General features: G+C 35.7%; 3 protein-coding genes across 5 annotated transcripts; 2 read left to right on the plus strand and 1 right to left on the minus strand.

Annotated features, from left to right (window-relative positions):
• The first annotated feature begins 392 nt into the window (after window positions 1-392).
• Window positions 393-11,156, plus strand: LOC125823420 (microtubule-associated protein 70-1-like). 2 transcript variants are annotated; one of them, XM_049502804.1, is made up of 11 exons: window positions 393-661; window positions 2,756-2,841; window positions 4,543-4,608; window positions 4,791-4,961; window positions 5,086-5,256; window positions 5,367-5,522; window positions 5,640-5,786; window positions 6,467-6,538; window positions 6,622-7,152; window positions 7,266-7,450; window positions 10,932-11,156. In XM_049502804.1, exons 1-11 carry the CDS (start codon window positions 496-498, stop codon window positions 10,966-10,968), a joined length of 1,788 nt encoding a protein of 595 aa, XP_049358761.1. In that variant the 5' UTR covers window positions 393-495; the 3' UTR covers window positions 10,969-11,156. The 2 variants fall into 2 exon arrangements, with proteins under 2 accessions (XP_049358761.1, XP_049358762.1); XM_049502805.1 differs by lacking the exon at window positions 2,756-2,841 and having other exon boundaries at window positions 519-661.
• Window positions 11,157-25,975: 14,819 nt separating this feature from the next.
• On the plus strand, window positions 25,976-32,182 carry LOC125823467 (F-box protein CPR1-like). Its single transcript, XM_049502846.1, has 2 exons — window positions 25,976-26,818; window positions 31,961-32,182. Exons 1-2 carry the CDS (start codon window positions 25,976-25,978, stop codon window positions 32,180-32,182), a joined length of 1,065 nt encoding a protein of 354 aa, XP_049358803.1.
• Window positions 32,183-39,297: 7,115 nt separating this feature from the next.
• LOC125823417 (DNA gyrase subunit B, chloroplastic/mitochondrial) lies at window positions 39,298-86,690 on the minus strand. 2 transcript variants are annotated; one of them, XM_049502801.1, is made up of 21 exons: window positions 86,504-86,690; window positions 85,684-85,828; window positions 83,597-83,677; window positions 83,374-83,487; window positions 82,912-82,968; window positions 72,426-72,527; window positions 69,937-70,087; window positions 69,741-69,817; window positions 69,293-69,403; window positions 68,151-68,221; window positions 67,804-67,945; window positions 66,472-66,570; window positions 66,218-66,346; window positions 65,975-66,089; window positions 58,201-58,268; window positions 57,774-57,887; window positions 57,574-57,690; window positions 57,377-57,430; window positions 57,188-57,293; window positions 56,214-56,344; window positions 39,298-39,515 (listed from the first exon to the last, which is right to left on the minus strand). In XM_049502801.1, the coding sequence occupies exons 1-21, from the start codon at window positions 86,638-86,640 to the stop codon at window positions 39,447-39,449; spliced, it is 2,190 nt and encodes a 729-aa protein (XP_049358758.1). In that variant the 5' UTR covers window positions 86,641-86,690; the 3' UTR covers window positions 39,298-39,446. The 2 variants fall into 2 exon arrangements, with proteins under 2 accessions (XP_049358758.1, XP_049358757.1); XM_049502800.1 differs by lacking the exon at window positions 39,298-39,515 and adding an exon at window positions 55,515-56,033.
• Window positions 86,691-118,969: the final 32,279 nt, after the last annotated feature.

The following is a 118,969-nucleotide window of genomic DNA, read 5'->3' on the forward strand; positions in this document are numbered from 1 at the left end:
AATTTTATAAATTTTTTTTTTAAAAAAATATGACATTTAAAAATATCTGTGCAACGCGTAGGTATGTATACTAGTAATACTTAATAGCAAAGGTAAAATAAATACAAAAGACAAAATATCTCTTGATTTTCTAAATTGGACAAACATAAAAAACTATTTTTAATATTGTGATTAACTATTGTTAGCCAGAAAAAGTAATATGAAACAACTATTTTTAATAAGATAATCAATTAATATGAAACAACTCTGCACAGAAATTTCAAATTAATTTAAGTTAAATAAGAGCATAATTCTCTGCAATTCTAATTAAACCCCGCTTAAACCCCGTCCCCACATTTAATCATCTTCTTCTGCCTCATATAGATATAAAAAAAGTTGTACGTATACGCACGCATTCTGTACTCCAGAATTTTGGGGTTTTGGAATTTTCTGTAGTGAAACAGATCTCTCTCTCTCTACCTGTAGTAGTATTCCATTTTTTCTGTTTATTTGAATATGGGGAATAACGGGGATGCTCCGGTGGAGCCGATGAAGCTGACTTCATTCAGGAGCCGGAGGAAAGCACCAGCCATTTCCGGTGAACCTGATGACTTTATCAACCTCTTGCATGGCTCTGATCCCATCCGAATTGAGCTCACTCGTCTTGAGAATCAACTCCGAGGTTTGAATTTTCTTATTTTTATTAATTAAAACAAATTGGGGAATTTTCCATTTTATTGTGATCAATTATTTTGTTTTTCTCTTGACTGTTCTGTTATTAATTGATTTTGAGGTGTCAGTTCACCTCTATATTCCGCAATTGGTTTGATGAAAAAAAATTAGCTTTTTTGAGCTCATTTTGGTAAAAGTATATATTTTTTGAATTGGGTTCAAAGAAATTTCTTGTGTTCTCTGCAATTATGTGATTAGTTCCTTTTTTTTTTTTGGCAGCTCTGTGATTACATATGGTATTGTGTGTCAGTTGGCCATCTTATCTTTCCTTTTTTTTAAAAAAAAATTGTAATTAAAACAATATATTTTTCCATATGGTTTATGGTTGTACTTTTATGATGAATTTTTTTCTCCAGACAGTTTACTGGTATAAAAAGAAAAAACTTTGATTTTGAAGGGGTTCTGGATTTTACTGTATTTTATCTGAAAAGTACTTCACAAAAGTTTAAATTTAGAGCAGTTTATGATATTTTTTATTCGCAAAATGGTGTTGTAATTTACTTGCCCGAGAGTTCTTTCTTATTTCTCTCTTTTTGTAGACTACTTTTAAAAAAAAAATAATAATTAAGTTTGGTTATTTTCTTTTTAGTAGAAACTTGTTTGTTTTAGTTTATTTGCTGTGGGATATAGAAAAAGATGTATGAGGCTTGCTCACATGGAATATTTGGAAACTTGTGACTTCAAAAGCTAATAAAGACAAATTAGAAATGTGCAGGTTGTTTTCTCTGAGTCAGAACAGTGGAAAAATGCTAAAATGTAATTTTTGTTGTTGCATGTGTAATGATGCCAATTTTGTTGGTCCCTACTTCAGATGGTCCATTTGATGAACATTTGCACATTCTAACGTTGAGCCAATTTCATTTACGTTGCACATTCTAGCAAGTTTTCGTGCCAAAGTGGATGTAGTCGTACGTCTTCTTGTGACCTGTTCACCACCCACCAATTTGATGAATGTTTTGTATGGTACCAAGTTTCTGTGATGAAGTATGCTCATAGGTTTTTTTGTGACCTTATCTTACAGTCCATATGATGAAAAATGCACATTTCTCAGCAATGAAGAGAGTATAATTAGAGATATTGGAAAAATGGATTAACAAAAGTAAATATAAAAAGAACTCTGAAGCAAACTTTGATTTAATGTAATGAAGGTGGCTATGTGTTACATAGTGGAAATGTAGTATGAAGAAGGGTGATCAAGTTAGCCACAAAGAAGTGATTATTTTACATGACTAATAATTGAGAGTGCTCTGATGGTGGATTCTAGAAGTAATATTAAACAACATGCTATAACAAATGTCTTGATAGCCTCCACTTACTAATGCACACAATTTGCAATATTAATGAGTTTTGAATGATAAGCTGGATACTTCCATCAATCAAAGATATCCCAACATCTGTTACACTGAAAATATTTGAGAACTAAAATGTAAGCACCTTCAGGAATTTAGGTGCATGGGATTAGCTTTTGCCTCTTACAAACGTCTTTGCGTATCCTTAAACAGGAAAGAGTTTGTACAGAGATTAAAGATTGGGTGTGTCACTCCTTGCCAAGGAGTCCGTGGTATAACATAAATCACTTGTGATCGATCAACTATGCATTTTCCTTTTTGGAGGGGCATACTTTAGCCCCTTTCTTGTTTTTTTTTCCTTTTATTCTCCTTTTTGGGTTATCTTTCCTGGCACAACTATAGTCTCTACATACTATTCCTTTTTTTTTTTGAAATTGGTAACATGTTATATCATCAGCACTCGAAATATAGGCCTGATATATCATATTTACTGTTACAGCCCTAACAAAAACTTCTGCATCATCTACTGACTCTTCTTTACACCAAATATAAGAAAGAGAAATGCAAGAACTCTTAATCTTCTGGATTGAACTGCTCTTGCCTTCAAAATATCTAGCATTCCTCTCATTCCAAACTGTCCACCATATGCAAGCTGGAACAAACTTCCACTACTCTTTGTGACTATATACTACTTTCTTTTTTGGCAAGTCTCTGCATACTTCTTACTGGAGCTTATAGTCTGCAAAACCTTGCAGATAAAGATAGAGAACTGGGGGAGGCATATGGAGAAATCAAATCTTTGAAGTACTCAGAACGCGTTAAAGAAAAGGCAGTTGAGGAGGTATAGAAACCTATATGAAAATATCTAATCATGTAAAAAAATGCATATAGCTGTACCTAATACAGAATAAAACTATCTAATTGCAAAATTCGTGTCTTTTTTATTGAATTGAGCTATTACTTTAGTTTGCAATAGTTGTTCAGCTCAAACCACTGAATTCGAATATTTACCTATTCATTTAGTTCGTGACAAAAATAATGTGCACTTTACAGTCAAGAAATTTTTTGGCTCACTTAATACAAAATGAGATGTATGGATCTTGTACAGTATACATACAACCTTATCTCTAGTCCATTCCTTATAGATCTGTTAATGAACTTTTTGCTACATTCCCCTCAACTCCTCTGTTGATTCTAAATTGGGCAGACATTAAATTTTATGTTTAAACCACCTCTGACTAACTTCCCAAATAAAAACTAAAACTATAGTTCTTCTTTGAGGTAAGTAACCAAGGTAACTTAAAGAAAATTAGAAGGAACAAAAACCAGTGTGAAATTAAACTCTTTAGTTTCGACCCGACAATGGAAAAATGGTCTAATAGAAAAACAAGTAAAAGGAATGTTTGTGTATGGTTAATTTAAGTAGACCATTTAGAGTATGGTCCATCCGTAAAATTTAAACCCCTCACCTAAAGTCAATAATTATATAGGAACTTTCATTTGACTATACATTGCAAGGTACGTTTAAACTTCGCTATATGGATCTTATGAAGCATTATGATTGGGTACATGATGGAATTAGTCAAAAGAAATCATTATGATCTGATGACTGGATTTGTCGTTGAAGCTACGGAATTTTTCATTCGAGGCCTGTTCTTTGTAAAATGCCCTTGTCCCTGCAATTTTTTCATTCGTGACCTGTTCTTAGTAAAATGCTCTTGTCCCTGCAATCTCAATTTATCCATATCAAAAGTTAGCAATTTGGGAAGTCTGGTGTCCAAGAGTCTGTAAATCTTGGTTAAATAGCTGTAATTATGTATGGTGAAGGATCAAATGAACAAAGCAGTTCATAGAAGACTGAATCAAAAGAATATTTATGACCCGATGATTGGGTTTGTCGTTGAAGCTGCTGACAGTGCCGTGGTGTTGAAATTCCATTATCTATGGAATATTATAACTATATATCCATATCAGAAGTTAGCAAATCAGGAAGTCTGAGTCAGTAAATCTTTGTTAAAATGCCTTCATCTCTGGAGTCTGATAGCTGATTATCCATATCAAAGTTAGCTCCTTGGAAGTCTGGTGCCCAAGAGTCTGAAAATCTCGGTCAAAGAGCTGTAACACTGTACTATGAAGGTTCAAAGGAACATAATGGTTCACTTGGGTGGGTGGGTGGTGGTGGTGGGGGGGGGGGGGTTGAAGTTAGCCTCTTCAAATTAAAAAAGTATGGAATTATTGTGTCTTTTTTATTCATTAAAATCAATTTACGACATCTTTACGAGTAAGGTTCATATCTTTCCATGATGACTGCTAAAGAAAATGCCTGTCAGATTTCATAATATCACTGTGTAATTCGAAGTTTCAGCCAATTGAGTACGTGTGCCTTCAACAGTTGCACCAAATCGTTAAACATTATATATATACTCTGTCCTTCTATATATGCATCATCACTTTGTCAAAAAAAAAATAAAAAAAAATAGAACAATGAAGGGGACTTTATCTTATTGATGTCCTTTTCCCTTTTTCTTGAATCCTTTTGCAGCTAAATGATGAGCTAAAGAAAGTAGATGAAAAGCTGAAAAAAACAGAAGCTCTTCTTGAAAACAAGGTACATGTCTTACTGCTGATATTACATGTCCTCAATATTCATGAATACTTTCCTACCTCTATTCTATTCTTCTATGATTGTGCGACGGCCTTTTATAACTAACTGAGATAAGGAAATTAACTAAGAATTTAGAGCCTAATAATTCAGAATTATGAATTTAACGAGACCTTTTCGTATTTCAGAATCTTGAGATTAAGAAGATAAATGATGAGAAAAAGTCAGTGCTGGCTGCACAATTTGCTGCTGAAGCTACTCTTCGGAGAGTTCATGCCGCACAGAAAGATGATGAGATGCCGCCCATTGAGGCAATCATCACACCCCTCGAAGCAGAGTTAAAACTTTCCAGATTAGAGGTACTTGTCGACTTTGGTATTCTTCGCGGTTCTTGAGAATTACTCATGTTGCTACCTTGGTGAAGTTTGGTAATGCTATCTCTTCCAAAATTTAAAAGTTTGCCTCTCGTGACTTCTGTTGCAGATGGCAAAGTTGCAGGATGACAATAAAGCACTAGACAGACTTACAAAATCTAAAGAAGCCGCTCTACTGGAGGCAGAACGAACTGTTCAAATGGCATTGGCAAAGGCTGCTTTGGTTGATGACCTGCAAAATAAAAATCAAGATCTAATGAAACAGATAGAAATATGCCAGGTTTTGCCGACACTAAAGTTTCTTCAGTTTTTGATATCAATGGGAAGCGTACTTTCATTTTAGCTGTCATTATCAAGAGTCCGATGTAAGCATCTAGACTCATATTGCAGGAAGAAAACAAAATACTGGACAAAATGCATAGACTGAAGGTTGCAGAGGTTGAGAAACTAACACAAACTGTACGGGAGCTTGAGGAAGCTGTATTGGCTGGTGGAGCTGCAGCAAATGCTGTACGAGAATACCAGAGAAAAGTGCAAGAACTGAATGCAAGTAGATCTTAACTTTACAACCTATTCTTTCTTTATATCTTGTTATTTTTTCTTCTTATTTGTTAATTCAGTATCTGTCATATATTGAGCCTGACTAAATGTTATGATTTGTAGGAGGAGAAAAGAATCCTAGATCGTGAGCTAGCCCGTGCAAAGATTTCTGCAAACAGAGTAGCTGTTGTTGTTGCCAATGACTGGAAAGATGCCACTGACAAAGTAATGCCTGTAAAACAATGGCTTGAAGAAAGAAAATATTACCAGGTATGAATACTTTAGCTTTACTTTCTCTGAAAAAAACATATGCTAATTGTCGTAATAGTGCAATGTAAAATGACCTTTATTGTAAACTAGGATGGTTGCACGAATCAACCTGAATTTGCCCTTATTCAGTTCTCATTAATATATGTGAGTAACTAATTACTAATAGAACATGGGTTGGAAGGTAGAGAGGCTGCTTCCATCTCAAGGAAAGAAAAAGAAGAAAAAGTTGGGCATGGAAATAAAGTAAGCAACAAAAGGGATTACATGAGGTATGTGGTTGTTCCTTGAAATGGAAATTTCATCGCCTCACTAATTAATAAGTCTCAGTTGTTGGACCTACTTCTTCTCTTGCAATTTTCATATAAATCAAAATGTGAGATCAAATGAAGACAGATAAATGGGACTAAAGGAGTCAACTTTAAAGGAGAGTGGACGTTCAACCTCAAGATGTGAGGTCAAACCACGATAGATCAAAGGGGAAAAGGCTGTCAGCTTTAAATGAGAATAGGCCACTTCTATCTAACTAGTTTTCTCTGGATATGCAACCATGGTACTTAAAAAGCAGAATAAACCAAGTGTTACCTTGGATATCAGATTTATCATATGCATTTCCACATATACTCAGTAGGTATGATGCTCGACATTCAGGAATGTATATCCTTCTGTATATGTTTTTGCAGGGAGAAATGCAACAGCTTAAAGATAAACTGGCAATTGCAGAGCGTGCTGCAAAAGCAGAAGCACAGTTAAAGGTAAGAAAGTAAATGGTTCAGAAAATTATGCTGCTTTGCACTTATTGTGTATGTGCTACCAATTGCATTCCTTGATTTCCCAGGAAAAGTATCAATTACGATTTAAAGTTTTGGAAGAAAGGTTTAAGGTGCCTTCAAATGTTACATCTCGCACTGCAGCTGAAGGAAGAAGCATAAGCAATGTGCGCTCAAGGCGTATGTCCCTTGGAGGAGTTGAAAACTTGTCCAGACCCTCCAATGGTTCTTTATTACGAAAAACAAGTTTTCAATCTGGATCATCCCAGTCAAATGATGCTAGCTCATTGTTAAAAAAAGCAAAGAACTTATCGGGCGCATTTGATGGCGGCAGCAGATCAGAGGGTAAGGAGAAGCCAGTCCAGCTTACGGATCAGAAAGATAATGGACATAGTGGTACTAGCAGAGAGTCCCATAGCAATGGAATAGTAACTGCACATGAGAATGCAGATTTGAATGCTGCTGAGAAAATGAAGTTGGAAAATAAAGATTATGTTTCTGGAGCAGTGTACGATATGCTTCAAAAAGAGGTTATAGTTCTACGCAAAGCTTGCAATGAGAAAGATCATAGCCTGAAGGACAAAGATGATGCCATTGAGGTTTCATGCTCTGTTTCTCTGAACTCCACAATAAGCTAGAACACAGACACACACGCACAACCCCTCCATTTTGTTTTGCTTTCATTCAGCTTATCTTCATGTGAAATATGCAGATGTTGGCAAAGAAGGTTGAAACGTTAAACAAGGCAATGGCAATTGAGGCCAAAAGAATGCGCAGGGAAGTTGCAGCAATGGAAAAGGAGGTTGCTACAATCCGTAATGGCAAGGAGTATGATCAAAGGCTAAAGTGCAGTTACTCTGCCAAGGGATCCATGAATGGTCATACACTACCACAAAGGTGATGCTCTCAAAACCCCCCTCCACTAATCAAATTGCTGAATACAGAATGCTCAATAAGGACAGCATTCGCTTACATGTGTTAATATATCAGCGTGCTCAAAGGGAAGGTAAGAGTCTCAAAGCTTAAATGCCCAGAGGTAACATGCCTTGAATGCATTTTGACCTTATAGATTGCCCTTTTATTGTTAGATTCTGCATGGTTCTTTGGGATCTTGAAAGAGAACTTATAGCATCATCTATATCTAAAGATTATGCATTAGTGAAATAAAAACACTATAGACACTTTCTGTTTTCCAAGGTTTGGAATATGAGTCCATTGTAAGATACTTTTCCACATAGCTCCTTAGAAAATGAGGAAAAGGGAAGTGGAGTAGAAACTTAAGTTGCTCTCCTTCCACTAGTTGGTTTGGGAGGAAAGAGTTGGGGAAATAGACATTCCTTAGGTGAAAGGATAGAGCACCTTTTGAACCCCATTTTTAGTTCTCGCACAAAGTTAAGACTAGTTTTAAACACTATTGTAGTTCTGGCTAGGGAAAGGAACAATCATGACGAGAAGAGTGTCATGTTCTCCCACACTTGCCTACCAAGCAATGTTTTAAAAGAGGGGGTGCGAGGCGAGGTACTTTATGCAGCACGGGGCAAGGCGTAATCCCCAAAACTAGGGGCGTAAGTCTTATGCATCAACAGGGAGTAAGTCTCATCTCATGTATCTTCAATTTTGTAATTTTATTGCTAATAAAATAAACAAAAGTAAATTTTTCAACAATTCCACAAATAATTTCAAATAAATCATCAATAATATAGAAACATTATTATAATTATTATTTGAAAAAGGTAATAACAAAAAAAATAATAGAGATAATCTTTAAAATGAAATCGTCATCGAACTCCACATCTACTAGTCCTTTTGGACCCTCAACTAATTATTTAATTGATTTTTGTTTTTATATTTCAAAGGAGGAGGAGGATAAAAAATGAAAGAGCAGTGATAAAAAATGAATAAAGTAGTTTCAGGAACACAATGTTATGGAATCTTTATCCTATCAATTTTAGGCATATTTATCTAAAAAACTATTTATGGAGGGTCTTCTTTTATAAGGGTTGCTTTATTTATATATTTTAGAAAAACTACTACTACATAAAACCATGAGCATAAAGTATAAACATCCATTTCTCTCCAGAAGCTGATATGTTGTCCATTCCCTGCTATTAAGTGTTTGTGTTGAGAGAATTCCTCCCATAATTTGCTTATACTTCTCCAGACACCAACTCCATATGGCTCTGTTGAAACATTAGAACACCAGTTGTTTAGGGCTACGTGTTTAGCAATAATCACATCTTTCCAAAGGCTCTGCTCCTCTTGAGTATATCTTCACAGCCACTTCATAAGTAGGCATTTGTTGTGCAATGCTAAGTCTCTAATGCCCAGACCACCTAACTTTTTTGGTAACAAGACTGTTGGCCACTTGACCAAATGGAATTTATGGCAGTTGCTATTCCCTTCCCACAGAAAATTCCTTCTGGTTTTGTCCAGTTGCTTCAAAGCCTTACTGGATATGGGATGTAGTGACATACTATATGTTGGGATACTATCAAGTACACTGTTTATCAATGTTAGTCTGCCACCCATAGAGAGGTACTGCATTTGCCATGTAGCAAGCCTTTTTTCAAACTTTTCAATCATTCCACTCCAGATGCCTTCCGCCTTGTAGTTAGCCCCCAATGGAAGGCCCAAGTAAGTAGCTGGAAAAATTCTATTTCTACAACCGAATAAGTATGCCAGCTCCTCAATGTACATCGCATAGTCCTTTAGGCATCACATTTCCCTTTTAGGTATTAACGTAGCCTCGTAGGCATCAATAGAGCTCTTTTAGGCATCAACATTGCCTCATAGGCATCAACATAGCCGTTCTAGGCATTAACATAGCCCTTTTAGGCATCATTTTTATGCCCCCTAGGAATCACATAACCTTTTTAGGCACTAGTGTAGCCCCGTAGGTAATAGTACCACCTGTATGCTTTGTAAATACTTCAATAGCCCCTTAGGCATCCTGTACATAGACTCGGAGGCACAAGCAAAACCCCTGCAACTAACTACAATAGCTCCGTAGGCAGCAACAATACACAAGTAGCCTGAAGGCGGCGATCAATTTAGCTTATAAGTGACCTATACAAATGATAGAAATGTCATATCTGAACACAGGGTCACTATTAATAGAATACAAGTCTCGACAAGGGATGAATATATCAACTTGAACATACAGCAATGTGCAATTATGGCTATGAGTAAATCAACGACAATAATCTAGCCATATCATTTCTACGCTTTAAGAAAACATGCTGAAAGAACGAAATCGCCTTAGCATACTTTTTCCCGACAATGCCATGTCGTCAATCTATTCCTTCCCACACTCCCACAAGGCTATATCAAGCGGGAACTCAATCATTCAATATTATGTTGATCGGACAAACTATACAGATTTTTTCCGTAAAATACTATTTGTGGCCTAACAAAACTAGAATCGTTGGAAGGAGTCTTACGTTGCTCTAATGCTCTCTTTGCTCGAAATACTACTCGAAGCCTCCAATGCAGCCTAACTCCTACTGCCACAACACAACTGGAGCTACACCACACAATTTTTAAGGGTAAACTACATAAAAATGATGAGCTCGGTGAGAACTACAACATTTGTTAAGCACTTAAGCTCGAATCATCAACATCTAAGGAGTATTTTGGTCCTATGCTCTGTTTTTCTGGTTTTGGGACAAAGTGGAAATGAAATAAAAATGAAGAAGTTGAGCGACATAGGGCCCACTGCAACCTACCTACTTGCGCAGTCTTGTGAAAACGCAAATATCTCTTTACTGTGAAGTTGTATTTGTTAGCGGTTTAATGTGTGGAAATTAATCCGAGAGTTTAATCTTAATATCCTTACTCCTTATTGCTTTTTTCATAGAAAAAAAGAAGGGGATCGATTTAGGCTCCTTCCCTTTCACTGCGTAGCCGCTCTAGCAAGTACCTACGCAGGTACCACAAGCCCTCTGTCCCATGCATCTAACCAGCTCGCGTGTCATAGAACTTTGATGTGATAGGTAGTGAACTTTCTAACTCTTTATATATTGAGAGAAAATCTTTTAGACATCTAACTCAATTTTTAGAGAATTTATGAAAGTAATTTGTCATAACTTTTGCGGACGACTTCAAAACTTAACATACAACCATTGTGCAATTTGAATACCTCATAACACATCTTTCTTAGCATATTAAGCACTCTTTAGTCTTACTTCGAAAATACAAATTAATTTAAAATCAACTAATGGAGTGTTACCACTGATACCAAATATTTTCTCCTTTCCTAGTAAATTCACAAGTTTTTAATTAGGCAACTCTTTACAATTTACATCATAAAAATCACAAAACTGTAGATCTAATGATGGTTTAATTTTGGAGTCTGATGATATTTGTTTTCTTTATGTAGAAACGATCGGAGCTACAAAAAATTTACCGAACAATGATGAAAGCGGGCAGCATTTCATATCAGAAGGAATATTTCTCCCCTCGAATACTATCACAACTCATGTCAGTTTGTAAAGTACTATAGTTGTTTGGGGGCATTAGCTTATTTTATGTATATGTTTGTAACAGATTTGTATTATTATGAGTAAAAGAAATGCATCGGTATGGAACTATGGCCAAAGGCAGGGATTATATTTTTATGCAAGTGGTAAAGAAATGTTCATGTCATCAATACCGTGCAGATAGTCCTTATAAGGTCGATCCTATTTCTATGAATCTATGACCTTCGTTAACGGTAAGCCTATGGTGAAGTCGATGGAGGTGAAAGTGTCACACATGAACATCCATAGAAAATCTCCAATATGTCGTGGTTGGGAAGTTTTCATATGGGTGGCCGGAAATTGAAGAATTACAGAGACTAATATTTTGCAATTTCAAACTTATTGGGGATTTTGTTGATGTTGAGGAATACATATTATCTCAAGGCCAAAGAGGGGCTATCATAGCAAATCCAACCATTGATATGTGATTCAAAGTTCAAACTTAATGAGGAAACAACTCAAGTTTGTCGCATGGATTTTGTTTACTAATTTACTTTGGACATACTTAGTTGGAGAATCATTGTTTGCTATAGTTTTGATTGATGTTTATCTACGACCCTTGATAGCCAAGTTAAAACAATTATGCTCTAAAGATGTAGTGACATATGATATATCTGTTGGGATATATACTATTAATCATATGTTAAGAAATAATATTTATTATAGAATAAATATTTGCTCAATTTTAATAGATCATATATTCGTTTATGGTGTCTGTTTATTTATATAGTAGATGATTTAGTGTGTAGAGTTTTAGCTTATATTAAATCATCGGTTCTTATAAGTATAAAGTTTTTTGTTCACAATCTAGGATGGAAATTAGACATGCCATTGGTACGATTGTAGAAAAACATTCACTTTTAAACACAATTGTAAAAAATCATGATTTGATATTGTCACCATTAGATTTTGTTAATGGATCACGAGATTAGAATTATAAAAGTATTTTCAGAATGAATAAAATTGAAAATGATCTGCCATCTCCAACATTGTCATGAAATAAAATTTGGGAAAGAGTTTGTCAGTTATTTAAGGTTACAAAAGCTACACCTTCTAGACTTTTCGGATATGGTTTTGGGCATAATTGGACTAAGCAGAACATTTTTTGGGAGTTATTGTTTTGGGATGATAATCTTTTACGAGGTAATCTTGACGACGTCACGTACATTGAAAAAATATATTTTGATAACTTGTTCAACACAATGATGGAAGTTAAGGACAAGACAAGATAATCCAAAAATCAGAACATATTCAAAGAAATATTGTCAGAGAAAGAAACTATTAGTGCACAAATCACAAAATAATAAAATGTTCAAATACAAGAGTAGCTTTTCAGAAATGAGAGATTTGTGAGTGGGTTATGAATTTAAGGATGCTTGAGGGATATGCTTCATATTTGAGTAAGTTTATTTTTCATAATTGATTTATTCTGTTTCTTTTCATCTTAATTAATTAATTATTTATTTATTTATGATTTGACACGTTTATTGTCTTTTTGGCATACTCTATTTAGGAAAAGAGAGCGCAAATACTGTCAGGGAAAGTATTAGAAGGTTTTATGACCGTCCTTATACATTCTTGGGTGAAATATCAAATAAGACACGATATGACATGTTTAATCAATTTAAAATATGCAAATTAATTGTTATTTAATAATTTTTTTGCCTTAATTTTTTATAATATATCATCTAAGATTAGATACTTGATTTGCCGATATTGTGTATTTGAGTTTCAAAGTATAACAAGATTATTTCTACCATCTACGAAAAATATGTCAGTTTTAGAATGTCCGACTAGCTTAGAGATGCTTTAAAAAAAAAGTCTAATTGACTTTTACTTGAACTAAATAAGGATCTTCAGACATATTAAAGAATCACTAAATTTTTGGATAAAAGGGATCCATAAAAGGTGGCCTATTACACCATGGGGTGCAAAGAGCTAAGGGACGATAACTAGGGACTTAGTAGGTAATATTAATAACTTTTTAATTTATATGTTCATATAAAGTTGATTAAATTTGTTTATATTTTGTTCATAGATTAAAAAATTAGGGTGTCAGCTAGCCCAGGATGAGCTCTTTCGATCGACACAAGTAACAAAAAGATTTTAAAAAAATGTCAAATCTAGATGAATGAATTGAGAAAATTGCTAAAAATAAGAGCATGTGCTATATCATCGACGAATTTAGGGGTCGTTTGGTAGCTGATTTAAGCTACACCTAATACATGAATAGTTTTATTATTCATTTATTAATTTTATACCATGTTTGATTTGCAAAATAGGATTAAAGTTATTCATGTTTTAATTTTATACAATGTTTGGTTGGTAGGTTTCCATATGTTCTATAATAGTTATTCATGTAATAATTTTATATAATGTTTGGTTGTATTTTTTATAATCCTACATTATTAAGACTTACATAACTTATGTGGAAATCTATGTATAATTTATGCGAAATAGAAAGTGAAATAAGTTATATGGGTATTAGTTATATCGTGTATTAACATTTTCCTTATCAATTTACTTTTAAATGCATATTAATTTAAAACAAATCAAAATAGAACCTTTTTTTTCAAATAACTGGAAGAGGAATTTGAATTACGTTGGTGTTAGTTATTTTTAAAAAAATAAAAATTAAAGTTTCTATTTTCGGTCTTTTAATTATTTTAGTTTATATATAAAATAACAAATGTCTATTTCAAACTCTCGTTTCCCTAGGATTCATAGTTTTAAATTATTTCTTTTGTTTAGTATCTATTTATTCTTTTAAAATAAAAAATGTAAAAGGTAAATTTTAAAATCTATCTATATGTAATAGATACTGATTTAAATTTATTTTTTAGTTTAGAATTGTAATTTTTAATTTAATGTAATTATAAATATATAATTTTAATTAATTATAAATTTTGTTATTTTTCCTCTTCTATTGTATATAGAGAGAGATTTAAATTACTTAATTGCTTAATCCTATCCAATATAAATTACTTTTAATTGCTAGCTATTTGTTATTTATTTTATTATTTTTAGTTATTGGTATCTATTTAATTTTAATGTGTTATTTAGATAGTTGTTTATTTTAATGAGTATAATAAACATTAGCTCACTAAACATTTTTGGAATCAAGAAATAAGAATTAACTCACCAATGTATTGTAATCTTGTATAAGTAATAACTACATAACTAAACCTTGTATAACTAATACGAGTAATTTCCCTGGATAGTCACTCATGTTTGGGAAATTACCTAGGAATATCACTTATGTTTGTTTTAGGACCACAATATCACCCAACTTTACCTATTTTTCTCAAAATATACTTGACACAAAAAAAACATTATCTCTCTCCTAATAGGATGCCATGTCACATGCATTATTCTTTTTTATTATTAGCATTTTTTTAAAAAAAATTTAGACAACCCATATTACCCAGTAAAAAAAAATTACATAGCCCAAAAATTTCTACCCAAGTTCTGGGGGATTAGGCAGCAAATCCAAATATGAGCTCCTCCGATTCTTCAAGAAAATATGTGGCTTCCTCCGATTTTTCAACCCAACAAATCATGAAGATCATTGGCCAAAAGTATTAAATGGTGGAGAATTTTTCCTCCTAATGTTGTGAAGAAAAAGAGGGGGAGGAACCCCAAAAATAGGAAGAAAGAACCAGAAGAATTAGAGAAGCAAAAAGCTGCTGAAATTACTAAAAAAAGAGCTCGAAAGAAGACCGAAAACATGAAACCTCAGAAGTTGTCAAAAAAAGGCTTTGTAAAAGGAAGGTGTTCAATTTGCAAGGAGGAGGGTCATAATGCAAAAGGTCATTATAATGTGCTCAAAAGGGTTGTTGGCACATCTTCCAATCAATCTCCAAGTCAGACCTTAGAGCAAGCTGAAAATGATGACTTCTGGGACTATTCTAAATTTTATCATCTAGAAATGTGAGTAAATTCTCAAATGAATTTGAACTTCACAAACTCAAGTAATGAATTTTTGATTTGTTTTTTCTTTCATTAGTTTCATTGTTTAGTTGTAACTTTTTTTTCCATTGCTTTTATTGCTTAGATTTTTTTCTATGTTTGCTCAGGTGTATGCTGAATCTGTTGATTGATCTTCCACTAAAAAGTGAAGAAATGAAGGATTATGTAGTTGTTTTGCAGAAGGAGAGAAACTCTAGCAAACATTTGAGATTATGTATTAGTGTCTTTTGTTAGTTATGTGAATCACTTCTTTAGACACATGATGGGTCTTCTTTTTGCTAAAATCCCTGTGGTAACATTATGGTCTGCTACAGTGTGATGTTGCCACTTGTCTATAAAAATATTATTTAGTTGTAAATTATAGCAAATCATGACATGCTTTTTTGAAGCGTTTATGCTAAAAAAATATTACTTTGAAGATCAAATTTGTTTATAAGGTGGTGATAAAAAAATTGTTACTAAATTTATTGTCTTCTTCATCAGCTTCAAGGAAATAGTTAATTTTTTCCTCGACAACAAGACTAAATTTTTGTATGGATATAACTGCAAATACTTGTAAATGAAACATAGGATAAAGATTTTCGCTATAAAATTGATGTAACTAGATTTTCATAGAGAATGGATTAATGCTCTCTTATAGATACATTAAACAAGTTGTCATTTAAAGAATTAAAAAAAAGTTAATAATAAAAAAGGAATAATGCATGTGACATGGCATCCTATTAGGAGAGATAATGTTTTTTTTTGTGTCAGGTATATTTTGAGGAAAATAGGTAAAGTTGGGTGATATTGTGGTCCTAAAACAAACATAAGTGATATTCCTAGGTAATTTCTCAAACATGGGTGACTATCCAGGGAAATTACTCTAACTAATACCTACGTAACAATATCATAACTAATACCTGTGTAACTAAACCCTACATAATTAATACCTGCATAATTTGTTCTTGCATAACTAATACATGTATAATTAATGCCTGCATAACTCTAACCAGCTACAAATAAGTGTGTAATCTGATTGAAGGTGATGTGCATAGTGTGCCCAGTTCTCCTCCCACCTTAGTTGATGAAGAGAGTTCTAATGATGTTGAAGAGTGTGTGGGATGTACCCGTTATGTTTGAATTTTTCTTGTTGAACCTATTGAAATTTTTATGATACCTTGTATATATTTGAAGTTTAGAACTTTGATACACTCTGTAGATTCTTTTGATGGATCTTTACTTTTGAATTTGATGTTTTTAATTGAGATAAGTATCAAAAACACACTTGAGCTATATTGTAAAGACTTGAGAACCTTTACCCAGATCATGGCGAATGTATTTGGTAATCGTTTCTCTATTTTTATGATGTGTGGCTAAAATTCCAATTCTTGGGGTCTGATCATGTGATTATGGGTTGAATTAGCTTATGGTATTGATTATTACCAATTTAAATGCTTAATAGAAGTGGGTTTAATCATTAGATGTGTTTTAATCTATGAATTGTAGTTGTAAATGCAATTCTAATTTTTAGTTCTTAGCTTGCTTGAGAAAAAGATTTTAGAACCAAAGCTTTTGATTAATGGTTTGTCGGTATTGGGTTGATATGGGTTCAGCTTGAAAGAGTGAATACTAAACTCAATCCTACCCATGTAGCTCGAGAGAGTGGAGGTATTAAGGTTTTGGGTTGTCCTTATTTGATAAGCTTGTTGATGTTCGAAAGAAATCACTTGAAACGGATAGTTGTTCGAGAGAAAACTATTTCACTCATAGTCCAGCCTACCCACTGATATTTAGCTATTTATTAGTAGTTTCAATTACCCATATAGTGAAATTTGCCTATAATCGATCACATCCCGAGAACTCCTCTTTATATTGTTATTTCCTTAGTGTTTGATTGTGTTGTAGCTGATAATTGAAAACCAAAACCCCCCATATGACATTCATATCATCCCCTTAGACTTGTTTACATGTCTTTTTTCGATAATTTATATTCCTATAACTGATTACATCACGTTTGTACTTCATACTTGAGTTTGAACACGTACCGTTCCCTGTGGGTTCGACCCCAACTCTTTGTTGGATTTTATACTAGTTAACGATCGTTTACCCCTAGAATTGAATGAGGTGTGCTTGAAACGTTAATCACCCCACTAAGTTCACACATTTTTCCACCCAAATTAGGGATCAAGGTTGATTAAAATCATTTTACGCTAAAGTCAAAAAGCCTTTGGAATGCTACGACAAAGTTCAAAAGAAGAAAAGGGAGAAAAGCTTCAAGCGTTCAAAATTCTTGCAATCTTTGAGGAATTTCGCCAAGGATTTGATCCTTACGAGGTATGTAAGTTTTCATAGTGATGGGTTAGTTCACCCTCACATGAATCATGAGGTTTTTGATTAAATTTCATCAATGAAAATCCATGTATTGAGGTTCTTGATGAATATCTTGAGGTTTCGTTCTTCATTCTTTGTAAATGGGGTTTTGGTGAGTTCTTGAGGCGACGGTTTTGAGTTTGAGGGTCATTCTTTAGGAGATTTGAGTAGATTTTTGTTTACTTATGTTGGGTATACGGATCTAAGAGAGTTTGGAAAAAATTAAGCAATTCTAGGTGAGTTAGGACCAAAAATCGAGAAGAAAAATTCATCAGAACGTTCTAGAAACAGGTTGGGGCGCCGCGCCCCCGATGCGCCAGCAGGGCTGGCATGGGGCACTAGTAGTGCACTAGAAACCAGCCCCAGTAAGGGGAGGCTTGGCGTGGCGCGCCACCCGTGCGCCGCCAGCGTCACACTACTTTTCTTCTTCATTCTCGTTCCGCACTTATTCCTTTGAGTCGAGCTTTCATTCCTTTCTTAATCCTAACTATTTACGCCTTCATTAATCATCCAAAGATCCTATATATCATGAATCATAACTCTTGAATTCACATTTCAAATTTAAGATATAGTTAAGTTTAACACCCCGTATCCGAAACAAACCAAACTGCAGATTTTGAGAAGTTACAGGTGTAACCCACAGTTGCCATCCACGGACCGTAGGTCAGACCACGACCCGTGCTGGTGGTATGTGGTTCACCACTGTAACCCCTCCCCAACCCAGCTCAGAAAATCGGCTAAGTCTCGACCCACGGACAGACCCACGGTCCGTAAGTCAGACCACGGACCGTGGTCTGTGTCCGTGGATCAAGACTCCTTTACCTAGCCTCTGACATGAACTACGGTCGACCAGCACGGACCGTCGTTCGATCCACGGTCCGTAGGTCTGACCGTAGATGAGGGTCAGCAGTCAGTAGAATTGTTGAGTGGGTCAACTTCAGATGGTCATAACTCTTAGCACAAAAGGAATTATGTGTCCCATAACCTATGATATGATAGATAATTTAATCTTCTTTCCAACGCCACCGAGTTTGCTAAAATCCAACCTTTGAGTAAAAAGTTGTGCTTGTTTTAGTGAAGCACTGTCAGGCAGAGTTGATCAACGACCCCAATCTACGGACCGTAGATTGACCTACGGCCCGTAGGTCCCGTCCGTCGATCATTCCGACAGCAATTAAGTCAGGGGTCTTTTGGTCTTTTCCTATTTTGTTGGACCCCTAAGCTACGTCGTTTAGACCCTAAATTATGAGGTTTTAGTCAGTTTATGCCTAGAAACATAACTAGAACTTACCTAAGTCAGATCATTAATCAAAACATAGAAAATTAGAGCGTAAGAGGAGAAGAGAAGTCAAGAACCCTAGTTCAAGAACGCAGCAAGGTTCCTTCAGTTTCATCCCCAAAATCGAAAGATTTCTTCGTGGAATTTATCACCTGGTATGTAGGATTTCACTAGTGGGTTTCTTTCGCCCATTAGGTCCCTAGAATTCAATCAGAATCTTGATTCCATGATTACGAACAGACCTAGGGTTTCTAGAATTTCAACAGATCATCATGAATTAGTTATTTAAATGTTCCAAATCAGATTATCATGTTATTTCTCAGTTTATTGCATGAATTTCAGAACCCTAGCTATGTATTTCTTTAGTTCTTGAATTACACATGCTAGGTCAGATATTTCAGTATTCAGTTATATATGCCTCAGTTTATGAATGCATCATTATCAGATTAATTGTTGCATTCTCAGTTTTGCATGTTCAGTTTTGCGCTATCCAGTATTACAGAAATTCAGTCATAATATGTTAATCACTTAATCTATTGGGAGTCACATAATACCGAGTTGGACTAGGGTTCAACGCACCCATATAGTCCCAGAACTACAAGCCACCTAGGTGTAAGTCCCCTCTGTGGGCAACATCAGTTTAGTGATCACGCCAGTCATGCCTCTATACCTTTAGTCGGGTATATTGGGTCCCCTCGATGGGGCGTATACACCGGACTCCACATTTAGCTCATGTGGTTTTATTGCTGGTTATTAGTAGCTCCCACAGTTCTGTCAGACTCTATTGCATTGACCACATTTACAGTTCATTCAGTATTCAGTCAGCATGTTATAAATTGGTCATTGCATTAAGTTAGCTCAGTATTCAGTATTTATCATGTCCAGATTATTTCATTGCTTTATTGCTTCGTTCAGTTATATGTTATTTCAGCTTTACTCTATCCTGCATGCTCAGTACCTTTCAAGTATTGACGCATACGTGCGCTACATCTTCTCGTGATGTAGGTTCAAGTTTTCAGCATCCAGATCACGCTTAGATCGGTTCCCGATCTCCAGTTCAGCAGCATCAGTGGTGAGTCATCATTCTTCGAGGACAATAGTTATGTTATCTTTTAGTTTTCAGTCTTCTAGTTTCAAATTTTCTAGACTTAGCTGGGGCATGTCCCAGCACTTCTAGTCAGTTTAGAGGCTTATTTCAGACATAGTTAGATTCAACTTAGTATTGAGTTAATATCTTCTTTGTATTAAACTCATCAATTTTCATTTATCTCAGTTATAGTATATGGATATTCCCTATCTTTTCATTTTTATATATGATTTAGCGTCCACATCAGTTTATTATCTTTAGTATGCTCATAATCATGCCAGCAAGGTTAGCTTGGGATCACTTGTGGTCCTAGGTCATGTGTTCGCATCTCGGGGGTAGCTCGGGGCCTGACATTAAGAGTAAAGTTTGAGAGAGTCATTTGAGTCGTTTTGAGAAGACTTTTACAAACTTTTAAACTTGTTTTAAGAATTGAGTAGTTGAGTATGAGGATGAGGAGAGTTGAATTCATGCTTTTTTAAAATTAGTATAAGGGAACTAAATATTCCCAAGAGTAAATGTTTTACTTTAAAAATGAGAGGAAACTTTGATTTCCAAATGAGTTCATGAGAAGTTTTTGAGCACTATCTGTTTTAAGAGAACCTTTGAGTAATAATATCAAAGTTTGAGGATGAGTAAATGTTTTTAAACATATGAGCATGAATTATATTATTAGGAGTAGTATTGAGCACTGATATGGGGACGAGTTCAGACAACTCAAAGTCCTTATAAACCATGTATGCCAACATGGGTAAAGGGTCATACTTTTTAGATGATTCCTTATTTCTTTTAAGCATAGCTTAGTGAATCTAGTTAGTTGAGGATGTCTTATACTCCGTCAAGGTATAAGACAGTTCTAGCACTTGGGGTAGACGTTGTATCATCACATAAATGTCTTGAGTCTATCTCTAATGCGTTTAACTTTCTCTATAGCCTCATGAACCTAATCTCACCCAATCAAGGCTACTTCACCTACTTCGAACCAACCAACTAGAGATCTGCATCTACGCGCATACAGTGCCTCATAAGAGGCCATCTGAATACTGGAATGAGAGTTATTATTAGAGGCAAACTCTATGAGAGGTAGATGATCGTCCCAATTACCCTTGAAATCAATCATGCAAGCTCTCAACATGTCCTATAAGGTCTAAATGGTACGTTCTGCTTGACCATCCGTCTGTGGATGAAATGTTATACTGAGATTTACCTGAGTACCAAGACCTTTCTGAAATGACTTCTAGGGATGTAAACCGAGGACATCTATCTGAGATGATAGACAAGGGAGCCCATGCAACCTGACTATCTAATTGATGTAGATTATGGGTAGTTCTTCGTCGAATCTATAGTCTTGACGGCCAAAAATTGAGCTGACTTAGTAACTCTGTCCATTATCACCCAAATAGAGTTATGTTATCTACGAGTACGAGGTAAACCTGTAATGAAGTCCATGTTTATCACTTCCCACTTCCATGTAGGAATGCAAATCTTTTGAGTCACACCTCCTAGTTTCTGATGTTTTACTTTAACTTGTTGACAGTTAGGACACTTAGCCACGAACTCTGCAATGTCCGTCTTTATGTCGTTCCACCAATAGACTTTTTGTAGATCACGGTACATCTTAGTGACACTTGAATTAATAGAATATCTGGAATTATGGGCTTATGTAAGGATCTACTGCCTTAACTCACCCACATTTGGAACACATAAGCGACCTTGGTAATGAAGTACACCATCTCCCCCTTGGGAGAAAACTCAACTTTTTGCTGATGAACTGCACCTTTTAATAGAAGTAATATAGGATCGCTATCTTGTTTTTCCTTAACCTCCGCTACCGATGAGGATTCTGATCCATTCTGAATTATCACACCACCATCTGACGTGTCTGTAAGACAAGCTCCTAAGCGAGCAAGTCGGTGAAATATCTTTGGCTAACTCTTTCGTTTCTTCCTAAACATGTGCTACACTACCCATAGACAGTCTGCTAAGAGCATCAGCCACTACATTGGCCTTACCCGGATGGTAAAGCACATTCATGTCATAGTCTTTAAGGAATTCAAGCCATCTCCTCTAACGAAGTTTCAGATCATTTTGGGTGAACACATATTTTGAGGCTCTTATGATCTGTGAACACATCAACATGAACACCATACAAGTAATGTCTTCAAATCTTTAGGGCAAACACTACAGTTGCAAGCTCTAGGTCATGAGTCGGGTAGTTCTTCTTATGGACCTTAAGCTGCCTAGAAGCATAAACTATGACATTACCTTGCTGCATCAATACATAACCTACGCTGACCATAGATGTGTCACAATAAACCACATAACCATCTGAACCCTCTGGTAGAGTCAAGACCGGAGTTGTAGTCAACTTGGTCTTTAGTTCTAATAAGCTTTTCTCACACTCATCTAACCATTGAAACTTGACCTTTTTCTGAGTTAACTTAGGTCAATAGGGAAGCTATGGATGAAAATCCTTCAACAAACCTCATGTAATAACCGGCCAAACCCAAGAAACTTCTGATATCAGTCGAAGAGGTGGATTTGAGCCAGTGTTTTACTACCTCAATTTTCTGAGGATCTACTCGGATCTTTTTGTTGGATACCACATGACCAAGGAAATCTACCGACTGTAACCAGAATTCACATTTGCTGAACTTAGAGAATAACTGGCAATCTTTGAGAGCTTGCAGAACAACTCTTAGATGAGTCGCATGCTCTTCCTCACTCTAAAAATAAATGAGGATATCATCAATAAAAATAATAACGAACATGTCCAAGTACTATTTGAACACCATGTCCATTAAGTCCATGAAAGGTGCAGGAACATTTGTTAGTCCAAAAGACATAATTACAAATTCATAATGGCCATATCGAGTCCTGAAGGCTGTCTTTGGGATGTCACTATCTCTGACTCTGAGCTGATGGTCCTTGGATCTGATGTCTATCTTAGAAAAGCAACTAGCACCCTGAAGTTGGTCGAACAAGTCATCAATCCTATGAATGGGATACTTATTTTTTATTGTGACTTTGTTCAACTGACGATAGTCAATGCACATCCTGAGAGTCGTCTTTCTTTCGCACGAACAACACTAGAGCACCCCATGGAGAGATGTTGGGGTTGATGAAGCCTTTATCTAGAAGGTCTTTCAATTCCTTTACCTTAGCTAGAGCCATTCTGTAAAGGGTGGAATCAAAATGGGCTAGGTATTTGGAAGGAGATCTATTTCGAAGTCGATTCTCTTGAGGGAGTAACTCTAGAAAGATCTTCTAGGAACACTTTTGGAAACTCATTTACGACAGGGACTGACTCTAGAGTTGGGGTTTTGGAGTTTCAATCCATAGCCCAGACAAGATAATAGATATACCCTTTAGAAATCATTTTCCTGGCCTTAAGGTAAGAGATAAATCGACCTATAGGCACTGAGCTACTACCCTTCCACTCTAACACTAGCTAGTTTGAAAACTGAAACCGAATGATCCCAGTTCTACAATCAATTGAAACATGACAGGAATTTAACCAATCCATGCCCAGAATGACATCAAAATCTTCCATTTCTAACTCTATAAGGTCCACTGAGGTGACTTTCTGGAAACTGTGACAAGACGATTTTTGTATACCCGTCTAGCTATAACTAGGCCACCAACTGGAGTAGATACTGAGAAGGGTTCAGAGAGAGTTTCTGAACTGACACCGAAATTTATTGCTATATACGGAGTTACAAAAGAAAGTGTAGCCCCTGGATCTAACAATGCAAAAACATCTAAATGGAAGACTCTCAACGCACCAGTGATCACATCGGGAGAATTTTCTTGGTCTTGGCAAGCTTGCAGAGCATACAACCTATTCTGGCGTTGACTACCAAATGTACTAGACGAGGCACCCTGCTGAATGGGCGACATGTTGGTACTGTTGAAGTAGTAGACTGAAACCATGTTACCTCCTTGTCCTTGCCTGGCAGAAGGGCAATCCTTCAATCGATGACCAGACTAACCGCATCCAGAACACCCCTCTCTGCCAGCAAAACACTTACCTGAATGGTTCTTACCACACTTTGGGCAAGTTGGAAAAGTCTAATTATTTGAAGCACTCCCCTTTGACTTAGAGCCTGATGCCCTACCTTTCTAATACTGTCGAAAACTGAGGGACGGAGCGATATCTGATGAAAGCACTGGCGTTGTAGACCTTTACTAAAACTATGAGCGATTTGCACCGCCCGACCTTTGCTGAGGGTATCCATAATTCCTTGTTCTAGCCTTTTTGTTGTCCTTAGCCATTTATGTAAGTTTATCTCCCTCCACCTGCTAAGCATGAGTCATTATCCTGGAGATATCCATGTCTCCTAATAGCATACATACATGCACTCGGTCTTGACCAGATCGAATACTCCAAACAAGAACTTGTTCATTTGTGCTCTCGAATCAACAACCATGTGTGGAGCATACCTGGAGAGCTGAGTGAACTTTAGCCCATATTCTTAGACTAACATTTAACCCATCTTCAAATTCATGAACTCTTGGGCCTTAGCCTCCCTTAACTCTCTCGGAAAGAAGCTATCCAGAAAAGCTCTAGTAAAACAGTCCCAAAGAAAATTTGATCGTGGTGTAAGATTCACCAAAGAGAAATGGTCAGATAAATTTAATTCAAATTCACCAAAAAAGAAAGTTCAATGACATTGATGAAGATCATCAATCAAGAGAGAGAGTCAAATTAGTTTGATAAAGTACAAGTTTAAATGATTTATCTATATAAAATTTTTTTGTCAATTACAATATTTTATTTCTTTAGATCTCATTATTACCATTTATTTCATTTTCTTATGCCTCTCTTCAATTAATCAAGGGAAAAAAGACAAATATACCCCCAAACTATCATAAATGGCATGCAGATACCCTCCGTCATATTTTTGGGACATTGGTGCCCGTGCCATCCAAAAACTAGAGCATATATAGTCTTTATACTAACAGACATACACATGTCATAATCTTATCCTCCAATCCAACATTTATTAAATATCAGATCGACGGATAAGATTGTGTCACGTGTCCCTATTTAGTCTTCCGTTATAGCGAAGGGCATATATGCTCTAGTTTTTGAACGGCAGGGGCACCAATGTCCCAAAAGTATGAAGGAGGTATCTGCATACCATTTTACGATAGTTCGGGGATATATTTGTCCTCTTTCCCATTTATCAATTATACTTTTTTTTAATCTTTTCTCTATTTTTTTTTCTTATTTTATAATTAAAGGATTAAAAAATAGCAATAGTACTATTTATGTTTTTCTCAATTTCTTTGGCTTTTTACTCTTTTTTATTAGTATTTTGTCCTTGTTTTTGTTAATTTCTTTTGCTCTTTACTCACTTTTTGGTCAGAAATTACTATAATGTTCACTCATTCTTATTTTTTGATGAACGAAATGGTAATGATTGTGCCCAATAGTTACAATATTCTTATCTTCCATATTTATGGTATGCTACAACATTTTCACCTTCCGCCTAGGTAAGTTAAAACAAAAATTCATATAACTAAAAGATAATCAATTTATTATAGTTCTAACAAGAGTTAACAAAATTATGATTTTATGACGAGCAAAAATGAATAAAAGGTTATTCCAGAATAATTCAATTTTTTTTTATCAATTATCCTTCAATAAATATTGTAAACATTTTTTACTATTTTTTTTTTTCAATATTAGTAATGTATTTACCTCAAGTTTCATTCAAATGGTGAATTATCTTATAAATTAATAATAGTTACTAGTTTTATCATCTAACTTTTTACTTTTAAAAAAAAAAAAAACTTAGGAGTTGTAATATTAGAATTGATATTACATGATATTTTATGCAAGTAAGGGCAAAGCCTTAGGAGATGAAAGGTTAGAATTTTTTTTATAAAACATAGTGTTAACAATTAAATAAAGTAGTAAAACTTAAAATCTAAATGGATTTGAGATTTAAAAAAAGAATATTTTAAAATATAGTGAAAACATTAGTTTGTAGATCTAATGAGATATTTTGTAACTGAGCGAGCGCAACTAAGTTTACTAGTGTAGAATAGAACTAAGTACTAGTAACATTAGTGAGGCTAATATGGTAACAAAATCTATTATATTAGTATAGATAGCAATTACTACTAAGTTAAAGGACTACAATCTAAAAGGCGGACTTTTCGTGTTATTTATTAAAAAAAATATGTGTTCTTGACGGAAAGATCGAGGTTCTATGGCTACCAATAATGGCGAAGATTTTCCTGAAGATTTAATCAGAGAAATTCTACTTAGATTGCCTGTGAAGTCATTGTTGAGGTTCAAACGCATCTGCAAAAACTGGTACACTCTTATTAAAAATCCTAGCTTCATCCGTGAACACTTGAATTTTAGCAAGAACAATCCCCCACAACTCTTGATTTATGATTATGGTGCACCCGGTGATTTCCCTCCCATCACTTTCATTTCCGATTATGGTATAGATGCTCCTACACATGAAGTAAATCCCCAAAGTTTTGAAGGTATGACAAACCTCTTAGGTTCTCTCGATGGCTTGTTTTTCTTGGAAAGAGAAATTAATAATGATGTCTTGTGTGCATTGTGGAATCCTGCTACTAGGGAGGTGAGAGACCTCCTTAGTGCAGTCGGAATCAAATTTGAATCATTTTTCAATTCTAATCAGGTTTTTGGATTTGGATTAGATGTATTAACTAACGACTATAAAGTGGTTTACTATAATTGCAAGAATAAAAATGCAACTGTGTATTCATGTTCTAGGGATTCATGGAGAATATTCAAACATGAAAATGTCTGCGACAATCGAAATGTTGAATATGTGGATACCTTTTATGGTAGTACTACTTATCTAAATGGATCTTATTACTGGATGTTAAGGAAAAATATCAATTTCAACTTTACTTTCAAATTCCTTTCATTCAACTTTGGGAATGAGGTGTTTGAAGTGATTGAAGGGCCGCCACATGATTGTGCTATTCGTAGTTGGACTGCAGATCTAATGATTCTTGATGGTTCCATTGTCATTTTGAATGAAGTTGACATGTTCATTTATTATGTATGGGTAATGATCCAACCAGGGGTTTGGAACAAGTTAGCTACCTTTGATTGCTTTTTATGTATTAAGTCTTGTTGTGATAATTCTCTAATTTGGTCAAGTGGATGTTTTGGATTGATCTCCTATAATGTTAAGACAAAGAAGACGAGATATCTTGAATTTCATCATCCATGCCTAGGTAGAAGTCCAACTTGGAGAGGTTTTGGGATTTACTATTATAAAGAGAGTTTAGTAACAATTAAACGGCAAGAAAATGGATAGCTAGACCATGAGGGCTTCTTGGTGACAAAATAGGCGATCAAATATTAAATTTCAATAAGAGGCCTTAAACTTATTCAATAAGATGTTCATGACTTATTCAATAAGATGTTCATGTATCTTTATTTACAGTTCATCTGCTTTTCTAGTCAAGACAAAATTACATGTTTCAATATAAGGTTCATTACTTACTTTCATTGTTGTTGTACAAGATAGTTGAGCTTGGGAGTTTTTATCAATACATTAAGATAATTCTATGTTTGAGGTTCATTTCTAACTTTATTATTACTTCATAATTCATTTACTATATTTTCCAATTATAAATTTTGAGTGAATTGAAGTTCTTTTTATGACGAGCAAGATAATGACTTTAAATTAAATATTCTATTTATGTACTTGCATAGAGGACGCAATTGAGCAGAGCATACCACCCTTGTCATAGTCAGTGTTCTATTTATAGTCGTGATTGTTATCATAATCAATAAGGTCAAAATTTCAAGTCGTGTGATTGATAACTTTCATGCACAATCTTGAGAGCACTGAATTAGAATAAGAGATTTACCATCATATTTGTTTCATTTAAAAAAATAGATAATTTAAATGAAACAAACTTGTTTTACATGACAAATTCTTGAATGCTTAATAATTTTTCCTTCAATAAAAAAAAAAAAACCAAATTCTTTCTTCAAGGATCGATGAAAAAAGATCAAATTGGAATTCACTAAAATTCAATTCATGTAACGACCCTATTTAATGATTAAATTAAAATTATAAGTTTAATTGTAAAAAAAAAATCTTAAGTTTTCCATTGTTGTTCATAAGCCATAAGACCTATGTCACTGCAACTCATTACGATCATCTATGGAGGAAAAATGGAAAAAAGACTTGCTTTGTCTTTTCCTTTTTCAATTCTATTTGAGATGAGCAAAAATAATATAAACTTCTATTGTTATCATTCAGTTAGGTACTCAATTAATAATTGTAATTTAATTTTTTTATTTTAATATTGTTTAATAAAAAATGACTTTCTAAAATAATAATTATACCTTGAATGATATATAAAAAATTAACAGGAAAAAATCCATCATCATCACACACCAGTGTTTTCAAAAATATTCTTTGGGGCGAGTTCCAGATGAGTCTCGGGGCGGGGCCTACAAAACCGCTTCGGGGCTCAAATTGAAGATGTATATCCATAGGCCGTAAGTCCTAGAATTTAGGGCATAAGCTCCAAGCGTAATAGCGCAAGCCCTGGTCGTAAAAACGTACGCCCTGTGCGTTTTTTTAAAAACTTTTTTTTTTGCTTTAAATCATGTTTTTTATTATTGGTGCAATGATATTTCTCAAATAGTAATTGTAATATTCTTTTTCTTCATTATTGGTTATTAATACCTTTCTCAAATAAAAATCATAATCTATTTTTCTATATATTATAGGTTGTTTATTAAATTTATTTGTAAAATAATTGAAAGTTTTACTTTTGCCTATTTTCTTAGTAATAAAAATTATAAAATTGAATATACATGAGACTACGTCCCGTAGATCCATATGACTTACGCCTCGTGTCTCGGAGCTTACATCTCGCCCATACTATATAAAACGTCTTGTCTCATGTCCCTGCCTTTTAAAACACTATCGCACACTTTTCTAATTCATGTTATGGTTGGCAAAATTATAAAAAAAATAAATTAGATTGATACATAGTTTACTTTATTAAGAAGAGATAATCTTCTATAACCATTTAAAATTGGGAAGAGGGTTAAAAATGTCCTTAACGTATTGGATCAAAATTGCCCTTTACGTTTTTTTCGATTTAAATATGCCCTCTTTCAAATCACTCATCCGCTATTTTCAAATCTCTTACCTATAAAAATTGCAAATAAATCTATAAAATTAATTAAATGTGTTCAAATTGAATTTAAGTTTTATCTCATGCACAACTTTAATCTTCCCATGAATTTCATGTCTGAAGTTCGAAATATAAAATATAGATATTTGCAAACAAAAACTTAAGATAAAAAGAATATACTCACAAACATAAAGTAATTATATAATAATATGAAGCTTTTCAAAGAAAAATGAATTTTTTTTTTTTAAAAAAAAACTTCGAACTTCTAATAAACGTGAAAGGAAAATCTGGAAAGGAAAATAAAATTTAAAAACTAATACAAAATTATGCAGTTTGAATAATTTAATTTAAAAATTACCTTAGCTGCGTTATAAACACAAATAAACAGAATTTGAATTTCTACTCTATCCACAAGAGAAACACACAATATTCATCTATATATAAATGGAGTTGTAATTTTTTAAGGCTTTTATTTTGGAAAAAGGGTCTGAAATATATCCGAACTTTGATTGAAATTGTTGTAACGATACTAAACTTTGGAAAGGACCTTTTATGATGATTGCATTATGTTGTAATTTTAGTTTGTGATGATTGCATTATGTTGTTTTTGGTTAAGATATCAAGAAAATGGCAGGGGTGGACCCACCCTTAGCTAAGGGGTGTCTTTGTCGGAAAATTACATTGTATATAAAGGTCAAATTTTAGTTTTTATATATATATCTTGACACAAGTTATTTAATTTAGTGGTCAAGGTGTTCCGAGTCAAATTTCATATGATCAAAACCGATCGCTTTGAGCAACTTGTTCAAATTAATAACGATTTTTCAAACGATCATTTATTTATTTTAATTATTTATTTATTTTAGTAAGTCATTAAGCTTTGGGTGACTTACTATTAATTATTTATTTAAATAATTCGAGTTAAATGAGTACACATTTAATATTTTAAGCTACGTAAAATACTATCGTGTTGTGATCAATTTGTACTCTTGTGACACTTTTATAACCATTGATCTTTGAAACTTACGATATTTCTACTTATTCTTGGTCTCATTTGATGTGATATTTATTAGCTCCAGATTCATAAGTTGTCACTCTATAAGATGTGGTTCAATGCACTTTACAAGGTTATACAACAACACTTTAATGCACCAATACTAACTTTCTTTCAGTGAAATGATATATTTTGCGTATGTGCATATGATGTTGAAGTTAGTTGCTTATTTGTATCTCATTTTTATGCCTATTGTAAGCTTATTTATACTATTATGCACTACTATTCTTAAGAATAGTCACTAGCTAGTAAGAATTTAACTTCAAAATGCTTATTTTATCATTAATAAAATGATCTACAGCCATACAAATATTTATAACTTACTTCCTCCGTTCACTTTTACTTGTCACTTATTCCTAAAATAGATTTTCATTTTTACTTGTCACTTTTGACATATCAAGAAAAGAAAATAATTTTTTTTTCATGTTTTACCCTCAACATTAAATACTTATTTTTCAAGACATCATTTAATATGGATAGTTAGGTAAAATACATATATCAATAATCATTTTCTTAATGGATGTGCCAAGTCAAAGTATGACAAGTAAAAGCGAACTGAGGGAGTATTTTAGATCACAAGTTTCAAAAGTCATTCTTTCTTTCTTAAATTTTGTGCCGAATCAAACTAAGTCATACAAATTGAAACGAAAAGAGTAGCAGTCAATCTAGCCAGTTGGCCAAGTACTTTTGGTGCCAATCACAGTTTAAGTACCAGATTTAGGTGGTGACACCCTCATTGTCTTTTATAACATCAGATCTAACCTTAAAAAAACCATTAACAAGGCCAAATTTCACACTCAATGGCATTAATATGTGGATAAGCAAATGGTATCATGGAAATAATTTGTTGTTGTAGGCATTAGAACTACAACGAAACAGGGAGATGAAACGGGAGAGGGAGAGAGAGAGGTTGCGATTTGGTGAAGTGAATGGGGAAAGACAACGTTGGTAGAGCTAAGGGACTCTTGAAAGAGGGCAAACTAGATAATAAACACAAAATTATGCTATGAACTATTTTGTAGTTGATATGACTCAATAATTAACAGCTAATGACAATTTTAATACTCAATGAGAAAAGCTTAGTGCTTAAACAACCATGTCATACTGAGATTAAAAATGGCACTACATTGGCCTTGACAAACATGTTGTGACCCCACAAGCTGACTTGGAGGACACATCAACAGCCACCGTGGAGAAACACACTCAGCAGGAGAGTGGGGTTTTGAAAAGAAGTAAGTGCGTGAGAACCTCTTCAACAAGGCTAACTGATTTCGTAGTGGGAACTAAATGATGAGAACGTGGGCAAAGGGCAAGAACGTGTGGCTCGTGAAGTACTAGATTTCATAAATAGCAAAACAAGATTTGAATTAATTAGGAATTGTAATTTGAATCTTGTTATCTCATCTCCTTGTTCTGTGTTTTCTCATCTCCTCAATTTCTTCTTTCCTTGTTACTGTTCCAATGATTTTCCTTCCTGGTCTTGTATTTCAGTTGTCGTTATAATACAAGCTACCTTTATTTGCAAATTGTTATTTGGTTTGTTGCATTGGTGCTTTCATCAAGAGGTCACTCATGGAGGACCACAAAATACTCAAGGCTCACGTGGATGATTCAATTAAGGAAGTGAAGGATTCCTTCTCTAAAGAACTCACTGAGATCCGAAATATAGGTTTCCACCAAAGTTCCGATGGGGACACACCGTCATGAACCGACCATGGAGATAGCTCGACAGGAACACCTGCCGGCAGCCACTATACCCAGGCACAAACCTGCTTCAGTGGAATTGGGTCGATTTCGCGATGACAACTTAGAGGCTTGGATATTCAAAGCGGAGCGATACTTTGACTTTTATAGAATTGAAGAAGATTAAAGGCTGACTATGGCATCGTTTTATCTCGACGGCGAAGCACTGGAATAGTACAAATGGTTGTTTAGGAACAAACAACTAGTTGACTGGCCACATTTTGCTAAGAAAGTGTGAATCCAGTTTAAGCAGAAAGGTCTGGAGTCGGCAGAGGGAAGATTGTCAAAACTCCGACAAATTACCACCGTCTCAGATCTGCAAGGACGATTTGAAGCCATCGCAAATGACACTGATGATATTTCTGATAGGTCTATGCTTCACCTCTTTATCTCTGGATTGAGAGAGGACATTAAAAACTCAGTACTCAATCATGAGCCAAAAACGTTTGATGAGGCCCTTAAGTAGGCTCATATACAAGAGCGACGGATCCAGGTTGAGAAAGGACCCATCCGACCGGCTTTGGATAATAAGGGTGCGCCTTTACTACCTTACCCAAATGTCTCCTCATCCTACCAGAACTCTTCTATGATAGCGACCAACAACAACTTGAATTGTGTTGATACGCGCCCTCCATTGAAACGCCTATCACATGCCGAAATTCAGAATCGTCGTGAGCGTGGACTCTGCTACTATTGTGAGGAAAATTATACAGTCAGACATAAATTCAAATCACCACCCCAGCTGTTACTCCTCACTAATGAAACCGATAGTGAACCAATATTACCGGAGTCGTTCATCACTGATGATATATTGGCAGAAGAATTACAGTGTTTGGAGGTACAAGAACATTCTGCTATTTTTTATCATGCTTTGGTCGGTGGGCATTCTTCTTCCACACTCCGATTCCTTGGTAATGTCAATGGATCCCCGGTTCAGGTCTTGGTGGATGGAGGTTGTGACCATAATTTCATCCAAGCAAGGATGGTAAGTTTCCTGCAGCTTCCAATTGTTTCCATTTCTAGTTTTGTTGTAGTAGTGGGAAGTGGCCAATGACTAAGATGCGAAGGGGTTGTGCGACAAGTTCCCCTTATAATTCAGGAATGTAAGCTCACACTTGACTTGTATGTATTAGGGGTAACCCATCGGTGGCCCCTTAAATTTGGCACGAAGTTTCACTTAGGCACCTTAAGTGGGCGATGTTCATTTTAGACACCTCATACAGGGTCTTGATGTGTCATTTTGACACTTTTTGCTTACATGGCTTAGTGAGTGTAATACACTTGTTGAGCGCGCGTGAAAGACCTATTTAGTCGATTTTTTAATTATTTTTTTCTTCTTCTTTCCCATTTTCAGCCACCATTTTTGCAAACTTAACTATCCAACATGGTGAATAAAAATAGTTACAGTAAAATGATGAAAAATGATGGAAACTATTTTAGAAATTTAGGAATAGACCCATTTCAAGATTAAATATTAAATTATTCATGAGATTCTTTCTTGAAAGAATTTAATATTTAAGTAAGGGTATTTGGAGAAGGTCGGGGGGGGGGGGGGCAGGTGTTTCTGCAAATGGGTATGAGTTTTTGGAGAAGACAATTGGGGGTGGGGGGGAGGGGGGCAGGTGTTTATGCAAATGGGTATGGGTTTTTGGAGAAGACAATTGGGGTGGGGTGAGGTGGGGGGGGGAGGGAGGGGGGCAGGAGTTTCTACAAATGGGTATGGGTTTTTGGAGAAGATAATTGGGGGTGGGGTGGGGTGGGGGGCGGGGTGGGGGGCAGGTGTTTCTCCAAAATGGGTATGGGTTTTTGGAGAAGACAATTGGGGGTGGGGTGAGGTGGGGGCAGGAGTTTCTGCAAATGGGTAGGGGTTTTTGGAGAAGACAATTGGGGGTGGGGTGGGGGGGCGGGGAGGGGGGCAGGTGTTTCTCCAAATGGGTATGGGTTTTTGGAGAAGACAATTGGGGGTGGGGTGGGGTGGGGTGGGGGGGGGGGTCATGTGGGGATTTTATTGATTTAAAAAAATTATTTGGGCAAAAATCCACGTGTCATTGAGTCATTGGTTACTTTATATTTTCTCAAAATTCATTATCTACAAATTGTTTTTGACAAATGTCGTCATTTAATTCGCCACTTTACACGTCATTCGCGAGTGTAATACACACTTCATATATTTTTGTTGATTGGCAAAAAAGTGTCAAAATGACACAGCGAGACCCTACATGAGGTGTCTAAAATGAACATCGCCCACTTAAGGTGCCTAAGTGAAATTTCGTGCCAAATTTAAGGGGCCACCGATGGGTTAGCCCTATGTATTATCATTACATGGGGGTGATGTGGTCCTCAGGGCATCTTGGCTTTCTACGTTAGGAAGGGTGATCACGGATTATGGAGAACGCACATTTGAATTTAGTTACCAGGGAACTACTAATATTTGGAATGGATTAGAACCAACCAGTGCTAAGCTTATCTAATTCCGACGAGACAAAGCAATTGATGCAATCAATGCATATTATTGTTTGCAAATAGTTTCAACTGTGTCTACTCATGATGAGCAGGTCAATCCGACCGTCCAGGCTATCTTGGAATCTTTTGTTGATGTCTTTCACAAGCCCCAAGGCCTGCCCCTATTGCGAGTCCTTGATGACGCGATACATTTAGTGCCAAGAACCGATCCAGTGAATGTTAAGACGTACATATACCCCTATTTCCAGAAGCAATTAATGGAAGAAATGGTCACTGAAATGCTCAGAGAAGGGGTGATTCGAGCCAGTACAAGCCATTTCTCCTCACTAGTGTTGTTAGTCCGAAAAAAAGATGGACCGTGGAGGTTTTGCGTGGACTATAGGGCACTAAATGCAGTCACAATTCAGGATAGATTTCCCATACCAACAGTTGATGAGTTATTCGATGAGCTTCACGGGGCTATGTATTTCTCTAAACTCGACTTGTTGACTGGATACCACCAAATTCGAGTTAAACCAGAAGATGTGGAGAAAACAACATTTCTAACACATCAAGGACATTACGAGTTCTTGGTAATGCCATTTGGGTTATCTAATACTCCATCCACTTTTCAAGCGACTATGAACGAGGTGTTTAGGATGTATCTACGTCGTTTTGTTCTGGTTGTCTTTGATGATATACTGATTTATAGTACCACTTGGGAAGAACATTTGTTGCAGTTTTAAACAGTTCTAAATTTGTTATGACAACACCAATTAGTCGCCAAAAGGAGTACGTGTCAGTTTGATCAAACGAGAGTTGATTACCTCGGCCATGTAATTTCTATACATGGTCTTAGTGTGGATCTATTAAAGATCTCAGATACAACAATGGCCTGCGCCTAGAAATGTGAAACAGGTGCACAGTTTCCTTGGGCTGGCAAGATATTATCGGAGGTTCATCCACCACTATGTCACAATAGTTGGACCTCTCACAAATATACTTTGCATGGTTCCTTTTGCCTGGACAGATGCAACTCAAGCTGCCTTTGACACTGTTAAGAATAAGTTAAGCACAACGCCAGTCCTAGCCTTGCCTGATTTCACCCAAGAGTTCCAGCTTGAGACAGATGCTTCAGGCCAGGGCATTGGAGCAGTACTTTCACAAAAAGGGCATCCAGTGGCATATTTTAGTCAGAAATTGAGTAATAGGATGCATGAGGCTTCCACCTACCATCGAGAGATGTTTGCAATCACCCAATCGGTTAGCAAATGGCGCCAATACTTATTGGGTAGGAGGTTTACCATTTACATTGACCAACAGTCACTTAAGAGCTTGACGAACCAAAAAATTTAGACCCCTAAACAACAAAAATGGTTAAGTAAGTTGGTTCGCTTTGACTTTCAGATTATATACCGCCCTGGCAAATTGAACCAAACTGCTGATGGTCTTTCCCGTATTCCAAAGGTTGTTTTTCTTACTATCTCAGTACGAGGTTATGACCTCAAAAATGAGCTCAAAATACTCAACAAAACACATCCAGAGCTGACTTCTCTCAGCACACTGTGCATGACCAGACCACCCCTCATTCAGGGTTCACTTTTTGAGATGGACTCTTATTTTTTGAGGATGTTTGGTTATTCCTGCTGATTCTCCTCTACGACAGACCCTACTCCAAGAATTTCATGACACAACTATTGGAAGTCATGCCGGGGTAGCCCGAACCTATCATAGAGTTGCTTCAAATTTTTATTGGAAGGGCATGAAAAATGACGTTTATAACTATGTAGCATCTTGCCAAGTCTGCCAGCAAATGAAAGATTCTCATCAATTACCTACAGGTCTGCTACAACCCCCACCCATTCCTTTGATGGTGTTTGAGGATATCGCAATGGATTTCATCACCTGCTTGCCTAGTTCTAAAGGTAAGTCCACTATCATGACGGTCGTAGATCGATTGTCAAAATATGGACACTTTATTGCATTGTCGTCTTCGCTCACTGCTCAGTCAGTTGTAGAAGCTTTTGTGATTGGAATTATTCGACTTCATGGCCCTCCAAGGTCTATTGTGACTGATCGGGAATTTGGCAGGAGCTTAATCGACTACAAGGTACCACATTGGCTATGAGCACAACATACCACCCACACACATATGGCCAATCTGAGGCTCTGAACAAATGTGTGGAGCAATATCTACGTTGTTTTGTCGCTGATGCCCTCACAAAATGGGTTGTGATGTTACCTTGGGCAGAATACTGGTACAATACCGCATATTAGTCCTCCGTTGGGATGACTCCATTTCGAGTGTTGTATGGTAGAGACCCACCTACCGTAGCTCGGTACATTCTGGGCAGTAGCGCTAGTGAAATGATTTAAGCTTATCTGGTGGATAGGGATGAGGCCTTAACTCTCCTTAAGGCTAACTTAGCTCGTGCACAGAATTGGATGAAGGGTCTCGCTGACAAGAGTCGAAGGGAACTAAATTACCAAGTGGGAGAATGGGTTTATGTCAAACTAAAACTGTATCGCCAGAATGCTATTCGCCTTCACCAGCATCCTAAACTGGGAAGACGTTATTTTGGGCCTTTCAAAATCCTCAAGCATATTGGAGATGTAGCTTACAAAGTATAACTACCTGATGATGCTCGCATCCATCCGATCTTTCACATATCCATGATCAAACGTTGTATGGGTAACCTTGTTCAACAAATTACTCCTTTGAACCTTAATGATACAGCCAACATTATTCCTAAGACTTCTATGAACCTTGAGGACAAGGTTCCTGTCCGAGACGGTAGTATTGTTGTGACCCCACAAGCTGACTTGGAGGACACATCAGCAGCCACCGTGGAGAAACACACACAGCAGGAGAGTGGGGTTTTGAAAAGAAGTAAGCGCGTGAGAACCCCTTTAACAAGGCTAACTGATTTCGTAGTGGGAACTAAACGATGAGAACGTGGGCAAAGGGCAAGAACGTGTGGCTTATGAAGTACTAGATTTCATAAATAGCAAAACAAGATTTGAATTAATTAGGAATTGTAATTTGAGTCTTGTTATTTCATCTCCATGTTCTGTGTTTTATTATCTCCTTAATTTCTTCTTTCCTTGTTACTGTTCCATTGATTTTACTTCTTGGTCTTGTATTTCAGTTGTCGTTATAATACAAGCTACCTTTATTTGCAAAAGAGAACCCTAGACTCTCTTACATGGCACCACCACAAACAAGGATTCCCTTTTAATTTAATTTATTCCAAAACTAGCCTTCTCCTTTCATGAAAAGTTGTGACTTTATGAAAAGTTGCGACTTTTATGAAAAGTTGCAACTTTTATGAAAAATAGCGACTTTTATGAAGAGTTGCGACTTTTATGAAAAGTTGTGACGTTTATGAAAGGTTGTGACCTTTTCGAAGGGTTGTAACTTTTCCAAAGAGTTGTGACTTTTCCGATAAGACACAATAAGCAAGTGTTCACACTACACTTTGTTGTTTATAAATAGAGGAATTTCCTCTCATTTTAAAACAACGAAAATTTTGAACTTCTTCTTCTTTTTTTTCTTGACAATTAAATATTTGTGTACTTTGCTCCCGTTGAATGACTCACTGACTCCATTGTTTTTGTATCAATACACTGGTGAATATAATTGTTCTATCCTGAGGGAATTCATTCCTTTGAATCTCTGGTACTAGAGGAGAACAATTTCCTTAAGGGACACTGTGCATTCAGTGAACTCGATTTTTTCCATTCTGTTACAGATCATGGTATGTTTTTTACATTCACTAATTTATGCTTATATTATTAATTGTTATTTTTTAGTACATGCTTCAAAATTTGTTGTTTATGTTTCTGCAAAATTATTGTTATAAGTATTTGTTAGTAAAAGTTAAATAACAAACATTAATTGGGTATTCAAGCAAGTTTTCTCTACTGAAATTATTGAAGGCACAATTAAAAAAGCCCTTACAAATCTCTAATTTCTTCATCAACAATGTCATTCCTTCACATACAAGGATGAGATTTTGTGTTCTTTAGAAAATCCTTTGAGAGTTAATAACTTTGCATGCCCATATTTTTTGGTTTTTATGTTGTTGTTATCTATTTTTACTAAATTTTATCAGTGGATATTATGAGTACTTTAGAGATTGAAGGTAGATTGAAGTGTTAGTCAATTTTTTGAGGTATGTTATTTCAAAACATCATAACTTTTCTGGTTAAATGATTCGTTATCATCATTGGATATCTCATAGTTTACTCCCTTTAATGTATGTTTTTTCTCGCTGTTTTGTCATCTCCTTAAAATTGTATTGATTATTTTTCATTTGGTATGTATATGATCTCACTTGAACAAAGCTTTCGTCCTTTTAATGTTTTTCTTTTTTTCCTTCTCATTCTCTTCTAAATATTTTTTGTGTGAGTTATGACTATTTTCGGCAAGCTTAATTTGAAAGATATGAAACAAAACCTGCTCTAAATAAAATTAATATCTTAAGCTACAAAAGATATGTCTATTAACATAGATTTGTTGTCCTTCATGTCCCAAGTCATTGCTGAGCATTTGAGTTATCTAGGTTAGACTCATATTTAATTTTTTATGTTCGAGAATATTTCTTCAACATGAGTCTAGAATCCAACATTTTGATCTACTTGTACTTTCATAATGCAACAATTATACATACATATTTCTGAAAAAATCATAAAGTTGCATTGATAAAGCATCTAAAAGGACCTTCAGAGCAGCAGTTTAATGAAGAATGAATTTCTAAAAAGGTCAACAATATTATTTTGCTGTTGTTTTAAATTTATTTTTCTCCTTCTATAAATTTTATTAGAGTAACAATGTAATAATAACGAAAAGTGATGAACGTTTGACCTCAGACTTTGATATTTTTGACAGTCTTAGAGAGGAGTGGCTCCACCTTTCTCATCAGTAGAACCCTCTAATCATACAACTACTCATTAATCATTACTTCCATCAATATTTATGCCATATTGCTAACTAAAAATGTTAAATTACATAGGACAAGAGTGCAAATTACAGGTAACAAAAGTAAAATAAGGGAGGACAAAAACCTATGATGTATAGCAAGGTACTTAATACTTATAATCCAAATCCTTTTCTGCTTACATTGCATGTTCCACGGAGAACTGGAGAAGGAAGTGCCTCGAAAACCCCACCATTTGGTTATCAAAATTATACTGCAGCCCCCCGTTGTGCAATAAAAGGATACAAGACATTTGGTCCCTCCCAGATGTAATGATTTGTGTTCTTGCAGGGTTTACTACATACACATTCATATATCCAGTTGCTCAAGGTTGATCATGCTCGCTGAATGTTGTATAAGTTGCTTCCTAACATCCACCTGTAATTGACATAATGGAGATGAGCAATAAAATCAAGTCATTAGCAAAAGAGTGGAAAGAGATGGACAACCACCAATCCACCATAATTATCATATCATATCATCATATATTATTATAAGTGGAAGCTCCTAACCTCAAACCCCTAAAATAAATTAAATATTAATATCTCTTTAATTAGCTAAATATTTAGTAGTTATATTTAAATTCATGCATCAAACAAGATCTAAATGCAATCTTATATTCATGTACTAAATAAATGTGGGTAATGAAGAGTCTAATAACCTTCAATTTTAATTGGTAAGATAAGTGGGGGTGAGGAAGAATCTATCAAAGACACTCACACAACATTATTTAAATTCCCTTCTTTCATCCAAATTGTGATCATCTTGCATTCTACATTAGGTTAGTCTACATCATTTGTTCATATGATATATTATTTATATTTATATTTATTTATATCTATATCAATATTTTAATTTTATTTTTTAATTGCCTTAAAAGCATGAACTCCTAACTTGAATGATAAATTACTATAATATCCCTAACTTAGGTTATGACTTTTTCGATGACTTGTGACTTTTCCGATTAGTTGTGACTTTTTTCAAAGGGTTGTGATTTTTCGATGAGTTGTGACTTTTCCAAAGAATTTTTTTCAATAAGTTGTGAATTTTCCAAAGAGTTGTGACTTTTTCAAAAAGTTGTGTCTTTTCCAAAGTGTTGTGACTTCTCGGAAAGGTCATGATTTTTCTGATAAGACACAAAAAACATTTGTTCATACTACCCTTTGTTGACTATAAATAGAGGGACTTCCTTTCATTTTTCAACCACTTTTTTTTCTATTCTCCTACTCTTCCTCTTCTTCTTGCATTTTAAATTTTTTTGTGTGATTTATTCTCGTTGAGTGAGTTCGAAGTTTAGTAGAATATGAGGTACCACTATTCTGATGAAGTAAGTCATTCTATCCTAAGAAGGTATATTTCATAACCTTCTTATGATATATTAATTATTTATTTGCTTAATAAATACATTAGTATTTAATGTTCCAATATATGAAGTAAACATAATGTAGTCTAAATTCATTTGTTTTTGTTAACAATTTATCTTGTGATGTAGATATATGCTTCTGAATATCTTTTTCCAAAATTTAGAGAATTGTCACAATTTGTTTTTGATGCTCAAGAAAAAAGAATGACTTTATCTATCAATGCTACTTATGTGATTTAGACTCTCATGAAGTTTTCTTCAAAATAGTTATTACTATATAAACATTGTACTTTTGTTTTACTTATTTACTATTTCTTAATAATTCAATATTTTAGACGAAGAAAAGTTTATATGACTTGTAATAACGCCAGTTGAAGTTTGTATTAGTTTAATTTTTATTATTTATTTAATAGATAATTTTATGAGATAAATATTTTTATTAATGCAAATATATATTTATTAGTTCACCTGCTTGCATACAGTCCCCTGACAATTGTAAACACATACTTTACACCACTAATCAACTTTGTTTCTTCCCCGTGAAGCATTACTTATACAACCTATTATTGGTTCACCTTCTCACATACAGTCCCCTGGCAATTTTAAACACATACTTTACATATATATGTTACTTCTAACCTTAGTTTAACCGCACTTTACATCTTAATGATACCCTCTTTTATGGATCAAATTCCTACCTAATCATGCAGATTTCGACCATTTGCCGCCCTCATCAATGGTACTAATACACAATAACGCCTAGAATTAACATTGTTGCCCAATGGTAGTCATCAAGATCCAGCCCACATGACGACTGAAATTGAACTAGCAAAATGGAATGTACCGATAAACAATATACAAATATAGTCCGTTAATTCGGTGATGAGAGTCTTAGTAATTTGAAGGGGTTCAATAATACCTTACAAGAATTCAAGGCATGAAGGGACTTTTAGAACAATAATATTATTATTAACGAAAAGGTAATAGCATTGACATTTTTACTTACCTTATTATTTTATAGTTCATGTTTATTGTACTTATACCCCCACCCCTTTGCACAATACTAGGTACAAAAATTCAAGCAACACTATTTAATAAACATATCGAAACATGGAAGGACACATTGAAACCAAATAAGAGTTACTACATTGCTAAAGGACGCTTAGATCGCATCAACCCCAACTACTACTCCGTACATAAAGAAGTTGAATTGGCATTTACAGATAACACAATCATAAAGGCGACTGACACTGAGGGTTCAACACACACATTCTTTGTTGGCTTTGTATCATTGGATCATGTCGATAAATTACCTAATGGTGCTATTCTAGGTATCTATCCACCCAAATAATTTGTTATTTAATTTCATGCTCCATTACGTAATCACTATCACTAATTTACATTACCTATTCTAAGATTTGATTTGATTTGATTTGTGTTTTAGTTTCAATGAATTCCCTCATTGAAAAAGAATATAGCAAGAGACGGGAGATAGTTGTTACAAATGAGCAGTATGTTTTGAAGATGCCTAACCTACCACCAATATAGAGATATGGTGAAGTATTGAAATTTCGCTTCTAATTGATAACCCATCATAGAGCATACAACTGTTACTCTATGAGAAGATTTTGCAGAAAATGACGGTGCTTTTCTAGAAAAGATGAAAGATGATAAACCTATAATTGACTTATGTGATGTTAGAATCTCAATCGTTAAAAGTATTGGACAGACTACTTTATGTTTTTATAATAAACTAGGTATAGTTGTTATTTCAAATTTGAAACAAGCTCTTATCACACTAGGCACTTTTGAAATATCTACTATTTCCATGAGTAGCGTCTTGATCAATCCACAGTTTCAAAAATCCACGGACCTGATACATTACATTATTAATCGCACATATGTTCTGCAATGTTATTTAAAACTGATTGTCACAACTAATGTACATACTATACTTTTGCATTGTAGGCAGGTTACTTTTAAATTTTCTATAACAAGACACAATTGTTCTATTATCATTGTAGGGTTATTACATACTGAAATTCCTAAATTTCCAAAACCTTTGCACCGAGCACATCTCACTCAAAATGGGTGATACAGTTAACTAATCTTATCGAAAATACAGGCGTGAAATGGTAAAGGCCGAAAATAAAGATTTTATGGTAACACCAAGTAGGAAAATGAGAAGAGCCATAGAAGTTCTGTTGGTATATATTATGGATTGATTTCTAGCTGATTCACAATTGCATACTATCCTATACTTCTCTCTAAAAATAATAACTATTTTAATATCCAAAATATAATCACAAATATGGTATATTGGCGATGCGCAGGATTGTTTGTACAAGTTCAAAGCAATAATTGTAGACATACTCAATAAAGATGAGCTGTGGTATTCGTCTTGCAAAAAGTGTAGCAAAAAAGTGAAAGTTATCGAACATATTGTATCTTGTAACAATCGCGACAGTGAGAATGTAGAATATGAAATGAGGTTAGACTTGGTAAAAACTTTATTCTACATTTACTAATTAGAAAATAAATTAACTTTAAATTTTAAATGACTCCCCTTATTAAACAGATACTGCTTACGATTTGAAGTGTGTGGTGGAGAACAATGTGCCCGAGCTATTCTATTTGAAGCGGCTAAATATTTACTAAGTTGTAGCGTGCAAGACTACATAGAATCGACCTCAGTAAAGATATGAATTGTATATATACCCAAACACCTTAACGCTCAATGAACTCCGCCGCATAGGTACGTTATCTAATTCATCCTAACTTTTACAGTTATCTTATTGTGATACTTCATAGCACAAAAGAGAAGAAAAGAAATACCTGATTACATATACATAACAATTGATGATTTTGTTAATTTTATACATTAGGTTAGTTTTAAAAGAAAATGTGCCCATCATGCTGCTGAGAAAACTGAACCCCTCAAATGGATTACGCAATAGGACATGGTTAATTTGTACAGGCTCTGACGAGAATGTCATACATGCAGAAGAAACAACAGGTCAATATGCCACAAACCAGGTCTTTACTCCAACAATACAACTATCACCCTCCCCTCCCCCACAAAAATGAAGGATACCCTTTCAAATTTATTCGGAAATAATTTTCAATACGTCTATGTTTTTTTAATGATGATAAATAAAGCTAAAGGTCAAACGATGTCAAATGTAGAAGTATACATACAACAACATGCTTTCTCTATGGCAAACTATACGTTTCACTATATAGAGGAATATCTATGCCAACAAAAAAAATGCAGGTCATAATTGAATAACTAGATTGATGCACTAGGACATATACAAGAAATACGATCTACAAGAAAGTATTAGGTGAGATTTGATAAATACCAAAATTGTAAGAAATCAAACAGGAAAAAACAAAAGGGAACATACAGTTCCTAATGAAAATTTTATTGGACGAATTCTTAGGTTTTGTGGAAGAGGAGATGATATGAAAAATACCAGACAGCTACCATAGAAGACATTAGTTTTGTGTATATAAAGTTATTCACATACAGGGTACACTGAATTTCAAATAATAAAAGGGAACATACAGTTCATGACACTACATAACTAAGAGGACAAACTATTAATTCGTGCACAATTACTTACTAACAAATTGCCTAATAACAATTTAAGAATACAACGTTCGTCACTGCATGCCCAACAAGCAAGAAGGAAAATAGATTGGCCATTCAGTTAGTATGAAGTAGTGCAATATTAAATACATATTGATATGTTGAAAGCCTAAAATACACATAAAAAGATAAAATATCTCGTGTATAGGGATCTCAGGACTTAACCTACACGTAACGCATGTGCAGTGAATCTAGTCTAGTTACCTTAAAAGCATGAACTCCTAACTTGAATGTTAAAATACTATAATATCCCTAACTTAGGTTGTGTCTTTTTCGATAAGTTGTGACTTTTCCGATAAGTTGTGACTTTTTTCAAAGGGTTGTGATTTTTCGATGAGTTGTGACTTTTCCAAAGAGTTGTGACTTTTTCAAAGGGTAGTGACTTCTCTGAAAGGTCATGCCTTTTCAGATAAGACACAAAAAACACTTGTTTATACTACCCTTTGTTGACTATAAATAGAGGGGCTTCCTCTCATTTTCAACAACAATTTTTTTGATCTTCTACTCTTCTTCTTCTTGTATTTTATAAAAAATTCGTGTGATTTATTGACGTTGAGTGAGTCCAAAGTTTAGCAGAATATGAGGTACCACTATTCTGATGAAGTAAATCATTATATCCTAAGAAGGTATATTCCATAATCTCGAGTACTTGAGGAAAATAATTTTATGATATAACAATTATATTTTTACTTAACAGATATATTAGTATGTAATGTTCCAATATATGAAGTTATCATGATGTAGTCTAAATTCATTTGTTTTTGTTAACTATTTCTCTTGTGATGTAGATATATGTTTCTGAATAACTTTTTCAAAAATTATTAGACTTCTCAAGAGTTAGATAATTGTCACAGTTTGTTTTTTTGATGCTCAAGACAAAATAAAAATGATTTTATTTATCAATGCTACCTATGTGATTTGGATTGTCAGGAAGTTTGTTTCAAGAAAGGTGTTACTATATAAACATTGCCCTTTTGCTTTACTTATTTACTATTTCTTAAATTTCAGTATTTTAGACGAAGAAAAGTTCATATGACTTGTAATAATGTCTGTTGAAGTTTGTATTAGTTTAAGTTTTATTATTTATTTAATATATGAGATAAATATTTTCATTAATGCAAATATATATATGTCACGAATTATATATGTCACAAATGTATTATCAAGCTAACAAGATTTTCTAACTTCAAAATATATTATTTTATAATGTTCTGAATTGTTTTTTTAATAAAAAAAACTCACAACAAATTTGAAAATATGTAGATATGTATGAATCATTTGAAATTTATCATTTACAAAATAAATTTTATATTCAGTAATATGGAATAACTATTTACAAAAATTGGGAACATTAATTAAAAGTCTTATTTATTTATGTAAGTATAATATTTATTAGAAATTCAGCTATTGCACATTAATTCTTTAGTTATAAAATTATAAATTCTCATAGTTATTACTAATTATTGCAAACGTTATTCACACTCTTTTACATTCTTTAGTTATAACAGTATGAATTCTCATAGTTATTACATTAATTATATCTATCATTCATCTTTCCTTATATTAACCTTTGACCAATAAATAAAAATTATTATACAAAAATATTTCTAAAAAAATACATCTAAAAGGTTTAACGTAGAATTTACCTGCAAAGCACATCTAGTTAGATGACAAGAAAACTGCACAACAAATATTATCTATAAGGTAATATTAGTAAGATACGACTAATTATATGATTGAACCTCATCAAATTGAAATAAATATATACTTTATTGCATTTACTAATAAAATATTTCATGGACTATCTTCATAGGTTCGGGTGAATAAGAGTATATATGATGATCCACATTGAGCATTCACAAAAGAATCTGCAATATTATTTTGTGCAAAACTTATTATTCAAATCTTCGCTTAAATAAGCAATACTATTTACTATAACATATATTTTTTGAATTGGTCTTCATGTGCAACGCACTGTCGAAAAACTAATAAAAAGAAACGCATCAAGTCTGTCTCGACAAGTAGATGTCCTAATAAAGTCTAGGCACTAACACTACATTCAGAATAGGAAGACATACCTTGGAACCCATTAGTGATGAGAAGACGACATTTGCTTCAGCTGCATCTTCCATTACTAATTGCTTTAATAGCCTAGTCTCTGGGTTCATTGTTGTTTCCCATAACTGCGCTGGCATCATTTCTCCCAATCCTGAAAAGTTTTCCATATAAATCACATGATTTAAATAAGGGAGGTTTAAAGAACTCGCATGTCTCTGTATAAGAGATGCATAAATTCTGCACTGTCCGTCTTTATGTCGTTCCACCAATAGACTTTTTTTAGATAACGGTACATCTTAGTGGCACTTGGATGAATAGAATATCTGGAATTATGGGCTTCTATAAGGATCTGCTGCCTTAACTCACCCACATTTGAAACACATAAGCGATCTTGGTAATGAAGTACACCATCTCCCCCTTGGGAGAAAACCTCAACTTTTTGTTGATGAACTGCACCTTTGAACAGAAATAATATAGGTTCGCTATCTTTTTTTTCCTTAACCTCCGCTACGATTCAGGATTCTGATCTATTTTGAATTATCACATCATGCACCATCTGACGTGTCCATAAGACAAAGTCCTAAGCGAGCAAGTCGGTGAACATCTTTGGCTAACTCTTTCTTTTCTTTTGCAACATGTGCTACACTACCCATAGACAGTCTGATGAGAGCATCAGCCACTACATTGGCCTTACCCGGATGGTAAAGCACATTCATGTCATAGTCTTTGAGGAATTCAAGTCCTCTCCTCTAACGAAGATTCAGACCTTTTTGGGTGAACACGTACTTTGAGGCTCTTATGATATGTGAACACATCAACATGAACGCTATACAAGTAATGTCTACAAATCTTTAGGGCAAACACTACAGCTGTAAGCTCGAGGTCATGAGTCGGGTAGTTCTTCTCATGGACCTTAAGCTGCCTAGAAGCATAAGCTATGACCTTACCTTGTTGCATCAATACACAACCTAGGCTGACCATAGATGCATCACAATAAACCACATAACCATCTAAACCATCTGGTAGAATCAAGACCGGAGTTGTAGTCAACCTGGTCTTCAGTTCTAAGAAGCTTTTCTCACACTCATCTGACCACTGAACCTTGACCTTTTTTTCTAAATTAACTTGGTCAATAGGGAGGTTATGGATGAAAATCCTTCAACAAACCTCCTATAATAACCGGTCAAAACCAAGAAACTTCTGACATCAGTCGAAAAGGTGGGTTTGGACCAGTGTTTTACTGCCTCACTTTTCTGAAGATCTACTCGGATCCCTTTGTTGGATACCACATGACCAAGGAAAGCTACCGACTATAACTAGAATTCACATTTGCTGAATTTAGCGAATAACTGGTAATCTTTGAGAGTTTGTAGAACAACTCTCAGATGAGTCGCATGCGTTTCCTCACTACGAGAATAAATGAGGATATCATCAATAAAAACAATAACGAACATGTCCAAGTACTGTTTGAATACCATGTTCATTAAGTCCATGAAAGTTGCAGGAGCATTTGTTATTCCAAAAGACATAACTACAAATTCATAGTGGACATACCGAGTCCTGAAGGCTTTCTTCGAGATGTCATTATCTATGACTCTGAGCTGATGGTACCTGGATCTGAGGTCTATCTTAGAAAAGAAACTAGCACCCTAAAGTTGGTCGAACAAGTCATAAATCTTGGGGATGGGATACTTATTCTTGATTGTGACTTTGTTCAACTGACGATAGTCAATGCACATCCTGAGAGAACCGTCTTTCTTTCGCGCGAACAACACTAGAGCACCCCACAGAGATGTTGGATTTGATGAAGCCTTTATCTAGAAGGTCTTTCAACTTTTCTTTCAATTCCTTTAGCTTATGTAGAGCCATTCTGCAAGGGGGGAATCAAAATAGGCTAGGTATTTGGAAGGAGATCTACTTCGAAGTCGATTCCCTTTCGGGAGTAGCTCTGAGAAGATCTTCTGGGAACACTTCTCGAAAACTCATTTACGACAGGGACTGATTCTAGAGTTGGGGTTTTGAAGTTTCAATCCTTAACCCAAACAAGATGATAGATATACCCTTTAGAAATCATTTTCCTAGCCTTAAGGTAAGAGATAAATCGATCTATAGGCACTGAGCTACTACCCTTCCACTCTAACACTGGCTAGTTTGGAAAGTGAAATCGAATTATCCTAGTTCTACAATCGATTGAAGCATAACATGAATTTAACCAATCCATGCCTAGAATGACATCAAAATCTTCCATTTCTAACTCTATAAGGTCCGCTGAGGTGACTTTCTGAGAAACTGTGACAGGGCAATTTATGTATACCCGTCTAGTTATAACTAGGTCACCAACTAGAGTAGATACGCTACGTCATACTTTTGGACATTGATGCCCCTGTCGTCCAAAAACTAGATCATATATAGTCGTTATACTAATGGACATACACGTGTCATATTCTTATCCATCGATCTGACATTTATTAAATATCAAATCGACGGATAAGATTGTACCATGTGTCCCTATTTAGTCTTCCGTTAGAGTGAAGGGCATATATGCTCTAGTTTTTGGACGGCAGGGGAACCAATGTCCCAAAAGTATGACGGAGGGTATCTGCAAACAATTTACGATAGTTCGGGGATATATATATCCTTTATCCCATTTATCAATTATACTTTTTTTTTAATCTTTTCTCTATTTTTTTTCTTATTTTTTAATTAAAGGATTAAAAAATAGCAATAGTACTATTTATGTTTTTCTCAATTTCATTGGCATTTTACTCTCTTTTTTATTATTATTTTTTCCTTTTTTTTGTTAATTTCTTTTGCTCTTTACTCACTTTTTGGTCAGTAAATTGCTATAATATTCACTCATTATTATTTTTTGATGAAAGAAATGGTAATGATTCTGCCCAATATTTACAATATTCTTATCTTCCATATTTATGGTATGCTACAAAATTTTCATATTCCGCCTAGGTAAGTTAAAACAAAAATTCATATAACTAAAAGATAATCAATTTATTATAGTTCTAACCAGAGTTAACAAAATTATGATTTTATGACGAGCAAAAATGAATAAAAGGTTATTCCAGAATCATTCAATTTTTTTTTATCAATTATCCTTCAATAAATATTGTAAACACTTTTTACTGATTTTTTTTTCAATATTAGTAATGTATTTACCTCAAGTTTCATTCATATGGTGAATTATCTTATAAATGAATAATAGTTACTAATTTTATCATCTAACTTTTTACTTATTTATTTTTTTTAAAAAAAACTTAGGAGTTGTAATATTAGAGTTGATATTACATGCTATTTTATGCCAGTAATTAGGGCAAAGCATTAGGAGATGAAAGGTTAGAATTTATTTTTATTTTTTTTATAAAACATAGTGTTGACAATTAAATAAAGTAGTAAAACTTAAAATCTAAATGAATTTGAGATTTTAAAAAAGAATGTTTTAATATATTTTTATTTTTCAAATATAGTGAAAACATTAGTTTGTAGATCTAATGAGATATTTTGTAACTGAGCGAGTGCGGCTTAGTTTACTAGTGTAGAATAGAACTAATTACTAGTAAAATTAGTGAGGGTAATATGGTAACAAAATCTATTATATTAGTATAGATAGCAATTACTACTAAGTTAAAGGACTACAATCTAAAAGGCGGACTTTTCGTGTTATTTATTAAAAATATTATGTGTTCTTGACGGAAAGATCGAGGTTCTATGGCTACCAACAATGGCGGAGATTTTCTTGAAGATTTAATCAGGGAAATTCTACTCAGATTGCATGTGAAGTCATTGTTGAGGTTCAAATGCGTCTGCAAAAACTGGTACACTCTTATAAAAAATCCTAGCTTCATCCGTGAACACTTGAATTTTAGCAAGAACAATCCCCCACAACTCTTGATTTATGATTATGGTGCACCCGGTGATTTCCCTCCCATCACTTTCATTTCCGATTATGGTATAGATGCTCCTACACATGAAGTAAATCCCCAAAGTTTTGAAGGTATGACAAACCTCTTAGGTTCTATCGATGGCTTGTTTTTCTTGGAAAGAGAAATTAATAATGATGTCTTGTGTGCATTGTGGAATCCTGCTACTAGGGAGGTGAGAGATCTCCTTAGTGCATACAGAATCAAATTTGAATAATTTTTCAATTCTAATCAGGTTTTTGGATTTGGATTAGATGTATTAACTAACGACTATAAAGTGGTTTACTATAATTGCAAGAATAAAAATGCAACTGTGTATTCATGTTCTAGGGATTCATGGAGAATATTCAAACATGAAAATGTCTGCGACAATCGAAATGTTGAATATGTGGATACCTTTTATGGTAGTACTACTTATCTAAATGGATCTTATTACTGGATGTTAAGGAAAAATATCAATTTCAACTTTACTTTCAAATTTCTTTCATTCAACTTTGGGAATGAGGTGTTTGAAGTGATTGAAGGGCCGCCACATGATTGTGATATTCGTAGTTGGACTGCAGATCTAATGATTCTTGATGATTCCATTGTTATTTTGAACGAAGTTGACATGTTTGTTTAGGTTGTATGGGTAATGATCCAACCAGGGGTTGGAACAAATTAGCTACCTTTCATTGCTTTTTATGTATTAAGTCTTGTTGTGATAGCTCTCTAATTTGGGCAAGTGGATGTTTCGGATTGATCTCCTATAATGTTAAGACAAAGAAGATGAGGAATCTAGAATTTCATCATCAACGCCTAGGTAGAAGTCCAACTTGCAGTGGTTTTGGGGTTTACTATTATAAAGAGAGTTTAGTAACAATTAAACGGCAAGAGAATGGATAGCTCGACCACATGAGGAATGACAAAATTGGCAATCAAATATTAAATTTCAATATGAGACCTTGAACTTATTCAATAAGATCTTCATGTATTTTTATTTACAGTTTATTCATCTGGTTTTCTAGTCAAGACAAAATTACTTAGGATTTTGATCTTGGGGTCATGTTTCAATAGAAGGTTCATTACTTACTTTCATTGTTGTTGTACAAGATAGTTGAGCTTGGGAGTTTTTATCAATACATTAAGATCATTCTATGTTTGAGGTTCATTTCTAACTTTGTTATTACTTCATAATTCATTTTCTATATTTTCCAATTGTAAATTTTGGGTGAATTGAAGTTCTTTTTATGACGAGCAAATTAATGACTTTAAATTAAGTATTCTATTTATGTACTTGCATAGAGGACACGATTAAGCAGAGTATACTACCTTTGTCATAGTCAGTGATCTATTTATAGTCGTGATTGTTGTCATAGTCAATAGGGTCGAAATTCAAGTCGTGTGATTGATAACTTTCCTTCACGATCTCAAGAGCACTGAATTAGAATAAGAGGTTTACCATCATATTTGTTTCATTTTTAAAAAATAGATAATTTAAATGAAACAAACGTGTTTTACGTGACAAATTCTTGAATGCTTAATATTTTTCCTTCAATCAAAAAATAAAAACCCAAATTCTTTCTTCAAGGATCGATGAAAAAAGATCAATTTGGAATTCACTAAAATTCAATTCATGTAACGACCCTATTTAATGATTAAATTAAAATTATAAGTTTACTTGAAAAAAAATATTCTTACGTTTTCCATTGTTGTTCATAAGCCATAAGGCCTATGTCATTGCAACTCATTATGACCATCAATAATTTTTGCTTATTTTTTTAAAATTTTAATGTTGTTTAATAAAAAATAACTTTCTAAAATAATAACTATACCTCGAATGATATATGAGATATTAACTGAAATATTGCATCATTATCGCACACCAGTGTTTTCAAAAATAGTTTTTGGGGCGAGTCTCGGGGGTACAAAAAACGCCTTGGGGCGCAAATTGATGGCGTAGATCCATAGGTCGTAAGTCCTAGAATTTAGGGCGTAAGCTCCAAGCGTAAAAACGCAAACCCTGGTCGGAAAAACGTACGCCTGTGTGTTTTTTTTTTGTTGAACATTTTTTTGCTTTAAATCATATTTTTTATTATTGGTGTAATGATATTTCTCAAATAGTAGTTGTAATACTTTTTTTCTTCATTATTGGTTATTAATATCTTTCTCAAATAAAAATCATAATATTTTTTTCTATATATTATAGGTTGTTTATTAAAATTTATTTGTAAAATAATTGAAAGTTTACTTTTGCTTATTTACTTAGTGATAAAATTATAAAATTGAATATACATGAGACTACGCCCCGTAGATCCATAAGACTTACGCCTCGTGTCTCGGGACTTACGTCTCACCCCGTACTATATAAAATGTCTCGCCTTACATTCCCGCCTTTAAAACACTGTCGCACAGTTTTCTAATACATGTGGTTGGCAAAATTATAAAAAAATTTAGTTTGATACATAGTAATTTACTTTATTAAGAAGAGATAATCTTCTATAACCATTTAAAAATTAATCAGAAGGAAATTATCTTTCAGATACTTATCCACTATTTTCAAATCTCTTACCTATAAAATTGCAAATAAATCTATAAAATCAATTAAACATGTTCAAATTGAATTTAAGTTTTATCTCATGCACAACTTTAATCCTCCCATAAATTTCATGTTTGGAGTTCAAAATATTAAATATAGATATTTGCAAACAAAAACTTAAAATAAAAAGAATATACTCTCAAACATACAGTAATTATAATAATATGAAACTTTTCAAAGAAAAATAAATTTTTTTTCTTGAAAAAAACTTCGAACTTCTAATAAACGTGAAAGGAAAAACTGGAAAGGAAAATAAAATTTAAAAACTAATACAAAATTATGCAGTTTGAATAATTTAATTTAAAAATTACCTTAGCTACGTTATAAACCCAAATAAACTGAATTTGAATTTTCTTCTCTATCCACAAGAGAAACACACAATATTCATCTATATATAACTGGAGTTGTAATTTTTTAAGCTTTTATTTTATTTAGACCTGTGATCCGCCCAGCTCCACCTTGCATCAGCTTTTTAAAATTTTATTTCAACTTGCTCCCACTCGCCCCACCCGCATAACCTTAAAATAATATATAATTTTAGCAGTTTGTGATGATTGCATTATGTTTTTTTTGGTTAAGATATCAAGAAAATGGTACTGTGGACTTTATTCAGCTTGAGCATTTATGCCACATGATAAATAGTGAAATTCCGAGTCAAATTTCATATGACCAAAACAGATCGCTTTGACCGACTTGTCCAAATTAATAACGATTGTTTATTTATTTAGTAAGTCATTAAGCTTTGAGTGATACATTATCAATTATTTATTTAAATAATACGTTGTGAGGTAAATAAGTACACATTTAATATTTTAAATTATGTAAAATACTAACGTGTCGTGATCAATTTGTACTCTTGTGACACTTTTATAACCGCTAATCATTGAAACTTGTGATATTGTTACTTCTTCTTTGTGTCTTTTGATGTGATATTTCTTTTATTTTAATTTATAGATATTAAAAAGTTATGTTAAAAGTGTTAATTTTCTAATTTTGAAAAATAATTGTTTAATTTTCTTTATTTATACTCTTAGTAAAAAAAAAAAGTATAATCACACAACATGTTAAAATCATAAATTTCAAAATTCTTTTATTCGTGCAAATATTAAAGTATTCTGATTTTAGAAGTTCATTTGATGAAACAAACTCGATATCACAACTTAAATAATTGATTAGTGGACGAAAATTCAAGGAATGAGATGATCTGAAACTCAACTAACATCAATAAATGAGGGGGGAAAGTGTAAAAAAAAGTGAATTTGAATGAAGAGAAAAATTGTGGAAGATGTGATGATGACGGAGAGGGGATCCTTGAAATGGATGGATTTAATATACACTAGTTGTAAAACTTAGAACGAGGTTGTTTAAGAAGAAAAAAAAGGGATAATGGTAAGTCGCTCAAAGTTCAATGACTTACTTAAAAAAAATAAAATAAAAGTTGGATAAATGGACGTTTGGGCAGCCAATGTTAATTTGGACAAGTCGCTCAAAGCCTTGCAACTTGTTCGATTTACTCATTTTTTATTATATTTTTTAAAAAAAAAAAGTGATTTAGCTCGAATTCATAAGTTTTCACTCCATAAGATGTGGTTCTATGCACTTTACATGGCTATTGAGACATACAACAACACACCAATGCACCATAACTAACTTTCTTTCAGCGAAATGATATATTTTGCGTATGTTCATATGATGTTGAACTTAGTTGCTTACTTGTATCTCATTTTTATGCCTATTGCAAGTTTATTTATACTATTATGAACTACTATTTTAAATAATAGTAACAAGTTACTATTATATGTAGATAATATTGAGATTGATCCAACAGTGAACCGTTGAATTGCACGTTCCAGTTTAACCAGATCTCTAGAAGCACCATTAGGCCAAGTTTTATTTTACGTGGGCCAAAGACTATCCCCTTTGCTTTTCCAACTCTGCGAGTTGTGTTTCGTAGCAATTGTAGATAGACTCATAGATTGCACTATCACTTATCTTTGAGATACTGGGGTTTCACTTATGTATTACCTTTCTACATTTAATATTTAATAGCATGTTTTCCGCAAACTATTATTCCCTCTGTCCCAATTTATATGATTCACTTTCCTTTTTAGTCAGTTCTAAAAAGAATTGACACATTTATACATTTAGTAAAAAATTTAACTTTAAAATACCCAATTTACCCTTAATAAAATGATTTACAGCTACACAAACATCTGTTACTTATTTTAGATCACAAGTTTTGAGTCAAACTAAGTCATATAAATTGGAATGGAGGAAGTAGCACTCAATCTAGCCAGTTGGCCAAGTTCTTTGGGTGCCAATCACAGTATAAGTGCCAGATTTAGGTGGTGAACTTCATTAACACCACCATTTCTCCACTATAATCATCAGATATAACCTGTAAAACCATTAACAAGGACAAATTTCACACTCAATGGCTCCATATTGCATTATTCTATGGATAAGCAAATGGTACCATGGAAAAAACTTGTCGATGTAGGCATTAGAACTACAACGAAACAGGGAGATGAAACGGGAGAGTAAGAGAGATAGCGCATTGGTGTTTAAATGGGGAAAGACAAGGTTGGTAGAGCGAAGCGACTCTTTAAAGAGTGCAAATAATAAACACAGAATTATGCTATCATAATATTAATACTCTATGAGAAAAGCTTAGTGCTTAAACAACCATGTCATACTGAGATTAAAAATGGCACTACCTTAGCATTTACAAACATGAAATTAAAATAACAAGACTTACATTTTCCAGATTTTAATTTTATCAAGCATCCCTTTGCTCCTACAAGCGTTAATGTAAAACATCAATCTTTGATATTTTTGATAGTCTTAGAGAGGAGTGGCCCCACCTACCTTTCTCATCAGTAGAACCCTCTAATCATACAACTACTCATTAATCATTACTAACATCAATATTTATGCCATATTGCTAACTAAAAATGTTAAATTACATAGGACAAGAGTGCAAATTACAGGTAACAAAAGCTAACTAAGGGAGGACAAATACCTATGATGTATAGCAAGGTACTTAATACTTATAATCCAAATCCTTTTCTGCTTACATTGCATGTTCCACGGAGAACTGGAGAAGGAAGTGCCTCGAATGCCCCACCATTTGGTTATCAAAATTATACTGCAGCCCCCCCGTCGTGCAATAAAAGGATACAAGACATTTGGTCCCTCCCAGATGTAATGATTTGTGTTCTTGCAGGGTTTACTACATACACATTCATATATCCAGTTGCTCAAGGTTGATCATGCTCGCTGAATGTTGTATAAGTTGCTTCCTAACATCCACCTGTACTTGGCATAATGGAGATGCGCAATAAAATCAAGTCATTAGCAAAAGAGAGGAAAGAGATGGACAGCCACCAGTCCACCATAGTTATAAAAAGAAATGCATCAAGTCTGTCTCAACAAGTAGATGTCCCTAATAAAGTCTAGGCGCTAACACTACATTCAGAATAGAAAGACATACCTTGGAACCCATTAGTGAAGAGAAGACGACATTTGCTTCAGCTGCATCCTCCACTACTAATTGCTTTAACAGCCTAGTCTCTGGGTTCATTGTTGTTTCCCATAACTGCACTGGCATCATCTCTCCCAATCCTGAAAAGTTTCCATATAAATCACATGATTTAAATAAGGAAGGTTTAAAGAACTCGCACGTCTATGTATAAGGGATGCATAAGCTCTGCATCTGACATTGCTGAAAATCCCCCAATAAAACCAGTCCCAATTTATGTGACATCTTTTGATTTGGCACAAATTTTATGATTGGAAGACTTCTAAAAATTGTGGTCTAAAATAAACCTTAGACATTTGTGTGGCTGTAAAATCACTTCATTAAGGATAAAAAGGAAATTTTAAAGTTAAGTTGTTTCTAATTATAGAAAGGTCATATTCTTATTGGGATATACTAAAAGGAAAGGGTGCCACATAAATTGGGACAGAGAGAGTACAATTTTCCTTCATTAATAGAAAAGCAAGCACCCAATAGACGATTTCAACAATTGGCAAAATGGTGCTGCACTCATAACTTATGAGAAGGATATAAGACCCCAAAATATCAGCATATACAGTTATTACCACCAATTAAATGTAGTCTATTTTAATTTTATTTTTTCAAATATATGGTTTAGTCGAACCATAAACCATGGAACATTGGCAGTTGAACTCTTTGAATTCTGAAATCATTTTGAGACTTATAATGCTCATCTAGCACTTCCCAGCTCATGTCCGTTTGTTAGAGACGTTCATGCAGCAAGGCTTTCTCTTTCCACAAAGCACCCTAAGGTACATCTAAATTAGCTTTGTCAATTGTCCCTCATTTAGCTGGTATAAGTTTAGTACAGTTCCCTAACAAGAAATGTGTTCCAAACTGAATGTCCCATGTGAAATATGCAGTCTCCAAATCCAAAAAACGAAAACATATCATACTTCCTGTCTCACCTTTGAACCTCTGTATGTTATATGACGCATTTGAAGGAAAGGAACGCTGGACCTTTCTAAGTTCTACATCATCATAGCAGTAGTAAGCTTGTTTTCCCCTCTCAACCTGAATAATCCAAAATAGAACATTAAAACCTGGAGGACGGTAAATATGTAAGTTGTTAAAACAACACTTGAAAGAAAATAAACCTTATAGAGAGGTGGAACACCAACATAAATGCAACCTTCCTCAAAAAGAGCTCTCTGCAACAAGTTAAGAATGTCTCAGCCAGGTTCTCCAAACAGTCAACTAGACATCTTGGTTATTTCCTTACACAATTCAACTGTTAATTCCCAGTGGAAACGCGTGTTCCATTGGATCACGAAGAACAATGAAAGAGACGCACCTGATATCTAAAGAAAAATGTCAACAACAATGTTCGAATATGAGCACCATCAACATCGGCATCTGTTAAAATTATGATCTTATGATAACGGAGAGCTTCCTTTTTAAAATCCTCCCCCTGAGATGCAGATGATTAAATGAGAATGAATAAAATTTTGAGCAAAGAACACATTGCACAAGCCTCAAAGATGAACATAGTACCTTAACTCCTAGTCCTAAACCAAGAATAAGATTTTGAATCTCTTCATTTTTATACATAGCTGCTTCATCCTTTCTCTCAATATTCAAAATTTTGCCTCTTAAAGGAAGAATAGCCTGCAAAACATGAATAACTAACACATTTTACATTGGAGCCTGAATATGTAATAAACTTAGAAGTAGTAAGAAACTAGTAATCTAATCGCCACTTCTGCAGCACAATATTTCTCTACACAAGTTTGATCTATCCTTAACAAACGTAAAATGCAGTGTTTGCTTTAGTTGAACAATTCTTTTTTTCTTTTTTTGGTCACAAGGAGAAGGTCGGGTGGAGAATCAGCTTGCAGAACTTACATCTGCAGTTTCATAAGCTTCTGCAAAATCTGAAAAGGGGGTTAACTGTTTACAGCACACCACTGAGTTTGATTACCTGAAAGCGCCGATCACGACCTTGTTTTGCACTTCCACCAGCTGAATCACCCTCAACGATGAAAATTTCTGGAAGTTTTTGAAAGAGAATAGGATTATTTTTTTAAGAAAAAAGACAGTAAGCTTACATGATATTACTACACTATATGCCTGCCTAAATTGAAAGAAACATTACATAAAAGATCCTAGCATCTGTGCGAATATTGGGTGTTACATTTTAAAAATTTACTCTCTCAATCCTATTTAACATGACAGTTTCCTATTTTTATAATACACGATGTTTGACACATTACAACAACACACCCAGTGTAATCCCACAAACAATGTTTGACACGTCAACATACAATAATACTTTCATTACCTTGAGAAGTTAAACTATGCAAATCGATTTTCAACCATGTCATGTCCTCTTTACCAAATACTCCGCCTGTCCCTTTTTATGGCACAATCACTACTTGGGAAATAAAACAATTTGTTCTCTAATTAATATGCCTATGTTATTTTATAAGGTAGTGTAAATTACTTTAACTATGTTTAATTAAAAATACTTTTTGACAAGGTAAAGTAATTTTATAAATTAGAACAGCACAAGGATGTGCTATTGGAACTGTACAATATAGCAAAAGAACAAATAATATAAGTTTGCCCATCCAAACTTGTTGGGATGTCTGTAGAACTATTTCAGCCTCATTTTTGTGTTCCACACCATGAGCAAAACAAAAATTTATAATTAGATTTTATCTTGTCGATACATTATAGAGCTTGCAGAATCTTCAAAATGTCTTCTATATCTTTCAGCCTGACAGTCCACCAAATACATGCAGGTATAGTATTCCATCACAGTAGCTTCTCTTGGGCCATTTCTGAGCCAGCACCTCAGTAAATCATTTGTTGATCTTGGCATGACCCATTGAGACCCAATCATACTTGAGAAAAGCTGTCATAATTGCATTGGCAGTAAAAACAAGTGACATGTGCTAGCTGAATGTCTCCCACATAAAAGCATTTGCTACATACACCAAAACTTCTTTTGGGGGGGTTCTCATGAGTGAGACAGGCTTATTTACACACAAATCCAAGTAAAGCAAGCTACCTTGAATGGATCTCCAGATCTGTTTCCATGGCCAAGGATTTAGTAGGTTCTCTTCCAATAAACGTTCTGTAGCATGATCTCGCTATGAACAAATCTTTGTTACTAGTGATCCATGAAGCTGATGTCACTGCGAACAAAGTTCTTTAACTGCCTAATTTGGCATTGGAAGCTGATCTGGAAGACTAAACTCCCCAAAAATAATCAAAATGCGTCATCAGGACAGCTCTTCTAAATGCCACTCTCTCAGGACAATCTAAAGAAGGATTTTCAGATAGTGAATAGATCCTTCATGAGCCATCTCAAGGAGGAGACAGTGAACCACTTATTTTTACACAGCCCTGTGGCAGCAGATAAATGGTCCATCTATTTGCAGTTTCTGGCATCAGCTGGTCAACACCAGCTACCCTAAAAGAAGCAGTTGAAATTTGGAACTCATGGAAAGTGAATAAATCCATCAAGAAAATCTGGGAAGGTATCTTTTGGTGTATCTGGACGGAGAGAAACAACAGATGTTTTGATGGGACTTCAACTCCTAACTGCTCTTTGAAATCTAAAAGTCTGATGTTTTTTTTTTAGTTGGAGCAACCTTTTCCCCTATAAATGATGTAAGTTCCCTTTTAGACTTCATTAGCTCCCTCTCAGTGGCCTAATAGCCTTGAGTTTTTGCTATAGATTTTAGGGAAAAGGGCCTGATATACCCCTCAACTTTGTCATTTGGAGCTGATATGCCCTTCGTTATGAAAGTGGCTCATATATACCCTTACCGTTATACAAACGGCTCACATATACCCCTATCGTTACAAAATGAGATCACATATACCCTTCATTTAACGGAAGTGAAAAAATTAGTTTTAAATTTATATTTTTGACTTTTGATTTCTTAAAAAAAATTATTTTGGGGTATATATGATTTTTCTAGAAAATTTCAAGGTACATATTATTTTTTTTCGGACATGAATTATTTTTTGATTTTTTTATTATCATTATTTGAATTTCTTATTCTTATTTTATTTTTTCTTTCATTCCTTAGTATAAAGAAAAAAAATTAAAACTATTTTTTTGTGGCTATATTATAATTTAAAACTATTTTTTCGAATATATTGTAATTTAATTTTTGTATTTGAAGAAAAAACTTGGGTCATCTATAATAAATTTTACAAGAATATTAGCAAAACTTAAATAAATTTGACCATCAAAATAATAAATCTAAATTAGTCATTGAAACAAAAAAAAAAGTTTTAAAAAAATAATATATGTTTGAGGAGGATTAAATATACTCATATGGGATTATATTTTTTTGAAATAATTAAAAAAATTAAACTAAAATTAATTTTTTCACTTCCGTTAGAGGAAAAGGGTATATGTGAGCCATTTGTATAACAATAAGGGTATATATGAGACAATTTTATAACGAGGGTATATCAGCTCTAAATGACAAAGTTGAGGGATATATCAAACCCTTTTCCCTAGATTTTAACTCCCAGATCTTACTTGTTGTTTGTATTAACTGGAGTTATCACCTATTTTACTTTGCATCTTCTTGATGCTTTTTAACACAATCACTTCATCAAAAAAAAAAAAGATCCATGTTAATTGTCTTCTGTATTAGTTAGCTGCTGATACGTGTTTTTTTGATGTTGTATTAAGAAGGCATCAAGTAGATAAAAATTACATACATAAAAAAAATGGTTAACTCCTGAGAACAAAAACACCTATTTAATCAGGGAGTTAACCACAAGCAAAAGAATGGTCGCTAAGCCATATTGAGGGAGCTAATGAAATCTAAGAGGGGTAATATATCATCTACAGGGATAAGTTGCTCCAATGGAAGAGATAAATAAGGCAAAAGGATTTCAAACTGCTAATTGGAGTTGAGATACCATTAAAACATCAGAGATTCCTTTCCTTCCAAATACACCAAAACATACATGATGGAATCATCTGTCAGGTCTTCTTGATGGGGCAATCAACTTCTCTAGGACTCCCAACTCTTCCAACTACTTCTTTGACATTTTGTGGGAGAATACAGTTGATACGTGTTTAACAAACTGAAAAATCAAAAACCTTGTTCGTCTCCAAATCATTGAAATTTCTTCTGAAATTGATGCTCCAGACCCCATTTACTCTATTTGCAGCCTATGTAGATGCAGCGCTTGAAGCCAACGTGAATAAATTTGGAAAGATAACCTTCAAAGGTCCGTGTCCTAACTCCTATCCAACTTTTCTCCCATTACCCACCCTGATCCAGTAATAGCCTTAAAGAGAGGCTGCGGAGATCTAATGTCCTTTCATACTGACACGCCATAGGATGTTCCGACTTCTCTAGTACACTATTGCCCATCATTACCATAGTTGTTCCTGATAACATCAACTCAGAGCAGTTCCACCACAGTAAAATTCCATAACCACTTCATCAACAAGCTTTCATTTTGTTGTATGATATTTTTAATCCCCAACGCTCCATTTTTTGTCTTTAACTAAAGACTTCTAGTTCACCAAATTAAACGACTTCCTTTTCTTATTACCTTGTCATAAGAAGTTCCTCCTAAGATTATCAATTCTTTTCTCAATTTGGTAGGCATTGGAAACAGAAAATCACATACACGGGAAGTTAATCCAAGACACTATTAATTAGAACTGATCTCCCACCCAGGGAAATATATTGTTTCTTTTACCTGGCTAACTTTTTTTCACATTTCTCCATCACTATTTCCCAGATGCTAGCAATTTTGTGCTTGACCCTCAATGGAAATCCAAGATAAGTAGTTGGTAAGGTACCATCTTGGCATCCTAAGATAGCAGTCAGAATGCAGCAATCAGTGACATTATTAACTGGATATAAGTGACTTTTTCTCCAATTAATGGGAAGCCTAGACATGTTCAAAAAGCACTAGAATCAACCCTCAGATTTTTAGGTTGATCAACCTCAGCATCACACATCACCAGAATATCATTTGCATACAACAGGTGAGACATCTCTAAAGTATTATGGATGTTGTTATGAGATTTGAAACCTTTTATCCAGCCAGTCCCATATGCTAAGTATTTTTACCTTTTTTTTTTTTTTTGAGAAGGTAACATTTGTATTTCTATTTCCAAAAAATCAAAACCTGCCACAACATGTTACAGATTCCTAATTACAGATTAAAGAGAGTATAACAGAAGATCTTCAATCCTATGAAAAAAATTACAGGGATCCTAAGACATTCATAACTGATTCTAGATCTTCCATATACTCCTGTTTACACCAAAAATGAAACAACACAAGACAATTCATCTTCATCTTCTGAATAGTGTTGCTCTTGTTCTGATGACATCTAAGGTTCCTTTCTTTCCACGTTGACCACCAAATACAAGCTGGGATAATTTTCCATCTCTCCCTATGTCCTGAGGTGCTGGCATAACTACTCCATATCTTCAGGGTTTGGGTTACTCTCCTTGGCATCACCCACTTCAGTCCTTTTTTATTGATGAAGAGGTCCCACAGCTAGTTGGTTATCCTGACTGCCTTAGCCTTTTCCCCTCTTCATGAGATTTTCCCGAGTCAAAATGGCCTGTTTACCAAGTAGCCAAGTAAAACAAGACACTTTGTAGGGAATTTTGGCTTTCCAAATCATTTTCCAGGGCCACCCATTAATCTGGTTATTGAAAGGGTTGAACTTTTTGTAAGCCCCCTTGACACTGAATCTTCCTTGCTTGTGATCCTTCCATTCCAGGCAGTCTTGGACAGTGTTTCCTCCTCTGAATTGTTCCAGAGTTCTGTAGAATTCTACTACTCTCTGGATCTCCCAATCATTGAAAGGTCTTCTAAAGCTCAGATTCCATCCTTGGTTTGACCAAACCTCTGCCACAGTAGCCCTCTGTTGTTGGTTGAGGATGAACACATCAGGGAAGAGTGTTTTTAAGGGACCTTGTTCCAGCCAGCTATCTTCCCAAAATGAGACCTTCACACCATTTCCAATTTTGATTTTGCAATTCCCTCCAAGTTTTGGCCATAGGTTCCTTATGGTTCTCCAAAGGCTAGTTCCATAAGTGTTGGTCACCATGCTAGTTGACCAATGATCTTCCATTTCATATTTTGCCTGAATCACCTCCTTCCACAAAGCTTGTTCATTGGAGGCTAGTCTCCAGAGCCATTTCATTAGTAGACATTGGTTCTGAGTCTTCAAGTTTCTCACCTCTAGACCTCCAACTTGTTTATTCCCAATCAAGGCTGCCCATTTAACCAAGTGAAATTTTTTTGTCTCGCTATTGCCTTCCCATAGAAAGTTCCTTCTTAGAGCATCCAATCTATCAATTACTCCATCAGGGATAGGGAAAAGGGACATCATATAACTAGGCATAGAATCCAAGACACTATTAATGAGTGTTAGTCTTCCTCCTAGGGAAAGATATTGGCTCTTCCAATTCACTAATCTTCTTTCACACTTTTCAATCACCCCATTCCAAATACCTAAAGGCCTGTTGTTAGCTCCCAGAGGCATCCCCAGATAAGTCGTAGGGAGGTCACCAATTCTTCCACCAAGGGTCCTAGCCATAGAGGATAGGTCAGGAACTACATTAACTGGATATAAGAAGCTCTTATTCCAATTTATATGAAGTCCTGATACAGCTTCAAAGAGAATAAAAATCACCCTTAGCATCCTGAGTTGTTCTTTATTAGCATCACAAAATATGAGAGTATCATCTGCATATTGTAAATGGGTGATCTCCAGTTCGCATCCCACTCTGTTTGATATTTTGAATCCCTTTAACCAAAGGTTCTCTCGAGCAGTTTTCAGCATATCACTTAGCCCATCCATTGCAATGATGAATAGAAACGGTGATAGAGGGTCACCTTGCCTTAGGCCTCTTTAAGCAGAGAAGAAGCCTGTAGGTGAGCCATTGATAAGAACTGAGTATTTGACAGTTTGAATGCAAAATTTCATCCATCTTTCCTCTTTATAAACAGGAAAGGAGAAATAGGGGTCCTTGTCGTAGACTCCTTTGAGCACAAAGAAGCTCTCTAGTGTTTCATTGACTAGGAAAGAATGCTTATGCAAAAAATTATCCAATTGAATCCATTTCCTACCAAATCCAATATTTCTTAGCATGTTGATTAAGAATCACCAATTAACATGATAGTAAGCTTTCTTGATGTTGAGTCACATAATTCTCTTGGAGCATTACTTTTCTATCTAGAATCTAAGCATTCATTGGCAATGAGAGTTGCATCAATGTTTTCCCTACCTCTACTAAAAGTCATTTGTGCATTGTCCGCCAGCTTGTGAATCACCCTTTTAGGTTTCTATATGAGTAACTTTGAAATGATCTTATCAAAGCTACCAATTAGACTTATAGGTCTAGAATCTGTTAATTCAACTGCAGCACTCTTCTTTGGAATTAATGTTAGTTATGTAAGTGGGCATTAAAACACTTTTCAACTTTCTCTGGGGAATGAACAGAGGACTCCTGTGATATCTGCTTTGACTGTTGCCAGCATATCTGGTAGAAACCCATAGAAAAATCATCTCATCCTGGAGCTTTATCACTTGCACATTGTTTGATGATACCAAGAACCTTTTCTAGTTTATCTAGTTTAGTTTTGTTGAGTATACTCAACTGTATGTAGCTCCATGATGTAAATTTGGAATCCCAGCCTTTAGTGCTGAAAATTTATACACAAAATTGTTACCTTTGTCAAAAAAAAAAACTTTTTCTTCAGATGTCCTTTTGAAGCCATAATTCCTCCTGTATTGATTTTTGAGTAATCCCCCCTGTTGAGTGTAGGTCTTCATTTTCAAATACAACCTCTTAGAAAATTCCAATATTTCAATCTTGATCTCTCCTGGTTCCTGTTTCATGACTCCATTGACTTCCAATTTCCCAATATGATTGTGTCATTTGCAAGCGTTGGCCATCTTATGGAAGAATTTAGTATTTTGGTCACCTTATCTAAATCATAAACTTTTTTATCTTTGTCTTTAAGAGATCTATAATCTATTCATATTTGGGTAACTGTGCCGGTACCTTATTCTTTGTAAATTAGCCCCGACTAAAAAGTCTTCGTAAATTGTGTTGTTTCCCAGTGCCATGTTCAGTTATGCTAACTGTGCTATTACCTCATTATCTCTGTGTTCCAGTTTGCCAAAGTTGCATTTGTTCCACTCCCTCAGCTTAATTTGCAATAACTGTAATTTTTTTATAGAGCATAATCTCATCAACCACCCCAAAAAAGGAAAGGCTTCAAAAAGTTTCTATCTACATACTTCTCTTAAAAAAATCCTCACAAAATAGGCACCTATAAAGACTTCCAATAAACACCATTCGCATGAAAAATGTTTCAGTCTCTCTATGGTTGTTTAACTCTGAAGACGAGTATTCAAAAGTATCAAAACTCAACTATCGCGAGCATTACACGTCTCCATAGTAGTGACAAAAACACCACCAACATAGAACAAACTCTATTGCATTAATATGGAAATAAAATCTTCCCATTATTAGCAATGGATGCCCATACATACTTCTATTATATTGTTTGCACTCAAACTACATAAGCTACACTCAGAAGCATGCCCGACATTCAGCCTTTTTTTTATAGAGAAAGGTCCTATATATTTCATGCCATTAAAATTAATTTTTTAACCCAAATACCAAAAAAAATGCTACATTGGTTGTGAAATCCATATTAAGGTAAAATTACCAGCTTCTTCAGGATTTGTGGCTGAACAATCAGCAAGCTTCCCTGGAAGAGAGGATGATCTTAAGACACTTTTCTGTCTCACCAACTCCCGAGCCCTCTTTGCTGCAAGAGCTGCCTACATAAGGCGCAATAGATACAACTGGTAAACCATTTTTTTACAACACCACTCGAAGTTCTTGAGCGGCCAACTTAGTCAGCTTAATCATACAAAGATCAATCTTGTGCATCTAACAACATAGGTACCTTTAGAGCATTTAGTGACTTGGAAAGAATCGAATCTAGCACATCTGGATGCAATTCCAGATACTCAGTCAGATACTCTTGAACTGACTGATCGACCACCTTTCTAACCTCAGGATTTCCCAGCCTAGTCTTCAATGGATATACATAGCATACATAGACAATGTCAGCAAGAAGGCATTTGAAATTTTAAGGCTTTATAGAACTTTTATACCATAAAACTAACAAATATTTCAATCATGAAAGGAGAGACATACCTTAGTTTGTCCTTCAAATTCTGGATTCGGAACTTTAACAGAGATAACACAAGTTAATCCCTCTCTCACATGCTCGCCGCTTAAGTTTATATCCTTCTCCTGAATAATATTAATGAACAAAACTTGAGAGTAACCCAAATATCCCTACTTATAGGTACATTAACCAGAGACGAATCAAGCTAACACAGAAGATTTAGGGTATTTACTAGTTTGATTGCACTCAATCAATGTGTCAGAGGGAAAATGAACGGCAAATTTGAAAAGCAAATTGGAGATTTCAACTGAGTTTTAATTTGTCTTTTCCTCTTTGATTAAATGGATTTCTTTTTTCTTTGTGGAAGGCATCAATTAAATAGGATTTATTTTAAAGACAAAAACACCTTCTCTTACCAATCCTTATGGGCATTGATATTAATAATTTGAATGAAAAACTAACAGCCGTACAAAGACCCCGTGACTAAGATTTCGTGATAGTCCAGAAAGCACTGCTACTGTAGTTCTATAAGATGTGCGCATATAAGCAGTTCAAAGCTGATGAATTTTGTAAGAAGGCAAAGCCAGCACTACCAAAGTTCATTGACTTTGCACACTTGTGTTCACTTAATAATGTACTCCATCATAATTCCAAACATTCTACTTTGCTTGTTCCATTTATTTCACCACTTTTCCTAAATCAAAAGTCTCCTGTCTGAAAAAAACCAAACTAATACCACTAAATGTAATAGTGGTGTTGGTGTGGCAAGAACTAGACCACTATTTACACATCTCAACTTCTATCTTAAATAGATTCCAATTAACTCTAATGCATAGACTATTTGAAAAAATAAACTTTCCTGCCTTAATATGTAGTCACAATAAAGGATATCTAGATTACGAAGGAAGGAGTAAATTTTTTAGTTATTGCAATGGAAATTCTTTATTATACAAATTTAACTGATTTCATATATATAACTACAAACTCTTTAGGTTGTAAGATGGTAATCTAGATAGATTCATACAACTTTAGGATAATCCTCTAGCTCTTGCAAACATCAAACAATGAGAACATAAGGTGGTTGCTGGTGATGAAGTCAGTATTTTGAAGGCACTAAAGCTCCAAGGTGTGGACTGATTTTTTTCGAATAAAACAAGCAAAGGAATTACAAAGGGTAGCATGCACATCCGAGCAAAATGATCAAAAGGACAGAAGTGCAAGAGAAAACCCAGAAGACATCCAATATATTCAATGTTGTATGTGCAAGACTGGAATGGCTGGAGAGATACAAAAACAACCAAAGAGTTTTGTTGGAGCAAACAGAAAGAAAAGAACCAAAGAGCCTATTTTCAACAAACCTTGATTGTCTTTGACTTCTTCCCCAAACTGTTGAGTGTTCTTGTTAGGGCAGCTTTCACACCATCTATGTGAGTGCCACCATCAATCGTCCGTATGCTGTTTGCATAACCTAGCATCGTGTCTGAATAAGCATCTGAGCACCTGCAATAGAGAAAAGAAAAAACGTAAACCTAACAACTCTTGACAAAGTCATATTGCACACCAGTTGATGGTAGACAAATAAACCACTCAATGACAATATGGTGCAGCATATAATTGTGTGCTACTACAATTCCAACCATCCTTGATGGTGAAAAGAGTAAGGAGAGGAAGATGGGAAGAAGGATAAAAAGATAAGATATCTTACCATTGAAGAGCCATATCAATCGTGATTCCATCAGCTTCTTTTCTGAATCCCAGCACATCATGAAGTGGTTTCTAGAGCAAGAAGAAGTCAGGCACTACTTACAAGACTTCATATGACAAAAGCATCACCAGAAAAAACAGTTCATATTTTTTTAATAAAACGTGGTGTCCAGGCGCTTGCGTGCACCTCAACTAATTCCACCAAGTACGTGATACCTCCCACCAGCACAAGTACCAGGTAACTCTATCCAATAAGGCTTGTATAGAGGGGAGAAATCATCTAGTGTTTTGTCTTCTCTTGGATTTGAACCTTTCTCAATCTACTTCACAGATCATTAGGTCACACTCTTGGGTGTGGAAAAGACTGTCTTTTTTTCTTTTGATATCCCCAAATTTTCCAAGAGCTGGTAGTGCACAGTTGGAAACTCTGTAGATAACTGCCTGCCCCTTTACCCCTTTCCACTTAAATACTAAGCATATTGTGCTCTTACACTAGACCAAAGCCCGGGGACAGAGAGTCACTCTTAAATATACATCCCTGACATTATCTGACAGATTTCAGACTTGATTCCGATATACGATTCCTTTTGTACAAGACCAGTAGATCGTGATACCACGAAAGAGATACTCCGTTTCAGAAAATGCTTGTCCTCCTTTCTATTTGGAGTGACCAAATTGCTTCTCAAATGAAACTATTGAAAAATATTATAAACCACACTATAGAAATCAGTTCTACGTTTCTTCTATTTTGATAAGAGAAGCAAGTTATTCTATTATTCTGTAATACAAAAGTCAGACTATGTTTTTAGAAAGAACAAAAACGCCCAAATATGTTTAGCAACAAATATTAGAAAACTCAAATTTCAAGTCCTCTTAATAATAGTGCCAAATCAAAATGGGGAGAACAATGTCGAAACAAGGGAGCATAAAATATAATTTGTTGGCTCCATTCAATATTTTAGAAGTGATGGCACTGATGAACCTAGCAACAAGGACACTTTGTTACATGACATGTAAGTATGAGAGATCAGTAAATACATAGGTCAAGATTTAAACATGAATCTTTATCGACAGTTCTAAATTTTTCAATAACAAGCATTTTATTCAATAAATTCGAAAGAGGAAGGGAAAAGACAAGCACACTTTGTCTGCATTCAGCCATTTCACGTATTCAACCAATCCTCCAGCATAAAAGTACTCAGCATGTTGGATCTTCTCCGGATCTATGTCGTCCTTCTTGAGAACAATTGTGAGCTGAAATAAAAGATATGCTCAATTGTTTGAACTAAATGAATCTAGCATTTGAAGGTAGCTGTCAAGAATAAGAAGATTTGATTTCTTCGAAGAAATTTATGAATGTCTATGCACCAAAATGGTGCAGGCATAAGTGAGGAATGTCAGTTGCATTGAAATGAACTTCAGCATGCAGTCACCAAACGGCATAAGCATTTTCACTTAAACCATAGGTTGAAGAAGGAAGACATTGAAACACCAATAAAGTTGCTTTCACAAACAAAACCTCTTAATGGCGTCATTTGACAGCATCATTCAAAAAATGCAGCATGATTCTAATTAATACTACCAACAATACCTCGGGATTGAGGAAAGCAAGCTCCCTAATTCTCCCAGCTATGGTGTTATAGTCAAATTGTATTTCAGTTGTGAATACTGCAAAGGAAGATGACATCAGAATTTTAAATGTTCATTAAATGAAAATTGGAAACATGAAAAGAAAGAAGCCAGTGGCAAAATATTGGAGATTAAAAACAATATACATATATAACTACCTTCTTTATCAGGCCAAAACTGAATGGAAGTCCCTTGCCGATCTCTCATTTCCATTGGGAGCTCCTGACATATCAAAGTTGTTACTGGCTTCCCCCGTGAATATTTCTGTTTGTATTCTTTACCATCACGCCATATGGTAACTTCTAGGGCCTGTCAGAAAATATGATATAGATCACTAGGTCAGGAAAGCTGAAAGACTATTAACACAATGAGTTAGTAAAAGAGGGCCATTTTTTGGTGTTTTGCTCACTGTAGAGAAATTCCAGTACTAACTTTGTGCTGTTTATAAATACAAATAATACCTTAAAAAAAAAGGACCATGCATGTAAGCATTTAAAATGTACAATTTTAGCCACGCTCAGTCAAGCACAATCCATGTCAGTCTTTGTGACCATTTTCTTCCATTCATCAGGATTACTGTAGTACAAAGTGCTTCTCTCTCTCTCTCTCTCTCCCACACCAATCTTGACCTCCCCAACCCAAAAAGAAAAGAGAAGAAAAAAGATAGATGAGACATTACTTCTCTGATACTATTAGCATCCAATTTAAAGGAGGAAACCCTCAGCGGTCACATTTTCTACAAGGAGTATATCTGATGAAAAAGAGAGATATCTGAACTAGAGAGCAAAGGCAATTATCGGTTCACTTTATTTCCCTTTATCTACTTTTCTTTTTCTTTCTTTTTTTGAGAAGGTAACAATTTGTATTATAAACTAGTACTTAGGTAGTACTGGAAACCCCTTTACAAAAAAGTATGAAATCTAAGAACAGAAACGGCAAGCCTAGCATGATTCTAATACTTCTAGGATAGCTTCTGCATCAATAGGGGAACTCTTTGTACACCAAAAACATAATAACATAATACAATCTGTTTTGATAATTTGTAGGGATCTGCTTCTATCCTCAAAGCTTCTAGCATTCCTTTCTCTCCAAATGGTCCACCAGATGCATGCTGGAATGGTCCTCCAATAACTTCCGTTATTTGCCCCAATTCCTGCTTCCTCCCAACTTGAGAGAGTGTCAACAATCTTGCTAGGCATTGTCCACTGAATGCCTCTGAGATTGATGAAAATCTTCCACAGTTGATCAGTGATTTTGCAGTGTAAGAACAAATGTCTAACTGTCTCAGCTGCTTCCACACATAAACAACAGTGTGTCACCAGAATGTTGTCTCTTTTCCTTAGATTCTCATGCATTAGTACTGCCTCCTTTGCTAGCAGCCAAGTGAAACATGCCTCCTTAAGTGGAACTTTGGCTTCCAGATTTGTCTCCAAGGCCAATTGAGAGTTAGTGGCGCCCTGTTTATGACCTTGTAACCTGAGCTGACTTTGTATCTTCCTTTGTTGTGCTCTGTCCACCATAGGCAATCCTCCCCTTCCTTCAAACCTTGAAATGATTCCAACCTTTTAAAGAACTCAACTAATCTACAGACTTCCCAGTCATTTAAACTCCTTCTGAGAGATAGATCCCATCCTTGGGGAGACCACATTTCAGCCACTGTTCTATCTTTATGTAGTGCTAAGTCAAAGATATCTGGGAAGATCTCTGACAAACTACTATTACCAAGCCACTATCTTTCCAGAATCCTGTCCTGATACCATTGTGTACTGTTATAGTAGTATGATTCCTTAGGGAAGGCCACCAGTTCCTAATTGATCTCCAAACAGTAACACCATAGGGATTGGTTGCTTCCTTGGTGACCCATGAATCCATCTCTCCATACTTCAGCTTAATCACCTTGCTCCACATTGAGTGTGGTTCATGAGCATATCTCCACAACCATTTCAGTTTTAGAGCCTTGCTTTGGTTCTTCAAGTTTTTGATGCCTAATCCTCCTTGTTTTTTCCTGTGATCAGAACTTTCCATTCTACCTGATGGTATCCTTTTATCTACTTTTCTTTTCAGACATCCATTGGATACTGCACTATTTGGAGATCAGAAGGTCACTTAATAAAGAGTTGAACCATTCAACAATTGATTTGTGCCCACACATGCAAGACGTGAGCGATGGATTGTGCATAATCATATTCAGAATAGTCTTTCTCTGATTATAGCCTAAATAGATATCTGCTTTCCTTGAAATGAGATAAATGGCACCTCAGGGAAAGGATGGAGCACAATAACATTTTGAAATGAAAATCCAGAACTAGTCTAGGTTATAAGTCAACATTTTGGAAAACCCTGAACTGTATATTTAGTCACGAAAAAAAGAATCTGAGAATGTTTAAACAACTTAGTAAACATGCTGGAAGTTAAAAACACTTGAGGTCATTCTACCACGAAACAATACTTATCAGGTAAAGCAATGGCAGCGACAAACATAATTAAGGTACTGCTAGACATTCAAAAAGAGAACATAAAGCAAAGCTGAATAACTTGCTACAACTGGTGAAAAAAGAAAAGGGGCAACAGCACAAAGATTTCAAAATAACAAATCATGTATTCTTTATCAAATGCTAGCAGATATCTACAAGTATGAGATTGATACCTCTGACAATGCATTAACAACTGACAGGCCCACACCATGTAATCCACCAGACACACTATAGCCACTACTTGAGCCTCCAAATTTACCACCTGCATGCAAAACCTGCACATTTTTCTACCACATCACCAAGATATACTCTTGCAGTCTTGCTTCATTTCCTATCTTAAAACCATTGTTTCCATATAGACTGAAATTCATAAAACATTGATTTCCATAATTTCAATACAATGTGCAACAGTGCAACCAACATCAATAATTAGCATAAGACTCAATCCAGAAGAATATGATAAATTTTAATAGCCGGAAGCTACAATCTCATTGGTCTGTATAGTATATACCTAGTTGCTCAGAAATAACACACTTTTGAAGATATGCAACAGTTGAAACACACTGGATAACGTGACTGCATATCCGGTCATCTACTTTATCTATTACTATTATTAAAGCATGAACATCCATGCTAACATATTTGAAGGAAAAAATGACCATATAAAGTTGAAGGAGTTTGACTTTTAGAACCTTCTAGAAACAGAATTTACCACTCAACATTAGTCTACAAAAATGTAAGAACATTACAGAAATAATGTATTTTATGCCTCTCCCTTTACTTATCATTATTGTACCCGAAATACAGTTATCTGATCTGAATGTGAGAGTGATGAAGAAACTTATTTAAATTGTATTAGTAGTTGTGCAATTAGAGTTATTTTGGTGGATGCATGTCAAGCGTATACATTTCCGAGTTAACTTCTCATTTGCTAAAGCTTTGTTGTTTGTACTCCTAGATGATTGTGATTTTTAGCTTATAAATACATGTCTTCACAATTTAAAAAAGAAAATGATTTTGAAAAGACATCTTTTGTTATGGTGATTTAGAGATTAGAAATATACATGGAGCCGGTGAATGGTCATAGAGTTTTTCAATATATGTATCCAAGGTAAATTTTAAAGATGAAACTGCCCTATTGTCTAACATTGCTACCTGGATTGGCATCCCATTGTAGCAGTTTTCTTGGGTATAAGACTATTTATTTGTGTCTTTCTTTTAGATGCACTAACTTGTGGTGAGCTTAAATTTGGCAGCTTGAAATGTGTGAACTTTGCAGTATGGTAACAGAGATTGAACTCGTGAAGTTGTTTATGTTCTGAAATCTGTAATTATCCCTTTTTGGAGGTAGCCAGCATACCCTTAATGCTGAAGAATTCAACCTTACCAGTTTCAAAAAAAAAAAAAGTTGTTTATGTTCTTCTCCTAATCATTCGTCTTTGGGATTTTCATGATCCCAATTTTGAGTTTGCTTTTACGTTTTTTTTCATAATTGAGTAAGCCTCATTTGTTTGCACTTAATGGAGGTCTGAATCGACGTTAAATCATTAAGTGGATTTGTTTTCATTAAGATTTAAGCATTTAATTGGTCTAAACTTTGAATAGGTCTTCTTCTTTCTTTTTTTGAGTCAAATTTGGTCTGAATAGTAGTTAATCATTAAGATTTGGAACAAAGTCTTAATATCATTAAGAGGTATTCTTGTGTGGATAATATTCACCATCACTCTATCCACAATCACCACTAACCACCTTTGTCATCACAACCACCACCATTGCTTACACTATTGGTAACTGCTACCACACTTAACTCCTCCAAATATTAAGCTAAGATACAAACCATTCTTCAAATGGAATTCAATTTTTTTTTTTTGAGAAAGGTAACTTCAACTGGAATTTTTTTTTTCTTTTTTTTAAAATGGTAATGGTGTATTCTTCAGCATTAAGGAGATGTTGGTGACCTGCAAACAGAGGGGAACAAAAGAAGAGAAAAAAAAATACTTACAAGGGTCCTAATAATTCTACAATTTGTTCTGTAACCTCTAAACCTTTCTCTCTACACCAAAAATAAAAGGATGCAATACAATCCCATCTAACCTTCTGAATGGAATTGGACCTATCTTCAAAATTTCTACTATTTCTTTCTTTCCATACTGTCCACCAAATGCAATGTGGAATTATCCTCCACCATGCCTTTTGACTCTTGCTCCCTCCTCTTCTTATCCAACAACTCAACAAATCTGCAGTTCAATTTGAATTCAATTTGAACCCAATGAATTTGATAGTTCCTAGGTGTAAAGGTCCAATGTTGTGGGAAGTGTATTGGATGTGAACTAAGGTCATAACGAACCTCTAGCACAATGTTGAATTGAAAGTTTCTCTGTCAATTATGTTTTTATATAAGATCATAGAATGGATACACCAAAAGTAAAAGGTCACTAAACAATTCATTTTAATGCTTTGGAAAGGGATGCTCTTGTTCTCAAAACATCTCTGATTTCTCTCACTCCATATTGTCCACCAGATGCAGGCAGGGACAATCTTCCATCTCTCTTTGTGTCCTGACTGACTTCCATCTCTATTCCAACATGCTAGGACTTCTGCAGTATTTCTAGGCATGGTCCATGTGATACCTCTTCAGTTAATGAAATACTTCCATAGCTTCTCAGTCACTTTACAATGCAAAAAAAGATGGTTTATTGTCTCTGTCTCAGATTCACAAAAAAAGCATCTGGAGCATAAGTCCTTTCCTCTTTTCATTAAGTTATCCTGAGTCAGAACAGATTGTCTTGCAACAAGCCATGTGAAGTAAGCCACCTTATGTGGTATTTTCCCTTTCCAGATCATCTTCCAAGGCCACAACTCCTTTGTTTCAGTTGAAGTATCTAGTAATTTGTAGGCTGATTTCACCTTGAACTTGCCATCTTTCTCCAGCTTCCATGTCAATTTGTCTTCCTCACAAGTGAGGTTCTTGGCTTGTTCCAAGGTATTATAGAACTGAGTCATTCTCTCCACTTCCCAGTCATTGAGGAACCTTCTAAAAATCAGGTTCCATCCTTGTTCATTTCTGACTTCTACAATTGTAGCCATTTTCTGCTGATTGAGAATATAAATGTCTGGGAACTGTTGTCTCAAAGGTGTTTGTCCCATCCATGTATCATTCCAGAACAAAGTTTTCCTCCCATTTCCCATATTAATCACAGAGTTGTTCCAAATTCTTGGCCACTGATTTCTAATAGTTCTCCATAGACCCACACCATAAGGAGTATTGACCTCCTTAGTAGTCCATGATCCTTCCTTTCCATATCTTGCAAAGATAGTGTCCTTCCATAAGCTCTGATCATCTGTTGCTAGTCTCCAGAGCCATTTTAGCAGAAGGCTCTTATTGTGGGCTTTCAAATTCTTAATTCCCAGACCTCCCTCTTTTTTGTTGGAAATAACAGCATCCCACTTGACCAAGTGAAATTTCTTGACCCCTTCCCCATTACCTTGCCAAAGAAAATTTCTTCTGATTGTGTCCAGCCTCTGAATGATCTTCCCAGGCATAGGAAAAAGGGACATCATATATGTTGGCATGGCATCAAGAACACTGTTGATAAGTGTGACTCTACCAACCGAGGATAAGTATTGACTTTTCCAGTTAACCAACTTCCTTTCACATTTTTCTACCACAGAGTTCCAGATGCTCAAAGATTTACTCTTTGCTCCCAAAGGCATGCCAAGATAGGTGCTGGGAAGTTCCCCTATCTTGCCACCTAAAATGTTTGTCAGGAGGTCGATCTGTGGTACTTCATTCACAGGATATATAAAGCTCTTTCCCCAATTGATATGGAGTCCAGATATTGCTTCAAACATAATGAAAATAGCCCTTAAGTGTTTCAGTTGTTCACTTTCTGCATCACAAAATACTAATGTGTCATCAGCATATTGTAGATGGGAGATAGACACTCCCAGTGAATCCCCCTGACTCACTTTGAAGCCCCTAATTTTGTTATTAACCTGAGCAAACTTCAGCATATCACTTAGACCTCCCATAGCTAGGATGAAAAGAAAAGGAGAAAGGGGGTCTCATTGTCTCAATCCTCTCTCAGAGGAAAAGAAGCCAGATGGTGAGCCATTGATCAAAACAGAGAACTTCACTGTGGTCATACAAAATCTCATCCATTTTATCCAGGTGTTGCCAAACCCCATCCTCCTGGGTGTGCTCCACAAAAATTCACAGTTCAAGTGATCATAAGCTTTCTCTATGTCTAGCTTGCAAAGAATTCTTGGGACTTTGGATATGGTTCTCACATCTACACATTCATTGGCCACCAGAATGGCATCCATAATTTGCCTACCCTTTATGAAGGCCATTTGTTGTTCATCTACTAACTTTGGCATAACCATCTTGAGTCTTTCTGTTAGGATCTTTGAGATGATTTTGTAGAAGCTCCCAATTAGGCTAATTGGCCTAAAATCTTTCAATTCAGATGCTCCCACTTTCTTAGGAATCAGGGCTATAAAAGTGGCATTAAAACTTTTCTCAAAATAGCCCTAATCATGGAAATTCTGGATGGCAGCTACCACTTCCTCCTTAATCACTTCCCAGCACTGTATGTAAAAGGCCATTGAGAAACCATCAGGGCCTGGTGCTTTATCCCCTGCACATGAGAACATACTGTTTTTGATTTCCTGTTCTTCTAATTGGCCTTGCAATGCAATATTATCCTCTTCATTGATCATGAATTGGAATCTAGGATTGAATTGAGGTCTCCATACTTCTGCCTCCCTGTATAGTTCCTGGTAGAATCTAATTATTCCATCTTTGATCCCAACTGGTGCAGTAACATTAGCTCCATTTATGGTCAATTTGTCAATGTTGTTGTACCTCTTGTGACAATTAGCAATCCTATGGAAATATTTTGAGTTCCTGTCCCCTTCCTTGAGCCAAAGGGCCCTAGATCTTTGCCTCCAAGCCACTTCCTCCCTCTTTGCAATTTCCTCCAACTCCACTGTCAATACTGCTCTCAAGTAGGACTCATCTTCAGATAAAGTTCTCTGATCTTGAATCAAATCTAGATCAGCTAGTTGGTTGAGAGTGCACTGTTTCTGTATACCAAGATTGCCATGAAGTGTTTTGCTCCATTCTTTCAGCTTGATTTTCAGTAGTTTCAACTTACAAGCTAGTATATAGTCTGGTCTTCCCATGTAAGTTACAGAATTCCACCAATCTTTAATTCTTTCATTGAAGTCTTGAGTTTTTAGCCACCAGTTCTCAAACTTGAAATAAGATGTTTGTTTCTCCCAGTTACCACATTCCAACAACAATGGATTATGGTCAGATGTAACTCTAGGTAGGATTGATTGATTAATCTTCCTAAAGGAAACTTCCCATTCCTCGAAAATCAAAAATCTGTCTAGTCTTGCTGCAATATCTTGTCTGTCCCCTTTCCTCCATGTGAAACTACCACCTTCCAGTGGTAAATCTTGTAGTTCCATATCCTCGATAAAATCTGAGAAATCCTCCATCGCCTTATTCAATCTCTTGCAGTTCTTCTTTTCTGATGGGTACCTTACTACATTGAAATCCCCAGCCACCACCCAAGGTCCACTAAACATTCTAAGTATTTCAATCATTCTTTTTTGGATTATTAATGAAATCCTACACAATAACCCTAGGATTTTCAAGAAAACTCAACCCCAAGGTTCGGGAAAGGTTTTTGTGGTTCTTCTCCTTCCAAGAGAATATTTTCTTGGGTATTTCGAGCAATTAAAGTATGTAAGGATATCATAGCGAGGAACTCAGTCTTTATCATGCCCTACATCTATAGTTCCAATTAGTAAGACTAAGATCAAAACTAGGGATTTTACCCCATGTCTATAATTTCAAATTCCCTCTAATTTGAACTTCTTCTTGTTGAATTCTATTATTGAAACTATTGTATATCATATTCATTGATGATTCATGTTTATTCTACCACATGTACAATTTTTAGCTGAAGTTAGTGAAAACCTTGTCAGAGCATCTTATATGCATTGTTTTCATGAGTAAAGTATATTACAAGCTTTAAAGAATTATTTCAAGAAAACATATTTAGCTTCAAGTGCATTATTTCAAGAAGAGTTCAAGAAAGTATATTTAGCTTCAAGTACATTATTTCAAGAACGAGTTCAAGAAAGTATATTTAGCTTCAAGTACATTATTTGAGAAAGAAAGAAAAGTTAGTTTTAAAGAAAGCACAGATCAGTTCTAAAGAAGTATTATTGATCATAGACTCAAAGAAAGAAATTAGCAACTTTACCCTATAGTAGGAGATTTTTCCCTTAAGTGGGACAGCTTTAAAGTTATTGAGCATTATTACATTATTTTGGGAGTAGTATTGAACACCAAGCTAGGTAAGGGTTCAAACAATCCAAACCCCAAATTTGCGCCGCCAACATATGATAGGATCATGCCGTTGATTCGGACGACTCCTTAAAATGCCCCTGGTAAGGGCTCAAAGATTGCATCTGTTAGTTAAGTTTGTCCTTTATTTTAGCAATATATAAGATGGCTCTAGCAATGTGGACAAGAGGTTGTATCATCACGAGGCTCACATGATGGTTGTCGGTTAGAGAAACTCCCAAAAAAATTAAAGTTATATTAATTTCAGTATTTGCTATTATTGCATAATCAGTTGTAAAATTTTGTTGTTAAAGTACACTTGCATTACTCCTCAGTTGACTATATTTCAGTCTATCTTCATATTTGCTCAATCAGCTCACTATCTTCAATTTTAGCTAGTTATTTCATTCAGCTATTCTACATATAGTATTTCATGTCCTGACGTCATTCGACGTTGCATCTTTAAATGATGCAGATTAAGGTATTTAGGATATGCAGCAGATGCTTTATTAGGATTTCTTCCATTCAGCATTGGTGAGACCTCCATGCTTATGGAGGGCTCTAGTTTATCTAGCTTATTTAATGGCTATAGCCTATCGACATTGCTAGTAGAGTATTTAGGTAGCTGGATATCTTGTCGCAGCACCTATCTTCTTCAGTATATTAGAGGCTTCATAAACGAGCTAGTTGATTGATAGATTTAGTTTATTTTATGAACATCTATACTATTTAGCATTTCAAAATTTTGCTTTAAAGTTATTGAGATCATTTCCTAAAAATTATTGCATGCTCATCTTTTGAAAGCTTTTGCATGGGGTTACAACATCTATTAGTACACCAGGCCAAGGGTTGGTTGGAACCAGCAATGGTTTTGAGTGCCGACTATGCCTAGGGTGTTGGTTCAGGGTGTGGCAGCCACCACCATTTCGATCCTCTATAGCTGCTGCCACATCCACCACCAATCTCAACCAATATCATCACTATGGTCAATTCCTTCTACCAACAAACTCTGTCATCACAACTAGCATCACCGGTAGTGCCAGCAAGATGAGCCCATATTTTGGTAACCCGCCCAACCCGCACATATTTTAATGGGTTTGGTGAGTGACCTTTTAGATGGGTAAAATGTGATTTTATACCTATATTCAACCCATAGAAATATGGGTAAAATATGGGTTAGCCAATTGGGTTAAGCTTTCAACTTTCATTCACTCAAAATTCATGGTATCACCAAAAGTGTTATAACTTCTCCTTTTTTTTTTATGTTCTAATTATTCCTCTCTATAATTGAAAAGGTAAAGTCTTTGACCCTCCAAAAAATATACATATTACATATATACATTTCTTTTGTTAATTATAATTATATCTTTTTTTGTTTAATTTTATATTGGATAGCAAATAACAGTGTAAAGTAAGCATGTCATGTATTAGTATTGATATTGTGTAAAGTGCCTTAAACACGTTTTACTCCTAAAATGCAAAAATTCATTTATTACATAAATTTATTTTATATTGAAAACTTATAGGAATTTTTTTGACTTCAATGATACAATAAAACTAAATAAAGTATTTTCAATATTTTTCATCTAAGAAAAGGCTAAAACATTTTATCCATGTTTAATTCTAAAGTAGAGTACTATTTAGTATTTACTCATGAAAATATGGGTAGATATGGGTAAACTTGTATTTTACCCAACCCATTTTTACCCATATGAAATATGGGCTGGTTGAATTATTACCCATTTTATGTTGACCCATTCTCAACCCGCCCAAATTTTACCCAACCCGCTCATTAGGGAAGGCAATGGGGCGGGGCGAGGTGAGTTTAAAGCTATGCGGGGCAGGGCGGGTTTAAGGTTGTGCGGGGCGGGTTTAAGTGGGTTTTTTAAAAATTAATGTGGGGCAGGGCGGGTTGCGGGTATAAGTGATTTTATGTGGGTTCAAACTTAATTTTAAGTGTTTACATGTAGAGTATTATTTAGTAAGATAATTTCTTTAAAGCTACTAAAATATTCAAGATAGTAATGAAAATGGTTCAATAAAAAATAATATAATTTCTTACATGTTTCCCAATTGACCTCTAAAAAATAAAATTTTAGTCACTATCCTATTAAATTAATACAACTTAATGAAAAAATAATTTTATTTGTATGAATTTTATTTTTAGTATCAAACTTAACTAGAAAAAGAAAATATTAAGAAAATTATGCGGGGCGGTCTATAGGGGGTGGGGTGGGGTGGGGCGGGTTGAAAATGAAAAAAGTTGTTTGTGGGGCGGGTTGGGGCAGGGCAAATTAAAAGTTTTGCGGGTTAAGCTCAACCCGCCCCCGCCCCCGCCCCTGCCCCATTGCCATCCCTACCACTCATATGCCACCACTAATCACCGGCAAATACCACCATACATTCTCGATCAATACCACCACCGTTGCCACCTTCACCACTACTATCATCCATTACCACCAATGTGGTAACCAACCACCTCCATCATAACTAGCACCGCCACCAACTACCACAAATACATCACCACACATTCTTTAACCACCACCAACTACTAACATCAACCAACTTCACCAATAGAACCACTAACACCACTACCAATCGCCACCATCATGACAGTCACCACAACACCAACCACCTTCACCATCATAACTATCACCACCATCATTACTAGCCACTAACAACAACTATTACCATCATCACCACCACTATAAACCATCTCCGCCATCACTAGCAAGCACAAGTGTTCCATTTTTTTAATCAACTAATGATTTGATTTTTTAATATTATTCTTTTAATATTTAATTAATTTTTATTTGAATAGTATATTTATTATGTACATATAAATAAATAATGTACATTCATATGGATATTGAAAAACAAACCGTCTTAATCATTTAGTATTCAAATCTAGAGACAACATCTTAATCATTGAAATGTGCATTCAAATTCAAACGTCTTCATATTAATGAAAACAAATAAAACCGAAATTTAAAAGCAAGTTGATTCATAGAGATTTAATGATAATGTTCAAAATAACTTTTTGAATTAAAAATAGAATGAAATAGATTTGAGAGCAGCTAAAGGAATAAAGCATGGCCTATGAAATTAAACAATAGATGACTTCTTGTTGATTGATTCATTAGAAATTTCTGAGATTAATTAAAGGAGTAGATTGATTCTAGAATATTATAATCGATGGTACAATTTTTAATTTTCCTTATTTTAGTCTTAGGACACAATATATTTTTACTACTCAAACGTTTTATTTAATTATATTTGTGTGATTTTAGAAAAGAATCATGTGTACTAGTAATATAGGGCTCACATGCAAAGCATGTGTCCAACTACTTTAAGCAAGAGTAAATTTGTTCTTTGTTTAGGCTTTTGAAGTCTAATTAAGTTTGAGTGGTAGCTCTACTCTATAAGTACATTTTCTGGATTACACTTATAAAAACAGATCTAAACATGTGATTGTACACAAAGCGGAAGTGGAAGTGGAACCTTGCACCTTACTCCAACCAATTATGCTTTACTGTTGTAGTGTTTTACAAATGGCTAATAATGTTTCTTGTAAGGCGCATAAACTTTGGGTTGATGATACCACTGCTCTGAGTTTCTTTGGTCGTGTTCTGTTTAACTAATGATGGTAAATAGAAGATTATGCACTGGTCGATATTTAGTTCATAGCCACCATATGTATGGGAAGGATAAGACAACTGGGGAAGTAAGACGTCGGAAAAGTACAACTAAGCTCCACTAACTCTTCTATAAAAGTTGAATGAGATATTATTGACTGTTGAATTTTAAAAATAAAAAATTAATAACCAAGAAAAATTCCCAAGGAATAGTGGCGCAAAATTTGAAATACAGTGAATAATGGACCTTAACCCCTCTCCATTTAAATGCCATGCTTTTGTCTGGAGCAGGGTTAGGACCTGTGATTTACGTTAACCCCTACATCACGCACTAGATCAGAACTGTTGGAGCAACTATACCTTTATCTTTCAATATCGGGGAACTATCTTTAGGAGTACAAAAAGAACTTGCTTTCTTAAATCCTACTTCCTTATGATTATACAGTTAGCTTTAAGGATTTCCAAAAGAATAAAATATCTCAACCACCAGTAGGTTAAATGTTCTCATAACTTTAAACACACTTCTATAACCCTGGTAATTAGATGAGAAGTTGACATTGAGCCCCACACATTGAGTAGGATAAAACATAAAACACAAACACACACACACACACACACATATATATATGCATCTAAGAATGGATATCCGTACAAACATACCGTCAAGACTGTTTCAAGAGAAGATTTCTTTGTCACTGGATGCAACTCTGTTGGAATCTGAAAAAATCCCAACAAAATGTTAAATTTAATGAGAATCTTCTTTTCCACTCAACAAGCATAGGATTTGATCAGGATAGAAAATTTAAGGGGCTTTGACAACTATAGACAAGCAAATCAATTTCTTATTAGCACACATCCTGAAACCATTTCTATCAAATGCAGCAGTCCAGGTCCCAGGATCTCTCCTTGAAAGGGAGGACAGACCATGATAATATGCAAGGGAGAACAGGAGATAATCACAAACATCATATTATGGGTAATACAACATAATATCAAAAGAAGGTTGAGTCAATCCTTTATGAGATGACAGGCAAACCATTTGCAATAATTACATAAGATAGTGTGCACATTCTCCCATGACATTAGTTCCACTTCTGTACAAGAGAAGAAGACAGCTCATACCCCACGGCCATTGTCAGTGATGCCAACGGAGTTATCAGCATGGAGGACCACATCTATCTTTGTTGCGTATCCTGCTTGTGCCTCATCAACGGCATTATCCAAAATTTCATAAACCTAGAAGAAAATATGATTAATAACTGGGGCATCAGTCAAGAATAAACAAAAGCATAATTAGCACCACCAAATACATCAAAAGAAAGGAAACAGAAAAGGCCAGAGATACCAAATGGTGGAGACCACGAGGTCCTGTGCTTCCTATGTACATTCCTGGTCTTTTTCTGACAGGATCCAAACCTTCCAATACCTAAAGAAGCAGCAATTTGAATGATTATTTTTACTGGTAAATTATCAACATATTATTCACATCATTAACTTTTTTCAATAGTAAACAGAAACAATTTAGGAAGAAAATTACTGCTGAGAAACAAACAAATAGAAGATGTCCTACATAACTATATATATGCATTAAGCAGCAAGATGTTAATGAAAGTTAAGTTTGAAGGTTACTGTCTTTTACATTCTTATCCAAGTAAACTGTATCTCAAAAGCTGACTGTGCCTTGCAGCGTTCCATACAAGGTAATGCACAATATAGTAGTGCTTATCCACTCTTCAGTCAATGAGAGACTAAACACTATGTATCCACTGCATGTACTTCAGTACTTATGAATGTATACTTACACTCAAAATAAAATATTTGACATCGGTGTTGCATCACCAGTGAAAGAAGTTTTTTTTATTCTACTATTTTCCTAGTCACCCTAAACTACGTGTTTATATTCAAGTCAAGCTAATCATAAGAAATCAACAACTCCAAACCTACATAACACACTGATAGAGCAGATTAATGAGCAATCTACGCATATAAATATCCTTGATCAAATAAAGGACAGAAAGGTAAAGAAGAAACAAGACCACCAAAGTAAATTCAACTTATTTCCCCAGAGCAGCAACTGAAAGAGAAAATACTGTTGCATCATATTTGCAACAGCTGTAGGGTCGAGAAGCTCTCAGAACAGAGTAAAGTGAAAAGGACAAAAAGATTAAGGGTAAGTAACAAAATTGAAAAGAAAGAATTGCATTTTTTTTCATTATTTACATGTATAACACCAGATCACTTATAAATGGATGATAACTTTCAAAATTCATAATAAGATCGGGTGTGTTTGGTATAAAGACTCTGTTTTTGTTTTTGAAAAAATTATTCAATGTCTAGCAACATTGTATTGTGTAAATATTTTCTCAAAGGAAATTATTTTCCACCAAAGGGAGGAATATGACTTCCGTCACTGATGTGAAATTATTTTCAATTACAAATATCTCAACTCTTACTTCAATTCACTAATTCACTTATCTCAGGCCCACTACAATGCTAGAACGGAGGCAGAAAGAGGAGCAAGACGACATAGTGGTGGAATACAATCTCAGCATTCATAAGACTATTAAAATGAAAGATAGAAGATAAAGCTAACTCAATTGAAAAGATCAAATTTAACTGTATACTTCTATTTTCTTTTTGGTCGAAGGAGGAATCTGTAAATGAACCAGAATCAATACTTAGCCTCTTAGAATCCCTATACATTGGAAAAGGATTCTTCTTTTGCTTTTTGCTAACCTGTTAATATCTCAACACTTTCTTAGTGTTACATTTACAGTACAATTACCTCTCTCAAAAAAATTTAAAAAAATCACTAGCTTCAGACCTTACTTATTCATCAACTTTTATTATTTTTTACCCAACAAAATGTTAGAAAATGATACGACAAAAGATCTCCCAAGGTAAAACACTTCCCACAGAAAGCATTTTCCATCTTAAGTACACTACCATTTTAATCTAATATTTCAATCTATTTTCTAATAGAGAGAATAGCTTCAAATACTTAACATAGATTTCAGATATTTCTATTTTATCTAGCAGAGATTGGTTAATTATTTGTATAAGTTAAATTCTTAGTGTTCTGAGGAACTACAAATAGCAAAGGCCACATAGTGTCTAAAGCATTCTGTCCCTGCTTTACTTGTCCAATGCCTGTCATTGCGTCAGTTTTTAATCTTCAAAAGTGCTTTCATTTTAGAAACGAATAGTCCACCAACCTAGAATCCAGCATCAAGCTGTGATCCCATCTTTGTAGACATTACACCACAATGAAATTTTCTCACTTGAAAGACATTACTCTTTCAGGTTTCACGAAAGGACCTACACTATCTAGGACTCTAAAATAATATGTTTGTTTCCTGCAGGATCGATAGTTCTTCACTTTCACCCAATCTAAAACGTCATATATGATAATGACAATAGTTTTTCTTTCACCTGAATTTGCTCAGAACCATAAGCTTTTGACTTAGTATTTTCTTGAAAAGCCTCAGTAGTAATGCTTGATGACATAAAAGCTCTTGGAGACACCACGTTTCTAATAAAAATCCCATCCGACACCCTTCTCAGCCTATTAATCACCCTGCAACAAATCCAAAAGTTGTGTAGCAGATAACCAATAAGCAAATTTTCAAGAACTCAAATAGTTATAAACAAAGAAAAGGGTTGCATTTCCCTCTTTTGAAATAAGACCAACAGCCTCTCTTTAGACATATTCAGCTGACCAAGAACATTCACACACCTCAAAAATGAAGTTATATGTTCCAACCAAACAAGAACAACAATCAATTTTTCAAAATACAGAGAAAAAAAACATATATAAAAAACAAATTAACATGTATTGGGTGTGCAACATTCAACTCACTTGATGAAATATATTACACCAGTAACTAAAGTCCAAAACCAAAATTGCTACACAGCGATAAAGGTAGCACCTTTACCCTCTTTAAATTCAAACCCATATACTAATAAAATATTAAACTGGTAAGAACAAAAAAGAGACTCTAGTAATCAAAATTAACCTTCATTTCAACAAATAACCCAACCAAAACCCAAAACATTCTTATTAATCCCTACATCAGAAAATGGTACAGCTTGTAAATTCAATACCCAAAACAGAAACATGAAAAAAAAAAATACACTTGCTACAAAATGTCCTTCATTTTAACAAAAATTCAGCTAACCTTACAAAATTAACTTTGTCTAACTTAAAACACATAAAGAAACGGATACATAAAGAGGGGCGAGAGAGAGGAACCTGGTGTTAATGAAAATAGAGGGTGGAGAAAGAGAGGTTGAAGAAAAGGGAAGAGTATGAGAGTGACAATGAAGAAGATAGCGAAAAGCCATGCGACGAAGAGAGTATTGAAGAGGAAAAGGTTTTAGCAGAGCCATTCAGACATTTACTCAAACACAAAGCCTACACTATTGCTTTGCTTTACTTTCTATGAAGAAGAAGTAGATAAGAGTAGTAAAATATTTTGTTTGAATAAATTCTTTACTTTATCCCCTCTCTAAACCCTATATTATTCAATTTTGAGGTTCGCCAACGCGCGAAACTAATGTTTGGGCTCATTTTATCGACCCTTCCCCCTTACATGGGCCCATCAAAAATGGATTAATTGAGGAGAAATTCAAAAAGAGCAAACTATATAGATTTTGCTTGTTTAGATCCTAATTACTAAGATTTATGGTAATTTTAAATATTACTTTATGTGTTATATTTTGTTCTTTGGATACTGTTATTATTACTCGACAGATACATGTATTCGACGATTTGAAAAAAGCGAGATACATGTTTTATTCATTTGAATTAAATGATTGTAACTAATTTTCTTGAATTAAGGAGTAATTGAAGATTAATTGACTACTCTAACAGATTTTCATCATTCTCGGTATATCAACTCTAACAAATATTCCATGTCAAATTCATAAAATCAAAATAATTTTCTAATTGTAAACTTCATCTTCTTGGCAGCAATTCATTTTTTTTCTTTGTTTCTTGAGGTTGTGAGTTTTTGTCACAATGGTCAATATCACCATATTGTTGAGGTTTTCATGTTCATGAATTTCATATATTGATTACAAAAATTATATAATCAATGGAATACTATTGAAAGATAACGTGGCCTACAACGATATAGTTAAAGGTGTTTCAACACAACTAGGAATCGATCATACATGCAAAATCATGGAGATCAGATACACGATGGAAGACAATTTAATTGCAACGAAAATTCGAAACGAGATGGGAATGAGATTTTTTCATGAAATTAAGAAGACGTCAAATAAATTACGGGTTGTATCCATTATGCATAACAACTATAGAGCAAAACTTGGATATAATAGTAATGGTGAAATATCTTTTGAGGTCGATATATCAATTGTTCAAGTGGGAGCTGAAACTTCATTAGTTCTTGGAAAAAATCGTAATGTTGAGGGGCAATGCGTTTTGGATATGGATTTGGATCATGTTATTGTCAATTGTAATCACAAAGTTGTTCAGATTATTAAGCAGATTATAAGGACAAAGCTACAATTATGTCTGTAATTTTCAATTCAAAGTTGAAGATTAGTCATATATCGATTATTATTTTGTAGGATGTATCTCAGAAACATAATGTATATCTTTTTAAGAGTAATGATCTTAGATTTAAAATTAATGATTTTTCTAGCATGTATCTTTACTTTTTAGCATGTATCTTAGAAACATAATGTATATCTTTTTAATAGTAATAATCTTAGATTTAAAGTAATGAATTTTCTACTATGTATCTTAGTTTTATAGCATGTATCTCAAAAACATAATGTATATCTTTTTAATAGTAATGATCTTAGATTTAAGAGTAACAATTTTTATAGCATATATTAGTTTTTCTAAGCTCGTATCTCATAAAAATAATGTATAATTTATTAAATGTGTGCCTTTGTGTGCAGTTATTTTTTGAGATGTTTATATGAGGAGTGTCAGTGGTTATTCAAAGCATCTTGTTTGATTAAGTCAACCTTTTCTCAAGTTAGATGTTTTAGTAACGATCATACATGTTCATTGAAGGATAAGGTATACTCACAGTATCAAACAACAATTGGTTTACTAGCGAAAATAATTGCTCCAAAATATGATAATCATAAAAGAAAGCATACTCCAAAGGATATTCAAGAAGACGTTAAATATGACTTGGAAATAGACATTAATTACATGAAGGTGTGGCATTTGAAGGAGAAAGTTATTAAAATGTCAAGAGGTGATCCGATTGCAAGTTACATTAAAATGTCTAGGTACTTGTATATTATGGGTACTGTGTATTCAAATTCTTACATATAAATGCATGAGTCAGCAAAGAATGAGTTCATGTATCTATTCATAGCGTTGTATCCTTTTATAAATGATTTTGAGCTTTGTAGGTCAATTATTATTGGGAATGACATTGACCTAAAATGAGCATATAAGGATATATTTGTTTTTGCTAGCACTCTATATGTAGTAGGTGTGTTAATATAATATTATCAGATACATTATTATATTCGTGAATGAAACAAGAATGTAAATATGAATTATAATGGCATGTACCTTAATAATCATTTTTCAGGATGCATATTATCATTTGCTTATGGTGTAGTTGACTCGGAGAATGATAATTCTTGGACATGATTTTTTGAGCATTTCAAAGGTGCATTTGGGGAACATGTCAATATGTGTGTTGTATCAGACTATAATGAAAGCATTATACAGGGGTAAGTAGAGTGTATCATATTTTACCTCATTGTTTTTGTGTATAACATTTATGGAGGAATGTATGTAAGAATTACAGAAAGAGCAAAAATAGATTAACCGGTATATTTTATGCGATGGCAAATAAATACAAGCAAGAAAATTTTGATGAACTGATGAAAAGAGTAGAGAACATGGACCATAGAGTGAATGATTGTCTTATGTTAGATGGATAAGAGAAGTGGGCAGGAGTATATGCACCGGTAAATAGAAATAGGATGATGACATCAAGTATTTTAGAGTGTATCAGTTCGTGTTTATTAGAGGCAAGAGAACTATCAATAATTAATTTTTTGCAACAAACTCTAACATTGTTTGAAGATTGGAATTGCAAAAATAGAGAAAAGACAACATATACTATTACTACTCTTGGAAGAAGGTTTCATGAAATGCTAGTTTTGAATGAGACAAAGTCTTCTCGTATAACGGTACATATATTTATTATCAAAAATATTTTTTTTATGACATTAACATGAAATATGTATCAAATAAATGATTAAAAAATAAGATACGTTATGAAAATTATAACGAGGTACATGATGCATTATACGTAAATGTGTGTATGTCAAATACATGAACAATGTATCTACTGTTTTGATGGTAAAATTTTGATATATATATATATATATATATAATGCATGTTGTTTGATACATGACGGTATAGTAGGAGCATTATTGGTATCTGTATTGGTATGAAGTTTATATTATATTATTTTTTTAAAAAATAAAAATAAAATAAAATATATATATATATATATATATATATATAATGCATGTTGTTTGATACATGACGGTATAGTAGGAGCATTATTGGTATATGTATTGGTATGAAGTTTATATTATATTATTTAAAAAAAAATACATTTAAGAAAAGAGCTTCTTCTAATCATTGTGCTGAGTTCATGACAGTGGAAGATGATACATTGTTTGCTTGATTAGTAAAACATGTTCATATGAAAGATTCCAATTGGACGAGCTACCATGTCCACATGCAATTGTTGTTTTAAAAGGCAAGGACATACTACTCAGAATATTACAAGCCAGAAACTGTGATTAATTTGTATGAGATATCAATATGCTATCAGATGAAAAGAATTGGCATATACCTTCCAATGTGTTAGACGAAGTTGTTTTACCCCCTAAATTCAAGTGATGATCCAGGAGGTCAAATAAAGAGAAAACATAAGAATATGAGTGAAAAATATCATCAAGCACGAATTGTTGTGGACAGTGTGGCCAGAAGGTCATACTCGACGTACTTGTAACTATTTTTCAATGAAGAGATGAATTTTCTTATTTTTAGATACATTTGAATTTTTTTTAAGTTTTGTTGATGTATTTTCATAATTTTTTAATTGATTGCGACTTTTCATGGGTTTTTTTGAAAAATATGATAATATGTATGCATTTTTCGATTCTTGTTTACTTTACAATATGAAAAATAGCGATTCATTAAAAGAATACAAATATATAAGTTAAAAATAGAAGTCAATAAATTTGTACTAATAAATTGACACTATGAATACGTAATCATAGTATAGTATTTGAATTATTTATTTAATCGATGAGACTAATTACAATTATAGAGATACATCTAATACAATATAAATCATACTGTATAAGTAACTTACATATGGATGCATATTACATTTATGTGGATACATGAAATAATCTGTATATACAACAAATAATTTGAGAAATTTAAATAAAAGGTATCAAACAAGTCTTGGTTTTGTTTTTGGGGACTCTTTGACCAAGGAAGGGTATTTTCAAAACTTTTTAATCTTTTATAAAATACATAGAACACATCATTGTTCATCTACTTCTACACGTGACACCAAGTTTGAGTTAATATCTCAGATAGTCACTCAACTTTGAATTGTTAACTTAGAAAGTCACTCAACTTTGAGTTGTTCTCTTAGAAAGTCACTCAACTTTGAGTTGTTCTCTTAGAAAGTCACTCAACTTTGTTTTATAACTCAAAAGTCACTCAACTATTAATGTTTCACTTAAAAATTCACTCAACTATTGATATTTCATTTAGAAAGTCACTCAATCAATTTAAATATTTTTGTCATAAAATTTTATTGAAATTTAATTTTTATGTTAAACTAATTTTCTAAAGAAATAATAAGATATTTATTTCAATTATTTTGTTAATCCAAATTATTTAATTATAATTTTTTTGGAAAACGTACCGTAGCAATTGACCCAAAAAAACCTTTTTCCGTTTTATCAATTATATATAACTGGAATTAAATATGTTAAAAAATGATCATAAAAGAAGAAGAAGTTGGAATTGATAAGAAGTACAGTAAAAAAATAAAGACGCAGAACGATACCATTTTTTTTTTAAAAATAGGTAAAAAGAAAAATTATACTTCAAAAAAATTCAATAAAATAATTAAAATAAGCATCTTATTATTTTTTTTAAAAAAATAGTTAATTTTTTTTTGTATTTTACAAAATTTAATGAAGAAATTAATTTAGGTGACTTTTTAAGTAAAATATCAATAGTTACGTGACTTTTTAAGTGAACTATTAATAGTTGAGTGACTTTTGAGTTATAAAATAAAGTTGAGTGACTTTCGAAGTGAACAACTCAAAGTTGAGTGACTTTCTAAGTGAACTATTGAAAGTTGAGTGACCATCTGAGATATAAACTCCACCAAGTTTTAGGAGAATTTTTAGTTATATTATGGATTCTATCTTATGTTATGATTGGTTTCCTATTTCTTTCTTACTTTCACATTTACCATTGATGAGGGTTGTTAGGCTGACCTATTTCGGTGGGATAAGGCAGGTGCCATCACACTCGATTTTTGGATCGTGACACAGACTCATCTAACTCATCCATGAAGCCTCTAATAAACTGAAGACATGTGTCGGGACCAGATCCCTGCTACCTGAATACTCCACTAGCAATGCCTACTAAGTAATGAATAACTAGATAAACTGGAACCCTCCAAATCAAGGAGGTCTAACCAAATACTGATGGAGAAAGATCTTAGCAAAGTGTATGCTTCCGATCCTGTAAACCTAAATTTACGTCATTTAAAAATGCAACACAAAATGATATCATTACATTGAATGTATGATTTGTAAAATAGTTGAATGAATTAACTGGCTAAACTGAATACACTAAATTGAAAGAGTAAATATTAAGGTAGACCGTAAAATAGTCAACTATAAAGTAAAGCATGCGTGTGTACTTTAACAACTAAGATTTTCAATTAATTATGTATGTAGTAGTAGAAAATACTGAAAATAATGTCTTTTTTTTTGGAGTTCCTCTAACCGACAACCACACTTTGAGTCTCATGATTGTCATAATCCAACTTCTGAAGTAATGATGACACCTACTAAAACCCACCAGTAGGTAAGTCGACCGGTACCCAGAACGAAAAGTATTGAGTACAGGGATAGAACTAACCAGAAAGTAATGCTAATAATAAGAAATGACCAAAACGAAAAGCAACCCAAAAACTATATATAATAAATTTCCTCCTAGAACCTGGAAGTCACAAGTACAAAGTTGTCTAACAAGATAAATACAAGTCCCAAAAATGGACCATAATGAGCTGTCTCAAAAACAAAAGACAAGCTAACATATATACAGAATGAGACAGGTTGATCCAGGACGCTAAGTGCTCACCCTCGTCTCTGATATCCATGAGCTTCAAAAGACGGCACGAACGATCACCAATAGCGGCTAGTACTAGGACCTGCATCACGAGAAGATGCAGAGTGTATCATATATACCAAAACAAGGTACTCAGTAGGCATCATAGGCCAACCGAGCAAGAAAGATAAAAACAACCTGAAAAGATAAAATCTAGATACAAGCAGAGGTCAAAGCGGATATGAAAATAAGGTACACGAGTAAACCAAATGTAAATCTAAGTACAACTAAACTAAACCTAACTGAACCCCATAAGCCTAGAAAGTACACTCGTGCACAAGTTTAAATAAAAGCGTAACAGACTTCCATAAGCTCGACAGGTACACATAATAGCTAAGTCTACAAGGAAGAAGAGTAACCCAAATTCGAATCCAAAATATCAACAGGGCTTCCATCCTAAGTAACCAAGAAGTAGTCAAATCCCAACACAACTAGTAAGAATGAAAATCAATCTAGGCCACTCAGCCAGATATCCATTCCCTGGGACGTGAGTTACCCAGCTAACATGGGCGATACAGGGGCGTGTCAACTCTATAGAGGATCTCAGATATCCAGGTCACCCAGCCAACCATTCCACTCCTAGAGGCGTCAATCGCCCAACTAGCAAGAGTGTCCGGGGGCATATCGACTTCGAAGAGGGCCGCAACCATTCCACTCCTAGAGGCGTCAATCGCCCAACTAACAAGAGTGTCTGGGGGCATATCGACTCCGAAGAGGGCTGCAGGTAGGCTCTAAGTCATCGTGGATCGACGTCTACTGTCAAGTGTATCACAAAAGGCTCCAAGTCGGAAGAACTCCAATCCCGATAAAGAACACAATCTCCATTAACGCATCGAAGCCACAAAAATAGGGAGAGGAGACAGAAAGGGCTAACAATTTGTGCAAACACCTACATTAAGGGGTCATACTATCATATACAAGTTTGTTATTCCATTCTACAAGGACCTAGTCTATCCGAACGATGTCAGAGACATACCAAAGTCACAAGGTTCATGTAACACCCGGCTATTTGAAAGATCTAGAATTAGAAAGAACCATTTTTGGAAATAATGAAAATCTGAAATTTGGCAAGTTATGCTGAGAATGAGTTTTGAGTCAATTTCAAACGACCATAACTCTCACTACAGGATTAGTTGGATGTCAAATAAGATGTTAAATGAAAGGTCTTGGAATTATCTTTCCAACGCCATCGAGTTTACTCATTTTCGAGTTAGTATGGGGAGATATGTTTGTTTGAAGTTGGGATGTTTAGATAAGGAAAGTTAATCGGATTTTAATGGGGTATTTTGGATTTTTCCATACCCAATTAATTTATTTCGTTTTTGGTAATTAAGTAGGGGTCTAAAATGAATTGTTTCAGTTTACGCACTCAAAATTACGCTAGGGTTTTAGAGAAAAGAACTCAAGAGGAGAAAAGAAGAGAAAGGTCAAGATTTGTCTATTTCTTGAGGAATTGATTGCGAATTTCGCCAAGGATTCGATCCTACGAGGTATGTGAGTTCACATAGCGTAGGATTCGTTCACCCACGCGCCAATCAAGTTAATTTAGGCGTTAAATTCTTTCTAGAAAGTTGAAGGTTAATGTTCTTGATTTGTATTCTTGAAATTGACTTTTGTTTTTGAGTTTGGGATGAGATTGATGAGTTTATGAGGAAATCATGTTGATTTTAGGGTTGTATTTGAGTAGATTCTTGTGTACATGTATTGGGTATCTGAATCTAAAAAGAAATTGAGAAAAAGAATCACAATTAGTCTAGATAAGACCAAAAAAAGAGAAGAAAAATTTGTCGGGTTTACGTGGGGAGAGCTGGCGCGACGTGCCACTGATACGCCAGCAGGGCTGGAGTGGCGAGCCAGCAGTGCGCCAAAAAGCAGTCTCTGAACTTCAGGGGTTGGCACTCCACGCCAGCAGTGCGCTCGGGTCATTCGCCCCCACAAGTTTTTCGTCGTTTGGCCTGTCTAAGTCCTTTCAAAGTGTACTAACACTTCTTATCGATTTTAACTATTCTAAATGACTTCTAAATATCTAGAAATCATCTATAAACATGAATTATAACCTTGAATTCATAAATTCAAATTCAAGGAAAGTTAAGAGTCAAGTCTAGAGAGTTCTTAAAGCCGTTTCAAAAGTCTTTCGCAAATGCTTTAAACTTGTTTTAAGACTTGAATTTTGAATTAAGTAAAGAGTAAAGTTCATTTCTTCAAAAGAGTATATGAGGACTATATATTCCCAAAGAGTAAATGTTTTCACATTTAAACAAGAAAGGAAACACCGATTTCCAAAAGAGCCTTTGAGCTAGTTTTCAGTAAAGAGTAAATGCTTTCACAATTAAGCAAGAAAGGAAACACTGATTTCCAAGAGAGCCTTTGGGATAGTTTTTGAGAAATTATCTCAAATCATAGAAAGAGTTATGTTTTTAAACATATGAACTAGTATATTTTGTGAGTAGTATTGAGCATCGATATGGAGGAGAGTTCAGAGAACTCCCACCCCCATAAACCATGTAGCCATCATGGGTATAAAAGGGTCATACTTTTTAGATGATTCCTTAGTGCTTTTTTAGCATAGACTAGTGGATCCACTTAGTAGTTAGGTTCTATACCCCTGACAAGGTATAGGATGACCCTGACAGCGTGAGGCAAAACGATGTATCATCACATAGCTCTTAAGTAATGGTTGTCGGTTAGAGAAAATCCCACAAAAGTATTTTGTATTCTTATAGACACATTGTTAATTGTATTTTTATATATAATTAGAGTTTATATCGTATCCTTGCATACAACCTGAGTTACTATTGTATTTTTCAATACACAAAATTGTTATCCATATTTTAAAAGCTTTTCTTTATATTGCATTCATATTTTTGCTTTATATTGAAATGAGTTAAGTTGAGTTGAGCCCAGGTATGTTATTTCAGTTCCTTTCAAGCTTATGTTTTGCTTTAGAATTTCCTTCGCATGCTCGTACATTCAATATAGTGATGCCAGTTGGCCTGCATCTTTTTATGATGCAGATACAGGTAACCAGGACCAACATCCAGCGCATTGTTGATTCTAGTTGAGTTTCAGAGTTGTTGGTGACCCTTCTTGCTTCCGGAAGACCCTTTTTATTACTTTATCATTTTAGTTCATTAGAATGTTGTAGGTCTTGTCCCGACGTCCATCTCAGTTGTTAGAGGCTTCATAGACAGTTAGTTGATGTTAGTTCTTGAGTCTTTCCATTCTTGTTTTGATATTTGAGACTTGAGTGCCATTTTGGCTAGTGAATGTTTCTTTATACATTCTAGTTATCTATTGAGATTTTAGTCTACTTTTAAAGAATTTTTATCATGAGAAAGTCTTCCGCTAAGAGTTATGAAATGCCAAGGGTTCTCTTGGGGCCAACAATGGTTTTCGAGTGCCAGTCTCACCCAGGGTGTAGGCTCGGAGCGTGACAAACTTGGTATTAGAGTTCAAGAGTCCTAGGGAGTCTATGAAGTCGTGTTTGTAGAGTCCTAGTTATCGGTGTGAAGCACACCACATATATAATTAGAAGGCTGCGACACTTAGGAACTATCTCACTTCTTTCATACTCATTTCGTGCGATTGAGTTTATCTCTAAAAAGTTTCTTCTAATTCGTGCTTGCGCGTGTCTTTTAGATCATGCCTCCACAATGAGCTGTCAGAGGTCGTCCCACTAGAAGGAATGTTGAACCACAGGATCTAGGGGTACCTAATGCACCAGAAGTGCAACCCCAAAAAGAGGTCACCAATGATGAGTTCCGCGAAGCTATCCAAATGTTGAGCTAAGTTGTGACCAATCAAGTTGGACAGAGAGAGAATCGACAGGAAGTGGCTGATACTTCAAGGATCTATGAGTTATTAAGGATGAATCGTCCAAGCTTCATTAGTTCAAGTGTCACTGAGGATCCGAAAAACTTTGTTGAGGAGCTTCAAAAGGTTTTTGAGATTATGCATGTTGCTGATACTGAGAGGGTGGAACTAGCTTCATACTAAATGAATGGTGTCGCTAGAATCTGGTTTGATCAATGGAAGAAGAATCAAGTTGAGGGTGCACCACTTGTGAGTTGGGCTTTGTTTAAGGAGGCCTTCTTGGGCGTTTCTTTCCCTGAGAACTGAGAGAAGCAAAGGTACGAGAGTTCCTCACTCTTAAACATGATTTTTTAAGTGTTCTTGAGTATAGTCTGAAGTTCACACAACTTTCCCGCTATGCTCAGGGGATGGTTGCCGACATGAGAAGCAGGATGAGTTTGTTTGTTGCCGGGTTGTCTCGTTTGTCTAGTAGGGAAGGCAGGGCAGTTATGTTGATAAGAGATATGGACATAGCAAGGCTGATGATCCAGGTACAACAGGTTGAGGAAGAGAAGCTGAAAGATAAAGAGGAATTTCGAAACAAGAGAGCTAAGACAGAGAATGAATTTGGACAACAGAAGAGTAATGCCAACCGATCATCTTTCCAACAGAAACAAAAGGGACATGCCCCATCATCTGCTAGTGCATCTGTACCAAGGAACAAAAGTGAGTACAATAGTCAGAACTTACAGAATTTCAGATCTAGACATGCGCATTCTCAAGGTAGTATGACACAAGGGGTACTAAGACTCATGCATGTGCTAAGTGTGGTAGGAGCCACTCAGGGGTGTGTCATGATGGCTCCACTGGTTGCTTCAAGTGTGGTCATAACGGTTATTTTATGAGAGAGTGTCCTAAGAACAGGCAGGGTAATGGTAATGGGGGCAATAGAGCCATTTTTCTTCAATTGGTCCACCAGACAAAGCTGCATCTAGAGGAGCTACTTCAGGGGCAGGCGGAGGAGGAAACTATCTTTATGCTATCACTAGTCTCCAAGAGCAAGAGGATTCGCCAGATGTTGTCACTGATATGATCCAAGTCTTTAACTTTGATGTTTATGCTTTGCTAGATCCAGGAGTGAGTTTATACTTTGTAACTCCTTATGTTGCGATGAATTTTGATGTTCTTCCTGAGAAACTTTTTGAGCCTTTCAGTGTCTCTAAACCTGTTGGTGAGTCTATTCTAGCAGAGAGAGTCTATCGTGATTATACCATTTCCATCAATCACAAGAGCACCATAGCCGATTTAGTTGAGTTAGACATGGTAGATTTTGATGTTATTCTAGGTATGGACTGGCTTCATGTCTATTATGCCTCAATTGATTGTAGAACTCGAGTTGTCAAGTTCCAGTTTCCTAAGGTGCCAAATATAGAGTGGAAGAGTAGTTCAGCAGTGCCTAAGGGTCATTTGATTTCGTACTTTAGGCGAGAAAGTTAGTTTCCAAGGGGTGTGTCTATCACTTAGTCCGAGTTAATAACTCTAGTGTTGAGATACCTCATATTAAGTCAGTTCCAGTAGTATAAGAGTTTCCAAAAGTCTTTCCAGATGATCTTCCCAGAGTCCCTCTTGAGAGAGAAATAGACTTCGGTATAGATATTTTTCCTGATACTCGTCCTATATCTATTCCACCATATAGGATGGCACTAACAGAGTTAAAAGAGTTAAAAAAACACTTGAAAGATCTTTTAGAAAAAGGTTTTATTCGACCAAGTGTCTCACCTTGAGGTGCTCCAGTCTTATTTGTGAGGAAGAAAGATGGTTCCCTTAGAATGTGTATAGATTACTGTTAGTTGAACACCTCTTATGAGAATTGATAATCTCTTTGATCAGTTTTAGGGTGCCACTTGTTTCTCTAAGATAGACCTCAGATCTGGCTACCATCAGTTAAGAGTCAGGGAATGTGATATTCCAAAGATAGTTTTCAAGACCCGTTATGGTCATTATAAGTTTATGGTCATGTCGTTCGGTTTAACTAATGCACCTGCAGTGTTCATGGACCTTATGAATAGAGTATTCAAGCCTTATTTAGATATGTTTGTTATCGTATTCATTGATGACACACTAATCTATTCGAGGAATGAGGAAAATCATGCTAGTCATCTCAAAATAGTTCTCCAAACTCTAAAGGATAGAGAGTTGTATGCCAAGTTCTCTAAGTATGAGTTCTGGCATGAGTCATTGGTATTCCCGGGCCACATTATTTTCGGTGATGGGATTAGAGTTGATACTCAGAAAATAGAGGCAGTGCAGAATTGGCCTAGACCCACATCTCCAACTGATATTAGGAGTTTCTTGGGGTTGGCTGGATATTAAAGAAGGCTTATCGATGGGATCTCATCTATTTCGTCTCATTTGACCAATTTGACTCAAAAAATAATTAAGTTTCAATGGTCTAAAGCTTGTGAGAAAAGCTTTCAGGAATTGAAAACTAGGTTGACTACTGCCCAGTATTGACCTTACAAGAGGTTACACAAGGCTTTGTTGTATATTGTGATGCATCCATAGTTGGATTGAGTTGTGTGTTAATGCAAAATTGTAAAGTTATTGCTTATGCCTCCAGACAGCTGAAAGTTCACAAGAAGAACTACCCAACCCATGATCTAGAGTTGGTTGCCGTAGTATTTTGCTTTGAAAATATGGCGTCACTATCTTTATGGTGTTCATGTGGATGTGTTCACCGATCACAAGAGTCACCAGTATGTGTTTAGTCAGAAAGAGCTTAATCTCAGACAGAGGAAGTGGTTAGAGTTATTCAAGGATTATGACATGAGTATTTTATATCACCCAGGTAAGGCTAATGTTGTTGCTGATGCCTTGAGCAGGTTGTCTATGAATAGTACCGCCCATGTTGAAGAGGAAAAGAGAGAGTTAGCAAAAGATGTCCATAGACTTGCACGATTAGGAGTTCGGTTAATAGATTCCAATGAAGGAGGAATAGTGATGATGAATGGGGCTGAATCATCATTAGTGTCAGAAGTGAAAGAAAAATAAGAACAATATCCTATTTTGCTTGAATTGAAGGCAAATGTTCATAAGCAAAAAGTAATGGCTTTTGAACAAGGGGGAGATGTTGTATTGAGGTATCAAGGTAGGTTATGTGTACCAAGGGTGGATGAACTCCAAGTGAGGATCATGGAGGAAGCTCATAGCTTTAGATATTCTATTCATCCGGGTTCCACAAAGATGTATCATGACTTGAGAGAAGTATATTGGTGGAATAGTATGAAGAAAGGTATTGCTGAGTTCGTTGCTAAATGCCCGAATTGTCAACAAGCTAAAGTAGAGCACCAAAGGCTAGGTGGTATGACTCAGAGTATAGAACTTCCGTAATGGAAATGGGAGATGATCAATATGGATTTCATTACTCACTTTCCACGGTCTCGCTGGCAACATGATTCTATTTGGGTGATTCTGGATTGAATGACAAAATCAACCCACTTTTTGCTAGTAAAGACTACTCATTCAACAAAGGATTATGCCAAGTTATATACTCAAGAGGTATTAAGACTTCATGGAGTTCCAGTTTCCATTATTTTGGACAGAGGTGTACAATTCTGGAAGTATTTCTAGAAAGGTTTGGGTTTGAAAGTGAATTTGAGTACTGCTTTTTATCCTCATACTGATGGTCAAGCAGAGCGCACTATTCAGACTTTAGAAGATATGTGGAGGGCTTGTATGATCTATTTCAAAGGTAATTGGGATGATAACCTACCTCTCATTGAGTTTGCTTATAACAATAATTACCACTCTAACATTCAGATGGCTCCTTATGAGGCTCTTTATGGGAGGCGATGCAGATCTCCAATTGGATGGTTTGAAGTTGGTGAAGCTGGGTTGATAGGACCAACATTAGTTCATCAAGCTATGGATAAAGTGAGAGTTATTCAAGAAAGTTTGAAAACAGTGCAGAGTCGTCAGAAATCCTACCCTGATGTTAGGAAAAGAGACTTAGAGTTTGAAGTAGATGATTGGGTATATTTGAAGGTTTCACCCATGAAGGGTATTATGAGATTTGGTAAAAAGGGGAAGCTTAGTCCCCGGTATATTGGTCCTTATAGAATATCCAAGAGGATTGGTAATATAGCTTATGAGTTGGAGCTACCGCAAGAGTTAGCAATAGTTCATCCAATGTTTCATATTTCCATGTTGAAGAAGTGGATGGGCGATCCTTCACTTATCATACCTACTGAGGATATTGGTATTAAGGATAACGTATCTTATGAGGAGATCCGAGTTCAGATTCTAGATCGCCAGGTTCGCAAATTGAGAACCAAAGATGTAGCTTGAGTTAAGGTCTTATGGAGAAATCAGTTTGTTAAGGAAGCCACTTGGGAAGCTGAAGAGGATATAAAGAAGAGATACCCACATCTCTTTGAGTCCGGAGAAATTTCAGATCAAGGTATTAATTCTCTTCTTAGTACTCTTTAATTGATATACTGAATGTGCTAGATTTGCTTGTTGGGTGTTTGAGCTAAATGTTAAATATTACACCCTTAGTCTACTTAGAGTGATCTCATTCAAGGACGAATGTTCCCAAGGAGGGAGATATTGTAACACCGCGCTATTTGAAAGAGCTAGAATTAGGAAGAACCATTTTTGGAAACAATGAAAATCTTAAATTTGGCAAGTTGTGCTAAGAATGAGTTTTGGGTCAACTTCAAATGACCATCACTCTCAATACAGGATACTTTAGGTGGAAAATAAGACTTTAAATGAAATTTTTTGGAATTATCTTTCCAAAGCCATCGAGTTTTCTCATTTTCGAGTTCGTATGAGGAAGATATGCCCATTTGAAGTTGGGTTGTCTAGATAAGGAAAGTTATCCGGATTTTAATGGGGTATTTTGGACTTTTCCATACCCAATTAATTTATTTCATTTTTGGTAATTAAGTAGGGGTCTAAACTGAATTGGTTTAGTTTATGCACTCAAAATTACGCTAGCGTTTTAGAGAAAAGAAATAAAGAGGAGAAAAGAAGAGAAAGGTCAAAATTCATCTATTTCTTGAGGAATTGATTGCGGATTTCGCCAAGGATTCAATCCTAGATTTCACATAGCGTTGGGCTCGTTCACCCATGCACCAATCATATTAATTTCAGCGTTAAATTCGTTCTAGAAAGTTGAAGGTTAATGTTCTTGATTTGTGTTCTTGAAATTGACTTTTGTTCTTGAGATTGGGATGAGATTGATGAGTTCTTAAGGAAATCATGTTGATTTTAGGGTTGTGTTTGAGTAGATTCTTGTGTACATATATTGGGTATTTGAATCTAAAAAGAAATTGAGAAAAAGAATTGAAATTAGTCTAGATAAAACCAGAAAACGAGAAGAAAAATTCGTCGGGTTTACCTGGAAGAGCTGGCGCGACGCGCCACAATAGTGCGCCAAAAAGCAGTCTCTGAACTTCAGGGGTTGGTGCCCCGCGCCAGTAGTGCGCCCAGGTCATCTGCCCCGCGCCAACAGTGCGCCCGGGTCATCCGCCCCCATGCGTTTTTTGTCATTTAGCCCGTCTAAGTCCTTTTAATGTGTACTAACACTTACTATCAATTTTAACTATTCTAAATGACTTATCTAGAAATCATCCATAAACATGAATCATAACCTTGAATCCATAAATTCAAATTCAAGGAAAGTTAAGAGCCAAGTCTAGAGAGTTCTTAGAGTCTTTTCAAAAGTCTTTTGCAAAAGTTTTAAACTTGTTTTAAGACTTGAGTTTTGAGTTAAGTAAAGAGTAAAGAGTGAAGTTTATTTCTTCAAAAGAGTATATGGGGACTATGTATTCCCAAAGAGTAAATGTTTTCACATTTAAACAAGAAAGAAACACCGATTTCCAAAAGAGTCTTTGAGCTAGTTTTCAGTAAAGAGTAAATGCTTTCACAATTAAGCAAGAAAGGAAACACTGATTTCCAAGAGAACCTTTGGGGAAGTTTTTGAGCAATTATCTCAATCATAGAAAGAGTTATGTTTTTAAACATATGAGCTAGTATATTTTGTGAGTAGTATTGAGCACCGATATGGGGAGAGTTCAGACAACTCCCACCCCCCCATAAACCTTGGAGCCATCATGGGTAAAAAAGGGTCATACTTTTTAGATGATTCCTTAGTGCTTTTTTAGCATAGACTAGTGGATCCACTTAATAGTTAGGTTCTATTTCCCTGACAAGGTATAAGATGACCCTGACAGCGTGAGGCAAAATGTTATATCATCACATAACTCTTAAGTGATGGTTGTCGGTTAGAGAAAATCCCACAAAAGTATTTTGTATTCTTATATACATAGTGTTAATTATATTTTTATATACAATCAGAGTTTATATCTTATCCTTGCATACAACCTGAGTTACTATTGTATTTCTCAATACACAGAATTGCTATCCATATTTTAAAAGCTTTTCTTTATATTGCATTCATATTATTGCTTTATATTGAAATGAGTTAAGTTGAGTTGAGTTGAGCCCATGTATGTTCTTTCAGTTCCTTTCAAGCTTAAGTCTTGTTTTAGAATTCTCCTCGCATGTTCGTACATTCAATGTACTGATGCCAGTTGGCCTGCATCTTTTTATGATGCAAATACTGGTAACCAGGATCAGCATCCAGCGTATAGTTGATTCTAGTTGAGATTCAGAGTTGTTGGTGAGCCTCCTTGCTTTCGGAGGACCCCTTTTTATGACTTTATCATTTTAGTTCATTAGGATGTCGTGGGTCTTGTCCCGACGTCCATCTTAGTTGTTAAAGGCTTCATAGACAGTTAGTTGATGTTAGTTCTTGAGTCTTTCCATTGACATTCCTGTTTTGATGTTTGAGACTTAAGTGCCATTTTTGCTAGTGAATGTTTCTTTATACATTCTAGTTATCTATTGAGATTTCAGTCTACTTTTAAAGTATTTTTATGATGAGTAAGTTTTCCGCTAAGAGTTAAGCTAGGCCAAGGGTTTGCCTGGGCCAGCATTGGTTCTCGAGTTCCAATCCCACCCAGGGTGTAGGCTCGGGGAGTGACAATTCACAAGTCTAAGACAATACTAGACTATCCTAGACTAAGGCCAAACATGCTTCAAGAAACCCGAAGTAAAAAAAGTAAATCACATAGAATGAGACAACACACGTACAACCCCAGCTAATCATGGTACTACACTCAGAACAATAGTAATCAACCCTAAATCATGGTTTCTAATAAGAAAAGAAGGAATAACTAGGTACCCACTATCAATTCACACTAATCGTCGTGAATTTATAGTCATGCTCAATCTAACTAGAAAGGAAGTCGTAGCTTATCTATAGGCCAATCGAGCGCGCTCCAAATCACAAGGCATGAGATTTTCCCTTTTGAAAGGCCTCTGAAAGTTGCCACACTATCAATAATAGGATCACAACGTCAATACGATCGTAGAGACACTAAAATCACCAAAGATGGAGACATACCATTTCTTAGAGTCTAACAGAAATCGTGAGATACTTGTTGGAAATTCTAGAACTGACTTCGTCAAAAGGTCCTAAACTATGCCTTGAACTTGTGTCCCAAAATAGGAAACAATTCGCGGTCTAAAAAAAAATGAAAACAACAACACACAATGAAAACAAAAATAAAAGGAAAAGGGGCAGCAACTTCGTGCTAAATTTACCTCGTATAGGTTGTCACCGACACAATACAAGCACTCCACCACATATCCCTAACAACTACGAGTGCTTGGGACTTTCAATCACCAAAATTAAAGTTCGGACGGAGGAGAAATTGCAATTTTACTATTGGAGCCAAAGTTGACACAACCATGGCTTAAATAGAGGGACAAGTCGGTCAGTCGGTCACGACCGCGGTAGCCTGCGCAAGAACGCGAGGCCAGTCGGTCGCTCGAGAAATGCGCATACCCAAGGCGCCAGCCATTCGTGAACACGAGGCTAGCCGACCGTTTGAGAAATGTGCATACCCATGGCATCATCCATTCACGAATGCGAGGCCAGGTGTGCGAACACGAGGCCTCAATTGATAACAAAGGGTTAGTGCCTCCAAACTTCAATGGGGTGCCCAAGATTCATCCAGAACCCCGTGCTTACAAACTAACTATGCTACCCTATTGAAAATGGAATTTCAGACTCAACGGAACCATCGAAATTTCCATCCGTGGTCATTTTGACGAAAAGTAGGTCCCACACCCAAATTTTATTTTAAACCAAAATTCACGAAGGGCCCCAGAATTAGCCCGAAAGTCTCGAGACCTAAACGAAGGGTCATTCTAGACCAAACTTAATATTCCAAAGATAGTCGCACTGGCAGAATTATGATCCGAGCTCGTTTACTCAGAATGTTGACTAAAGTCAAACTTAGGCTTCAACTTGAAAGTTAAAACACCTAATCACACAGACTCGCACTGAAAGTCTCGAGAGTCATTTACTAGTCTAAAATGACCCTTCTAGAGCTGATGGAATCGTTTAAATTGAACTCTTAGGTCATCTTCCTAAACTTCTGATAAAAAATAATCGTTCAAGGTTCAAAAGTTCCCAAAACATAAACCTCTCATAAAAACTAAACGAACGACCAGGTGACTGAATTGTCAGTCTCAGCAAGTCATAAATGACTTTGGATTGCCACAAAAAAGCTCTAAGCAACGAACATGAGGGATAAACACAAAAATGACCAGGAGATCATTACAACGATGATACAACATCTTGCCACGTTGTTAGAGTCATCTAGTACCTTTCTAGAGTAAAGGACAAACTGAACTATGGATCCAATTTCTAAGCTATTATAAGGGGATTTCTGAGGAGACCCGAACCAACATCATGATTTTATTCTACATTGGTCGCGCAGTTCTTAGGTTTGGATTATCTAAAATCTTATCCAACTTGATGCTCAATACTATTCCAAAATAATGTAATAATGATCAATAACCGTAAAGATGTCTCAATTCATGAAAAGTATCCCACTTTAGGGGAAAAATAAAAAATTGTTACTTTGAGTCTATGCTCCATATTACTTATTTAGAATTTAACTGGATTGATCTGAACTTTACTTTAAAACTTGACTATACTTTTATGAAAATTTGACTGTGCTTTCCCAAATATGAGATATACTTTCCTTAAAGTTGAATATGTTTTATTTAAGAAATTTTCTATACTTTCTTTATGAAAATATGCATCTTGATATAAAAAATATGCTTTCTTGAAACTCTTCTAAAATAATGCACTTGAAACTAAATTTATTTTCTTGAACTCTTTCTTAAAATAATTCTTTAAAATCTTGAAATATACTTTACTCATGAAAAAATGCATAAGAAATAGTATGACAAGATTTTCAAATAACTTTAGCTAAGAAAGGATCATGTTGTAGAATAACATGAATTCTTAATCAATCAAGGATCATTAACAACATGAAGTGTAGTGATTTCAATAATAGAATTCGCAATGAGCATATTTGAAATAGAAGAACTCGAAAATCATGAACTTTGAGGTAAAAATCTTAGCTTAATTTTTTTTGAGGTATTACATAATGCCATCGTACAGTTATCCAAAATAATTTATAAATGGTACATTGAACTTTTTTTATTGAGTCAAATAAATAAATCACTTTAGGACATACTATTTATTAATTATAGTTCATAACTTTTATTCCATGTAGTGATACGATATAACATAAATGAAGATAGTCATGGCAAAGTACTACAAATAACCAGAAAAATCATCCTCAACAATAGTCATAACAAGCTACAATGATAATCAAAGTATAAAAATAATTATCACAAATAGTAATCAAACTAGACATCCTTTTCTTATATCTCTAATTATTTTAGTCAACCACTAAAAAGAAGATTCATTGAAAATCATCTTGAAGACCAATTATTAGTGTTACTCATTCTCAACATCGAGAAAAGTTTTTTTACGCCTATGCTAATTAAAATGTTGAGTGTTATTATGTTGGCTAGTATAACTAATTAAATTGGACATAATTCATTAACACTGAAAATAAGAACTTAAATTTAAGATCAGAGTTTATGTTGCGTCATCCTTACCCTTAAGATAAATTAGATATTTTTATATATAAAAAATAACAACGTAGAAGGTGATTGAACTATAGGGAGAGTGGTGGACATAAAGTCTCTACAATCCAATCATTTTATTGAGTGCCTTGTGACGTATTTAAAGATGAAAGAAGACTATATCGAAGAGAATAACATGATGAATTTGTCTGATAAATTTTTTGAATTCGGTAGAAAACGAACGACGACGTAAGTAATTGAAATAGGTCAACAACTCAAATACATATTAGCAAAAAATTTGGGCTCCTTCATCTTCGAGGTAAGAACACGACAAACAAAAGTCCTATTTCTTTTGAAAAACATGAATTATATATACTTTTACACACATATATATGCATTTAAATTATTTTTACTATAATAGATTACAAATCATTTCAATAGAAACTCGTAATTGCATTCATTCATTGATTTTTAAATTTTCATGTTGATTACAGATACTAATCAAGATATTAAATTACTGGCAAATGTAATTTAAAGATTAATTTTATTGAAAGCACTAGTTAACTTATTTCATGTGTTAGATTCATAAATCCACTTGCAATATGACATAATGAACACTTATAAGCTTTTCAAACTACAAATCATCAATATCTATATCGAGAATTGAGTATCATCAACAACTTATTACTTGATATACCGTGAGTTTATGGTATTTTTAATGCATTTCACTTACAAGTTGTGTGTGTCTAGGGCGTTTTTATATTGGTTTTTATGGTTTTTATCATGTTTTGCAGGAAAGGTGTTCAGGTGCGAAAGTTTAGAGACAGCTGAAGGAAATGCAGAAAAAAGGCATATACGGAGGTGATCTACGGACCGTGGATGGTAGGTTATGACCGTAGATCAGCAGGCATGCTATTGAGGACAAATCAGGGAAGTCTGACCAAGTGTGGAACCACGGTGCCCATTGACGGTCCGTACTGTTGATCCGTAGAGTGAGACTGCGAGGGTTCCAGTACCTGATTTTTGAAGATTCTAAGTATGGAACTACGGAGGGGATTGACGGACCGTAGGTCGATCTACAGTCCATACTGTTGGTCCGCCATTTGCTTCAGAGAAGCTGATTTTTGGAAGCTGAAATATTTTCTAAGTCCCGAGTGACGGAAAGGACTTACGGACCGTAGATCCATCGACGGTCCGTAAGTCGTTCTCGTGGATTGAAGACGCGTACCTGAACAAAACTTTCCTTAATTTGTTTCCTTTTTTATTTAGGATTTGTTTTATATAAATAGGACATGTAAACCTCGTTTTTGGGGGTTACACACTATTATTCTATTTTTGCTTTGTAACTTTGGAGATTAATTTGCAACTCTAGCAATTATTGATTTCCCAAGTTCGTTTTGAAGATTTTGGCTTTGCAATTCAAGTAAAATTTTCTGGGTTTATTATTCTCTCTACGTAAGTTCATGATTTCTTCATCTACAATTATGAATTGTTTTCTTGCCAATATGAGTAACTAAATCCACAACTAGGGTTGTGGGAACCATGATCGATTAACAAAGTATGAATAGTAAATAAGCAATTCTTGACTAGTATTTTGCATGCATTGATAATTCTTTCGTTTAGAAGTCTTTTTAACGGTGGCCAATGTTAGAACTCGCCTTGTTACTACTTGCCGGACCAAGGAGGTAATTAACAAGAAAAGAATTATCAACATAGATTTAGTGTGATACTATCTAATAGGCTAGTGTCGATTGGTGCGAAGTAATAACTAAGCCAAACATCGATTATGATGTCTAATATGAGGTAAAGGTAAGGGTTAGTAAATTATACACACGTAGCCGGACCAATGTGCGGGGTGAAATTCTCTAGATGCCAGACCAAGGATTTAGAGATACCTAACTTATCACTTTGCATGTAATACACTAGAAAAGGATTGATATTACTAGGATTACTGCGTTATGAGATTGTGGGGAACACGTATACCCTAGTTATTTCTCTTATCTTGATAACAACCAAAGTTGAGTTTGATTATTGATTACTTATTAAGTTCTTACTATTTGTTTCACACAAGCACAACCCCCCTTTTATTACCTATTTCTGGAAATAAATTGACTAATTGAATATAATTGTTGGTTAAAAGTAAAGTCTAAACCATTTTCCTCATGGGATCGATCCTAACCTACAAGTTGGGTTATTTACTTGATAACGATCGCTTATGCTTCTGAAAGGAGGTGTAATTTGAGCATATCAAATTTTGGCGCCGCTGCCGGGGAATCTGGCTTTTAGATTTTGTTTTAACTACAATATTGAACGTTAGTCAAATATTTCCTAATTTTACTTTTTTTCTTTGTTTTTGTCTCTCTCAGGTTCCGACTCTAGTGTATGCCAAGTACACGGAGCCAAGGCAAACCACTTACTCCGTACGATCCAGAGTTGAACAGAACTTTGCAAAGAATGAACAATCAAGGACTTCCAGTTCATCCTATCGGTGGAAATCTAGATGAACAGTTGAGTTACAGCAACCAAGAGTAGTTGGTGGGGAAAACTGGGGTCTAGCTAAAATCAATTGGGAGATGCAGTGAGAGTGCATGGTCCACCAGGCCCACAACACCATGACAACTATCGGGGCAACATCGACATAGCAGACTCCGATGGACCCATCGTCCTACCTCCTCTACCTCCAGGGCACACATTTGTGGTGACTAGTAGTTTGATGCAGATGCTTACAGCAAGAGCCTTATTTTCAGGATCGCCATCGGAGGATCCACATGCTCACTTGGCCAAGCTAAGGGTGGTTTGCAAAAGTTGTGTAGGTAGACCAGACTTGGATATGAATGTCATTGGATTACGAGTGTTCCCTCTGTCACTGACAGGCGATGCTACAGTATGGTTCACTGAGCTTCCTTATAACTCAATTTTCACATGGGACCAACTAGCAGAGGTGTTTAAAGCAAAGTACTATCCACTGTCTAAGAAGCTTAATCACAAAGATAGGGTCAACAATTTTGTGGCATTACCTGGAGAGTCTGTGAGTAGCTCTTGGGACAGATTCACTGCTTTCGTAAGAAGTGTCCCAAATCACCGTATTGACGATGAGTCACTGAAGGAATATTTCTATCGAGGACAGGATGATAACAATAAAGCAGTACTTGACACTATTGCTGGAGGTTCATATGGTGATTGTACATACGCACAGATTGCTGAAAAATTAGAGAGATCTCTCGCAACAATAAAGCGTGGAGCACTAGGAGGTAGATACTGGGAGAAACACATTTGCTGTTCATAATGCTACTGTTAACTCTGCAAATGATATTCGTGAGGAGATGGCTCAGATGAGGACAGAGTTGGGGTTGGTATTGAAGCATGTGAGTGGAGGAGCAGAAAAGGTAAATGCTATAAACTATTTAACTAGAACTCCACCATCAGTTGAGGAGTGTTACTATGAAGAGGACACTTATGCGGTGAACGATCAGACGGGGGGTTTCCGACCAAACGCCCAAGGATCCAATAGGAAAATTGGCGCCAAGGTCAAGGGAACCAAGGTCGAACTATGGAAATTACAACCGAGAGGGTCACTATGTCCGAGATGGGAACTTCAATCGCGACAACAACTACAACAGGAACAACTATGGCAACAGAAACGATCGGGTTGGACCCTATGTTCCCCCTCAAAATCGGGAATCTGGTGCTAGGGAAGCTGGAGGTAATATGACGCGTATCGAAGATATGCTGCATAAGATGATGAGAAGGTTTGATGCGACTGATGAGAATGTGAAAGAGATGAGAAACGACTTATCTGGTATTGGTCAAAAGGTTGACGCCCATGCAGTGTCAATAAAGCATCTAGAGCAGCAGATGACGCAGTTGTCTACTACAGTGAACCCGCGTCAACCTGGCACTCTTCCAAGCAACACCATCCAGAATCCAAAGAATGATGGACATTGTATGGCAATTACTACTCGAGGAGGTAAGCAAACCATAGATCCACCTATGCCGTCTGTGGTGGAAGTTGAGAATAGAAAAGAAGATGATGTGGTGAAAGTTAGAGAGGAGTCAGAGGTTGTGACAGAACAAGAAGTGGAGATACCTCAGAAAGTGGTTCCCATACCTAGACCTCCACCACCTTTTCCACAGAGGTTAGTGAAGAAGACTGAAGATGGTAAATATCGCAGGTTTATCACTATGTTGAAGCAGCTTTCTATCAATGTCCCTTTGATAAAAGCCTTGGAGCAAATGCCTGGATATGCAAAATTCATGAAAGATATGGTGACAAAGAAAAGGTCTGTGAGTTTCGAAGATGATGATAGATTGCAGCATTGTAGTGCTATTGCTACAAGATCTCTGGTGCAGAAGAAGGAAGACCCTGGTGCTTTCACGATCCCATGTACTATAGGGTTATTACACTTTGCTAAGGCATTGTGTGATCTTGGTGCTAGCATCAACCTCATGCCTTTATCTATTTACAAGAAGTTGGGTCTAGGGGATCCAAAGCCCACTGCAATGCGGTTACTGATGGCTGATCGGACTGTGAAGAGGCCCATAGGTGTGCTCCATGATGTGCTAGTGAAAGTAGAGTCTTTCATCTTTCCGGCGGATTTTGTGATCCTTGACTGTGAGGTTGATTTTGAGGTTCCCATCATCCTTGGGAGACCATTTCTTGCCACAGGGCGTGCGTTGGTTGATATGGAAAAGGGACAGATGAAGTTCAGACTGAACAATGAAGAACAACTTTCAATATCTGTAGATCCATGAAGCAGAATGGTGAGCTACAAACAGTATCTGCTATAACTTACAGAGTGGAGAATGGGTCAGAAGTGCAAATTGAAGAGCGATTAGGTGTTGAGGCACTAGCAGCAGTCATGATGAATTTTGGTAGTGATGGTATTGAAGAGTATGATGAGTTGGTAGCCGCACTTGATAAGTGTGAATATCGGTCCAAACCAAAGAAGTATGAGCTAGACATGAAGAATCGCGAGTCCCCACCCACAAGACCATCTATTGTGGAGGCACCGAAATTGGAGCTTAAAGCTCTACCACCGCATTGAGGTATGTATATTTAGGCGAAGAGAATACTTTGCCGGTCATCATTGCAGCAAATTTGAATGCAAGGCAAGTAGAGTGTTTGGTGACTGTATTAAAGAGGTTCAAGCGAGCGATTGGGTGGACTATTGCAGATATTATTGGGATCCCCCCGGTATCTGTTCTCACAAAATCCAACTCATGCCAGATCATAAGCCCAGTGTTGAGCACCAGAGAAGATTAAATCCACCTATGCAAGAGGTAGTCAAAAAGGAGATCATCAAGTGGCTGGATGCGGGAGTTATTTATCCCATCTCAGATAGTAATTGGGTATGTCCTGTGCAGTGTGTACCAAAAAAAGGTGGTATGACTGTGGTTCCAAATGAAAGAAATGAGCTTGTTCCAATGAGGCCTGTCACTGGATGGAGAGTTTGTATGGATTACCGGAAGTTGAATGCGTGGACAGAAAAAGACCACTTTCCTATGCCATTCATGGACCAGATGTTGGATAGACTTGCAGGCAAGGGTTGGTATTGTTTTCTTGATGGGTATTCGGGCTACAATCAAATTTCTATAGCTCCAGAAGACCAAGAGAAGACCACCTTCACTTGCCCATATGGGACTTTTCTTTCAAACGGATGCCATTCGGATTGTGCAATGCTCCAGCGACCTTCCAGAGATGTATGATGTCGATATTTTCTGATATGGTGGAGGACACTATTGAAGTGTTCATGGATGATTTTTTAGTTGTAGGTGATTCGTTTGATCATTGTCTAGAACATCTGGCCGAGGTGCTCAAAAGATGTGAAGACTGCAACTTGGTGCTGAATTGGGAGAAATGTCATTTCATGGTAAAAGAAGGTATTGTGTTGGGTCATCGAATTTCAGAGAAAGGTATTGAGGTTGATAGAGCAAAAGTTGAGATAATAGAAAAGCTTCCACCACCCATCTCTGTAAAAGGGTTAGAAGTTTTCTTGGGCATGCAGGTTTTTATAGGAGATTCATCAAAGATTTCTCAAAAATTGCACATCCCTTGTGCAAACTGCTCGAGAAGGAGAGTAAGTTCTATTTTGATGATGCTTGTCTTAGAGCATTTGGAGAGTTGAAGGAAAAGTTGGTTACAGCACCTATCATTATTTCACCGGATTGGGGACAACCGTTTGAGGTAATGTGCGATGCGAGTGGAGTGGCGCTTGGTGTAGTATTGGGTCAAAGGCGTGAGAAAATTCTTCACCCTATTTACTATGCTAGCAAAGCTCTAAATGTGGCCCAGAAGAATTATACTGTGACCGAACAAGAACTTCTTGCGTGGTTTTTGCATTCGAAAAATTTTGTTCCTACTTGCTTGGTACTAAGGTCATCGTGCATACTGACCATTCTGCATTGAGGTATTTGATGGCGAAAAAGGATGCAAAACCACGATTTATTAGATGGGTATTGTTGCTGCAAGAGTTTGATTTTGTGGAAAAGATAGAAAGGGAACCGAAAATCAAGTTGCCGACCACTTGTCCAGATTAGAGGAAGAGGCCATGCTAAAGCTTGGAGATAGGGCTGAAATTAATGATGCTTTTCCAGATGAACAGGTATTGGCTGCTTCTAATGATTTGATTCCTTGGTTCGCAGACTTTGCTAATTATTTGGCAAGCGACATTGTGCCACCCGATTTGTCTTTTCACCAAAGAAAAAGTTTATGCATGATGTGAAGAAATTCTTTTGGGATGAGCCTTATTTGTATCGTAGTTGTGCTGATGGGATTATTCGTCGCTGTGTGCCTGAGGTTGAAATGTTGAGTGTACTTGAAGCATGCCATTCATCGCCCGTTGGTGGGCATCATAGTGGTATTCGGACTGACATAAGATTTTGCAGAGTGGATACTATTGGCCTACCATCCACCAAGATGCTCATGATTTCGCCAAGTCTTGTGATCGTTGCCAAAGAGATGGAGGGATTTCAAAGAGGCAAGAGCTCCCTATGAATCCTATACTGGTGATCGAATTTTTGATGTATGGGGCATTGATTTCATGGGTCCATTTGTGAGTTCATATGGATGAAGTATATTCTTGTTGCGGTTGATTATGTATCGAAGTGGGTGGAAGCAGTAGCGCTCTCCAACAACGAAGGTAAAAGTGTCACCGCATTCTTGAAAAAGAATATCTTCTCCAGATTTGGTACACGAGGGCTATTATTAGCGATGGAGGCTCTCACTTTTGTAATAAGTTGTTCAAGACACTACTTGAGAAATATGGTGTCCGTCACAATGTAGCCACTCCTTATCATCCACAGACTAGCGGTCAAGTTGAAGTGTCCAACAGAGAAATAAAGCAGATATTGGCGAAGACTGTGAACGCCAATCGAACGGATTGGTCAAGGAAGCTTGATGATGCTCTATGGGCATATCGCACTGCATACAAGACCCCATAGGTATGTCGCCTTACCAACTTGTATATGGGAAGTCTTGTCATTTACCAGTAGAGCTAGAGCACAAGGCTATGTGGGCAATGAAGAAGTTAAATTTGGATTGGGGCACTGCATCTAATCAAAGGATGAATGACTTGAACGTGCTTGATGAGTTTCGCCTAAAAGCTTATGAAAGTTCAGCCTTATACAAAGAGAAGATGAAGAGGTATCATGATCAAAGAATTGAAAAGCGAGAATTTGTGGTTGGTGATCGTGTGCTGCTATTCAACTCTAGGTTGCGCCTATTTCCAGGCAAACTCAAGTCCAAGTGGACCGGGCCATTTTTGCTCACAAAAGTGCTCTCGCATGGAGCGGTTGAGCTTGAAAATAAGGATGGAACAAGGTTTGTGGTGAACGGGCAAAGGATAAGATCTATCTGGGAAATGCTGAAACTGTGCAAGAAGTGATTGAGGCCTGCAATCTTGATGAAGTCTGAGTAATCAAGATACTGCGTCGTGCCGCGACGTTAAATCAAGCGCTGCTTGGGAGGCAACCCAAGATGTACAATCTAGCCAACGATAGGGTTCTGTTTTCCATTACGTAGTTTAGCTTTCTTTGATTACTTGCGTCTTTGTATCAATGTAGGTAGGGGTTTCAGTATTTTAGTTCTTAGTGTTGGCTAGAAGTAATATAGGGTCCGTGTCTAAAAAGTGTCCAGAAAATGTAAAAAAATAGCCTATTGGTTGCTACATGTGCAGGTACACCACGCAAGAAATCTGCAGAAAATGGTCTGGTGCAGAGGTCTACGGACCCCATCGACGGTCCGTCGATTGATCCACGGACCGTCAATGGTATCCGTAGATCCCAGGTAAGTCCCTAAATTGTCCAGTATAATAGTGATCTACGTCCCGATCTACGGACCGTAGATCGACTCACGGACCGTAGACGGGGTCTCGTGGTCCAAACCCTAAAGTTATCTGACCCGACCCGGACCCCCATTACTTAAAAGCCCCCATGTTTCAAATCATTTCCCTTCCCTCCATTACTCCCAAAACCATTTCACCCACTCTTTAAACTCCCCAAATCACTCCATAACCACCACATAATATCCTCCCTTCCATAAATTCCCAAAATCCTTCCATACCAAACTCAACCCATCCCATAATCTACCAAAAAGGGTCCGGTGTTTGGTCAGTAACGAAAAGGTGACTCCTTGGTCTTGCTAAGCATAGTACCATCACGCAATCACCCCACTCCTTGTTGCTTGTAAGGTAATAGACTTTCTCTTCACTTTGAATTTGATTCATAGATTGAATATAGAGAGTCGGGAGTTGGGTCTTGACCTTGGGTAATTGTTAGATGAAATTGCATGATAAACTTGAATATTACAATGCCCTTGGAACGATAGATAGTGATTGTATAGCATTGGTGTAATTTATGTGATCGTAAATACTATATGCTAGTTTCGACTTAGGGTTCCACATCTAGTCTAAATTGTTGGGTATAATAATCGGTCGGAATCTTAAGAATGACGAACTAGCATATTTTAAGTTTGTAAATGCATGAGAGGTTGTGTTAGTGTTGAAAACAAAAGCCAAAAATGTATGATACCTGGCACTGATGGCTTCCACGATACCCCGTCTACGGACCGTAGATCCATCTACGGACCGTAGATGGGGTTCGTCATTGGATGCACCTGCAAATTTTCACCAAGTGTAAAACCACGGCGGTGGACTACGGTCCGTAGATCCATCTACGGACCGTTCTGCACTTCCGTGGTTTCCATCTGCGACCTATATGCAGGCCCCCTGATCCACGGAAGAGATCCACGGACCGTAGATCAGTCTACGGACCGTAGGTCTCCTCCGTGGATGACCACTGTAGCATCTGTCAAATTTTTTTGTGGACTTAGTTTAGGGTCGTTACCAATTCTAAAAAGTTTCTTTTGCTGCATATGGTTAGTTTTGGCACTAATATCGTTCCCGCAGGTACGATGGCACCCAAGAAGATGGTCACCTACTCAAAACGGGGCAAGTCCAAATCGGTTGCCCCTAGTTTCCGGTTGATTGATGAGGACACCGAGAACGACTCTGACCCAGCATATGTGCCTCTCAACCCTAGGGCTTCTCGCGCTGCACCCAGAAGCACCCCCCGGAAGGTGATCCCCGACGTAGTCACTGTCTCCCAGTCTGATGAGGAGCACACACTGATCGGGTCACCAACTGGGGCTGCTTCCAGTTCAGAGGGACCTATGTCCGGATCCGAGTCTACCCATGCCTCAGGCTCCCAGTCTGCCCACTCTTCACAATCAGAGTCTGTCCATGCTACAGGGTCCAACGCCAAATCATCCACAGGGTCTGGAGAGAATGACCAAGCAGCCTCGTCTGATGAGGCAACTAGTTCAGAGTCCATGCCTGCACCAAGGAATGATGAACCCGCTCCTGTAGCAGGGGAGCTGAATAGGTGGTGTGTAGAGGGTCAATGGCAAATCTATCGGGATGCAAAGATGGTCAATGACAAACAAAAGATGGCCCGATTAATTCAAGAGGAGCGCAGAGTCCTCACGGGGAGCTTGCATACTGTTCCAGATATTCACCGGCTGTTCAAACTTCACAAGTGTGACTGGATGGCTCGAGACCCAGGGACGTATAGCGAGGAGATTGTCCGGGAGTTCTATGCTTCCTATGCTGCCACTCTCCGCGGGTCCATTTCCAAGCGGTCAAAGCCACTAGCTCAGGCTCCGCTCACTTCCACCTTGGTTCGAGGGTGTCCGGTGGACATATCACCCGCCACCATTAGCCGTTTTCTCTATGGTCCTACCACGGGCCACTCTTGGTCTCCTAACACTTCAGAGTTTGATTACGCTGGGACATCGTGCGGAGTGGCGCTTTCCAGAGGAATGCTGAGCAGCGAGAGGCTGTGATACTATGGCTGGCCAGGTACATTGCTGCGGATGGCGAGCGAGCGGAATGGGTCGCTGCTCCACGGTTGGGCATCCGGAAGGCCACGTTAAATTTTGTGGCCAAGTTCTTCTGGCTGCTGGTGCGTAACAGAGTATCTCCTACAAAAGCTGACAATCAAGTCACTTGGGACAGAGCGGTGATGGTTGCAGCATTGGTAGCAGGAGTAGAGATCGACTTTGCCCGCATGCTGCTGGCAGAGATTCACGAGAGAGCTTTCAGGACCTCCACTACTTACCCCTTCCCATGTCTGATCTTTCACTTGTGCAGGGACTCTGGAGTGCCGATCTGGCATTGTGACAGGCTAGTCCACCCTACAGGGGCATTGGACATCGGCCTTATTCGGGATGACGCAAATGTGGCAGCACCTCGCAGAGAGCCTCAGGTTGAGGTACCTCTTTGGGTGCCGATCTTGCAGACACAGTGGGGCAGGCACAGGGTGATGACCTAAGCATCCCCGATCACACCGACACTGTTCAGGGCACCTCATCTCAGGCAGCTAGTATGGCTCCTAGCTCTTCCCGGTCCACACCGCAGTTAGGAGCTACTGTGGTCCCTTTGGCCAGAGTCCAGAAATTAGAAGCTCAGATGGCCACCCTGCTGCATCAATCCAGCCGTGGATGCAAAAGTCCATCGCCGAATCAGAGGCCAGAATGGAGCGCAGGATGGAGGGGATGATGGACCGTAAGGTCCTGGCTGTTAATAAGCGACTTGACGCCTTTGAGTTGCGAGTCCTCGAGCGATCAACATGTCCACAGACTTATCTGCTTTGCAGGCTGACATAGCCATGCTCCGGACCGACGTTGATCCCATTCTTGCTGCACCTTCAGTTGAGACTCAGGCTGCCCCTACTGCGCTGGCTGATGATACAGTGCTAGATGCTCTATTCAGTGGCATCGCCGAGGAGGGGTCTGTACCGACACATGCCAAGGGCAAGAGGCACCGCTCTCGTTGCAGGACATCGAGCTCTGCCCCAATTGCAGAGGTTCAGCTTATTTTGAGGGGCGTTGCGAGCACCACTGATGGTGCGGAGAGTTTGATAGAGAACACTACTGAGTGTGCTAGGATTGCTGAGGTGGGCACTACTGAGGGTGCCCCCACTGATGTCCAGAGGGCTCCGGGAAACCGGACCCCCCGGCTTGTTGATGATTTGCCGGCGCTTTGCCCCCAAGGTTTGCTTCACCCCAAATCCATTTTCTTTTACTGTTTATAAATGCATTGTGGACAATTGCATCTACTTTTTGTTGGGGGTGGGGTAAAATGGATTATGAGTGATAGGTGAAGTCTGAGTAACCCACCTCATGAACCTCTTTGGGGTTTTTCTTGCCTGTGTTCTTTTCCCCCAGAGACTGTTTATTTTTGTTAACCGGCATTGTCTTAGGATTTATGTGTAGAAGATTATATAGAAGAAGCATGATTGGCTTATAAAAAAAAATGATACCGTCAGATTCTGGGTTGTATGCTAGAAGTAGGCTACGATTAGTTGATTGTGTTGGCTCTGAGTATGACATAGTAACAATCGACCTTATGACATGACTAGAACTGAAACTTGAAATGGGTAATCTAAATAATCTGATAATGAAATCTGATGTCCAAGAGTGGGTGAGAATCATTGACTGTTCAAACGGTTTTTGTGCAAAACTAGAACTTGCCCGGTTAGTCCTGCTAAGACATTCAATCTAGAGGATAGAAAGTGATCTATAGGCCGTTTGTTCTGAAAATTCACAAATTGCCTAGAAGGATTCAACCAAATGAAATAAACATCCCTTTGATCCAACTTTGAGCCTGAAAATAAACCATTTCTTTCTAAAACCCGAACTCCTTTCCCAAATCTTATGTTGGCCCCGGTCCCTCATTGGACATGTGCATTTGATTAGGCAAAAGCCTAAGTTGAGGGTGGCTAATGTAAAAAAGTAACTTCAATCTGCCTGACCCGACATCGGGTATTGTGCACTCAACTAACGGAAATCCATAAGTGAGGGTGGCGTATGAAGAGGAAACTGAAAGAAAAATGGGTATGAAAAGAGTGGAAAAATAAAAAAAATAAAAAATAAAGAAAAAAAGAAAGGGGAAAACGTG

This window comes from Solanum verrucosum, unplaced genomic scaffold (genome assembly GCF_900185275.1).
Source record: "Solanum verrucosum unplaced genomic scaffold, falcon-dt-bn FXZP01000012.1, whole genome shotgun sequence".
Lineage (NCBI taxonomy): Eukaryota > Viridiplantae > Streptophyta > Magnoliopsida > Solanales > Solanaceae > Solanum > Solanum verrucosum.

Bases quoted from the DNA above. Each gene is read 5' to 3' on its own strand.
- LOC125823420 (XM_049502804.1), top strand. From the start codon at position 496: ATGGGGAATAACGGGGATGCTCCGGTGGAGCCGATGAAGCTGACTTCA. The intron at 5,257-5,366 runs GTTTTGCCGACA...CTCATATTGCAG, and splicing joins AACAGATAGAAATATGCCAG to GAAGAAAACAAAATACTGGA. The intron at 5,787-6,466 runs GTATGAATACTT...ATGTTTTTGCAG, and splicing joins AAGAAAGAAAATATTACCAG to GGAGAAATGCAACAGCTTAA.
- LOC125823467 (XM_049502846.1), top strand. From the start codon at position 25,976: ATGGCTACCAATAATGGCGAAGATTTTCCTGAAGATTTAATCAGAGAA. The intron at 26,819-31,960 runs GTAATGATCCAA...GTGTGAATCCAG, and splicing joins TGTTCATTTATTATGTATGG to TTTAAGCAGAAAGGTCTGGA.
- LOC125823417 (XM_049502801.1), bottom strand. From the start codon at position 86,640: ATGGCTCTGCTAAAACCTTTTCCTCTTCAATACTCTCTTCGTCGCATG. The intron at 72,528-82,911 runs GTATGTTTGTAC...AAAAATGTGCAG, and splicing joins CTCTTGAAACAGTCTTGACG to GTTTTGCATGCAGGTGGTAA. The intron at 68,222-69,292 runs GTGTGCTTGTCT...TTCTTGCTCTAG, and splicing joins AATGGCTGAATGCAGACAAA to AAACCACTTCATGATGTGCT.